The following is a 144179-nucleotide window of genomic DNA, read 5'->3' on the forward strand; positions in this document are numbered from 1 at the left end:
TCATGCCCCGTGTCTCCCTGCTGTTGCCCCCCCCGCTCATGCCCCGTATCTCTCTCCTGTTACCCCTCACCCCCCTCTCATGCCCCGTGTCTCTCTCCTGTTTCCCCACACCCCCCTCTCATGCCCCGTGTCTCTCTCCTGTTGCCCCCACCCCCTGGTCATGCCCCCTGTCTCCCTTCTGTTGCCCCCCACTCCCGGGTCATGCCCCGTGTCTCCCTGCTGTTGCCCCCACCCCCGCTCATGCTCCGTGTCTCTCTCCTGTTACCCCCCACCCCCGCTCATGCCCCGTGTCTCTCTCCTATTGCCTCCACCCCCCTGCTCATGCCCCGTTTCTCTCTCCTGTTACCCCACAGCCCCTCCCATGCCCCGTATCTCCCTGCTGTTGCCCCCCCGGCTTATGCCCGGTATCTCTCTACTGTTGCCCCCCACCCCCCGCACATGCCCCATGTCTCTCTCCTGTTACCCCCCACCCCCCTCTCATGCCCCGTGTCTCTCTCCTGTTGCCCACCACCCCCCGGTCATGCTCCATGTCTCCCTGCTGTTTCCCCCCACCCCGAGTCATGCCCCGTGTCTCCCTGCTGTTGCCCCCCACCCCCCAATCATGCCCCGTGTCTATCTCCTGTTACCCCCGAACTCCCGCTCATGCCCCGTGTCTCCCTGCTGTTGCCCCTCACACCCCTTGCTCTTTCACTTTTCTCTTTCCTGTTACCCCCCACCGCCCGCTCATGCCCCGTGTCTCTCTCCTGTTACCCCCACCCCCGCTCATGCCCCGTGTCTCTCTCCTGTTGCCCCCCCGCTCATGCCCCGTGTCTCCCTGCTGTTGCCCCTCACCCCCCGCTCATGCCCCGAGTCTCCCTGCTGTTGACCCCCCACCCCCCGCTCATGCCCCATGTCTCTCCCCTTTTACCCCCCATCCCCACTCATGCCCTGTGTATCTCTCCTGTTGCCCCCCACCCCCTGCTCATGCCCCGTGTCTCTCTCCTGTTACGCCCCGCTCATGTACCGTGTCTCTGTCCTGTTACCCCACACCCCCCTCTCATGCCCCGTGTCTCCCTGCTGTTGCCCCCCACCCTCCGCTCATGCACCGTGTCTCTCTCCTCCTGCCCCCCAACCCTGCTCATGCCCCGTGTCTCTCTCCTGTTGCCCCCACCCCCCGCTCATGCCCTGGGTCTCTCTCCTTTTACCCCACACCCCCCTCTCATGCCCCGTGTCTCTCTCCTGTTGCCCCCACCCCCCGGTCATGCCCCCTGTCTCCCTTCTGTTGCCCCCCACTCCTGGGTCATGCCCCGTGTCTCCCTGCTGTTGCCCCCACCCCCGCTCATGCTCCGTGTCTCTCTCCTGTTACCCCCCACCCCCGCTCATGCCCCGTGTCTCTCTCCTATTGCCTCCACCCCCCTGCTCATGCCCCGTTTCTCTCTCCTGTTACCCCACAGCCCCTCCCATGCCCCGTATCTCCCTGCTGTTGCCCCCCCGGCTTATGCCCGGTATCTCTCTACTGTTGCCCCCCACCCCCCGCACATGCCCCATGTCTCTCTCCTGTTACCCCCCACCCCCCTCTCATGCCCCGTGTCTCTCTCCTGTTGCCCACCACCCCCCGGTCATGCTCCATGTCTCCCTGCTGTTTCCCCCCACCCCCAGTCATGCCCCGTGTCTCCCTGCTGTTGCCCCCCACCCCCCAATCATGCCCCGTGTCTATCTCCTGTTACCCCCGAACTCCCACTCATGCCCCGTGTCTCCCTGCTGTTGCCCCTCACACCCCTTGCTCTTTCACTTTTCTCTTTCCTGTTACCCCCCACCGCCCGCTCATGCCCCGTGTCTCTCTCCTGTTACCCCCCACCCCCGCTCATGCCCCGTGTCTCTCTCCTGTTGCCCCCCCGCTCATCCCGCCGTGTCTCCCTGCTGTTGCCCCTCACCCCCCGCTCATGCCCCGAGTCTCCCTGCTGTTGACCCCCCGCTCATGCCCCATGTCTCTCCCCTTTTACCCCCCATCCCCACTCATGCCCTGTGTATCTCTCCTGTTGCCCCCCACCCCCTGCTCATGCCCCGTGTCTCTCTCCTGTTACGCCCCGCTCATGTACCGTGTCTCTGTCCTGTTACCCCACACCCCCCTCTCATGCCCCGTGTCTCCCTGCTGTTGCCCCCCACCCTCCGCTCATGCACCGTGTCTCTCTCCTCCTGCCCCCCAACCCTGCTCATGCCCCGTGTCTCTCTCCTGTTGCCCCCACCCCCCGCTCATGCCCTGTGTCTCTCTCCTTTTACCCCACACCCCCCTCTCATGCCTGTGTCTCTCTCCTGTTACCCCCCACCCCCCTCTCATGCCCCATGTCTCTCTCCTATTGCCCCCCACCCCCCGGTCATGCCCCGTGTCTCCCTGCTGTTGCCCCCCCGCTCATGCCCCGTATCTCTCTCCTGTTACCCCTCAGCCACCTCTCATGCCCCGTGTCTCTCTCCTGTTTCCCCACACCCCCCTCTCATGCCCCGTGTCTCTCTCCTGTTGCCCCCACCCCCCGGTCATGCCCCGTGTCTCCCTTCTGTTGCCCCCCACTCCCGGGTCATGCCCCGTGTCTCCCTGCTGTTGCCCCCACCCCCGCTCATGCTCCGTGTCTCTCTCCTGTTACCCCCCACCCCCCTCTCATATCCCGTGTCTCCCTCATGTTCCCCCCACCCCCGCTCATGCCCCATGTCTCCCTGCTCTTTCAACCACCCCCGGTCATGCCCCTTGACTCCCCGCGGTTGCCCCCCACCCCAGCTCATGCCCTGTGTCTCCCTCGTTTTCCCCCCACACACCGCTCATGCCCCGGGTCTCCCTGCTCTTGCCCCCCACCCCCTGCTCAAGCCCCGTGTCTCCCTGCTGTTGCCCCCCACCCCCCGCTCATGCCCTGTGTCTCTCTCCTGTTACCCCCACCCCCCGCTCATGCCCCTTGTCTCCCTCGTGTTCCCCCCACCCCCCGCTCATGCCCCGTTTCTCTCTCCTGTTGCCCCCCACCCCCCAGTCATGCCCCGTGTCTCCCTGCTGTTGCCCCCATGCCCCTTGTCTCTCTCCTGTTACCCCCACCCCCGCTCATGCCCCGTGTCTCCCTCTTGTTCCCCCCACGCCCCACTCATGCCCGTGTCTCCCTGATGTTTCCCCCATCCCCCGCTCATGCAACGTGTCTCCCTCCTGTTGCCCCCCAACCCCCCGCTCATGCCCTTTTTCTCTCTCCTGTTATCCCCACCCCCTGCTCATGCCCCGTGTCTCCCTGCAGTAGCACCCCACCCCCCGCTCATGCCCCGTGTCTCTCTGCTGTTGCCCCCCACCCCCCTCTCATGCCCCGTGTCTCTCTCCTGTTACCCCCCACACCCCGCTCATGTCCCGTGTCTCCCTGCTGTTGCCCCCATGCCCCGCTCATACCCTCTGTCTCTCTCCTGTTACCCCCCCAAACCCCTCTCATGCCCTATGTCTCTCTCCTGTTACCCCCCACCCCCCTCTCATGCCCCCTGTCTCTCTCCTTCTGCCCCTCACCCGCAGTCATGCCCTGTGTCTCACTGCTGTTGCCACGCACCCCCCGCTCATCCCTGTGTCTCTCTCCTATTACACCCCACCCCCGCTCATGCCCCGTGTCTCTCTCCTGTTACCCCCCGCCCCCTGCTCATGCCCTGTGTCTCTCCCTTGTTGCCCCCCCGCTCATGCCCCGTGTCTCCCTGATGTTGCCCCTCAAACCCTGCTCATGCCCCGTGTCTCCCTGCTCTTGCCCCCCACCCCCCGCTCATGCCCCATGTCTCTCCCCTGTTACCTCCCACCCCCGCTCATGCCGCGTGTCTCTCTCCTGTTGCCCCCCGCTCATGCCCTGTGTCTCTCTCCTGTTACCTCCGACCCCCGCTCATGCCCCGTGTCTCTCTCCGATTGCCTCCACCCCCCTGCTCATGCCCCGTTTCTCTCTCCTGTTACCCCACACCCCCTCCCATGCCCCGTATCTCCCTGCTGTTGCCCCCCACCCTCGGCTCATGCCGGGTATCTTTCTCCTGTTGCCCCCCCATCCCCCGCACATGCCCCGTGTCTCTCTCCTGTTACCCCCACCCCCCTCTCATGCCCCGTGTCCCTCTCCTGTTGCCCACGACCCACCGGTCATGCTCCATGTCTCCCTGCTGTTTCCCCCACCCCCAGCTCATTCCCTGTGTCTCCCTGCTGTTGCCACGCACCCATTGCTCATCCCTGTGTCTCTCTCCTGTTACCCCCGAACCCCGGCTCATGCCCCGTGTCTCCCTGCTGTTGCCCCGCACACCCCTTGTTCTTTCACTTTTCTCTTTCCTGTTACCCCCCACCGCCCGCTCATGCCCCGTGTCTCTCTCCTGTTACCCCCACCCCCCCGCTCATGCCCCGAGTCTCTCTCCTGTTGCCCCCCTGCTCATGCCCCGTGTCTCCCTGCTGTTGCCCCCCACCCCCGCTCATGCCCCGTGTCTCTCTCCTGTTGCCCCCACCCCCGCTCATGCCCTGTGTCTCTCTCCTTTTACCCCACACCCCCCTCTCATGCCCGTGTCTCTCTCCTGTTACCCCCCACCCCCTCTCATGCCCCGTGTCTCTCTCCTGTTGCCCCCCATCCCCCGTGTCTCCCTGCTGTTGCCCCCCACCCCTCGCTCATGCCCCGTGTCTCTCTCCTGTTACCCCCCACCCCTCGCTCATGCCCCGTGTCTCCCTCGTGTTTCCCCCGCCCCCCACTCATGCCCCGTGTTTCTCTGCTTTTGCCCCCCACCCCCTCTCATGCCCTGTGTCTCTCTCCTGTTACCCCCCACCTCTCGCTCATGCCCGGTGTCTCCCTCGTGTTCCCCCCGCCCCCCACTCATGCCCCGTGTTTCTCTGCTTTTGCCCCCCACCCCCTCTCATGCCCCGTGTCTCTCTCCTGTTGTCCCCGACCCCCCGGTCATGCCCCGTGTCTCCCTGCTGTTGCCCCCCACCAACCGGTCATGCCCTGTGTCACCCTGCTGTTGCTCCCCACCCCCCGCTCATGCCCCGTGTCTCCCTGCTGTTGCCCCCCACCCCCCGCTCTCATGCCCCGTGTCTCCCTCGTGTTCCCCCGCCCCCCACTCATGCCCTGTGTTTCTCTGCATTTGCCCCCCACCCCCTCTCATGCCCCGTGTCTCCCTGCTGTTGCCCCCACCCCCCGCTCTCATGCCCCGTGTCTCCCTCGTGTTCCCCCGCCCCCACTCATGCCCTGTGTTTCTCTGCTTTTGCCCCCAACCCCCTCTCATGCCCCGTGTCTCCCTGCTGTTGCCCCCCACCCTCCGCTCATGCCCCGTGTCTCTCTCCTCTTGTCCCCCACCCGCTCATGCCCAGTGTATCTCTCCTGGTGCCCCCACCCCCCGCTCATGCCCTGTGTCTCTCTCCTTTTACCCCACACCCCCCTCTCATGCCTGTGTCTCCCTGCTGTTACCCCCACCCCCTCTCATGCCCTGTGTCTCTCTCCTGTTGCCCCCCACCCCCCGGTCATGCCCCGTGTCTCCCTGCTGTTGCCCCCCACCCCTCGCTCATGCCCTTGTCTCTCTCCTGTTACACCCCACCCCTCGCTCATGCCCCGTGTCTCCCTGCTGTTGCCCCCCAGCCCCCACTCATGCCCCGTGTCTATCTCCTGTTACCCCCACCCCCCAGTCATGCCACGTGTCTCCCTGCTGTTGCCCCCCACCCCTCTCTCATGCCCCGTGTCTCTCTCGTGTTACCCCCACCCCCCTCTCATGCCCCGTGTCTCTCTCCTGTTGCCCCCCACTGCCCGGTCATGCCCGTGTCTCCCTGCTGTTGCCCCCCAATCCCTGCTCATGCCCCGTGTCTCTCTTCTGTTACCCCCCACCCCCCAGTCATGCCCGTGTCTCCCTGCTGTTGCCCCCCAACCCCCGCTCATGCCCCGTGTCTCTCTCCTGTTACCTCCACCCCCAGTCATGCCCCGTGTCTCCCTGCTGTTTCCCCCCACCCCCCGGTCATGCCCCTTGTCTCCCTGCTGTTGCCCCCCACCCCCCGCTCATGCCCCGTGTCTCCCTGCTGCTGCCCCCCACCCCCCGCTCATGCACCGTGTCTCTCTCCTGTTACCCCCACCCCCTCTCATGTCTGTTTCTCCTTCGTGTTCCCCCGCCCCCTGCTCATGCCCCGTGTCTCCCTGCTGTTGGCCCCACCCCTCTCTCATGCCCCGTGTCTCTCTTGTGTTACCCCCACCCCCCTCTCATGTCCTGTGTCTCCCTGCTGTTGCCTCCCACCCCCCACTCATGCCCTGTGTCTCTCTCCTGTTGCCCCCCAACGCCCAGTCATGCCCGTGTCTCCCTGCTGTTGCCCCCCAATCCCCGCTCCTGCCCCGTGTCTCTCTCCTGTTACCTCCCACCCCCAGTCATGCCCCGTGTCTCCCTGCTGTTGCCCCCCACCCCCCACTCATGCCCCGTGTCTATCTCCTGTTACCCCCACCCCCCAGTCATGCCACGTGTCTCCCTGCTGTTGCCCCCACCCCTCTCTCATGCCCCGTGTCTCTTTCGTGTTACCCCCACCCCCCTCTCATGCCCTGTGTCTCTCTCCTGTTGCCCCCCACTGCCCGGTCATGCCTGTGTCTCCCTGCTGTTGCCCCCCAATCCCTGCTCATGCCCCGTGTCTCTCTTCTGCTACCCCCCACCCCCCAGTCATGCCCGTGTCTCCCTGCTGTTGCCCTCCACACCCCGCTCATGCCCCGTGTCTCTCTCCTGTTACCCCCACCCCCAGTCATGCCCCGTGTCTCCCTGCTGTTGCCCCCCACCCCCACTCATGCCCCGTGTCTATCTCCTGTTACCCCCCAGCCCCCAGTCATGCCACGTGTCTCCCTGCTGTTGCCCCTAACCCCCTGGTCATGCCCCGTGTCTCCCTGCTGTTGCCCCCCACCCCCGGTCATTCCCCGTGTCTCTCTCCTGTTACCCCCCACTCCCCTCTCATGCCAATTGTCTCCCTGCTGTTGCCACCCAACCCCGCTCATGCCCCGTGTCTCACTCGTGTTCCCCCACCCACCGCTCATGCCCGTGTCTCCCTCCTGTTGCCCCCCACCCCCGCTCATGCCCCGTGTCTCTCTCCTGTTACACCCACCCCCCGCTCATGCCCCATGTCTCCCTCCTGTTTCCCCCACCCCCCGCTCATGCCCCGTGTCTCTCTCCTGTTACACCTACACCCCGCTCATGCATCGTGTCTCCCTCGTGTTCCCCCCACCCCCTGCTCATGCCCCGTGTCTCCCTGCTGTTGCCCCCCCACCCCCGCTCATGCCCCTTGTCTGCCTCGTGTTCCCCCAACCCCCTGCTCATGCCCCGTGTCTCCCTCTTGTTCCCCCCACCCCCCCCTCATGCCCCGTGTCTCCCTGCTGTTGCCCCCCACCCCCCGCTCATGCCCGTGACTCTCTCCTGTTACCCCCGACCCCCCGCTCATGCCCCGTGTCTCCCTGCTGTTGCCCCCTACCCCCCCGCTCATGCCCCGTATCTCTCTCCTGTTACCCCTCACCCCCCTCTCATGCCCCGTGTCTCTCTCCTGTTTCCCCACACCCCCCTCTCATGCCCCGTGTCTCTCTCCTGTTGCCCCCACCCCCCGGTCATGCCCCGTGTCTCCCTTCTGTTGCCCCCCACTCCCCGGTCATGCCCGTGTCTCCCTGCTGTTGCCCCCACCCCCTGCTCATGCTCCGTGTCTCTCTCCCTGTTACCCCCCACCCCCCTCTCATGTCCCGTGTCCCCTCATGTTCCCCCCACCCCCCGCTCATGCCCCATGTCTCCCTGCTGTTTCAACCACCCCTGGTCATGCCCCTTGTCTCCCCGCGGTTGCCCCCCACCCCCGCTCATGCCCCGTGTCTCCCTCATTTTCCCCCCACACACCGCTCATGCCCCGGGTCTCCCTGCTGTTGCCCCCCACCCCCTGCTCAAGCCCCGTGTCTCCCTGCTGTTACCCCCCACCCCCTGCTCATGCCCCGTGTCTCTCTCCTGTTACCCCCACCCCCCCGCTCATGCCCCGTGTCTCCCTCGTGTTCCCCCCGCTCATGCCCCTTGTCTCTCTCCTGTTACCCCCACACCCCCCAGTCATGCCCCGTGTCTCCCTGCTGTTGCCCCCCATGCCCCTTGTCTCTCTCCTGTTACCCCCACCCCCGCTCATGCCCCGTGTCTCCCTCGTGTTCTCCCCACGCCCCAATCATGCCCGTGTCTCCCTGCTGTTTCCCCCCATCCCCCGCTCATGCAACGTGTCTCCCTCCTGTTGCCCCCCAACCCCCCGCTCATGCCCTTTGTCTCTCTCCTGTTATCCCCACCCCCTGCTCATGCCCCGTGTCTCCCTGCAGTAGCACCCCACCCCCCGCTTATGCGCCGTGTCTCTCTGCTGTTGCCCCCACCACCCTCTCATGCCCCGTGTCTCTCTCCTGTTAACCCCCACCCCCCGCTCATGCCCCGTGTCTCCCTGCTGTTGCCCCCATGCCCCGCTCATGCCCTCTGTCTCTCTCCTGTTACCCCCCCACGCCCCTCTCATCCCTGTGTCTCTCTCCTATTACACCCCACCCCGCTCATGCCCCGTGTCTCTCTCCTGTTACCCCCCACCCCCTGCTCATGCCCCGTGTCTCTCCCCTGTTGCCCCCCGCTCATGCCCCGTGTCTCCCTGCTGTTGCCCCTCAACCCCTGCTCATGCCCCGTGTCTCCCTGCTGTTGCCCCCCACCCCCCGCTCATGCCCCGTGTCTCTCCCCTGTTGCCCCCCACCCATGCCCTGTGTCTCTCTCCTGTTACCCCCCACCCCCGCTCATGCCCCGTGTCTCTCTCCTATTGCCTCCACCCCCCTGCTCATGCCCCGTTTTTCTCTCCTGTTACCCCACAGCCCCTCCCATGCCCCGTATCTCCCGCTGTTGCCCCCCCCGGCTTATGCCCGGTATCTCTCTACTGTTGCCCCCCACCCCCCGCACATGCCCTGTGTCTCTCTCCTGTTACCCCCCACCCCCCTCTCATGCCCCGTGTCTCTCTCCTGTTGCCCACCACCCCCCGGTCATGCTCCATGTCTCCCTGCTGTTTCCCCCCACCCCCAGTCATGCCCCGTGTCTCCCTGCTGTTGCCCCCCACCCCCCAATCATGCCCCGTGTCTATCTCCTGTTACCCCCGAACTCCCGCTCATGCCCCGTGTCTCCCTGCTGTTGCCCCTCACACCCCTTGCTCTTTCACTTTTCTCTTTCCTGTTACCCCCCACCGCCCGCTCATGCCCCGTGTCTCTCTCCTATTACCCCCCACCCCCCGCTCATGCCCCGTGTCTCTCTCCTGTTGCCCCCCGCTCATGCCCCGTGTCTCCCTGCTGTTGCCCCCCACCCCCCGCTCATGCCCCGAGTCTCCCTGCTGTTGACCCCCCACCCCCGCTCATGCCCCGTGTCTCTCCCCTTTTACCCCCCATCCCCACTCATGCCCTGTGTATCTCTCCTGTTGCCCCCACCCCCTGCTCATGCCCCGTGTCTCTCTCCTGTTACGCCCCGCTCATGTACCGTGTCTCTGTCCTGTTACCCCACACCCCCCTCTCATGCCCTGTGTCTCCCTGCTGTTGCCCCCCACCCTCCGCTCATGCACCGTGTCTCTCTCCTCCTGCCCCCCAACCCTGCTCATGCCCCGTGTCTCTCTCCTGTTGCCCCCACCCCCCGCTCATGCCCTGTGTCTCTCTCCTTTTACCCCACACCCCCTCTCATGCTCGTGTCTCTCTCCTGTTACCCCCCACCCCCCTCTCATGCCCCATGTCTCTCTCCTATTGCCCCCCACCCCCGGTCATGCCCCGTGTCTCCCTGCTGTTGCCCCCCCGCTCATGCCCCGTATCTCTCTCCTGTTACCCCTCACCCCCCTCTCATGCCCCGTGTCTCTCTCCTGTTTCCCCACACCCCCCTCTCATGCCCCGTGTCTCTCTCCTCTTGCCCCCACCCCCTGGTCATGCCCCCTGTCTCCCTTCTGTTGCCCCCCACTCCCGGGTCATGCCCCGTGTCTCCCTGCTGTTGCCCCCACCCCCGCTCATGCTCCGTGTCTCTCTCCTGTTACCCCCCACCCCCGCTCATGCCCCGTGTCTCTCTCCTATTGCCTCCACCCCCCTGCTCATGCCCCGTTTCTCTCTCCTGTTACCCCACAGCCCCTCCCATGCCCCGTATCTCCCTGCTGTTGCCCCCCCGGCTTATGCCCGGTATCTCTCTACTGTTGCCCCCCACCCCCCGCACATGCCCCATGTCTCTCTCCTGTTACCCCCCACCCCCCTCTCATGCCCCGTGTCTCTCTCCTGTTGCCCACCACCCCCCGGTCATGCTCCATGTCTCCCTGCTGTTTCCCCCCACCCCGAGTCATGCCCCGTGTCTCCCTGCTGTTGCCCCCCACCCCCCAATCATGCCCCGTGTCTATCTCCTGTTACCCCCGAACTCCCGCTCATGCCCCGTGTCTCCCTGCTGTTGCCCCTCACACCCCTTGCTCTTTCACTTTTCTCTTTCCTGTTACCCCCCACCGCCCGCTCATGCCCCGTGTCTCTCTCCTGTTACCCCCCACCCCCGCTCATGCCCCGTGTCTCTCTCCTGTTGCCCCCCGCTCATGCCCCGTGTCTCCCTGCTGTTGCCCCTCACCCCCCGCTCATGCCCCGAGTCTCCCTGCTGTTGACCCCCCACCCCCCGCTCATGCCCCATGTCTCTCCCCTTTTACCCCCCATCCCCACTCATGCCCTGTGTATCTCTCCTGTTGCCCCCCACCCCCTGCTCATGCCCCGTGTCTCTCTCCTGTTACGCCCCGCTCATGTACCGTGTCTCTGTCCTGTTACCCCACACCCCCCTCTCATGCCCCGTGTCTCCCTGCTGTTGCCCCCCACCCTCCGCTCATGCACCGTGTCTCTCTCCTCCTGCCCCCCAACCCTGCTCATGCCCCGTGTCTCTCTCCTGTTGCCCCCACCCCCCGCTCATGCCCTGGGTCTCTCTCCTTTTACCCCACACCCCCCTCTCATGCCCCGTGTCCTCTCTCCTGTTGCCCCCACCCCCCGGTCATGCCCCCTGTCTCCCTTCTGTTGCCCCCACTCCTGGGTCATGCCCCGTGTCTCCCTGCTGTTGCCCCCACCCCCGCTCATGCTCCGTGTCTCTCTCCTGTTACCCCCCACCCCCGCTCATGCCCCGTGTCTCTCTCCTATTGCCTCCACCCCCCTGCTCATGCCCCGTTTCTCTCTCCTGTTACCCCACAGCCCCTCCCATGCCCCGTATCTCCCTGCTGTTGCCCCCCCGGCTTATGCCCGGTATCTCTCTACTGTTGCCCCCCACCCCCCGCACATGCCCCATGTCTCTCTCCTGTTACCCCCCACCCCCTCTCATGCCCCGTGTCTCTCTCCTGTTGCCCACCACCCCCCGGTCATGCTCCATGTCTCCCTGCTGTTTCCCCCCACCCCCAGTCATGCCCCGTGTCTCCCTGCTGTTGCCCCCCACCCCCCAATCATGCCCCGTGTCTATCTCCTGTTACCCCCGAACTCCCACTCATGCCCCGTGTCTCCCTGCTGTTGCCCCTCACACCCCTTGCTCTTTCACTTTTCTCTTTCCTGTTACCCCCCACCGCCCGCTCATGCCCCGTGTCTCTCTCCTGTTACCCCCCACCCCCGCTCATGCCCCGTGTCTCTCTCCTGTTGCCCCCCCGCTCATCCCGCCGTGTCTCCCTGCTGTTGCCCCTCACCCCCGCTCATGCCCCGAGTCTCCCTGCTGTTGACCCCCCGCTCATGCCCCATGTCTCTCCCCTTTTACCCCCCCATCCCCACTCATGCCCTGTGTATCTCTCCTGTTGCCCCCCACCCCCTGCTCATGCCCCGTGTCTCTCTCCTGTTACGCCCCGCTCATGTACCGTGTCTCTGTCCTGTTACCCCACACCCCCCTCTCATGCCCCGTGTCTCCCTGCTGTTGCCCCCCACCCTCCGCTCATGCACCGTGTCTCTCTCCTCCTGCCCCCCAACCCTGCTCATGCCCCGTGTCTCTCTCCTGTTGCCCCCACCCCCCGCTCATGCCCTGTGTCTCTCTCCTTTTACCCCACACCCCCCTCTCATGCCTGTGTCTCTCTCCTGTTACCCCCCACCCCCCTCTCATGCCCCATGTCTCTCTCCTATTGCCCCCCCACCCCCCGGTCATGCCCCGTGTCTCCCTGCTGTTGCCCCCCCGCTCATGCCCCGTATCTCTCTCCTGTTACCCCTCAGCCACCTCTCATGCCCCGTGTCTCTCTCCTGTTTCCCCACACCCCCCTCTCATGCCCCGTGTCTCTCTCCTGTTGCCCCCACCCCCCGGTCATGCCCCGTGTCTCCCTTCTGTTGCCCCCCACTCCCGGGTCATGCCCCGTGTCTCCCTGCTGTTGCCCCCACCCCCGCTCATGCTCCGTGTCTCTCTCCTGTTACCCCCCACCCCCTCTCATATCCCGTGTCTCCCTCATGTTCCCCCCACCCCCGCTCATGCCCCATGTCTCCCTGCTCTTTCAACCACCCCCGGTCATGCCCCTTGACTCCCCGCGGTTGCCCCCCACCCCAGCTCATGCCCTGTGTCTCCCTCGTTTTCCCCCCACACACCGCTCATGCCCCGGGTCTCCCTGCTCTTGCCCCCCACCCCCTGCTCAAGCCCCGTGTCTCCCTGCTGTTGCCCCCCACCCCCCGCTCATGCCCTGTGTCTCTCTCCTGTTACCCCCACCCCCCGCTCATGCCCCTTGTCTCCCTCGTGTTCCCCCACCCCCGCTCATGCCCCGTTTCTCTCTCCTGTTGCCCCCCACCCCCCAGTCATGCCCCGTGTCTCCCTGCTGTTGCCCCCATGCCCCTTGTCTCTCTCCTGTTACCCCCACCCCCGCTCATGCCCCGTGTCTCCCTCTTGTTCCCCCCACGCCCCACTCATGCCCGTGTCTCCCTGATGTTTCCCCCATCCCCCGCTCATGCAACGTGTCTCCCTCCTGTTGCCCCCCAACCCCCCGCTCATGCCCTTTGTCTCTCTCCTGTTATCCCCACCCCCTGCTCATGCCCCGTGTCTCCCTGCAGTAGCACCCCACCCCCGCTCATGCCCCGTGTCTCTCTGCTGTTGCCCCCCACCCCCCTCTCATGCCCCGTGTCTCTCTCCTGTTACCCCCCACACCCCGCTCATGTCCCGTGTCTCCCTGCTGTTGCCCCCATGCCCCGCTCATACCCTCTGTCTCTCTCCTGTTACCCCCCCAAACCCCTCTCATGCCCTATGTCTCTCTCCTGTTACCCCCCACCCCCCTCTCATGCCCCCTGTCTCTCTCCCTTCTGCCCCTCACCCGCAGTCATGCCCTGTGTCTCACTGCTGTTGCCACGCACCCCCCGCTCATCCCTGTGTCTCTCTCCTATTACACCCCACCCCCGCTCATGCCCCGTGTCTCTCTCCTGTTACCCCCCACCCCCTGCTCATGCCCTGTGTCTCTCCCTTGTTGCCCCCCCGCTCATGCCCCGTGTCTCCCTGATGTTGCCCCTCAAACCCTGCTCATGCCCCGTGTCTCCCTGCTCTTGCCCCCCACCCCCGCTCATGCCCCATGTCTCTCCCCTGTTACCTCCCACCCCCGCTCATGCCGCGTGTCTCTCTCCTGTTGCCCCCCGCTCATGCCCTGTGTCTCTCTCCTGTTACCTCCGACCCCCGCTCATGCCCCGTGTCTCTCTCCGATTGCCTCCACCCCCCTGCTCATGCCCCGTTTCTCTCTCCTGTTACCCCACACCCCCTCCCATGCCCCGTATCTCCCCTGTTGCCCCCCACCCTCGGCTCATGCCGGGTATCTTTCTCCTGTTGCCCCCCCCATCCCCCGCACATGCCCCGTGTCTCTCTCCTGTTACCCCCCACCCCCCTCTCATGCCCCGTGTCCCTCTCCTGTTGCCCACGACCCACCGGTCATGCTCCATGTCTCCCTGCTGTTTCCCCCACCCCCAGCTCATTCCCTGTGTCTCCCTGCTGTTGCCACGCACCCATTGCTCATCCCTGTGTCTCTCTCCTGTTACCCCCGAACCCCGGCTCATGCCCCGTGTCTCCCTGCTGTTGCCCCGCACACCCCTTGTTCTTTCACTTTTCTCTTTCCTGTTACCCCCCACCGCCCGCTCATGCCCCGTGTCTCTCTCCTGTTACCCCCACCCCCCGCTCATGCCCCGAGTCTCTCTCCTGTTGCCCCCCTGCTCATGCCCCGTGTCTCCCTGCTGTTGCCCCCCACCCCCGCTCATGCCCCGTGTCTCTCTCCTGTTGCCCCCACCCCCGCTCATGCCCTGTGTCTCTCTCCTTTTACCCCACACCCCCCTCTCATGCCCGTGTCTCTCTCCTGTTACCCCCCACCCCCTCTCATGCCCCGTGTCTCTCTCCTGTTGCCCCCCATCCCCCGTGTCTCCCTGCTGTTGCCCCCCACCCCTCGCTCATGCCCCGTGTCTCTCTCCTGTTACCCCCCACCCCTCGCTCATGCCCCGTGTCTCCCTCGTGTTTCCCCCGCCCCCCACTCATGCCCCGTGTTTCTCTGCTTTTGCCCCCCACCCCCTCTCATGCCCTGTGTCTCTCTCCTGTTACCCCCCACCTCTCGCTCATGCCCGGTGTCTCCCTCGTGTTCCCCCCGCCCCCCACTCATGCCCCGTGTTTCTCTGCTTTTGCCCCCCACCCCCTCTCATGACCCGTGTCTCTCTCCTGTTGTCCCCGACCCCCCGGTCATGCCCCGTGTCTCCCTGCTGTTGCCCCCACCAACCGGTCATGCCCTGTGTCACCCTGCTGTTGCTCCCCACCCCCCGCTCATGCCCCGTGTCTCCCTGCTGTTGCCCCCCACCCCCCGCTCTCATGCCCCGTGTCTCCCTCGTGTTCCCCCGCCCCCCACTCATGCCCTGTGTTTCTCTGCATTTGCCCCCCACCCCCTCTCATGCCCCGTGTCTCCCTGCTGTTGCCCCCACCCCCCGCTCTCATGCCCCGTGTCTCCCTCGTGTTCCCCCGCCCCCACTCATGCCCTGTGTTTCTCTGCTTTTGCCCCCATCCCCCTCTCATGCCCCGTGTCTCCCTGCTGTTGCCCCCCACCCTCCGCTCATGCCCCGTGTCTCTCTCCTCTTGTCCCCCACCCGCTCATGCCCAGTGTATCTCTCCTGGTGCCCCCACCCCCCGCTCATGCCCTGTGTCTCTCTCCTTTTACCCCACACCCCCCTCTCATGCCTGTGTCTCCCTGCTGTTACCCCCACCCCCTCTCATGCCCTGTGTCTCTCTCCTGTTGCCCCCCACCCCCCGGTCATGCCCCGTGTCTCCCTGCTGTTGCCCCCCACCCCTCGCTCATGCCCTTTGTCTCTCTCCTGTTACACCCCACCCCTCGCTCATGCCCCGTGTCTCCCTCGTGTTCCCCCCGCCCCCCACTCATGCCCTGTGTTTCTCTGCTTTTGCCCCCCACCCCCTCTCATGCCCTGTTTCTCTCTCCTGTTACCACCACCCCCTCTCATGCCCCATGTCTCTCTCCTGTTACCACCACCCCCTTCTCATGCCCCGTGTCTCTCTCCTGTTGCCCCCACCCCCCGCTCATGCCCTGTGTCTCTCTCCTGTTACCCCACACCCCCCTCTCATGCCCGTGTCTCCCTGCTGTTGCCCCCCTACCCCCTCTTATGCCCCGTGTCTCTCTCCTGTTGCCCCCACCCCCCGGTCTTGCCCCGTGTCTCCCTGCTGTTGCCCCCCACCACCCGCTCATGCCCAGTGTATCTCTCCTGGTGCCCCCACCCCCCGCTCATGCCCTGTGTCTCTCTCCTTTTACCCCACACCCCCCTCTCATGCCTGTGTCTCCCTGCTGTTACCCCCACCCCCTCTCATGCCCTGTGTCTCTCTCCTGTTGCCCCCCACCCCCCGGTCATGCCCCGTGTCTCCCTGCTGTTGCCCCCCACCCCTCGCTCATGCCCTTTGTCTCTCTCCTGTTACACCCCACCCCTCGCTCATGCCCCGTGTCTCCCTCGTGTTCCCCCCACCCCCCACTCATGCCCCGTGTTTCTCTGCTTTTGCCCCCACCCCCTCTCATGCCCTGTGTCTCTCTCCTGTTACCACCACACCCCTCTCATGTCCCGTGTCTCTCTCCTGTTGCCCACGACCCCCCGGTCATGCCCCGTGTCTCCCTGCTGTTGCCCCCCACCAACCGGTCATGCCCTGTGTCACCCTGCTGTTGCGCCCCACCCCCCGCTCATGCCCCGTGTCTCCCTGCTGTTGCCCCCCGCTCTCATGCCCCGTGTCCACCTCGTGTTCCCCCGCCCCCCACTCATGCCCTGTGTTTCTCTGCTTTTGCCCCCCACCCCCTCTCATGCCCTGTGTCTCTCTCCTGTTACCACCACCCCCTCTCATGCCCCGTGTCTCTCTCCTGTTACCACCACCCCCTTCTCATGCCCCGTGTCTCTCTCCTGTTGCCCCCACCCCCCGCTCATGCCCTGTGTCTCTCTCCTGTTACCCCACACCCCCCTCTCATGCCCGTGTCTCCCTGCTGTTACCCCCCACCCCCTCTCATGCCCCGTGTCTCTCTCCTGTTGCCCCCCACCCCCCGGTCTTGCCCCGTGTCTCCCTGCTGTTGCCCCCCACACCTTGCTCATGCCCCGTGTATCTCTCCTGTTACCCCCCACCCCTCGCTCATGCCCCGTGTCTCCCTCGTGTTCCCCCCGCCCCCCACTCATGCCCCGTGTTTCTCTGCTTTTGCCCCCCACCCCCTCTCATGCCCCGTGTATCTCTCCTGTTACCCCCCACCCCCGTCATGCCCCGTGTCTCCCTGCTGTTGCCTCCCACTCCCCGCTCATGCCCCGTGTCTCTCTCCTGTTCCCCCTGCCCCCGTTCATGCCCCGTGTCTCCCTGCTGTTCCCCCCCACATCCCGCTCATGCCCCGTGTCTCTCTCCTGTTACCTCCCACCCCCCTCTTATGCCCCGTGTCTCCCTCTTGTTGCCCCCCAGCCCCCACTCATGCCCCGTGTCTCTCTCCTGTTACCCCCAACCCCCTCTCATGCCCTGTGTCTCCCTTGTGTTCCCCTACCCCCCGCTCATGCCCCGTGTCTCCATGCTGTTACCCTCCACCCCCGCTCATGCCCCGTGTCTCTCTCATGTTACCACCACCCCCGCTCATGCCCCGTTTCTCTCTTTTGTTACCCCCCACCCACCTCTCATGCCCCGTGTCTCTCTCCTGTTTCCCCCCAACCCCCGCTCAAGCTCTGTGTCTCTCTTGTGTTACCTCCCACCCCCCTCTCATATCCCGTGTCTCCCTCGTGTTCCCCCCACCACCCTCTCATGCCCCATGTCTCCCTGCTGTTGCCCCCACCCCTGCTCATGCCCCATGTCTCCCTGCTGTTGCCCCCACCCCTGCTCATGCCCCGTGTCTCTCTCCTGTTGCCCCCCAACCCCGGTCATGCCCTGTGTCTCCCTGCTGTTGCCTCCCACCCCCCGCGCATGCCCTGTGTCTCTCTCCTGTTACCCCCCCACCCCCTCTCATGCCACATGTCTCTCTCCTGTTGCCGCCCACCCCCCCGGTCATGCCCTGTGTCTCCCTGCTGTTGCCCCCCAATCCCCGCTCATGCCCTGTGTCTCTCTCCTGTTACTCCCCACCCCCCTTGCATGCCCCATGTCTCTCTCCTGTTACCCCCCACCCCCCTGCTCATGCCCTGTGTCTCTCTCCTGTTACCCCCACTCCCCGCTCATGCCCCGTGTCTCCCTGCTGTTGCCCCCACCCCCTGCTCATGCCCTGTGTCTCTCTCATGTTGCCCCCACCCCCCGCTCATGCCCCGTATCTCCCTGCTGTTGCCCTCCACCCCCCGCTCATGCCCCGTGTCTCTCTCCTGTTACCCCCAACCCCCTGCTCATGCCCTGTGGCTCTCTCCTGTTACCCCCCACCCCCCCGCTCATGCCCTGTATCTCTCTCCTGTTACCCCCAGCCCCCTCTCATGCCCCGTGTTTCTCTCCTGTTGCCCCCCACCCCCTGCTCATGCCCCGTGTCTCTCTCCTGTTACCCCCTGCTCATGTGCCGTGTCTCTGTCCTGTTACCCCACACCACCCTCTCATGCCCCGTGTCTCCCTGCTGTTGCCCCCCACCCTCCGCTCATGCCCCATGTCTCTCTCCTCTTGCCCCCCACCCCCGCTCATGCCCCGTGTCTCTCTCCTGTTGCCCCCACCCCACGCTCATGCCCTGTGTCTCTTTCCTGTTACCCCCCTCTCATGCCCCGTGTCTCTCTCCTGTTGCCCCCCACTCCCCGGTCATGCCCCGTGTCTCACTGCTGTTGCCCCCCACCCCCCTGCTCATGCCCCGTATCTTTCTCCTGTTACCCCTCACCCCCCTCTCATGCCCCGTGTCTCTCTCCTGTTTCCCCACACCCCCCTCTCATGCCCCGTGTCTCTCTCCTGTTGCCCCACCCCCGGTCATGCCCCGTGTCTCCCTTCTGTTGCCCCCCACTCCCCGCTGTTGCCCCTACCCTGCTCATGCTCCGTGTCTTTCTCCTGTTACCCCCCACCCCCCTCTTATGTCCCGTGTCTCCCTCATGTTCCCCCCACCCCCTGCTCATGCCCCATGTCTCCCTGCTGTTTCAACCACCCCGGTCATGCCCCTTGTCTCCCCGCGGTTGCCCCCCACCCCCGCTCATACCCCATGTCTCCCTGCTGTTGCCCCCCACCCCTGCTCATGCCCCGTGTCTCCCTGCTGTTGCCCCCCACCCCCCGCTCATGCCCCTTGCCTCTCTTCTGTTACCCCCCAACCCCGCTCATGCCCCTTGTCTCTCTCCTGTTACCCCCACCCCCCTCTCATGCCCAGTGTCTCTCTCCTGTTGCCCCCCAACCCCGGTCATGCCCTGTGTCTCCCTGCTGTTGCCTCCCACCCCCCGCGCATGCCCTGTGTCTCTCTCCTGTTACCCCCCCACCCCCTCTCATGCCACATGTCTCTCTCCTGTTGCCGCCCACCCCCGGTCATGCCCTGTGTCTCCCTGATGTTGCCCCCCAAACCCCGCTCATGCCCTGTGTCTCTCTCCTGTTACTCCCCACCCCCCCTTGCATGCCCCATGTCTCTCTCCTGTTACCCCCCACCCCCCTGCTCATGCCCTGTGTCTCTCTCCTGTTACCCCCACTCCCCGCTCATGCCCCGTGTCTCCCTGCTGTTGCCCCCACCCCCTGCTCATGCCCTGTGTCTCTCTCATGTTGCTCCCACCCCCCGCTCATGCCCCGTATCTCCCTGCTGTTGCCCTCCACCCCCCGCTCATGCCCCGTGTCTCTCTCCTGTTACCCCCAACCCCCTGCTCATGCCCTGTGGCTCTCTCCTGTTACCCCCCACGCCCCCGCTCATGCCCTGTATCTCTCTCCTGTTACCCCCAGCCCCCTCTCATGCCCCGTGTTTCTCTCCTGTTGCCCCCCACCCCCTGCTCATGCCCCGTGTCTCTCTCCTGTTACCCCCTGCTCATGTGCCGTGTCTCTGTCCTGTTACCCCACACCACCCTCTCATGCCCCGTGTCTCCCTGCTGTTGCCCCCCACCCTCCGCTCATGCCCCATGTCTCTCTCCTCTTGCCCCCCACTCCCGTTCATGCCCCGTGTCTCTCTCCTGTTGCCCCCACCCCACGCTCATGCCCTGTGTCTCTCTCCTGTTACCCCCCTCTCATGCCCCGTGTCTCTCTCCTGTTGCCCCCCACTCCCCGGTCATGCCCCGTGTCTCACTGCTGTTGCCCCCCACCCCCCTGCTCATGCCCCGTATCTTTCTCCTGTTACCCCTCACCCCCCTCTCATGCCCCGTATCTCTCTCCTGTTTCCCCACACCCCCCTCTCATGCCCCGTGTCTCTCTCCTGTTGCCCCCACCCCCCGGTCATGCCCCGTGTCTCCCTTCTGTTGCCCCCCACTCCCCGCTGTTGCCCCTACCCTGCTCATGCTCCGTGTCTTTCTCCTGTTACCCCCCACCCCCCTCTTATGTCCCGTGTCTCCCTCATGTTCCCCCCACCCCCTGCTCATGCCCCATGTCTCCCTGCTGTTTCAACCACCCCGGTCATGCCCCTTGTCTCCCCGCGGTTGCCCCCCACCCCCGCTCATACCCCGTGTCTCCCTCGTTTTCCCCCCACACACCGCTCATGCCCCGGATCTCCCTGCTGTTGCCCCCCACGCCCTGCTCAAGCCTCGTGTCTCCCTGCTGTTGCCCTCCACCCCCCGCTCATGCCCCGTGTCTCTCTCCTGTTACCCCCACCCCCCGCTCATGCCCCGTGTCTCCCTTGTGTTCCCCCCACCCGCGCTCATGCCCCGTGTCTCTCTCCTGTTACCCCCCACCTCCCAGTCATGCCCCGTGTCTCCCTGCTGTTGCCCCCCATGCCCCTTGTCTCTCTCCTGTTACCCCCACCCCCGCTCATGCCCCGTGTCTCCCTCGTGTTCCCCCCACGCCCCACTCATGCCCGTGTCTCCCTGTGTTTCCCCCCATCCCCCGCTCATGCAACGTGTCTCCCTCCTGTTGCCCCCGAACCCCTCGCTCATGCCCTTTGTCTCTCTCCTGTTATCCCCACCCCCTGCTCATGCCTCGTGTCTCCCTGCAGTAGCACCCCACCCCCCGCTCATGCCCCGTGTCTCTCTGCTGTTGCCCCCCACCCCGCTCTCATGCCCTGTGTCTCTCTCCTGTTACCCCCCACCCCCCGCTCATGCCACGTGTCTCCCTGCTGTTGCCCCCATGCCCCGCTCATGCCCTCTGTCTCTCTCCTGTTACCGCCCACGCCCCTCTCATGCCCTATGTCTCTCTCCTGTTACCCCCCACCCCCCTCTCATGCCCCGTGTCTCTCTCCTTCTGCCCCTCACCCCCAGTAATGCCCTGTGTCTCACTGCTGTTGCCACGCACGCCCTGCTCATCCCTGTGTCTCTCTCCTGTTACCCCCGAACCCCCGCTCAGGCCCCGTGTCTCCCTGCTGTTGCCCCGCACACCCCTTTCTCTTTCACTTTTCTCTTTCCTGTTACCCCCCACCGCCCGCTCATGCCCCGTGTCTCTCTCCTGTTACCCTCCACCGCCCGCTCATGCCCCGTGTCTCTCTCCTGTTGCCCCCCGCTCATGCCCCGTGTCTCCCTGCTGTTGCCCCTCACCCCCCGCTCATGCCCCGTGTCTCTCTCCTGTTACCCCCAACCCCCTCTCATGCCCTGTGTCTCCCTTGTGTTCCCCTACCCCCGCTCATGCCCCGTGTCTCCATGCTGTTACCCTCCACCCCCCGCTCATGCCCCGTGTCTCTCTCATGTTACCACCACCCCCGCTCATGCCCCGTTTCTCTCTTTTGTTACCCCCCACCCACCTCTCATGCCCCGTGTCTCTCTCCTGTTTCCCCCCAACCCCCGCTCAAGCTCTGTGTCTCTCTTGTGTTACCTCCCACCCCCCTCTCATATCCCGTGTCTCCCTCGTGTTCCCCCCACCACCCTCTCATGCCCCATGTCTCCCTGATGTTGCCCCCCACCCCTGCTCATGCCCCGTGTCTCCCTGCTGTTGCCCCCCACCCCCCGCTCATGCCCCTTGCCTCTCTTCTGTTTCCCCCCACCCCCGCTCATGCCCCTTGTCTCTCTCCTGTTACCCCCACCCCCCTCTCATGCCCAGTGTCTCTCTCCTGTTGCCCCCCAACCCCGGTCATGCCCTGTGTCTCCCTGCTGTTGCCTCCCACCCCCCGCGCATGCCCTGTGTCTCTCTCCTGTTACCCCCCCACCCCCTCTCATGCCACATGTCTCTCTCCTGTTGCCGCCCACCCCCCGGTCATGCCCTGTGTCTACCTGCTGTTGCCCCCCAATCCCCGCTCATGCCCTGTGTCTCTCTCCTGTTACTCCCCACCCCCCCTTACATGCCCCATGTCTCTCTCCTGTTACCCCCCACCCCCCTGCTCATGCCCTGTGTCTCTCTCCTGTTACCCCCACTCCCCGCTCATGCCCCGTGTCTCCCTGCTGTTGCCCCCACCCCCTGCTCATGCCCTGTGTCTCTCTCATGTTGCCCCCACCCCCCGCTCATGCCCCGTATCTCCCTGCTGTTGCCCTCCACCCCCCGCTCATGCCCCGTGTCTCTCTCCTGTTACCCCCAACCCCCCGCTCATGCCCTGTGGCTCTCTCCTGTTACCCCCCACCCTCCCGCTCATGCCCTGTATCTCTCTCCTGTTACCCCCAGCCCCCTCTCATGCCCCGTGTTTCTCTCCTGTTGCCCCCCACCCCCTGCTTATGCCCCGTGTCTCTCTCCTGTTACCCCCTGCTCATGTGCCGTGTCTCTGTCCTGTTACCCCACACCCCCCTCTCATGCCCCGTGTCTCCCTGCTGTTGCCCCCTCCCTCCGCTCATGCTCCATGTCTCTCTCCTCTTGCCCCCCACCCCCGCTCATGCCCCGTGTCTCTCTCCTGTTGCCCCCACCCCACGCTCATGCCCTGTGTCTCTCTCCTGTTACCCCCCTCTCATGCCCCGTGTCTCTCTCCTGTTGCCCCCCACTCCCCGGTCATGCCCCGTGTCTCACTGCTGTTGCCCCCCACCCCCCTGCTCATGCCCCGTATCTTTCTCCTGTTACCCCTCACCCCCCTCTCATGCCCCGTGTCTCTCTCCTGTTTCCCCACACCCCCCTCTCATGCCCCATGTCTCTCTCCTGTTGCCCCCACCCCCCGGTCATGCCCCGTGTCTCCCTTCTGTTGCCCCCCACTCCCCGCTGTTGCCCCTACCCTGCTCATGCTCCGTGTCTCCCTGCTGTTTCCCCCCACCTCCAGCTCATTCCCTGTGTCTCCCTGCTGTTGCCACGCACGCCCTGCTCATCCCTGTGTCTCTCTCCTGTTACCCCCGAACCCCCGCTCAGGCCCCGTGTCTCCCTGCTGTTGCCCCGCACACCCCTTGCTCTTTCACTTTTCTCTTTCCTGTTACCCCCCACCGCCCGCTCATGCCCCGTGTCTCTCTCCTGTTACCCTCCACCGCCCGCTCATGCCCCGTGTCTCTCTCCTGTTGCCCCCCGCTCATGCCCCGTGTCTCCCTGCTGTTGCCCCTCACCCCCCGCTCATGCCCCGTGTCTCTCTCCTGTTACCCCCAACCCCCTCTCATGCCCTGTGTCTCCCTTGTGTTCCCCTACCCCCCGCTCATGCCCCGTGTCTCCATGCTGTTACCCTCCACCCCCCGCTCATGCCCCGTGTCTCTCTCATGTTACCACCACCCCCGCTCATGCCCCGTTTCTCTCTTTTGTTACCCCTCACCCACCTCTCATGCCCCGTGTCTCTCTCCTGTTTCCCCCCAACCCCCGCTCAAGCTCTGTGTCTCTCTTGTGTTACCTCCCACCCCCTCTCATATCCCGTGTCTCCCTCGTGTTCCCCCCACCACCCTCTCATGCCCCATGTCTCCCTGCTGTTGCCCCCCACCCCTTGTCATGCCCCGTGTCTCTCTCCTTCTGCCCCTCACCCCCAGTAATGCCCTGTGTCTCACTGCTGTTGCCACGCACGCCCTGCTCATCCCTGTGTCTCTCTCCTGTTACCCCCGAACCCCCGCTCATGCCCCGTGTCTCTCCCCTGTTGCCCCCCACTCATGCCCCGTGTCTCCCTGCTGTTGCCCCTCAACCCCCGCTCATGCCCCGTGTCTCTCCCCTGTTACCCCCCACCACCACTCATGCCCCGTGTCTCTCTCCTGTTGCCCCCCACCCCCCGCTCATGCCCTGTGTCTCTCTCCTGTTACCCCCCACCCCCGCTGATGCCCCATGTCTCTCTCCTATTGCCTCCACCCCCCTGCTCATGCCCCGTTTCTCTCTCCTGTTACCCCACACCCCCTCCCATGCCCCGTATCTCCCTGCTGTTGCCCCCCACCCTCAGCTCATGCCCGGTATCTCTCTCCTGTTGCCCCCCCATCCCCCGCACGTGCCCCGTGTCTCTCTCCTGTTACCCCCCACCCCCCTCTCATGCCCCGTGTCTCTCTCCTGTTGCCCACCACCCCCCGGTCATGCTCCATGTCTCCCTGCTGTTTCCCCCCACCTCCAGCTCATTCCCTGTGTCACCCTGCTGTTGCCACGCACGCCCTGCTCTCTCCTGTTACCCACAACCCCCTCTCATGCCCTGTGTCTCCCTTGTGTTCCCCTACCCCCCGCTCATGCCCCGTGTCTCCATGCTGTTACCCTCCACCCCCCGCTCATGCCCCGTGTCTCTCTTATGTTACCACCACCCCCGCTCATGCCCCGTTTCTCTCTTTTGTTACCCCCCACCCACCTCTCATGCCCCGTGTCTCTCTCCTTTTACCCCACACCCCCCTCTCATGCCCGTGTCTCTCTCCTGTTACCCCCCACTCCCCTCTCATGCCCCGTTTCTCTCTCCTGTTGCCCCCACCCCCCGGTCATGCCCCGTGTCTCCCTGCTGTTGCCCCCCACCCCTCGCTCATGCCCCGTGTCTCTCTCCTGTTACCCCCCACCCCTCGCTCATGCCCCGTGTCTCCCTTGTGTTCCCCCCGCCCCCCACTCATGCCTATGTTTCTCTGCTTTTGCCCCCCACCCCCTCTCATGCCCTGTGTCTCTCTCCTGTTACCACCACACCCCTCTCATGCCCCGTGTCTCTCTCCTGTTGCCCCCGACCCCCTGGTCATGCCCCGTGTCTCCCTGCTGTTGCCCCCCACCAACCGGTCATGCCCTGTGTCACCCTGTTGTTGCTCCCCACCCCCGCTCACGCCCCGTGTCTCCCTGCTGTTGCCCCCCACCCCCCGCTCTCATGCCCCGTGTCTCCCTCGTGTTCCCCCACCCCCCACTCATGCCCTGTGTTTCTCTGCTTTTGCCCCCCACCCCCTCTCATGCCCCGTGTCTCGCTGCTGTTGCCCCAAACCCTGCCCTCATGCCCCGTGTCTCTCTCCTCTTGCCCCCCACCCCCGCTCATGCCCCGTGTCTCTCTCCTGTTGCCCCCACCCCGCTCATGTCCTGTGTCTCTCTGCTGTTGCCCCCCACCCCGCTCTCATGCCCTGTGTCTCTCTCCTGTTACCCCCCACCCCCCGCTCATGCCACGTGTCTCCCTGCTGTTGCCCCCATGCCCCGCTCATGCCCTCTGTCTCTCTCCTGTTACCCCCCACGCCCCTCTCATGCCCTATGTCTCTCTCCTGTTACCCCCCACCCCCCTCTCCTGCCCCGTGTCTCTCTCCTTCTGCCCCTCACCCCCAGTAATGCCCTGTGTCTCACTGCTGTTGCCACGCACCCCCCGCTCATCCCTGTGTCTCTCTCCTATTACACCCCACCCCCGCTCATGCTCCGTGTCTCTCTCCTGTTACCTCCCACCCCCTGCTCATGCCCCGTGTCTCTCCCCTGTTGCCCCCCGCTCATGCCCCGTGTCTCCCTGCTGTTGCCCCTCAACCCCCGCTCATGCCCCGTGTCTCTCCCCTGTTACCCCCCACCACCACTCATGCCCCGTGTCTCTCTCCTGTTGCCCCCCACCCCCCGCTCATGCCCTGTGTCTCTCTCCTGTTACCCCCCACCCCCGCTGATGCCCCATGTCTCTCTCCTATTGCCTCCACCCCCCTGCTCATGCCCCGTTTCTCTCTCCTGTTACCCCACACCCCCTCCCATGCCCCGTATCTCCCTGCTGTTGCCCCCCACCCTCAGCTCATGCCCCGTATCTCTCTCCTGTTGCCCCCCCATCCCCCGCACGTGCCCCGTGTCTCTCTCCTGTTACCCCCCACCCCCCTCTCATGCCCCGTGTCTCTCTCCTGTTGCCCACCACCCCCCGGTCATGCTCCATGTCTCCCTGCTGTTTCCCCCCACCTCCAGCTCATTCCCTGTGTCTCCCTGCTGTTGCCACGCACCCCCTGCTCATCCCTGTGTCTCTCTCCTGTTACCCCCGAACCCACGCTCAGTCCCCGTGTCTCCCTGCTGTTGCCCCGCACACCCCTTGCTCTTTCACTTTTCTCTTTCCTGTTACCCCCCACCGCCCGCTCATGCCCCGTGTCTCTCTCCTGTTACCCTCCACCGCCCGCTCATGCCCCGTGTCTCTCTCCTGTTGCCCCCTGCTCATGCCCCGTGTCTCCCTGCTGTTGCCCCTCACCCCCCGCTCATGCCCCGAGTCTCCCTGCTGTTGACCCCCCACCCCCTGCTCATGCCCCGTGTCTCTCCCCTGTTACCCCACACCCCCCTCTCATGCCCCGTGTCTCCCTGATGTTGCCCCCCACCCTCCGCTCATGCCCCGTGTCTCTCTCCTCTTGCCCCCCACCCCCGCTCATGCCCCATGTCTCTCTCCTGTTGCCCCCACCCCCGCTCATGCCCTGTGTCTCTCTCCTTTTACCCCACACCCCCCTCTCATGCCCGTGTCTCTCTCCTGTTACCCCCCACTCCCCTCTCATGCCCCGTTTCTCTCTCCTGTTGCCCCCACCCCCCGGTCATGCCCCGTGTCTCCCTGCTGTTGCCCCCCACCCCTCGCTCATGCCCCGTGTCTCTCTCCTGTTACCCCCCACCCCTCGCTCATGCCCCATGTCTCCCTTGTGTTCCCCCCGCCCCCCACTCATGCCTATGTTTCTCTGCTTTTGCCCCCCACCCCCTCTCATGCCCTGTGTCTCTCTCCTGTTACCACCACACCCCTCTCATGCCCCGTGTCTCTCTCCTGTTGCCCCCGACCCCCCGGTCATGCCCCGTGTCTCCCTGCTGTTGCCCCCCACCAACCGGTCATGCCCTGTGTCACCCTGTTGTTGCTCCCCACCCCCGCTCACGCCCCGTTTCTCCCTGCTGTTGCCCCCCACCCCCCGTTCTCATGCCCCGTGTCTCCCTCGTGTTCCCCCACCCCCCACTCATGCCCTGTGTTTCTCTGCTTTTGCCCCCCACCCCCTCTCATGCCCCGTGTCTCGCTGCTGTTGCCCCAAACCCTGCCCTCATGCCCCGTGTCTCTCTCCTCTTGCCCCCCACCCCCGCTCATGCCCCGTGTCTCTCTCCTGTTGCCCCCACCCCGCTCATGCCCTGTGTCTCTCTCCTTTTACCCCACACCCCCCTCTCATGCACTGTGTCTCTCTCCTGTTACCCCCCACCCCTCGCTCATGCCCCGTGTCTCTCTCGTGTTCCCCCCGTCCCCCACTCATGCCCCGTGTTTCTCTGCTTTTGCCCCCACCCCCTCTCATGCCCTGTGTCTCTCTCCTGTTACCACCACACCCCTCTCATTCCCTGTGTCTCTCTCCTGTTGCCCCCGACCCCCCGGTCATGCCCCGTGTCTCCCTGCTGTTGCCCCCCACCAACCGGTCATGCCCTGTGTCACCCTGCTGTTGCGCCCCACCCCCTGCTCATGCCCCGTGTCTCCCTGCTGTTGCCCCCCGCTCTCATGCCCCGTGTCTCCCTCGTGTTCCCCCGCCCCCACTCATGCCCTGTGTTTGTGTGCTTTTGCCCCCCACCCCCTCTCATGCCCTGTGTCTCTCTCCTATTACCACCACCCCCTCTCATGCCCCGTGTCTCTCTCCTGTTACCACCACCCCCTTCTCATGCCCTGTGTCTCTCTCCTGATGCCCCCACCCCCCGCTCATGCCCTGTGTCTCTCTTCTGTTACCTCACACCCCGCTCTCATGCCGGTGTCTCCCTGCTGTTACCCCCCACCCCCTATCATGCCCCGTTTCTCTCTCCTGTTGCCCCCCACCCACTGGTCATGCCCCGTGTCTCCCTGCTTTTGCCACCCACCCCCTCTCATGCCCCGTGTATCTCTCCTGTTACCCCCCACTCCCCGTCATGCCCCGTGTCTCCCTGCTGTTGCCTCCCACCCCCCGCTCATGCCCCGTGTCTCTCTCCTGTTCCCCCTACCCCCGTTCATGCCCCGTGTCTCCCTGCTGTTCCCCCCCACATCCCGCTCATGCCCGTGTCTCTCTCCTGTTACCTCCCACCCCCCTATTATGCCCCGTGTCTCCCTCTTGTTGCCCCCCAGCCCCCGCTCATGCCCCGTGTCTCTCTCCTGTTACCCCCAATCCCCTCTCATGCCCCGTGTCTCCCTTGTGTTCCGCTACCCCCGCTCATGCCCCGTGTCTCCATGCTGTTGCCCTCCACCCCCCACTCATGCCCCGTGTCTCTCTCATGTTGCCACCACCCCCGCTCATGCCCCGTGTCTCTCTCCTGTTACCCCCCACCCACCTCTCATGCCCCGTGTCTCTCTCCTGTAGACCCCCACCACCCGGTCATGCCCCGTGTCTCCCTCCTGTTTCCCCCCACCCCCCGCTCAAGCTCCGTGTCTCTCTTGTGTTACCCCACACCCCCTCTCATGCCACGTGTCTCTCTCCTGTTGCCCCCCACCCCCCGGTCATGCCCTGTGTCTCCCTGCTGTTGCCCCCCAATCCCCGCTCATACCCTGTGTCTCTCTCCTGTTACCCCCCACCCCCCTTGCATGCCCCATGTCTCTCTCCTGTTACCCCCCAACCCCTCTCATGCCCTGTGTCTCTCTCCTGTTGCCCCCCAACCCCCGGTCATGCCCCGTGTCTCCCTTCTGTTGCCCCCCACCCCCGGTCATGCCCCGTGTCTCCCTGCTGTTGCCCCCAACCCCCTGCTCATGCCGTGTGTCTCTCTCCTGTTACCCCCACTCCCCGCTCATGCCCCGTGTCTCCCTGCTGTTGCCCCCACCCCCTGCTCATGCCCTGTGTCTCTCTCATGTTGCCCCCACTCCCCGCTCATGCCCCGTGTCTCCCTGCTGTTGCCCCCCACCCCCTGCTCATGCCCCGTGTCTCTCTCATGTTACCCCCGACCCCACGCTCATGCCCCGTGGCTCTCTCCTGTTACCCCCCACCCCTGCTCATGCCCTGTATCTCTCTCCTGTTACCCCCACCCCCTCTCATGCCCTGTGTCTCCCTGCTGTTGCCCCCACCCCCGGTCATGCCCCGTGTCTCCCTTCTATTGCCATTACCCCCCAGTCATGCCCCGTGTCTCCCTGGTGTTGCCCCCACCCCCCGCTTATGCCCCATGTCTCCCTCATGTTCCACCCACCCACCGCTCATGCCCCGTGTCTCCCTTCTGTTTCCCCCACCCCCAGTCATGCCCCGTGTCTCCCCGCTGTTGCCCCCCACCTCCGCTCATACCCCGTGTCTCCCTCATGTTCTCCCCAACCCTGCTCATGCCCTGTGTCTCTCCATGTTGCCCCCACCCCCCGCTCATGCCCTGTGTCTCCCTGCTGTTGCCCCCCACCCCCCGCTCATGCCCAGTGTCTCTCTCCTTTTACCCCCGACCCCCCGCTCATGTCCCGTGTCTCTCTCATGTTACCCCTCACCCCCCTGCTCATGCCCCGTATCTCTCTCCTGTTACCCCACCTCCCTCTCATGCCCCGTGTCTCTCTCCTGTTACCCCCCACCCCCCTCTCATGCCTCGTGTCTCCCTGCTGTTTCCTCCACCCCCCGGTCATGCCCTGTGTCTCCCTTCTGTTGCTCCCCACCCCCTGGTCATGCTCCGTGTCTCCCTAGTGTTGCCCCCCACCCCCCGCTCATGCCCCGTGTCTCTCTCCTGTTACCCCCCACCCTCCTCTAATGCCCCGTGTCTCCCTCATGTTAACCCGCCCCCCGCTCATGCCCCGTGTCTCCCTGCTGTTGCCCCCACCCCCCGCTCATGCCCTGTGTCTCCCTGCTGATGCCCCCACCCCCGATCATGCCCTGTGTCTCTCTCCTGTTACCCCCCACCACCGCTCATGCCCTGTGTCTCCCTCGTGTTCCCCTCACCCCCGCTCATGCCCGTGTCTCCATGATGTTGCCCCCATCCCCCCCTCATGCCCCGTGTCTCCCTCCTGTTGCCCCCATCCCCTGCTCATGCCCCGTGTCTCTCTCCTGTTATCCCCCACCCCCTGCTCATGCCCCGTGTCTCCCTGCTGTTGCCCCCCACCCCACGCTCATGCCCCATGTCTCGCTCCTGTTGCCTCCCACCCTCCGGTCATGCCCCATGTCTCCCTGCTGTTGCTCCCCACCCCCCGGTCATGCCCCGTGTCTCCCTGCTGTGGTCCCCCACTTCCCGCTAATGCCCCGTGTCTCTCTCCTGTTGCCCAATACGCACTGCTCATGCCCCCTATCTCTCTCCTGTTACCCCCCACCCCCCTCTCATGCCCCGTGTCTCTCTCCCGTTACCCCCACCATCCTATCATGCCCCATGTCTCTCTCCTGTTGCCCCCCACCCTCCAGTCATGCCTTGTGTCTCCCTGCTGTTGCCACGCACCCCCGCTCATCCCTGTGTATCTCTCCTGTTACACCCCACTTCCTGCTCATGCCCCGTGTCTCTCTCCTATGACCCCCCCGCTCATACCCCGTGTCTCTCTCCTGTTGCCCCCCCACTCATGCCCGGTGTCTCCCTGCTGTTGCCCCTCAACCCTGCTCATGTCCCGTGTCTCCCTGCTGTTGCCCAACACCTCCCGCTCATGCCCCGTGTCTCTCCCCTGTTACCCCCCACCCCGCTCATGCCCTGTATCTCTCTCCTTTTACCCCACACCCCCCTCTCATGCCCGTGTCTCCCTCCTGTTACCCCCTACCCCCTCACATGCCCCGTGTCTCTCGCCTGTTGCCCCCCACCCCCCTCTCATGTCCGTGTCTCCCTGTTGTTACCCCCCACCCCCTCTCATGCCCCGTGTCTCTCTCCTGTTGCCCCCCACCCCCCGGTCATGCTCCGTGTCTCCCTAGCGTTGCCCTCCACCCCCCGCTCATGCCCCATGTCTCTCTCCTGTTACCCCCCACCCCCTGCTCATGCCCGTGTCTCCCTGCTGTTGCCCCCACCCGTCGCTCATGCCCTGTGTCTCCCTGCTGTTGCCCCCACCCCCCCGCTCATGCCCCGTGTCTCTCTCCTGTTACCCCCCACCACCGCTCATGCCCTGTGTCTCCCTCGTGTTCCCCTCACCCCCCGCTCATGCCCGTGTGTCCATGATGTTGCCCCCATCCCCCGCTCATGCCCCGTGCCTCCCTCCTGTTGCCCCCAACCCCTGCTCATGCCCCGTGTCTCTCTCCTGTTATCCCCCACCCCCTGCTCATGCCCCGTGTCTCCCTGCTGTTGCCCCCCACCCCACGCTCATGCCCCATGTCTCGCTCCTGTTGCCCCCCACCCTCCGGTCATGCCCTATGTCTCCCTGCTGTTGCTCCCCACCCCCCGGTCATGCCCCGTGTCTCCCTGCTGTTGCCCCCCACTTCCCGCTAATGCCCGTGTCTCTCTCCTGTTGCCCAATACGCCCCGCTCATGCCCCCTGTCTCTCTCCTGTTACCCCCCAGCCCCCTCTCATGCCCTGTGTCTCTCTCCCGTTACCCCCCACCATCCTCTCATGCCCCATGTCTCTCTCCTGCTGCCCCCCACCCACCAGTCATGCCTTGTGTCTCCCTGCTGTTGCCACGCACCCCCCGCTCATCCCTGTGTATCTCTCCTGTTACACCCCACTTCCTGCTCATGCCCCGTGTCTCTCTCCTGTTACCCCCCCCGCTCATACCCCGTGTCTCTCTCCTGTTGCCCCCCACTCATGCCCCGTGTCTCCCTGCTGGTGCCCCTCAACCCCGCTCATGGTCCGTGTCTCCCTGCTGTTGCCCAACACCTCCCGCTCATGCCCCGTGTCTCTCCCCTGTTACCCCCCACCCCCGCTCATGCCCTGTGTCTCTCTCCTTTTACCCCACACCCCCCTCTCATGCCCGTGTCTCCCTGCTGTTACCCCCCACCCCCTCTCATGCCCCGTGTCTCTCTCCTGTTGCCCCCCACCCCACGGTCATGCCCCGTGTCTCCCTGCTGTTGCCCCCCACCCCTCGCTCATGCCCCGTGTCTCTCTCCTGTTACCCCCCACCCCTCGCTCATGCCCCGTGTCTCCCTCGTGTTCCCCCCGTCCCCCACTCATGCCCCGTGTTTCTCTGATTTTGCCCCCACCCCCTCCTTTGTCTCTCTCCTGTTACCACCACACCCCTCTCATGCCCCGTGTCTCTCTCCTGTTGCCCCCACCCCCCGGTCATGCCCCGTGTCTCCCTGCTGTTGCCCCCCAACCCCCGCTCTCATGCCCTGTGTCTCCCTCGTGTTCCCCCGCCCCCCACTCATGCCCTGTGTTTCTCTGCTTTTGCCCCCCACCCCCTCTCATGCCCAGTGTCTCTCTCCTGTTACCACCACCCCCTCTCATGCCCCGTGTCTGTCTCCTGTTACCACCACCCCCTTCTCATGCCCCGTGTCTCTCTCCTGTTGCCCCCACCCCCCGCTCATGCCCTGTGTCTCTCTCCTATTACCCCACACCCCGCTCTCATGCCCGTGTCTCCCTGCTGTTACCCCCACCCCCTCTCATGTCCCGTGTCTCTCTCCTGTTGCCCCCACCCCCCGGTCATGCCCCGTGTCTCCCTGCTGTTGCCCTCCACCCCTCGCTCATGCCCCGTGTCTCTCTCCTGTTACCCCCCACCCCTTGCTCATGCCCGTGACTCCCTCGTTTTCCCCCCGCCCCCCACTCATGCCCCGTGTTTCTCTGCTTTTGCCCCCCACCCCCTCTCATGCCCCGTGTATCTCTCCTGTTACCGCCCACCCCCCGTCATGCCCCGTGTCTCCCTGCTGTTGCCTCCCACCCCCGCTCATGCCCCGTGTCTCTCTCCTGTTCCCCCTACCCCGGTTCATGCCCCGTGTCTCCCTGCTGTTCCCCCCCACATCCCGCTCATGCCCTGTGTCTCTCTCCTGTAACCTCCCACCCCCCTCTTATGCCCCGTGTCTCCCTCTTGTTGCAATCCCAGCCCCCGCTCATGCCCCGTGTTTCTCTCCTGTTACCCCCAACCCCCTCTCATGCCCCGTGTCTCCCTTGTGTTCCCCTACCCAATCTCATGCCCCGTGTCTCCATGCTGTTGCCCTCCACCTACCGCTCATGCCCCGTGTCTCTCTCATGTTGCTACCACCCCCGCTCATACCCCGTGTCTCTCTCCTGTTACCCCCCACCCACCTCTCATGCCCCGTGTCTCTCTCCTGTTGACCCCCACCACCCGGTCATGCCCCGTGTCTCCCTCCTGTTTCCCCCACCCCCCGCTCAAGCCCCGTGTCTCTCTTGTGTTACCCCCCACCCCCCTCTCATGCCCAGTGTCTCTCTCCTGTTGCCCCCCAACCCCGGTCATGCCCTGTGTCTCCCTGCTGTTGCCTCCCACCCCCGCTCATGCCCCGTGTCTCTCTCCTGTTGCCCCCCACCCCCCGGTCATGCCCTGTGTCTCCCTGCTGTTGCCCCCAATCCCCGCTCATGCCCTGTGTCTCTCTCATGTTACCCCCCAACCCCCTCTCATGCCCTGTGTCTCTCTCCTGTTGCCCCCCAACCCCCAGTCATGCCCCGTGTCTCCCTTCTGTTGCCCCTCACCCCCGGTCATGCCCCGTGTCTCCCTGCTGTTGCCCCCAACCCCCTGCTCATGCCCTGTGTCTCTCTCCTGTTACCCCCCACTCCCTGCTCATGCCCCGTGTCTCCCTGCTGTTGCTCCCACCCCCTGCTCATGCCCTGTGTCTCTCTCATGTTGCCCCCACCCCCGCTCATGCCCTGTATCTCTCTCCTGTTACCCCCAGCCCCCTCTCATGCCCCGTGTCTCTCTCCTGTTACCCCCACCCCCTCTCATGCCCCGTGTCTCCCTGCTGTTGCCCCCACCCCCCGGTCATGCCCCATGTCTCCCTTCTATCCCCCACCCCCCAGTCATGCCCCGTGTCTCCCTGGTGTTGCCCCCACCCCCCGCTCATGCCCTGTGTCTCTCTCCTGTTACCCCCCATGCCCCTCTCATGCCCCGTGACTCCCTCATGTTCCACCCACCCACCGCTCATGCCCAGTGTCTCCCTGCTGTTGTCCCCCTCCGCCCGCTCATGCCTCATGTCTCCCTGCTGTTGCCCCCACCCCCTGCTCATGCCCTGTGTCTCTCTCATGTTGCCCCCACACCCCGCTCATGCCCCGTGTCTCCCTTCTGTTGCTCCCCACCCCCGGTCATGCTCCGTGTCTCCCTAGTGTTGCCCCCACCCCCCGCTCATGCCCCGTGTCTCTCTCCTGTTACCCCCCACCCTACTCTCATGCCCCGTGTCTCCCTCATGTTCCACCCACCCCCCGCTCATGCCCCGTGTCTCCCTGCTGTTTCCCCCCACCACCCGGTCATGCCCCAGTGTCTCCTCGCTGTTTCCCCCCATCCCCCACTAATGCCCTGTGTCTCCCTCGTGTTCCCCCAACCCCGCTCATGCCCCGTGTCTCTCTCCTGTTACCCCCCACCCCCCGCTCATGCCCCGTGTCTCCCTGCTGTTGCCCCCACCCCCCGCCCCTGCCCCATGTCTCTCTCCTGTTACCCCCCACCACCGCTCATGCCCTGTGTCTCCCTCGTGTTCCCCTCACCCCCCGCTCATGCCGTGTCTCCATGATGTTGCCCCCATCCCCCACTTATGCCCCGTGTCTCCCTCCTGTTGCCCCCCACCCCCCTCATGCCCCGTGTCTCCCTGCTGTTTCCCCCACCCCCCGGTCATGCCCCAGTGTCTCCCCGCTGTTGCCCCCCACTCCCCGCTCATGCCCCGTGTCTCCCTCGTGTTCCCCCCAACCCCGCTCATGCCCCGTGTCTCTCTCCTGTTACCCCCCAACCCCCGGTTATGCCCGTGTCTCTCTCCTGTTATCCCCCACCCCATGCTCATGCCCCGTGTCTCCCTGCAGTTGCTCCACACCCTCCGCTCATGCCCCGTGTCTCCCTGCTGTTGCCCCCCACCCCCTGCTCTTGCCCTGTGTCTCTCTCCTGTTACCCCCACCCCCCACTCATGCCCTATGTCTCCCTCGTGTACTCCCCACCCCCTGCTCATGCCCCGTGTGTCCCTGATGTTGACCCCCACCCACCGCTCATGCGCTGTGTCTCCCTGCTGTTGCCCCCCACCCCACGCTCATGCCCCATGTCTCGCTCCTGTTGCCCCCCACCATTCGGTCATGCCCCATGTCTCCCTGCTGTTGCTCCCCACCCCCCGGTCATGCCCTTGTCTCTCTGCTGTTGCCCCCCACTTCCCGCTAATGCCCCGTGTCTCTCTCCTGTTGCCCAATACGCCCCGCTCATGCCCCGTGTCTCTCTCCTGTTACCCCCCCAGCCCCCTCTCATGCCCCGTGTCTCTCTCCCGTTACCCCCACCATCCTCTCATGCCCCATGTCTCTCTCCTGCTGCCCCCCACTCCCCAGTCATGCCTTGTGTCTCCCTGCTGTTGCCACGCACCCCCCGCTCATCCCTGTGTATCTCTCCTGTTCCACCCCACTTCCTGCTCATGCCCCGTGTCTCTCTCCTGTTACCCCCCGCTCATACCCCGTGTCTCTCTCCTGTTGCCCCACCACTCATGCCCCGTGTCTCCCTGCTGTTGCCCCTCAACCCCCACTCATGTCCCATGTCTCCATGCTGTTGCCCAACACCTCCCGCTCATACCCCGTGTCTCCCTCATGTTCTCCCCAACCCCGCTCATGCCCAGTGTCTCCCTGCTGTTGTCCCCCTCCCCTCGCTCATGCCTCATGTCTCCCTGCTGTTGCCCCCACCCCCTGCTCATGCCCTGTGTCTCTCTCATGTTGCCCCCACACCCCGCTCATGTCCCGTGTCTCCCTGCTGTTGCCCCCCACCCCCGCTCATGCCCCGTGTCTCTCTCCTGTTACCCCCGACCCCCGCTCATGTCCCGTGTCTCTCTCATGTTACCCCCCACCACCCGCTCATGCCCCGTATCTCTCTCCTGTTACCCTCACCACCCTCTCATGCCCCGTGTCTCTCTCCTGTTACCCGCCACCCCCCTCTCATGCCCCGTGTCTCCCTGCTGTTGCCTCCACCCCCCGGTCATGCCCCGTGTCTCCCTTCTGTTGCTCCCCACCCCCCGGTCATGCTCTGTGTCTCCCTAGTGTTGCCCCCACCCCCCGCTCATGCCCCGTGTCTCTCTCCTGTTACCCCCCACCCTACTCTCATGCCCCGTGTCTCCCTCATGTTCCACCCACCCCCCGCTCATGCCCCGTGTCTCCCTGCTGTTTCCCCCACCCCCCGGTCATGCCCCAGTGTCTCCCCGCTGTTGCCCCCCACCCCCCGCTAATGCCCCGTGTCTCCCTCGTGTTCCCCCCAACCCCGCTCATTCCACGTGTCTCTCTCCTGTTACCCCCCACCCCCCGCTCATGCCCCGTGTCTCCCTGCTGTTGCCCCCACCCCCCGCTCCTGCCCCGTGTCTCTCTCCTGTTACCCCCCACCACCGCTCATGCCCTGTGTCTCCCTCGTGTTCCCCTCACCCCCCGCCCATGCCCGTGTCTCCATGATGTTGCCCCCATCCCCTGCTCATGCCCCGTGTCTCCATCCTGTTGCCCCCCACCCCACCTCATGCCCCGTGTCTCCCTGCTGTTTCCCCCACCCCCCGGTCATGCCCCAGTGTCTCCCCGCTGTTGCCCTCCACCCCCCGCTCATGCCCGTGTCTCCCTCGTGTTCCCCCCAACCCCGTGCATGCCCTGTGTCTCTCTCCTGTTACCCCCCCAACCCCCGGTCATGCCCCGTGTCTCTCTCCTGTTATCCCCCACCCTCCGCTCATGCCCCGTGTCTCCCTGCTGTTGCCCCCCACCCCCCGCTCCTGCCCCGTGTCTCTCTCCTGTTACCCCCCACCACCGCTCATGCCCTGTGTCTCCCTCGTGTTCCCCTCACCCCCCGCCCATGCCCGTGTCTCCATGATGTTGCCCCCATCCCCCGCTCATGCCCCGTGTCTCCCTCCTGTTGCCCCCTACCCCCCCTCATGCCCCGTGTCTCCCTGCTGTTTCCCCCACCCCCGGTCATGCCCCAGTGTCTCCCCGCTGTTGCCCTCCACCCCCCGCTCATGCCCGTGTCTCCCTCGTGTTCCCTCCAACCCCGTTCATGCCCCGTGTCTCTCTCCTGTTACCCCCCAACCCCCGGTCATGCCCCGTGTCTCTCTCCTGTTATCCCCAACCCTCCGCTCATGCCCCGTGTCTCCCTGCTGTTGCCCCCCACCCCCCGCTCTTGCCCTGTGTCTCTCTCCTGTTACCCCCACCCCCCACTCATGCCCTATGTCTCCCTCGTGTTCTCCCCACCCCCTGCTCATGCCCCGTGTCTCCCTGCTGTTGCCCCCCACCCACCGCTCATGCGCTGTGTCTCCCTGCTGTTGCCCCCCACCCCACGCTCATGCCCCATGTCTCGCTCCTGTTGCCCCCACCCTTCGGTCATGCCCCATGTCTCCCTGCTGTTGCTCCCCACCCCCCGGTCATGCCCCGTGTCTCCCTGCTGTTGCCCCCACTTCCCGCGAATGCCCCGTGTCTCTCTCCTGTTGCCCAATACGCCCCGCTCATGCCCCGTGTCTCTCTCCTGTTACCCCCCCAGCCCCCTCTCATGCCCCGTGTCTCTCTCCCGTTACCCCCCACCATCCTCTCATGCCCCATGACTCTCTCCTGCTGCCCCCCACTCCCCAGTCATGACTTGTATCTCCCTGCTGTTGCCCCCCACCCCCCGCTCCTGCCCCGTGTCTCTCTCCTGTTACCCCCCACCACCGATCATGCCCTGTGTCTCCCTCGTGTTCCCCTCACCCCCCGCCCATGCCCGTGTCTCCATGATGTTGCCCCCATCCCCCGCTCATGCCCTGTGTCTCCCTCCTGTTGCCCCCCACCCCCCCTCATGCCCCGTGTCTCCCTGCTGTTTCCCCCACCCCCCGGTCATGCCCCAGTGTCTCCCCGCTGTTGCCCTCCACCCCCCGCTCATGCCCGTGTCTCCCTCGTGTTCCCCCCAACCCCGTTCATGCCCCGTGTCTCTCTCCTGTTACCCCCCAACCCCCGGTCATGCCCCGTGTCTCTCTCCTGTTATCCCCAACCCTCCGCTCATGCCCCGTGTCTCCCTGCTGTTGCCGCCCACCCCCCGCTCTTGCCCTGTGTCTCTCTCCTGTTACCCCCACCCCACACTCATGCCCTATGTCTCCCTCGTGTTCTCCCCACCCCCTGCTCATGCCCCGTGTCTCCCTGCTGTTGCCCCCCACCCACCGCTCATGCGCTGTGTCTCCCTGCTGTTGCCCCCCACCCCACGCTCATGCCCCATGTCTCGCTCCTGTTGCCCCCACCCTTCGGTCATGCCCCATGTCTCCCTGCTGTTGCTCCCCACCCCCCGGTCATGCCCCGTGTCTCCCTGCTGTTGCCCCCACTTTCCGCGAATGCCCCGTGTCTCTCTCCTGTTGCCCAATACGCCCCGCTCATGCCCCGTGTCTCTCTCCTGTTACCCCCCCAGCCCCCTCTCATGCCCCGTGTCTCTCTCCCGTTACCCCCCACCATCCTCTCATGCCCCATGACTCTCTCCTGCTGCCCCCCACTCCCCAGTCATGACTTGTATCTCCCTGCTGTTGCCCCCCACCCCCCGCTCCTGCCCCGTGTCTCTCTCCTGTTACCCCCCACCACCGATCATGCCCTGTGTCTCCCTCGTGTTCCCCTCACCCCCCGCCCATGCCCGTGTCTCCATGATGTTGCCCCCATCCCCCGCTCATGCCCTGTGTCTCCCTCCTGTTGCCCCCCACCCCCCCTCATGCCCCGTGTCTCCCTGCTGTTTCCCCCACCCCCCGGTCATGCCCCAGTGTCTCCCCGCTGTTGCCCTCCACCCCCCGCTCATGCCCGTGTCTCCCTCGTGTTCCCCCCAACCCCGTGCATGCCCTGTGTCTCTCTCCTGTTACCCCCCCAACCCCCGGTCATGCCCCGTGTCTCTCTCCTGTTATCCCCCACCCTCCGCTCATGCCCCGTGTCTCCCTGCTGTTGCCCCCCACCCCCCGCTCCTGCCCCGTGTCTCTCTCCTGTTACCCCCCACCACCGCTCATGCCCTGTGTCTCCCTCGTGTTCCCCTCACCCCCCGCCCATGCCCGTGTCTCCATGATGTTGCCCCCATCCCCCGCTCATGCCCCGTGTCTCCCTCCTGTTGCCCCCTACCCCCCCTCATGCCCCGTGTCTCCCTGCTGTTTCCCCCACCCCCGGTCATGCCCCAGTGTCTCCCCGCTGTTGCCCTCCACCCCCCGCTCATGCCCGTGTCTCCCTCGTGTTCCCTCCAACCCCGTTCATGCCCCGTGTCTCTCTCCTGTTACCCCCCAACCCCCGGTCATGCCCCGTGTCTCTCTCCTGTTATCCCCAACCCTCCGCTCATGCCCCGTGTCTCCCTGCTGTTGCCCCCCACCCCCCGCTCTTGCCCTGTGTCTCTCTCCTGTTACCCCCACCCCCCACTCATGCCCTATGTCTCCCTCGTGTTCTCCCCACCCCCTGCTCATGCCCCGTGTCTCCCTGCTGTTGCCCCCCACCCACCGCTCATGCGCTGTGTCTCCCTGCTGTTGCCCCCCACCCCACGCTCATGCCCCATGTCTCGCTCCTGTTGCCCCCACCCTTCGGTCATGCCCCATGTCTCCCTGCTGTTGCTCCCCACCCCCCGGTCATGCCCCGTGTCTCCCTGCTGTTGCCCCCACTTCCCGCGAATGCCCCGTGTCTCTCTCCTGTTGCCCAATACGCCCCGCTCATGCCCCGTGTCTCTCTCCTGTTACCCCCCCAGCCCCCTCTCATGCCCCGTGTCTCTCTCCCGTTACCCCCCACCATCCTCTCATGCCCCATGACTCTCTCCTGCTGCCCCCCACTCCCCAGTCATGACTTGTATCTCCCTGCTGTTGCCCCCCACCCCCCGCTCCTGCCCCGTGTCTCTCTCCTGTTACCCCCCACCACCGATCATGCCCTGTGTCTCCCTCGTGTTCCCCTCACCCCCCGCCCATGCCCGTGTCTCCATGATGTTGCCCCCATCCCCCGCTCATGCCCTGTGTCTCCCTCCTGTTGCCCCCCACCCCCCCTCATGCCCCGTGTCTCCCTGCTGTTTCCCCCACCCCCCGGTCATGCCCCAGTGTCTCCCCGCTGTTGCCCTCCACCCCCCGCTCATGCCCGTGTCTCCCTCGTGTTCCCCCCAACCCCGTTCATGCCCCGTGTCTCTCTCCTGTTACCCCCCCAACCCCCGGTCATGCCCCGTGTCTCTCTCCTGTTATCCCCAACCCTCCGCTCATGCCCCGTGTCTCCCTGCTGTTGCCCCCCACCCCCCGCTCTTGCCCTGTGTCTCTCTCCTGTTACCCCCACCCCCCACTCATGCCCTATGTCTCCCTCGTGTTCTCCCCACCCCCTGCTCATGCCCCGTGTCTCCCTGCTGTTGCCCCCCACCCACCGCTCATGCGCTGTGTCTCCCTGCTGTTGCCCCCCACCCCACGCTCATGCCCCATGTCTCGCTCCTGTTGCCCCCACCCTTCGGTCATGCCCCATGTCTCCCTGCTGTTGCTCCCCACCCCCCGGTCATGCCCCGTGTCTCCCTGCTGTTGCCCCCACTTCCCGCGAATGCCCCGTGTCTCTCTCCTGTTGCCCAATACGCCCCGCTCATGCCCCGTGTCTCTCTCCTGTTACCCCCCCAGCCCCCTCTCATGCCCCGTGTCTCTCTCCCGTTACCCCCCACCATCCTCTCATGCCCCATGACTCTCTCCTGCTGCCCCCCACTCCCCAGTCATGCCTTGTGTCTCCCTGCTGTTGCCACGCACCCCCCGCTCATCCCTGTGTATTTCTCCTGTTACACCCCACTTCCTGCTCATGCCCCGTGTCTCTCTCCTGTTACCCCCCGCTCATACCCCGTGTCTCTCTCCTGTTGCCCCACCACTCATGCCCCGTGTCTCCCTGCTGTTGCCCCTCAACCCCCACTCATGTCCCGTGTCTCCCTGCTGTTGCCCAACACCTCCCGCTCATGCCCCGTGTCTCTCCCATGTTACCCCCCACCCCCGCTCATGCCCCATGTCTCTCTCCTTTTGCACCCCACCCCCCGCTCACGCCCCGTGTCTCTCTCCTGTTACCCCCACCCCCCGCTCATGCCCCGTGTCTCTTTCCTGTTGCCTCCACCCCCCTGCTCATGCCCCATTTCTCTCTCCTGTTACCCCACACCCCCTCTCATGCCCCGTATCTCCCTGCTGTTGCCCCCCACCCTCCGCTCAGGCCCAGTGTCTCTCTCCTGTTACCCCCCACCCCCCGCTCATGCCCCGTGTCTCTCTCCTGTTACTTCCCACCCCCCGCACATGCCCTGTGTCTATCTCCTGTTACCCCACACCCACGCTCTCATGTCCCGTGTCTCTCTCATGTTGTCCTCCAACCCCCGGTTATGCCCCATGTCTCCCCGCTGTTGCCCCCCACCCCCTGCTGATGCCCCGTGTCTCCCTGCTGTTGCCACGCACCCCCGCTCATCCCTGTGTCTCTCTCCTGTTACCCCCCAACCCCCGCTCATGCCCCGTGTCTCCCGGCTGTTGCCCCGCACACCCCTTGCTCTTTCCCTTTTCTTTTTCCTGTTACCCCCCACCCCCGCTAATGCCCCGTGTCTCTCTCCTGTTACCCCCCACCCCCCGCTCATGCCCCGTGTCTCTCTCCTGTTGCCCCCCTGCTCATGCCCTGTGTCTCTCCCCTGTTACCCCCCACTCATGCCCCGTGTCTCTCTCCTGTTGCCCCCCACCCCCCGCTCATGCCCCGTGTCTCTCTCCTGTTACCCCAGCTCATGTCCTGTGTCTCGCTCCTGTTGCCTCCACCCCCGCTCATGCCCAGTGTCTCTCTCCTGTTACCCTACACCCCCCTCTCATGCCCCGTGTCTCCCTGCTGTTGCCCCCACTTCCCGCGAATGCCCCGTGGCTCTCTCCTGTTGCCCAATACGCCCCGCTCATGCCCCGTGTCTCTCTCCTGTTACCCCCCCAGCCCCCTCTCATGCCCCGTGTCTCTCTCCCGTTACCCCCCACCATCCTCTCATGCCCCATGACTCTCTCCTGCTGCCCCCCACTCCCCAGTCATGACTTGTATCTCCCTGCTGTTGCCCCCCACCCCCCGCTCCTGCCCCGTGTCTCTCTCCTGTTACCCCCCACCACCGATCATGCCCTGTGTCTCCCTCGTGTTCCCCTCACCCCCCGCCCATGCCCGTGTCTCCATGATGTTGCCCCCATCCCCCGCTCATGCCCCGTGTCTCCCTCCTGTTGCCCCCCACCCCCCCTCATGCCCCGTGTCTCCCTGCTGTTTCCCCCACCCCCCGGTCATGCCCCAGTGTCTCCCCGCTGTTGCCCTCCACCCCCCGCTCATGCCCGTGTCTCCCTCGTGTTCCCCCCAACCCCGTTCATGCCCCGTGTCTCTCTCCTGTTACCCCCCCAACCCCCGGTCATGCCCCGTGTCTCTCTCCTGTTATCCCCCACCCTCCGCTCATGCCCCGTGTCTCCCTGCTATTGCCCCCCACCCCCCGCTCTTGCCCTGTGTCTCTCTCCTGTTACCCCCACCCCCCACTCATGCCCTATGTCTCCCTCGTATTCTCCCCACCCCCTGCTCATGCCCCGTGTCTCCCTGCTGTTGCCCCCCACCCACCGCTCATGCGCTGTGTCTCCCTGCTGTTGCCCCCCACCCCACGCTCATGCCCCATGTCTCGCTCCTGTTGCCCCCACCCTTCGGTCATGCCCCATGTCTCCCTGCTGTTGCTCCCCACCCCCCGGTCATGCCCCGTGTCTCCCTGCTGTTGCCCCCACTTCCCGCGAATGCCCCGTGTCTCTCTCCTGTTGCCCAATACGCCCCGCTCATGCCCCGTGTCTCTCTCCTGTTACCCCCCCAGCCCCCTCTCATGCCCCGTGTCTCTCTCCCGTTACCCCCCACCATCCTCTCATGCCCCATGACTCTCTGCTGCTGCCCCCCACTCCCCAGTCATGCCTTGTGTCTCCCTGCTGTTGCCACGCACCCCCCGCTCATCCCTGTGTATTTCTCCTGTTACACCCCACTTCCTGCTCATGCCCCGTGTCTCTCTCCTGTTACCCCCCGCTCATACCCCGTGTCTCTCTCCTGTTGCCCCACCACTCATGCCCCGTGTCTCCCTGCTGTTGCCCCTCAACCCCCACTCATGTCCCGTGTCTCCCTGCTGTTGCCCAACACCTCCCGCTCATGCCCCGTGTCTCTCTCATGTTGCTACCACCCCCGCTCATACCCCGTGTCTCTCTCCTGTTACCCCCCACCCACCTCTCATGCCCCGTGTCTCTCTCCTGTTGACCCCCACCACCCGGTCATGCCCCGTGTCTCCCTCCTGTTTCCCCCACCCCCCGCTCAAGCCCCGTGTCTCTCTTGTGTTACCCCCCACCCCCCTCTCATGCCCAGTGTCTCACTCCTGTTGCCCCCCAACCCCGGTCATGCCCTGTGTCTCCCTGCTGTTGCCTCCCACCCCCGCTCATGCCCCGTGTCTCTCTCCTGTTGCCCCCCACCCCCCGGTCATGCCCTGTGTATCCCTGCTGTTGCCCCCAATCCCCGCTCATGCCCTGTGTCTCTCTCATGTTACCCCCCAACCCCCTCTCATGCCCTGTGTCTCTCTCCTGTTGCCCCCCAACCCCCAGTCATGCCCCGTGTCTCCCTTCTGTTGCCCCTCACCCCCGGTCATGCCCCGTGTCTCCCTGCTGTTGCCCCCAACCCCCTGCTCATGCCCTGTGTCTCTCTCCTGTTACCCCCCACTCCCTGCTCATGCCCCGTGTCTCCCTGCTGTTGCTCCCACCCCCTGCTCATGCCCTGTGTCTCTCTCATGTTGCCCCCACCCCCGCTCATGCCCTGTATCTCTCTCCTGTTACCCCCAGCCCCCTCTCATGCCCCGTGTCTCTCTCCTGTTACCCCCACCCCCTCTCATGCCCCGTGTCTCCCTGCTGTTGCCCCCACCCCCCGGTCATGCCCCATGTCTCCCTTCTATCCCCCACCCCCCAGTCATGCCCCGTGTCTCCCTGGTGTTGCCCCCACCCCCCGCTCATGCCCTGTGTCTCTCTCCTGTTACCCCCCATGCCCCTCTCATGCCCCGTGACTCCCTCATGTTCCACCCACCCACCGCTCATGCCCAGTGTCTCCCTGCTGTTGTCCCCCTCCGCCCGCTCATGCCTCATGTCTCCCTGCTGTTGCCCCCACCCCCTGCTCATGCCCTGTGTCTCTCTCATGTTGCCCCCACACCCCGCTCATGCCCCGTGTCTCCCTTCTGTTGCTCCCCACCCCCGGTCATGCTCCGTGTCTCCCTAGTGTTGCCCCCACCCCCGCTCATGCCCCGTGTCTCTCTCCTGTTACCCCCCACCCTACTCTCATGCCCCGTGTCTCCCTCATGTTCCACCCACCCCCCGCTCATGCCCCGTGTCTCCCTGCTGTTTCCCCCACCACCCGGTCATGCCCCAGTGTCTCCTCGCTGTTTCCCCCCATCCCCCACTAATGCTCTGTGTCTCCCTCGTGTTCCCCCAACCCCGCTCATGCCCCGTGTCTCTCTCCTGTTACCCCCCACCCCCCGCTCATGCCCCGTGTCTCCCTGCTGTTGCCCCCACCCCCCGCCCCTGCCCCATGTCTCTCTCCTGTTACCCCCCACCACCGCTCATGCCCTGTGTCTCCCTCGTGTTCCCCTCACCCCCCGCTCATGCCGTGTCTCCATGATGTTGCCCCCATCCCCCACTTATGCCCCGTGTCTCCCTCCTGTTGCCCCCCACCCCCCCTCATGCCCCGTGTCTCCCTGCTGTTTCCCCCACCCCCCGGTCATGCCCCAGTGTCTCCCCGCTGTTGCCCCCCACTCCCCGCTCATGCCCCGTGTCTCCCTCGTGTTCCCCCCAACCCCGCTCATGCCCCGTGTCTCTCTCCTGTTACCCCCCAACCCCCGGTTATGCCCGTGTCTCTCTCCTGTTATCCCCCACCCCATGCTCATGCCCCGTGTCTCCCTGCAGTTGCTCCACACCCTCCGCTCATGCCCCGTGTCTCCCTGCTGTTGCCCCCCACCCCCCGCTCTTGCCCTGTGTCTCTCTCCTGTTACCCCCACCCCCCACTCATGCCCTATGTCTCCCTCGTGTACTCCCCACCCCCTGCTCATGCCCCGTGTGTCCCTGATGTTGACCCCCACCCACCGCTCATGCGCTGTGTCTCCCTGCTGTTGCCCCCACCCCACGCTCATGCCCCATGTCTCGCTCCTGTTGCCCCCCACCCTTCGGTCATGCCCCATGTCTCCCTGCTGTTGCTCCCCACCCCCCGGTCATGCCCTTGTCTCTCTGCTGTTGCCCCCCACTTCCCGCTAATGCCCCGTGTCTCTCTCCTGTTGCCCAATACGCCCCGCTCATGCCCCGTGTCTCTCTCCTGTTACCCCCCCAGCCCCCTCTCATGCCCCGTGTCTCTCTCCCGTTACCCCCACCATCCTCTCATGCCCCATGTCTCTCTCCTGCTGCCCCCCACTCCCCAGTCATGCCTTGTGTCTCCCTGCTGTTGCCACGCACCCCCCGCTCATCCCTGTGTATCTCTCCTGTTCCACCCCACTTCCTGCTCATGCCCCGTGTCTCTCTCCTGTTACCCCCCGCTCATACCCCGTGTCTCTCTCCTGTTGCCCCACCACTCATGCCCCGTGTCTCCCTGCTGTTGCCCCTCAACCCCCACTCATGTCCCATGTCTCCATGCTGTTGCCCAACACCTCCCGCTCATACCCCGTGTCTCCCTCATGTTCTCCCCAACCCCGCTCATGCCCAGTGTCTCCCTGCTGTTGTCCCCCTCCCCTCGCTCATGCCTCATGTCTCCCTGCTGTTGCCCCCACCCCCTGCTCATGCCCTGTGTCTCTCTCATGTTGCCCCCACACCCCGCTCATGCCCCGTGTCTCCCTGCTGTTGCCCCCCACCCCCCGCTCATGCCCCGTGTCTCTCTCCTGTTACCCCCGACCCCCGCTCATGTCCCGTGTCTCTCTCATGTTACCCCCCACCACCCGCTCATGCCCCGTATCTCTCTCCTGTTACCCTCACCACCCTCTCATGCCCCGTGTCTCTCTCCTGTTACCCGCCACCCCCCTCTCATGCCCCGTGTCTCCCTGCTGTTGCCTCCACCCCCCGGTCATGCCCCGTGTCTCCCTTCTGTTGCTCCCCACCCCCCGGTCATGCTCTGTGTCTCCCTAGTGTTGCCCCCACCCCCCGCTCATGCCCCGTGTCTCTCTCCTGTTACCCCCCACCCTACTCTCATGCCCCGTGTCTCCCTCATGTTCCACCCACCCCCCGCTCATGCCCCGTGTCTCCCTGCTGTTTCCCCCACCCCCCGGTCATGCCCCAGTGTCTCCCCGCTGTTGCCCCCCACCCCCCGCTAATGCCCCGTGTCTCCCTCGTGTTCCCCCCAACCCCGCTCATTCCACGTGTCTCTCTCCTGTTACCCCCCACCCCCCGCTCATGCCCCGTGTCTCCCTGCTGTTGCCCCCACCCCCCGCTCCTGCCCCGTGTCTCTCTCCTGTTACCCCCCACCACCGCTCATGCCCTGTGTCTCCCTCGTGTTCCCCTCACCCCCCGCCCATGCCCGTGTCTCCATGATGTTGCCCCCATCCCCTGCTCATGCCCCGTGTCTCCATCCTGTTGCCCCCCACCCCACCTCATGCCCCGTGTCTCCCTGCTGTTTCCCCCACCCCCCGGTCATGCCCCAGTGTCTCCCCGCTGTTGCCCTCCACCCCCCGCTCATGCCCGTGTCTCCCTCGTGTTCCCCCCAACCCCGTGCATGCCCTGTGTCTCTCTCCTGTTACCCCCCCAACCCCCGGTCATGCCCCGTGTCTCTCTCCTGTTATCCCCCACCCTCCGCTCATGCCCCGTGTCTCCCTGCTGTTGCCCCCCACCCCCCGCTCCTGCCCCGTGTCTCTCTCCTGTTACCCCCCACCACCGCTCATGCCCTGTGTCTCCCTCGTGTTCCCCTCACCCCCCGCCCATGCCCGTGTCTCCATGATGTTGCCCCCATCCCCCGCTCATGCCCCGTGTCTCCCTCCTGTTGCCCCCTACCCCCCCTCATGCCCCGTGTCTCCCTGCTGTTTCCCCCACCCCCGGTCATGCCCCAGTGTCTCCCCGCTGTTGCCCTCCACCCCCCGCTCATCCCCGTGTCTCCCTCGTGTTCCCTCCAACCCCGTTCATGCCCCGTGTCTCTCTCCTGTTACCCCCCAACCCCCGGTCATGCCCCGTGTCTCTCTCCTGTTATCCCCAACCCTCCGCTCATGCCCCGTGTCTCCCTGCTGTTGCCCCCCACCCCCCGCTCTTGCCCTGTGTCTCTCTCCTGTTACCCCCACCCCCCACTCATGCCCTATGTCTCCCTCGTGTTCTCCCCACCCCCTGCTCATGCCCCGTGTCTCCCTGCTGTTGCCCCCCACCCACCGCTCATGCGCTGTGTCTCCCTGCTGTTGCCCCCCACCCCACGCTCATGCCCCATGTCTCGCTCCTGTTGCCCCCACCCTTCGGTCATGCCCCATGTCTCCCTGCTGTTGCTCCCCACCCCCCGGTCATGCCCCGTGTCTCCCTGCTGTTGCCCCCACTTCCCGCGAATGCCCCGTGTCTCTCTCCTGTTGCCCAATACGCCCCGCTCATGCCCCGTGTCTCTCTCCTGTTACCCCCCCAGCCCCCTCTCATGCCCCGTGTCTCTCTCCCGTTACCCCCCACCATCCTCTCATGCCCCATGACTCTCTCCTGCTGCCCCCCACTCCCCAGTCATGACTTGTATCTCCCTGCTGTTGCCCCCCACCCCCCGCTCCTGCCCCGTGTCTCTCTCCTGTTACCCCCCACCACCGATCATGCCCTGTGTCTCCCTCGTGTTCCCCTCACCCCCCGCCCATGCCCGTGTCTCCATGATGTTGCCCCCATCCCCCGCTCATGCCCTGTGTCTCCCTCCTGTTGCCCCCCACCCCCCCTCATGCCCCGTGTCTCCCTGCTGTTTCCCCCACCCCCCGGTCATGCCCCAGTGTCTCCCCGCTGTTGCCCTCCACCCCCCGCTCATGCCCGTGTCTCCCTCGTGTTCCCCCCAACCCCGTTCATGCCCCGTGTCTCTCTCCTGTTACCCCCCAACCCCCGGTCATGCCCCGTGTCTCTCTCCTGTTATCCCCCACCCTCCGCTCATGCCCCGTGTCTCCCTGCTGTTGCCCCCCACCCCCCGCTCTTGCCCTGTGTCTCTCTCCTGTTACCCCCACCCCCCACTCATGCCCTATGTCTCCCTCGTGTTCTCCCCACCCCCTGCTCATGCCCCGTGTCTCCCTGCTGTTGCCCCCCACCCACCGCTCATGCGCTGTGTCTCCCTGCTGTTGCCCCCCACCCCACGCTCATGCCCCATGTCTCGCTCCTGTTGCCCCCACCCTTCGGTCATGCCCCATGTCTCCCTGCTGTTGCTCCCCACCCCCCGGTCATGCCCCGTGTCTCCCTGCTGTTGCCCCCACTTCCCGCGAATGCCCCGTGTCTCTCTCCTGTTGCCCAATACGCCCCGCTCATGCCCCGTGTCTCTCTCCTGTTACCCCCCCAGCCCCCTCTCATGCCCCGTGTCTCTCTCCCGTTACCCCCCACCATCCTCTCATGCCCCATGACTCTCTCCTGCTGCCCCCCACTCCCCAGTCATGCCTTGTGTCTCCCTGCTGTTGCCACGCACCCCCCGCTCATCCCTGTGTATTTCTCCTGTTACACCCCACTTCCTGCTCATGCCCCGTGTCTCTCTCCTGTTACCCCCCGCTCATACCCCGTGTCTCTCTCCTGTTGCCCCACCACTCATGCCCCGTGTCTCCCTGCTGTTGCCCCTCAACCCCCACTCATGTCCCGTGTCTCCCTGCTGTTGCCCAACACCTCCCGCTCATGCCCCGTGTCTCTCCCATGTTACCCCCCACCCCCGCTCATGCCCCATGTCTCTCTCCTTTTGCACCCCACCCCCCGCTCACGCCCCGTGTCTCTCTCCTGTTACCCCCACCCCCCGCTCATGCCCCGTGTCTCTTTCCTGTTGCCTCCACCCCCCTGCTCATGCCCCATTTCTCTCTCCTGTTACCCCACACCCCCTCTCATGCCCCGTATCTCCCTGCTGTTGCCCCCCACCCTCCGCTCAGGCCCAGTGTCTCTCTCCTGTTACCCCCCACCCCCCGCTCATGCCCCGTGTCTCTCTCCTGTTACTTCCCACCCCCCGCACATGCCCTGTGTCTATCTCCTGTTACCCCACACCCACGCTCTCATGTCCCGTGTCTCTCTCATGTTGTCCTCCAACCCCCGGTTATGCCCCATGTCTCCCCGCTGTTGCCCCCCACCCCCTGCTGATGCCCCGTGTCTCCCTGCTGTTGCCACGCACCCTCGCTCATCCCTGTGTCTCTCTCCTGTTACCCCCCAACCCCCGCTCATGCCCCGTGTCTCCCGGCTGTTGCCCCGCACACCCCTTGCTCTTTCCCTTTTCTTTTTCCTGTTACCCCCCACCCCCGCTAATGCCCCGTGTCTCTCTCCTGTTACCCCCCACCCCCCACTCATGCCCCGTGTCTCTCTCCTGTTGCCCCCCTGCTCATGCCCTGTGTCTCTCCCCTGTTACCCCCCACTCATGCCCCGTGTCTCTCTCCTGTTGCCCCCCACCCCCCGCTCATGCCCCGTGTCTCTCTCCTGTTACCCCCGCTCATGTCCTGTGTCTCGCTCCTGTTGCCTCCACCCCCGCTCATGCCCAGTGTCTCTCTCCTGTTACCCTACACCCCCCTCTCATGCCCCGTGTCTCCCTGCTGTTGCCCCCACTTCCCGCGAATGCCCCGTGTCTCTCTCCTGTTGCCCAATACGCCCCGCTCATGCCCCGTGTCTCTCTCCTGTTACCCCCCCAGCCCCCTCTCATGCCCCGTGTCTCTCTCCCGTTACCCCCCACCATCCTCTCATGCCCCATGACTCTCTCCTGCTGCCCCCCACTCCCCAGTCATGACTTGTATCTCCCTGCTGTTGCCCCCCACCCCCGCTCCTGCCCCGTGTCTCTCTCCTGTTACCCCCCACCACCGATCATGCCCTGTGTCTCCCTCGTGTTCCCCTCACCCCCCGCCCATGCCCGTGTCTCCATGATGTTGCCCCCATCCCCCGCTCATGCCCCGTGTCTCCCTCCTGTTGCCCCCCACCCCCCCTCATGCCCCGTGTCTCCCTGCTGTTTCCCCCACCCCCCGGTCATGCCCCAGTGTCTCCCCGCTGTTGCCCTCCACCCCCCGCTCATGCCCGTGTCTCCCTCGTGTTCCCCCCAACCCCGTTCATGCCCCGTGTCTCTCTCCTGTTACCCCCCCAACCCCCGGTCATGCCCCGTGTCTCTCTCCTGTTATCCCCCACCCTCCGCTCATGCCCCGTGTCTCCCTGCTGTTGCCCCCCACCCCCCGCTCTTGCCCTGTGTCTCTCTCCTGTTACCCCCACCCCCCACTCATGCCCTATGTCTCCCTCGTGTTCTCCCCACCCCCTGCTCATGCCCCGTGTCTCCCTGCTGTTGCCCCCCACCCACCGCTCATGCGCTGTGTCTCCCTGCTGTTGCCCCCCACCCCACGCTCATGCCCCATGTCTCGCTCCTGTTGCCCCCACCCTTCGGTCATGCCCCATGTCTCCCTGCTGTTGCTCCCCACCCCCCGGTCATGCCCCGTGTCTCCCTGCTGTTGCCCCCACTTCCCGCGAATGCCCCGTGTCTCTCTCCTGTTGCCCAATACGCCCCGCTCATGCCCCGTGTCTCTCTCCTGTTACCCCCCCAGCCCCCTCTCATGCCCCGTGTCTCTCTCCCGTTACCCCCCACCATCCTCTCATGCCCCATGACTCTCTCCTGCTGCCCCCCACTCCCCAGTCATGCCTTGTGTCTCCCTGCTGTTGCCACGCACCCCCCGCTCATCCCTGTGTATTTCTCCTGTTACACCCCACTTCCTGCTCATGCCCCGTGTCTCTCTCCTGTTACCCCCCGCTCATACCCCGTGTCTCTCTCCTGTTGCCCCACCACTCATGCCCCGTGTCTCCCTGCTGTTGCCCCTCAACCCCCACTCATGTCCCGTGTCTCCCTGCTGTTGCCCAACACCTCCCGCTCATGCCCTGTGTCTCTCCCATGTTACCCCCCACCCCCGCTCATGCCCCATGTCTCTCTCCTTTTGCACCCCACCCCCCGCTCATGCCCCGTGTCTCTCTCCTGTTACCCCCACCCCCCGCTCATGCCCCGTGTCTCTTTCCTGTTGCCTCCACCCCCCTGCTCATGCCCCATTTCTCTCTCCTGTTACCCCACACCCCCTCTCATGCCCCGTATCTCCCTGCTGTTGCCCCCCACCCTCCGCTCAGGCCCAGTGTCTCTCTCCTGTTACCCCCCACCCCCCGCTCATGCCCCGTGTCTCTCTCCTGTTACTTCCCACCCCCCGCACATGCCCTGTGTCTATCTCCTGTTACCCCACACCCACGCTCTCATGTCCCGTGTCTCTCTCATGTTGTCCTCCAACCCCCGGTTATGCCCCATGTCTCCCCGCTGTTGCCCCCCACCCCCTGCTGATGCCCCGTGTCTCCCTGCTGTTGCCACGCACCCCCGCTCATCCCTGTGTCTCTCTCCTGTTACCCCCCAACCCCCGCTCAAGCCCCGTGTCTCCCGGCTGTTGCCCCGCACACCCCTTGCTCTTTCCCTTTTCTTTTTCCTGTTACCCCCCACCCCCGCTAATGCCCCGTGTCTCTCTCCTGTTACCCCCCACCCCCCGCTCATGCCCCGTGTCTCTCTCCTGTTGCCCCCCTGCTCATGCCCTGTGTCTCTCCCCTGTTACCCCCCACTCATGCCCCGTGTCTCTCTCCTGTTGCCCCCCACCCCCCGCTCATGCCCCGTGTCTCTCTCCTGTTACCCCCGCTCATGTCCTGTGTCTCGCTCCTGTTGCCTCCACCCCCGCTCATGCCCAGTGTCTCTCTCCTGTTACCCTACACCCCCCTCTCATGCCCCGTGTCTCCCTGCTGTTGCCCCCCACCCTCCGCTCATGCCCCGTGTCTCTCTCCTGTTGCCCCCACCCCCCACTCATGCCCCGTGTCTCTCTCCAGTTACCCCACACCCCCTCTCATGCCCCGTGTCTCTCCCGTGTTGCCCCCCACCCCCCATCATGCACCGTGTCTCCCTGCTGTTGCCGCCCACCCCCTTCTCATGCCCAGTGTCTCTCTCCTGTTACCCCCCACCCCTCACTCATGCCTCGTGTCTCCCTGCTGTTGCCCCCCACCATCCGGTCATGCCCTGTGTCTCCCTGCTGTTGCCCCCCACCCCCGCTCATGCCCCGTGTCTCCCTGCTGTTGCCCCCCACCCCCCGCTCATGCACCGTGTCTCTCTCCTGTTACCCCCAACCCCTGCTCATGCCCCGTGTTTCCCTGCTTTTCCCCCCACCCCCCTCTCATGCCCGTGTCTCTCTCCTGTTACCACCACCCCCCTCTCATGCCCCGTGTCTCTCTCCTGTTGCCCCCGACCCCCAGGTCATGCCCCGTGTCTCCCTGCTGTTGCCCCCCAACCCCCGCTCATTCCCCGTGTATCTCTCCTGTTACCCCCCACCCCCCGGTCATGCCCCGTGTCTCCCTGCTCTTGCTCCCCACACCATGCTCATGCCCCGTGTCTCTCTCCTGTTATCCCCCACCCCCCTCTCATGCCCCGTGTCTCTCTCCTGTTACTACCCCCCCTCTCATGCCCTGTCTCTCTCTCCTGTTACCCCCCAACCCCCTCTCATGCCCCCTGTCTCCCTCATGTTCCACCCACCCCCGCTCATGCCCTGTGTCTCCCTGCTGTTTCCCCCACCCCCCGGTCAATCCCCGTGTCTCCCCGCTGTTGCCCCCCAGCACCCGCTCATGCCCCGTGTCTCCCTCGTGTTCCCCCACCCCCCGCTCATGCCCAGTGTTTCCCTGCTGTTGCCCCCATCCCCCGCTCATGCCCCGTGTCTCCCTGCTGGTGTCCCCAACCCCCCGCTCATGCCCCGTGTCTCTCTCCTGTTACCCCCACCCCCCGCTCATGCCCTGTGTCTCCCTTGTGTTCCCCCACCCCCCGCTCATGCCCCGTGTCTCCCTGCTGTTGCCCCCCAGTCCCTGCTCTTGCCCTGTGTCTCCCTGCTGTTGCCCCACCCCCATCTCATGCCCCGTGTCTCTCTCCTGTTACCCCCCACCCCCTGCTCATGCCCCATGTCTCCCTGCAGTTGCCCCCCACCCCCCGCTCATGCCCGTGTCTCCCTACTGTTGCCTCCCACCCCCCGCTCATGCCCCGTGTCTCCCTCATGTTCTCTCTACCCCCTGCTCATGCCCTGTGTCTCCCTGCTGTTGCCCCTCACCCCTGCTCATGCCCCATGTCTCTCTCCTGTTGCCCCCACACCCCACTCATGCCCCGTGTCTCTCTCCTGTTGCCCCCCACCCCCCGCTCATGCCCCATGTCTCACTGCTGTTGCCCCCACCCCCCTCTCATGCCCTGTGTCTCCCTCCTGATCTCCCTACCCATGCCCTGTTTTGTTCTCTTTATACACCCCGCCTTTCCTTTCCATGTGTCCATCCTGGTAAAAGATTTTCCTTCCTACACCGGGACGCCGCAGGCGTTCCGGTTTGGGAAGAAAAATCTTTTTTTACCACCCCAGGTTGCCATTTTGAGAACCTAGGATGCTAGTGGTCTTCATCCATTGAAAAGGACGTTATGTTTACGTTGCACTAATAAGAAACTATGAAATTCAATTAAAACATGTGTTAAAGGGACGTTATGGTTAAGTTGCACTAATAAAAACCTATGAAAATCAATGAAAAAACTTTGTTAAAGGGACGTTATGGTAAAGTTGCACTAATAGAAACCAATGAAATTCAGTGAAAAAACTTTGTTAAAGGGACGTTATGGTTAAGTTGCACTATTAAAAACCTATGAAATTCAGTGAAAAAATGTTGTTAAAGGGACATTATAGTAAAGTTGCGCTACTAAAAACCTATGAAATTCAGTGAAAAAACTGTGTTAAAGGGACGTTATGGTTCCAAGTTAAACCGAAAAACCCTTGAAATTCGCCAGTTATGTTAAGATAAGCAACCATAACTCGCGCCACCACCGTGCACTGCTAAGCCCAACACCCAGGACATCAAAGATGACATCACAAATGTCATTGATGACATCACTGAAGACATCACATGTGCATTTACCTTTCATGAAAAGTCTGTACAAGGGATTCTTAGTGTAATGTTAATAAAAAAAAGAAGTGTCAAAGATTATTGGAATAAATATCAAGTGCTAATCAGTGCATTAAGCTATGCATTAATATAAATAGCATTCTATTATTAACTTCAATCCAGTATACTAAGGTTGCCATGTTGAATAGTGAAATGATAACTGTTTTCATATTAGAGTTTTGACTACACTGAAACTTGTGATAAGTAGGTAATAAAACCCACTTACTACATAATTGCATTATCATAGACAAATCACAGAGAGACAACACCACATACAAATATGAATATATACAAGGGAATTGAAGTAAGAAAAAAAACAGCAATAGTAGAAGAAAGTGTTCATAACCTAACTGATTACCTTTATGAAGAGAAATGATTGCTCAGTTTCAAAGCTGTTACTTACCCTATCCATATATATCACATGATGTGTCTGGACCCTAAGGAAAATAGTGTGAGTACAACATATAAAAATATGAGCATATACAGGAAAAGTACAGTAATAAAAAAACATCAAAACTATCAGAAAGTGCTGATAACTCTACTGATAATTTTAATGCACAAAAAGGATTGCTGTCTTTCAAGGTTGTGTCTTCCCCTATGTATATGTTTCATATGATATGACTGGACCATAAGGGAATTATTGTAAGAACATACTTGAAGGATAAGTCTACAAATATAGTACATTTACAATTTTTAGTTCCTAACTTTACTGAAGAAAATCATGTGGCCTAGATATGTCAGGAAAGGAAAAAAGGGGGCGTCAGACATGTGATGTCATAAGTGATGTCATCAATGACATTTGTGATGTCATCTTTGATGTCCTGGGTGTTAGGTTTAGCAGTGCACGGTGATGGCGCGAGTTATGGTTGCTTAGCTTACCATAACTGGCGAATTTCAAGGGTTTTTCGGTTTTACTTGGAACCATAACGTCCCTTTAACAAAGTTTTTTCACTGAATATATATATATATATATATATATATATATTACACACAAGGTGATTCTGTCGGAAGCGGCTGGTTTTCTGTTTCTGTTCCCAGGTCCCAGTGCGGCTTGACAGTAATCGTGACGTGCGCAAGGTCCTTTTTTCCAATGGGAAGTCCGTTGGGGGCGTTTGCTGCGAGCGTTCAGGAACGCTGTGAACGCGAACCAGTGTGCGATTCTCTGGGGTTTTTGGTGGCTTCTGGCTCGTGACTAAGGGCGACTAAGGACAGCTAAGCCTGAGCCTGAGCCTGGTGAGCCCGGTGAGCTGACTGCTACGCAGACACGGACGCAGGACGCAGGTGAAGTGCCGGAGAAAGGGAAGCATCAGCAAGCAGCCAAGCAGCTTGTGGCAGCCCGTAAAACAAGCAAAAGCCATCAAAAGTCGATATGAGTGAAGCCGAGTACGTTTTTCCTGAACTCAGATAAATAAGTGCCTACAAAGGAACAGGGCAGTAGCTGTCAGCAGGGGTGGAAGGTAACTTGAAGTTGGCCTACTTATCTGTTGATCCTTATACCTGCTGACTAAGTTGTAAAAGAAACTACTGGCACTTAATTTGAGGGCATAGCGTGTTGTGTTCTGTGCTGTGTCTTGTGTGCTGCCTGGCGCCGGCGTTCAGTGGGAGACTGTGGAGACTGGGTCTCTTTGATCCCACTGACTGGGTAACAGAGGTGGAAATATGCGTGCAGAGCTCCGCAGAGTGATAGTTTTCTGCGGGCTCTTTGCACCATTATAGATTCGTAAAAGAATTGTGTTTACAATCTGATTATACCCACCGTAATAAACGCAACACAGCAGCATTTGCGTGTTGTGTGTCAGTTTATTTTCTGAATCTACTGCAATAACAGACCTAATAAAATTCAACTGTAGGCAAAAGGTTGAAGTAACAACGCTGTGAAAAAAGGGAGACTGTTGGAGATAGTATTCCTTCGATCCCTTTTTATTCCATCTTATCTCCTAAAATAAAGTGTGGAACTGCACTTGAATTATAACAATACTTTCATACAAAACGAATAACAATAATTCGTATTGAGCATCAATTACGATACTCAAGAAAGAGCTCTGCAAAACTGAGAAATGTCCTCCCGTTACAATCTGAGGACTGGTCCCTTTGCCAATGATCTAAGAGCTCCTCAGTGGGATGGCTCGTACATGGAAAAATCTCTGCAGGCTGAAGAAAACATTCCGGGTCCAGATATTCCTACTACCCCGATAAATGATACCAACCTAGTGGAGGTTCAAATTCATCAAGAACCTCAAGCCGATAAGACACCAGCAGAAGAAAGTTTGAGAGATACAATTAAAAACATTCCATCCACTTTACTAAGGGATTTCACTCTGACATCAACAAATATAAAAGGGACTATCGATTATTATTTCCAGAAACGTAGTCATAATAGCCCTCACTTCAAACTCCCTGAGGCTCTTAAACCAGGATCCCAACTCAATGACTGAGAATAGACAACCAGAACTACCAATCTCAGTAACAGATCTTTCAAGGACTCCTAATGACCTTCTGAGTTTAACCCAAAATCCATCATATCAAGGAGAGAGATTGAACTCAACAGTAGCTTTTCGAAGAGAGTCAGCTTCATTTGATGAACTAAAAATAGATCATCCATAGATCCACAGAAGCCCGTGGGGGCAAGAATCAAGATCTTAAGGAAGGGGATCCAACTTTACCAGCATTGAATTATGTTCTGAATTCATTGGTGAACGTTTTTGAACTTCTTAAAAGGGATGTGCAGACACACAGGAATCCTGATGGAAATGACAAAAGACATTGAACAATTCGAATTTACAGTGGTAGGGCAAAGCAATGTAATAAACTGCTCAGTATTGCCCACACTGACAAGGATGGAAGACAGGTTCTCTAAACAAAGTGAAGATCTAAGTGAAATTAAACAACAACTAACTTCTTTGCTAACGGAGGACTCTGAGATTAAGGATTTTCTATCAAAAATCAATTCTAGACAAATAAATCCTTTAAAACAGCAGGAAACGGACAAGAAAAAAGATGACATTAAGTCAGGGTTGAACATACTTGCTGATGATACTCCTCTATCAGAGTCTGTGATGGAAGAATTCTGCCACCTGGCACAAGTCGCAGATTTATTATTCAAACAGTCTCCAGAAAACCGAGATGAAATAATTGAGATATCAGCACAAGAAGTAATTGCAAATGAAACTCCATGGAAGAGGAGTACACAGCAATCATATAAGAGACGGAGAAGGGAAAGGCGGAAAAACCAAAAACCAAATCACATGTCCTCTAAGTGTAGATGTAGACAGGACAAGAAAACAAAAAAATGAAGGGTTAAAAAATAAGGAGATCAAAAGTAAATAGCTTTGTAAAGGGGATCTTGGACCTGGGGGATAACCCAGAAAATCATATTGAACTGGAAAAGAACGAACGGAATCTGGATCAGGGCGGAACATTATCAAAAAAGCAAAAAAAACAACAAAAGAAAAACATTCCAGCTAATATTGTTCCAGAAAAAGTAAAAGAAGTAGAAATGGACAAAAAATCAACGGGCACTCAGACAGAAGTAAAATCTACAAATGTAGACAGAAATCCACATCAGCAGGATGCCGTCAGATCAAAGACAACAGGGAAGCTGCTAAAACTTGCACCAATATTCTTACCTAAACAGAACATTGTTTCTAAAGCCCTAATACTGAGAGAGACCAGTTTGAGGATTGCCCCAATATTCAACATGACAAGAGCAAAATCGGGAAGTCTAGTGACACACCGGAACCTCAGACAGACTATTCACAGGGCGAGACCAAAGATTATTTACCCAATTTGGAGACTACGAAACCAGATCAATGCGTGGGAACTGGAAATGAAGGGAGCGGGACTCCATCATTGACAACACAATCTTCTGAAGTTATGACTGAAAATACTATGAACTCCGAAGAAGAGCTAACACCTTATGCGTCTCGAGACTTTGGTTTACTAATGAAGAAAATAGACAGTCTGGTAAACCTTTGAATATGGGAGCGATTTTGTTATTAGTAAACAAACTTCCCGAATTATATCTATTTTCAACAAAAGATATTGATTATGTTTGCTTTCCAGAATCGGGACGCACCGGTTTAGATGATGTTGGATTTGTTTCTAAAATGGGGGTTAAGGCTTTTCTAAATGTGAGAGAAAAGTTGCGTTGTTTAGGTCTTGAAGTGTATGATAAATTGCCTTCTTATGACACAGTAGTTGAAGGAGCCGAGGAAAATGGAGCTGCCCAGGAAAAAGTTCCTTTTGTACAAGTCAGACAGCATAAAATGAAAGATGGCCAATCCAAAGATGGGTCCCAACCACTATCCTGGCCAATGCTACCAGAAATAATCATGCAAGTATGTCAGAAGCTGGGGGTAGTGCAGGCATCTCTTTAGTAGCAAAAAACTAAAAATCACTAGTTGGAATACACGAGGCTCTAGCTCATTTAGAAACAACGAAAGGAGAGCCTTGTTATTCGGGGAGAGTGACTTGATTCTACTACAAGAAACCTGTTTAGTTAATACACCAGAACTGGAGGGTTTCAACCTGGCAATTCAACCAGCATATAGTAAAGCCAAGGGTCGACCTATGTGGGGTTTATTGATTGCTTGCAGAAGGGCTTTATTTAATGAAATAACAGCTATACCCAAAAAACAAGAAGGAATTCTCGTGGTAAGAGCAGCCACTCTCCCCGGTAATGCGTCATTTAAGGAGATAATAATTATCAATTTATATTGGAACCCGGCCAGGGAAAAATTACCGGAATTTCTATAATCAATCTCGGTAGTCCTTAGTGACATCAGGATTACCTTCCCCGGGGCCTTTATAGTAGTTGCAGGAGACTTAAATTCACAATGCATTAAAATTAAACATAAATCTGGCATGGGAAGAATGAAAGACATAACAACCAATGGCAGAAAGTGGTTAGATTTCTTTGACAAATGGGATCTAAAACTTTTAAATGATCAGTAGAAGGGGACGTACCGCCTGCCACCACTTGGGGGAGGGGGACACAGAGTCTACACTGGACTATGTCTTCTTATCCACAAACTGGTTCGGGAAATGTACACACTTTGCCGTTAAAGACGGGGGTACAAGTGGCCATAAGCGATTGGTAACACAAATAAGTTGGAGCTGTAGGGGCACAATAGAGGTGTGGGACAATCGAGTAGTCGTAAATGCCAAGAAAAATCACCTGGTTAAATATCAGAGTGAAGGTGCTCATCTAAATGATGGTCTGGACAGACTCCATAACTGGGATTGCCCCGAAATTTTATATCAAATCTGCATACCGCTCACTTTCCACGACTTCATATGGTCAATTGATTGCCCAAAGAGTATCCAGAAGGGTCATCAGCAAACCCATAAACATCATTTTGATGAAGCAATATGGGAAAGAAAATGTGAGACACGGAGACAACTAAGATTAGCAAGAAAGACGGCAAGGAGTAAATTAGACCTTGTAGTGGAGACAAAAAAAATTAAAAACAACTTTAGGAGTTGGTCCAGACATGATAGAGAAGAGCTGTGGCAAAACGATGGAGAAGAAATGTTGCGTGCTCTGCAAAACAACTCGTCACGTAACTTTTGGTCTCTTATCAACCCACTCAAAATTGATCAAGACATAGCTCAAATGAATAATGTACCCGAATCAAGCTGGTTGACCCATTTTTGTGACAAATACCACAAACCACAGGGAGCGCCGATCTTCAGGGGTGGAGGTGGAAATTGGGGGTTGAACTTTGATAGAGAGGATGTCTTGAACTTGATCAATAAATCCTCTGCGTCTAGATCTGCGGGCCCCAATGGCCTCACCTATCAAGTTTTCAAAGGAAATGGGACGTTGTGGGCAGAAATCCTATATAGATTATTTAGGGGAGTGATAGACAATAGATTGATTCCCCCCTCCTGGAGGTCGGCGATTATAGTCCCCATAAATAGGGGAGTAAGACAAGGGTGTATGGTGGCACCATTCCTCTTCAAGTTTTATCTGGGAGACTTTGGACAGTTTAGTTTAGTTTAGAGTCCTCAGCATTGGCAAGCCCTAAGGTGGGCTCATTAGCCATTAAATGTGGCAAACATTATTCCTGTGCTACTGTATGGAATCGAGGCAAAACCTTTATTATGGTCAATAGATTGGCAAACACTTGAGAGTTATATCTGGAAGCAGGTATTAGGTTTGCCCAGAGGACAATAGGCTGCCACCCTTAGATACAAATTAGGTTTAAAATCTATTAAGATCGCAGCAGAGTGGAAATTACTCTCTTTATATAGGTCTACTGTGGCGCCTATGCCTAATACACTGTACAAAGATCTACTAGATAACTTGAACTCAGACATCTCCCTAACTCTGAGAGAACTTAGACAGGTGGCAGAAAATCTAATGATCTACTGCGAACAAGACAAACACACATTGATCACAAACCCATTGAAGGTCAAGAAAGCCCTGACATTAAGATATTGGATCAACACAATAGATACAGTGAGGTCTTCTTCCATCCCCACATGTTTTTTTAAGTATGGGAAAAAGCAGGGTTTTGTTCCTAGGTATGTGATGAAGTACCCAGATGTGAAAGGAAGGCACAATTTCTTGCGAGTATGCTTGAATTTGATCAAGACGGGTGAAGTATTGACTAAATGGGGATTTACAGAAGCAACTAGGAGCCTATGTATGGAATGCTCAGACCCAAGTGAACAAACGCTTGAGCACCTATTGAGATTCTGTAATTCTACCTGGGACACAAGGGTCAAATACCTGGGTAATTAAGTCAGGTCACTCGACCGGTTGTCATCAAGTGCCTTTTGGGAAAGATTGATTGCCGGCCATGAAACCGAATTGAAACTAAATGTAATAAGAGTATTGCAATACACAGGCTTCATCCCTCAAAAATATTGGTAACTCAATTGGTGTAGTGGAAGGAGATGTGTATGTCTGATATTTTATTCTTGACTGTTGCTGTTCAATTATTTAATTTTCCTTTTATTAATTGAAAATTGTATGAATTTTGTATCAATATGTTGTAATGGACTTTGAGTAATTTTATGAAGAATGTGTAAAAAACCCAAATGCGGTTATATCACAATACAAATATATATATTACACAGCCACATTAGTGGCTGTGTAGTTATGGTTAAGTTGCTGCTTCCATAGGAAGAGCACTTTTTGGGTGGCTTATAACTTTGCTCCCCCTGTACGAATCCACACCAGACTTTGCAAAAAAAGTATATGGCCCACTCTGCAAAGTTTGGTGAGGATTCGTCCGGGGGGGCAAAGTTATAGGGGGGGTCCCAAAACTTTTTGTTTTTCTTATAGACTGAATGGGGAAAAAATGTGCTCGCGCCTACAGCCCAAACCGCTGGATGGATTTTCACCAAATTTGGACCAGGAGTAGCGGCTTGGCCCCGAAAGCGTGCTTTTGCAGATTTGGTGAAAATCTGTCCAGTAGTTTTTTGTAAAATGACCAAAAAGTAGGTCATAAAAAATTAGTGATATCTGTGTTCGTTCCGCGGACAGTGTCCTGATTGGCCAATCGGCTTGCGTGATGTCCACGGACATGCGATGTGTTTGCTGATTGGACGGCGTGGAGCATGAAGCATGTCAGATTTTCAGTAGCGCCCACCATCTTGGATTCACGGACGTCCGCGGATAGCGCAGTGAAACTTGGTTTAAAATGTGTATTTAGTAGAGTGTGTTGGTGAGTAAGAGTGTTTGGGGAGGGTGGGAGAGTATGAGATAGGTTAAATGTTGTATTTTTTTATGTGGTAGAAGCTCTTGTTGTGTTCAATTTGTCTGCGGACAACACGGCTGTTCTGAAAGGTTCTAAATAAACTAAATGGGGGTGTCCTGAGGACGCTATCCGTATTGTTCTGTGGTAAGTTGAATGTGTTCTAAGAGCACTCGTGGTGTCCTAAAATGTTCGTAAATAAACAAAATGGGGGTGTCCTGAGGACGCTGTCCGTATTGTTCGATGGCAAGTTGAATGTGTTTTAAGAACACTCGCGGTGTCCTGAAATGTCTGTAAATAAAGAAAATAGGGGTGTCCTGAGGATGCTGTCCGTATTGTTCGCTGGCAATGTTGAAAGTGTTCTAAGAACACTCGTGGTGTCCGCTAAATGTTTGTAAATAAACAAAATGGGGGTGTTCTGAGGACGCTGCCCGTATTGTTCGCTGGCAAGTTGAATGTGTTCTTAGAACACTCGCGGTGTCCTGAAATGTTCGCAAATAAACAAAATGGGGGTGTTCTCAGGACGCTGTCCATATTGTTCGTTGTCAAGTTTAAAGTGTTCTAAGAAAACTCGCAGTGTCCTGAAATGTTCGTAGGGGGTGTCCTGAAGATGCTGTCCGTATTGTTCTCTGGCAAGTTGAATGTGTTCTAAGAACACTCGTGGTGTCCTGAAATGTTCGTAAATAAACAAAATGGGGGTGTTCTGAGGACGCTGTCCGTATTGTTCGATGGGAAGTTGAATGTGTTCTAAGAACACTCATGGTGTCCTGAAATGTTCGTAGGGGGTGTCCTGAAGACGCTGTCCGTATTGTTCGCTGGCAAGTTGAATGTGTTCTAAGAACACTCACGGTGTCCAGAAATGTTCGCAAATAAACAAAATGGGGGTGTTCTGAGGACGCTGTATGTATTGTTCGGTGTCAAGTATAAAGTGTTATAAGAACACTCGCGGTGTCCTGAAATGTTCGTAGGGGGTGTCCTGAAGACGCTGTCCATATTGTTCTCTGGCAAGTTGAATGTGTTCTAAGAACACTCGTGGTGTCCTGAAATGTTTGTAAATAAACAAAATGGGGGTGTCCTGAGGACGCTGTCCGTATTGTTCGATGGCAAGTTGAATGTGTTCTAAGAACACTCGCGGTGTCCTGAAATGTTCGCAAATAAACAAAATGGGGGTGTTCTGAGGCCGCTGTTCGTATTGTTCATTGTCAAGTTGAAATTGTTCTAAGAACACTCGCGGTGTCCAGAAATGTTCATAGGGGGTGTCCTGAAGACGCTGTCCGTATTGTTCGCTGGCAAGTTGAATGTGTTCTAAGAACACTCGCGATGTCCTGAAATGTTCGCAAATAAAAAAATGGGGGTGTTCTGAGGACGCTCTCCGTATTGTTCGTTGTCAAGTTGAATGTCTTCTAAAAACACTCGCGCTGTCCTGAAATGTTCGTAAATAAACAAAATGGGGGTGTCCTGAGGACGATGTCCGTATTGTTCTGTGGTAAGTTGAATGTGTTCTAAGAGCACTCGTGGTGTCCTAAAATGTTCGTAAATAAAAAAAATGGGGGTGTCCTGAGGACGCTGTCCTTATTGTTCGATGGCAAGTTGAATGTGTTCTAAGAACACTTGCGGTGTCCTGAAATGTCTGTAAATAAACAAAATAGGGGTGTCCTGCGGATGCTGTCCGTATTGTTTGCTGGCAATGTTGAAAGTGTTCTAAGAACACTCGTGGTGTCCGCTAAATGTTTGTAAATAAACAAAATGGGGGTGTTCTGAGGACGCTGTCCGTATTGTTCGCTGGCAAGTTGAATGTGTTCTTAGAACACTTGCGGTGTCCTGAAATGTTCGCAAATACATCTAAGAACACTTGTGGTGTACGCTAAATGTTCGTAAATAAACACAATGGATGTGTTCTGAGGACGCTGTCCGTATTGTTCTCTGGCAAGTTGAGTGTGTTCTTAGAACACTCGCAGTGTCCTGAAATGTTCGCAAATAAACAAAATGGGGGTGTTCTGAGGACGCTGTCCATATTGTTCGTTGTCAAGTTTAAAGTGTTCTAAGAAAACTCGCAGTGTCCTGAAATGTTCGTAGGGGGTGTCCTGAAGACTCTGTCCGTATTGTTCTCTGGCAAGTTGAATGTGTTCTAAGAACACTAGTGGTGTCCTGAAATGTTCGTAAATAAACAAAATGGGGGTGTCCTGAGGACGCTGTCCGTATTGTTCTATGGCAAGTTGAATGTGTTCTAAGAACACTCATGGTGTCCTGAAATGTTCGTAAATAAACAAAATGGGGGTGTTCTGAGGACGCTGTCCGTATTGTTCGTTGTCAAGTTGAAAGTGTTCTAAGAACACTTGCGGTGTCCTGAAATGTTCGTAGGGGGTGTCCTGAAGACGCTGTCCGTATTGTTCGCTGGCAAGTTGAATGTGTTCTAAGAACACTCACGGTGTCCAGAAATGTTCTCAAATAAACAAAATGGGGGTGTTCTGAGGACGCTGTTCGTATTGTTCGTTGTCAAGTATAAAGTGTTATAAGAACACTCGCGGTGTCCTGAATTGTTCGTAGGGGGTGTCCTGAAGACGCTGTCTGTATTGTTCTCTTGCAAGTTGAATGTGTTCTAAGAACACTCGTGGTGTCCTGAAATGTTCGTAAATAAACAAAATGGGGGTGTCCTGAGGACGCTGTCCGTATTGTTCGATGGCAAGTTGAATGTGTTCTAAGAACACTCGCGGTGTCCTGAAATGTTCGCAAATAAACAAAATGGGGGTGTTCTGAGGCCGCTGTTCGTATTGTTCGTTGTCAAGTTGAAATTGTTCTAAGAACACTCGCGGTGTCCTGAAATGTTCATAGGGGGTGTCCTGAAGACGCTGTCCGTATTGTTCGCTGGCAAGTTGAATGTGTTCTAAGAACACTCGCAGTGTCCTGAAATGTTCGCAAATAAACAAAATGGGGGTGTTCTGAGGACGCTGTCCATATTGTTCGTTGTCAAATTTAAAGTGTTCTAAGAAAACTCGCAGTGTCCTGAAATGTTCGTAGGGGGTGTCCTGAAGACTCTGTCCGTATTGTTCTCTGGCAAGTTGAATGTGTTCTAAGAACACTAGTGGTGTCCTGAAATGTTCGTAAATAAACAAAATGGGGGTGTCCTGAGGACGCTGTCCGTATTGTTCGATGGCAAGTTGAATGTGTTCTAAGAACACTCATGGTGTCCTGAAATGTTCGTAAATAAACAAAATGGGGGTGTTCTGAGGACGCTGTCCGTATTGTTCGTTGTCAAGTTGAAAGTGTTCTAAGAACACTTGCGGTGTCCTGAAATGTTCGTAGGGGGTGTCCTGAAGACGCTGTCCGTATTGTTCGCTGGCAAGTTGAATGTGTTCTAAGAACACTCACGGTGTCCAGAAATGTTCGTAAATAAACAAAATGGGGGTGTTCTGAGGACGCTGTTCGTATTGTTCGTTGTCAAGTATAAAGTGTTATAAGAACACTCGCGGTGTCCTGAAATGTTCGTAGGGGGTGTCCTGAAGACGCTGTCTGTATTGTTCTCTTGCAAGTTGAATGTGTTCTAAGAACACTCGTGGTGTCCTGAAATGTTCGTAAATAAACAAAATGGGGGTGTCCTGAGGACGCTGTCCGTATTGTTCGATGGCAAGTTGAATGTGTTCTAAGAACACTCGCGGTGTCCTGAAATGTTCGCAAATAAACAAAATGGGGGTGTTCTGAGGCCGCTGTTCGTATTGTTCGTTGTCAAGTTGAAATTGTTCTAAGAACACTCGCGGTGTCCTGAAATGTTCGTAGGGGGTGTCCTGAAGACGCTGTCCGTATTGTTCGCTGGCAAGTTGAATGTGTTCTAAGAACACTCGCGGTGTCCTGAAATGTTCGCAAATAAAAAAATGGGGGTGTTCTGAGGACGCTGTCCGTATTGTTCGTTGTCAAGTTGAAAGTGTTCTAAGAACACACGCAGTGTCCTGAAATGTTCGTATGGGGTGTCCTGAGGACGCTGTCTGTATTGTTCGCTGGCAAGTTGAATGTCTTCTAAAAACACTCGCGCTGTCCTGAAATGTTCGTAAATATACAAAATGGGGGTGTCCTGAGGACGATGTCCGTATTGTTCTGTGGTAAGTTGAATGTGTTCTAAGAGCACTCGTGGTGTCCTAAAATGTTCGTAAATAAACAAAATGGCAGTGTCCTGAGGACGCTGTCCGTATTGTTCGATGGCAAGTTGAATGTGTTCTAAGAACACTTGCGGTGTCCTGAAATGTCTGTAAATAAACAAAATAGGGGTGTCCTGAGGATGCTGTCCGTATTGTTCGCTGGCAATGTTGAAAGTGTTCTAAGAACACTCGTGGTGTCCGCTAAATGTTTGTAAATAAACAAAATGGGGGTGTTCGGAGGACGCTGTCCGTATTGTTCGCTGGCAAGTTGAATGTGTTCTTAGAACACTCATGGTGTCCTGAAATGTTCGTAAATAAACAAAATGGGGGTGTCCTGAGGACGCTGTCCGTATTGTTCGATGGCAAGTTGAATGTGTTCTAAGAACACTTGCGGTGTCCTGAAATGTTCGTAAATGAACAAAATGGGGGTGTCCTGAGGACGCTGTCCGTATTGTTCGATGGCAAGTTGAATGTGTTCTAAGAACACTCGCGGTGTCCTGAAATGTTCGCAAATAAACAAAATGGGGGTGTTCTGAGGCCGCTGTTCGTATTGTTCGTTGTCAAGTTGAAATTGTTCTAAGAACACTCGCGGTGTCCTGAAATGTTCATAGGGGGTGTCCTGAAGACGCTGTCCGTATTGTTCGCTGGCAAGTTGAATGTGTTCTAAGAACACTCGCAGTGTCCTGAAATGTTCGCAAATAAACAAAATGGGGGTGTTCTGAGGACGCTGTCCATATTGTTCGTTGTCAAATTTAAAGTGTTCTAAGAAAACTCGCAGTGTCCTGAAATGTTCGTAGGGGGTGTCCTGAAGACTCTGTCCGTATTGTTCTCTGGCAAGTTGAATGTGTTCTAAGAACACTAGTGGTGTCCTGAAATGTTCGTAAATAAACAAAATGGGGGTGTCCTGAGGACGCTGTCCGTATAGTTCGATGGCAAGTTGAATGTGTTCTAAGAACACTCATGGTGTCCTGAAATGTTCGTAAATAAACAAAATGGGGGTGTTCTGAGGACGCTGTCCGTATTGTTCGTTGTCAAGTTGAAAGTGTTCTAAGAACACTTGCGGTGTCCTGAAATGTTCGTAGGGGGTGTCCTGAAGACGCTGTCCGTATTGTTCGCTGGCAAGTTGAATGTGTTCTAAGAACACTCACGGTGTCCAGAAATGTTCGTAAATAAACAAAATGGGGGTGTTCTGAGGACGCTGTTCGTATTGTTCGTTGTCAAGTATAAAGTGTTATAAGAACACTCGCGGTGTCCTGAAATGTTCGTAGGGGGTGTCCTGAAGACGCTGTCTGTATTGTTCTCTTGCAAGTTGAATGTGTTCTAAGAACACTCGTGGTGTCCTGAAATGTTCGTAAATAAACAAAATGGGGGTGTCCTGAGGACGCTGTCCGTATTGTTCGATGGCAAGTTGAATGTGTTCTAAGAACACTCGCGGTGTCCTGAAATGTTCGCAAATAAACAAAATGGGGGTGTTCTGAGGCCGCTGTTCGTATTGTTCGTTGTCAAGTTGAAATTGTTCTAAGAACACTCGCGGTGTCCTGAAATGTTCGTAGGGGGTGTCCTGAAGACGCTGTCCGTATTGTTCGCTGGCAAGTTGAATGTGTTCTAAGAACACTCGCGGTGTCCTGAAATGTTCGCAAATAAAAAAATGGGGGTGTTCTGAGGACGCTGTCCGTATTGTTCGTTGTCAAGTTGAAAGTGTTCTAAGAACACACGCAGTGTCCTGAAATGTTCGTATGGGGTGTCCTGAGGACGCTGTCTGTATTGTTCGCTGGCAAGTTGAATGTCTTCTAAAAACACTCGCGCTGTCCTGAAATGTTCGTAAATATACAAAATGGGGGTGTCCTGAGGACGATGTCCGTATTGTTCTGTGGTAAGTTGAATGTGTTCTAAGAGCACTCGTGGTGTCCTAAAATGTTCGTAAATAAACAAAATGGCAGTGTCCTGAGGACGCTGTCCGTATTGTTCGATGGCAAGTTGAATGTGTTCTAAGAACACTTGCGGTGTCCTGAAATGTCTGTAAATAAACAAAATAGGGGTGTCCTGAGGATGCTGTCCGTATTGTTCGCTGGCAATGTTGAAAGTGTTCTAAGAACACTCGTGGTGTCCGCTAAATGTTTGTAAATAAACAAAATGGGGGTGTTCGGAGGACGCTGTCCGTATTGTTCGCTGGCAAGTTGAATGTGTTCTTAGAACACTCGCGGTGTTCTGAAATGTTCGCAAACACATCTAAGAACACTCGTGGTGTACGCTAAATGTTCGTAAATAAACAAAATGGATGTGTTCTGAGCGTCAGACTCCATATCAATATCAAGTTCGATCAGGTGGCGTCTCAAACTGTCAAGGAATTCCCCCCTTTTCACCTGAGTCTGTTCTTTACTGGTGTCCTTGGTCGATGCCTTCTTGCGGGTGGACCGGGTCTTGAAGAAGGCTGCCCGATTCTCTTCCGAATCAAGAATGCGTTCAGTTTCCGGGAAGCCGAATCCAGGAATCCAGGAGGCAGTGGAAGCACGCTAGCCAGGAATCCAGGAGGTAAGTAGAAGGGGGAGGACTAGGAAGGGATAGCTGATTGGAAAAAGGAGAAGAACCACGAGCTATGGAGCACACGTCTGGTCGCTACTTCGCAATAGCATTGAGGCGCGCGGAGCCGCGGAAGCCATGGTCTATTAGTAGAAAAGGCTATGTCCAGCGCATGGAGCGAGAAGGGATTATGCTGGACGGCCATGTTGGGAGTATTAATGAGTGCAAGCCCGCTGTGACAGGGACCAAGAAGACCAAAAGTGTTGCACTCTGTGATTCATGACACAGTGTATGCCCTGAATTGGTTATGGCTCCTGCGTGGTAGATTATACCTATTGTTGTGAAGGTTTTCCTACCAAGTTGTATTTGACCATGTGTGAATCCAGTCAGCTTGCAGTTGTTTTTGGTACCATCTGCATTGTAACGTAGAAGCATTAGTATTACGTATTTACTATGTGTTTGTATTACTAACGTGGAGCGATTATCCAAATTGCATGTAGTACATAATCTACCATGGATTGCATTTTGTACAAGTTGCTGAAATGGAATGGATTCACAATTAGGCATTGATATATAAGAAGCGTTCATTGGGGATTTGTTCTTGTGTCACATTGTTGCAGAAAGTACATGTATGTTTCACATGCATGAAATCTGGAAGATTTCATATATAGGTATGTTTTTATTTTCCAGTACTTGTAGAACGAACATTAGAAATGCTTGTGGATCTTCCTGTGAGTTTATAGTGAATTTAACCATTCCAGCACAGTAGTCCAATTGTTGTCTTATTCCATAAACACTATATGTGTTATCAGGATTGTTTGTTGCATTTCTGTGAAGTAATTACATTTGCAAACACAATTGGTCTGTACTGTGTAAGTAAATGTTGTCAACTATTGGTGGCAATTGAAATAGAATATTCATTGCTACATTTGCGTAGCAACTTACTCTATCTATATTTGAGAGTTTAAATGGACCAGGTAGTTCTGTTTCTGATTGATTTTTTTTTAGTTTGTCTTCTTTCTTTGACGAAGTACCGGGCTTACTATCCCTAATGTGTTCTTTTATGTTTGTGGTACTTGATGAAGTTTTAGTTTCTTTTACTTTCTTTGGAGGATTTGCAGTGACATCCTGTTGCATTTCTGTTTGATTTAGTTTTCTTTTACAACGTTTTACTTTTTGTGGTACAGAATATGTGTTTAGATGCAGGGTGCATAGTGAGCAAAGTCTATTGTATTCTAAAATGCAAGGAATATCAGCGTTTACCTTACTTGCATCAAAGTTGATTAGAAATAGACCGTCAAGGGTACGTAAGCGTGATAGTGCTACATAGCTCATGCCTTCTTTAAAGACTGTGTTACCAATGTCTATCATTGCTTTGTCTAGGGTAAGACCTTGTGATTTATGAATGGTGACTGAGTATGCAAGAGTTAGAGAAAATTGTTCTCTGCGTACATACATGTCTTTGAAGAGAAGGAATCGAGCTGTTGAGCGTCCTTTCCTTTTTACTTCTGAAAGTTTGTCAAATAGAATATTGACAAACTGAATTTTGTTGTCACGTGGGTATGTTTGAAAGCCAACAACTGTACCCAGCGCTCCATTAACTAGTCCTTGGTCCACGTCAAGGTTACGTTTAAGCATTACACTGCAATTTAAGGATAATTTTAATATCTTTTACAAGCCTGCTGTGTTTGAGATTGATTTTTCTAAACTATTTAGTCTGTTGTGGCTTGGTCACACATGCGTAGTATCATACCATGTACATCTAGTTTGTCTGTGGAGCTAATTTCCATTATTGGTTGCATTTCTTTACTTAACATATTTCATTGAATTTGAAACAGTTTGCAAAAGTTGGCATCAAGGACATGCAATTGACATTTTTATGTGCTAATTTTTCCATGACATCAGTAGCACATGATTTATGGCCATAGCGTGCATGGATGTGCCGGGTTTTTAATATTGATTGTGCTTCTTGAGATAGTACACCAACTCTAATACTTCTTAAAATGTTGGCATATGTGGCATCTGCAGACTGGCACATGTTTTCTGTTTTCTGTTAATTTCCATGATTGGTTGCATTTCTTTACTTAGAATGATTTCATTGAATTTGAAACAGCTTGTAAGAGTTGGCATTAAGGCCATACAATTGACATTCTTGTGGGCTAATTGTTCCATAATATCTGTAGCACATGCATTATCACCATAAAGTGCATGAATGTGCCGGGTTTTCAATATTGCTTCTGCTTCTTTAGAAAGTGACCAACTCTGATACTTTTTAAGATTATGGCATAAGTGAGATCTGTAGATTGCTGCATGTTTTCTGTTAATTCTCTGTATTGGAAATGTTGCCAAAGGTTGACATTTCCAATGCGACCAACAGTTTTACGGCAGAGTTTGTGTCCTAATGTTTTAAAAATAGGCTCACCTTTTACTGGTGTCAATTGAAGAAGATCTCCGAAAACAATAATTTGTTTTCCTGCAAAGAGCTCTTCATAGTTTGTTTTGAGTACTTCTTGTAATCTGAGGTGAATCAAAGCCAACATTAGGTTGGACACCATGCTCACTTCATCTATTAGTAGCATTTTAATTTGTTTCAATACTCTGCGTAGTTCCATTGCAGCTTCTGTAGAAAGTTTGTAATAGTCTAATTTGTTTTGGTGTTCTACTGGCAGGAGTAGTAATCGGTGTAAAGTGACACCACCTATGTTGTAGTCAGCTAAACCTGTGGGGGCAGTGACAACAGCTGACAGTTTGTTGTTTGTCAATTGTTTGTTGAAGGAACTTACTGATGGTTTTGATTAGGAATGTTTTGCCAGAACCAGCTTCACCACTGACGTCCAATAGTAGAGGTTTGTAATTTTGGCAGGTGCATTCTTTGTTTTCATGTTGTACACCATGTGCAATTTCTTGTGTTACTTCTTGAAAAATGCTACATTTCCCATTGTTTAGTTTTGATTGTAGTATAGTTAAGTCTTCTTTATCTTAATACTGACACATGGTGTTTTCTACTTCTATCATAGCTAATTCTGCCTCATTTGTTATTAGTGGTTCTCCCAGTGGGTCTTGGCTTCCTGTTACAGAAGGTTGTCTACTGTCAGGGGTGTCCATATCCAGTTGGGCTTGGAGTTCTTCTTCGTGTTGCTGTTCATTGTGCAACATCGTTTTGTATTGTGTAAAGTTTACATCAGTTATAGTGCTTTCATTTTCTTTGAAAGCGTCTTCATATGAGTCATAGTTATCTAGTATTTATTCTTCTTTTCTCCATGGTTTAAAGAATTGTAGCAGGGACATGTAATATACTTCTTTATGTTGAGGAGCCTTTAATGACAATTTGATATGATTAATTACATTTGGTTTGGTGAGTTTTACTAAGCTGCCTTCACAGTTTGTCACTCTGTATTTACCGTTTTTTTCATCAGGTTTTATATTATTTTTGTATGTGTAGTTTTGGGCTATCTGGTATAGACACATGGTTTCCAAAGTGGTACTCCTGTTTCTGTAGTATGTGCCCAATAAATTGTTTTTTAAAATGTCTTGGCTGTTGGGATCATGTTTGGCTATTGTTTCTGTATCTTCGTATGATTTTAGAACTCTTTTTCTAGATTTAGCTGGACCAAGACTTAGCCATACTATATTTTCAGATTTACTATACAATGCAGTACCAGTTAAACGATCAGCTGCTTCATAGGATCCACATTCTCTATGGGAGAGCATTTTCATGCCCAACCTGTATCATTTCTGAGAAACTGTTTTATCTGATGACAGGTCATTCCAGAGGTCTTGCAGCTCTGTCTTCTTTTCTGCTTTGGTTAAGTATGCTGTGACATATCGTGGAACTGCAGTAGAATTGTCTGCAATGTACTGCACATCAATGTTTGCATTCCATGAGTGGGCAATGATTGCATTGTAATCATTGATATATTTTTCTTCTTCTTTTCTTTTTATGTAATATGTATTTTTAGGTGATTTACCTTTAACACTATGTCTAACTGAAGACATGAAGTTGTTCACTTGACCTGTATTTGTAACTGGTCTAGGGAAACCAAATCGGCATTTGGTGTAGTATTTCCCTTTGTTTTTGTATTTGCAACGACAATATTTGCCACATTGTGTCTTTAAAATTGTAAAATGTGTGCATGAATATCACTATTTGTGGATTCTGAATGAATTCCACAAGTTACATATTTTTCATTAAACTGTAAAACAGTGGCAGCACTGTCTTGACCAAATTTAGGAGCATCTTTAAACCATAAAAGCATGTGGATATGTGGTGCTCCTCTGGCTTGGTATTCTTTTCTCCAAAAGAAGTGTTGCACTTCTCCAAGGGGAGGAACAGTTTTATTACATATAAAAATGTAGCATAGCAATAAAGCAATGGTGAAAATATCTTGAAACATTAACAGGATCCAGAGAACAAAGTTCTCCAGGTGTTAGTATATCTATGTTTGTTTTGTTTTTGTTTGATATGCGTAGGAAATCATGTAAATCCTCCCATGAATATTCTGCACAACTTAATGTAACAAACCAAGTGGGTGGGCCAAGGTTTCTGATCATACAACATACATCTCCATGACGTTGAAACCAGTACTCTTTAGTACCACACATATTTGCTAATAGATTTGCAATATTTGATTGTAAAACCTCATCTTTTTTTTGAACGTTTTGTAATAATTGTGTAGCTGTCATATTTTGAAAGTGCGATCCTGATTTTAATATGTGTGCAGCTCCGTAACATAAAGTTGCTAGTTCACTTTCAAAGAGTAGGTGAAATATGTATTCCACATTTTGTCTAAATCTGGGATCTTCAGAATACATCCGTAATGAGCGGTATTCTGATGCTGATATTTGAATAGGTCTATCATCGTACCTTCCTCCTTTGCCAGTAGGAAAGAGTAGAGGAAAAGCATGTGCTTCTATACTTTTTTCCCATATGCAGATTGGTGATCCTTTTGTTTGTCGCATTTGGTACGTTTCCAGTGCATCTTCTATGGTGTCATTAGAGTGCAATGGATGTATTGTATAATGGTCTAAAGTGTTTGATATTGTAGCAGGATCTAGGAGCTCAAATTGACCAGCTTCTTGTGTCTCTTGAATTATTTCAGTTGTATCCTTCAAGTTTTCTTCAATATTAATTTCTTTGTAATATTCATTATTCTCTTTAAGATATTGCAAGGCTTCTCTAACATTATGTAAATCTACCAGCTGTTGCCAATTTTTTTTGTCTTTTGTAGGTACTCCATTTACCAAGATAATTAAAGATTGTTGCATTGGACGTTGCACGCCTAGAGTGTGCACATTTTCTTTAGATCTAGTGGTAAATACCCTACTTTTCCACAAATACCTTTCACTAATTCAGAGGGATGTAATTTTGCAGTTTTTGGTTGAAGGCATATTATTGCTTGAAATGGGTGCACTGTTTGAATTATGATGCTCTCATATAAATTAAGTTGTTGAAGGGGTTTCGGTAGTGGATTTAATTCCAAATTATTTGTGATAGCACGTGAAGGAGTTTGGTTGTTGTCAAGTTTTGTAGTGCAGTAACTGCAAAGTATTACGGGGTCAGTTATTTCGTATTTGTTTTCTGCTATAAGATAGAGAGCTAATTCAAAACATTTAGAATCTTCATTGTCTTCTATTTTGTATGATAGGTTTGCAGTTTTTGTGTTACTTTTATAAAATGGTATGCGGCAACATACACACACATGGTTTGGTACTTCAGCTGATGTACTTTTAAATTTTAGTATTTCTTTTTTGTATGTGTGTAGTAAAAGTTTGCCATGTGTAGAATTGTTACTAATTTGGTTTACAGCTATTTCATTCTGTAAGTGGCTTTCACTTCCAAAATATTTTTTCTGGATATAGTCGATTTCTTCTTGCTGTACCATGTAGAAGAATGTTATTTAAATTGGCTAGTGCTAAAGCAGGACTTTTAGCATAGTACAGTTTATAAACTAGATTTCTTATAGTTGAATGATGTGTTGATATACTTTTGATATCATGGAAGGTGGTTTTGCAAGTAGGTCCTGTAATGCAGGCCAATGAATGTCCTTGTAGTCATGTGTACTTCCGTACTGGACAGGTATCCATATTTTGCAGTAGTTTAATTTTGAATTTGTCTTTGCTTTTCACATATTGATTGAGGAATTGGCGTAAAGACTTGAAAAATATTTTGGGAATGTTACACATTGACATGCATGGCCATTTGTACACTAGACGTTCTGATTCAGTTGAATGGAGGGGTCATTCTAAGTTTTCAGGGCCTATTTTTGTAAGGAGTACTTCTTGTTCCATTATGGTATTATTAACTTTTTCATAACCTTGTCCACTGCTATGTATGGCAATTGTATTTGATTGCTTTTGTTTGTATGCTTCTTCAGTAAAGTATGGTTCTGTGCTCCTAGTGTGACTCCATTGCCCTCCGCAGATACTTAAGTTTCTTTCTGTTGACATTTCGTTTATTGAGAAGACTTTTTTGTAATTTAGTTATTAGTTTTGTTAGTGGTTTCATTTTGTTTAACACTAAAATAAATAACTTTCTTTTGAGAAGAATTGCACTATCTATCAACGCTTCTAAGATTAATTTCCTACGATAGATTTTAAGCATTGAACCTGGTTTCTCTCCTGTTTTTATAAGATTTTAAAGGACTTTGTGATGGAACATTTTGGCTAAAATAATTTTCTTGGTATGCTTACTTAGTACTATATTAAGATTTAAAGAAGCAGTTTTATCTGTAGTGATAGCTGATTTTCTGTTAATTGTTTTTTGGTTTGTTTTACATTTTGATAGAGGAGGCAAAGTTTTTGTACTTGAAACTTCTTTTGTTTCATTAAATGACTGTATTAGCTAGTTTGTTCCAACTTTTATTTACAAATTCTGCTACAGATGGATGCTTATGTTGGACACTTTTATTTTCATTTGCTCTACTTCTACGTTGCTTTCAACGGACTTGATTTTTGGTAGGCATTCCTTTGGGTCTGTTGAAAAAAATAAAGAAGGTATGGGTTGGGGTGTTCTGCAATGTATGTGTGCTGTGTGCATGAGTGTTTGAGTAAGATGATAAAGATGTATGTAATGGTGTGTGATTGTGCATTGGGCAACTACAACTAGTAGCAACGGGTATTCTTGAATTAATGTGTTACTAAACTGGGGTTCAGAAGACAGAAAAAAGTAAGCTAGTGGTGTGGCGAAGTATAAATAGTAAATCTAATGCTATACAATTAAAACAGTAGTTTGTTCTATAACATCTAAATTCTAGCGGCTGAGTTGGGTATTTTGTGTGTCGAAAAATAGGAAATTTTTAAGCACAAAAATAGCATGAATTAACCTTACAGTGTGTTGGAGTAATAATACAAATATTATGGTGATATTCTACTTACTTTTTTTCTAAAATGAGCAGGTTACTTCTTAGTTGTTCTTTGTACTTCAAATTTGGCTGCTTCTTTTCAGGAGAATGGTCTTCACTGCAATTTTAAAAGAAACAAATCAGTAATTTTGTTTGTATATAGCACTGTTTTTAATTTAATCATTGATTTTTTTAATTGAAATCCTCAGCGCCTTCCTCAAAACCATTGAAACTATCTTATTCACATAAGATACGTCGCACCAGTTGAATACATATCATATGTTCTTAATGAATAAATTGTATTGCAATGTCTAACTGTAGCAAACAAACAAAATATCTTTAGTATGCCTTGTGAAATTCATAATGTACTACTGAATACTACTATTCCTGTAACTAAGCTCTTCCAAGTTATAGTGCCTCAATGACATGGGCTGCTTGTCCTATATAAATGTAAGCAATTAAATAAATAAAAAAATAAAAACAAAATTATGTAAGTATTGTTGTTTGAGATTTGAACGTAGAGTGTGCATGCAATTTTGTTTGACTATATGTAGTCTATATATTTTATTTAAAAAATGTTAGTTCAACATGATATGTGCGTATAAAGAAATTAAATAGTATAAAGGTTTGTAAGTGACAGTTGATTTTAGGAGATTGAAAAAAAGACAGTAGATTCATTTTACAGATTATACAAGCTAAAAGTCAGTTAGAAAATGTGTTCATGTACTGTACAGAAAATATGCATACCTGTATTTTGTGTTATGGATATGCATGGAGCTGCAAGTAGAAATCTTGGAGACTTGTACAGTATTTCTTGTAGATGGTGCTTGCCAATGATATGACACTTGTACTCAGAGAGATTCACAGTACATTTGCAGTGCTGATCTATGATGATGCAGTTACATGTAGAGATTTTGGATGTGATTGGTGGATGGTCATGTGACTTCTTAGCTACATCCAATGAGGCAATGGCACAGAGAGTGAAGTGGAAATGGTAGAAGGGCTGTCCATGTTATGATATGTCCGCGGACATGGCGGTAGTTCGCGGACATCTGGTGTTACATCCGGGGATTTTTGCGTTGGGAAGCCATGCAAATGAGAATGAGCACAGAAAGGGATTGGTCAGGAAAGTTTAGTGGGTGTGTTGTGCCAGGAGAGAGTTTCTCAGATACTCTTTTTGCTGAGAGAAGAACAGATAGCTATGGCTGTGTGTTTCAGAAAACAGATGTTTGGATTTTGGGAGACTCGTGGATATATTGGTTGAAGGTGCATCCAGAAACCTGTGGAGTAGCTGTAGATCTTGGATTCCCACATGTGGAAGTACACTGGCATGGAGTACGTGGAATGAAGTGGTTGGACTTGTTACCTCTCTGTGCTACTTTGGAGACAGAGCAACATCCAGATATAATTATAATTAATTGTTTAGGGAACAGTTTAGGACATGTTTCTGGAATTTCTTTGCAATTTGCAATGAAAGAAGGACTTGGGAAGGTCATGGACATGTTTCCAAATTCTCAAGTAATTTTTTCACAGATTGCGCAGAGACAAATGTGGCTTCGTTCTTCTTCATTTGGTCCACAAATGGAGAAAGCAAGGCGCAATGTCAATAAGGCTGTTTGTGCCTTTCTAAGAGATTTTGTCATGTCCTCTTTTCACAATGAAAATCTCATGTTTCGTAGTACATACATATTTCGCAGAGATGGAGTACATCTAACTTATGCTGGCAATCAGATTTTTCTAAGAAACATACAAAATGCATTGCGACCTTTTTTTAGAATTACAACATCCATTTTGAAGTAGGTGTTGAGTATTTATAATTTTTCAAACACAAACCCCACTCAAAGGCTCTTTTCAGAGCCACCACTTCCTCCCAGAGAAAATTGCAATGGTTATTATAGGGCAGCACCCCAAAATTTTAGATGTCCGCGGACTGTCCGCGGACTTCTAAAAAATACAAAGGGTCTTGTTTCATTTATTTTCACTTCTATTTTTTAAGTGTGAAAAGCGGCTCTGAAAAGAGCCTTATTTTTTTAGATTTTTGTAATTTTGTATTTTTCTTGTTTTTTTATACACGACACACTAGGAGAGGAGGGGAAAGGAGGGGAAATGGGGGGACACCAACCACAGGGATAAGAAAGGGTGAGCTGAGAGAGGAAGATATAGAGTGGGCTTTATTTGGGTAGTGAGCAGGTCTTCTCGTGCTCTGAGACGATAGTCTCTAAAGCACTGTGAAGTCCCTCACCCCTGCAGAGTACTGCGTCACAGTACATACACACAACTGTAACCCTCAAAAGGTAAGGGTCATCAGCATTGTGTATGGCCTGTGAGGCAGCTTGAGGAACACACTGTCCCACAGGAGTGTTCCTTGTGGTGACAGGATCAGAAACGGAGGATGAAGTAGAGGAAATCAACCTACTACGCTCCTCGCAAGGTACAACCTTGCGAACGGCCCCAGTGTAGAATGACTTGAGGTGTCGCTTCATGGTAGTGGTCCCAAACCTATACGAACCATGCCTCCCGGCTCTGAGTACCATTTTGCACTCATTGCAGGTGACTCGGTTTGCACGAACCTTAGGACCATTCCCATGAATGGTAAATAACTGCCACACCCAAGACTCACGCCGAGTGCGGGTAGTAGGGATTTCCACTACCTCATTCTTGTCATCCTCTTCTTCCTCCTCTGCATCCTCACTCCTGTTCCCCTCTTCAGGCCCTTGGGGAGGTGGTGGTGGTGGAGGGGGTGAGGGTGGTGCTGAAGCAGGTGCAGCACCAGGTGGCAGTAGTGCAGCCATGGATGCCATCTCGATGATGGTACAATCTGCAAGTTGCAGGAAAAATAGCTGTGCTCAGAAGAATAGCCAGAAACACAATGAGAATAAGCTCTAGGGCGTTGTCTTTTATAGGGGTGCTTGTACACGGTTCACGGACATGCGCGCTGTCCGCGGACAGATCGAACACAAAAAAAGGTTCAAAAAGTTTCAAAAAGTATGTAGAAACTCAGGATTAGTATGTGGGACTTGTGCTATGGTGAATTTTTATTGAGAAATATTGTGGATTACTTGAAAATGTACTTTTAAATTGTTCGGGGACACGAAGAGTGTCAGCATTCAGAACACACGATCAGCGTGGGCACGGTCACATGATCGCTTCTCGAACATGTCCGCGAAGGAAGCGGCTGTCCGCAGGACACCAAATGCACAGACATTTTATTTGCGCATGTGCGTTGATGTTCTACGGGCTCTGTTCGAGTCGTGAAATAATTAAAAGTGCGTCACACGTCAAACGAACAGTTAAGGACAGCCGTTCAGAACACGCGATCAGCGTGGGCGCAGTCACATGATCGCTTCTCGAACATGTCCGCGAAGGAAGCGGCTGTCCGCAGGACACCAAATGCACAGACATTGGTTTGCGCATGTGCGTTGATGTTCTACGGGCACTGTTCGGGTCCTGAAGTAATTAAAAGTGCGTCACACGTCAAACGAACAGTTACGGACAGCCGTTTGTTCTTAGAACAGTTTCAACTTCCTTTTCGAACAATACAGACAGACATAGCGTCCTCAGGACATCTCCTTTTTTGTTTATTTACGAACATTTGAGAACACCGCGTGTGTTCTTAGAACAGTTTCAACTTGCTAGCGAACACTAAGGACAGGTATAGTGTTCTTCAGGACACCTCCATTTTCGTTCATTTACGAACATTTCAGGACACCGCATGTGTTCTTATAACAGTTTCAACTTGCTAGCGAACATTATGGACAGGTATAGTGTTCTTCAGAACACCTCCATTTTCGTTTACTTACGAACATTTCAGGACATTGCGTTTGTTCTTAGAACAGTTTCAACTTGGTAGCGAACAGTACGGACAGCTATAGTGTTCTTCAGGACACCTCTATTTTTGTTTATTTACGCACATTTCAGGACACCCCGTGTGTTCTTAGAACAGTTTCAACTTTGAAGTGAACAGTATGGACAGGTGTAGTGTTCTTCAGGACACCTCCATTTTCGTTTATTTACGAACATTTCAGGACACATCTTGTGTTCTTAGAACAGGTTCAACTTGCTAGCGAACACTACGAACACATATAGTGTTCTTCAGGACACTTCCATTTTCATTTCTTTATGAACATTTCAGGACACCCCGTGTGTTCTTAGAAAAGTTTCAACTGACTAGCGAACAGTATGGACAGGTATAGTGTTGTTCAGGACACCCGCATTTTCGTTTCTTTACGAACATTTCAGGACACTGCGTGTGTTCTAGAACAGTTTCAACTTGTTAGCAAACAGTACGGACAGGTATAGTGTTCTTCAGGACACCTCCATTTTCGTTCATTTACGAACATTTCAGAACACCTGCGCTGTCCGCGGACTCCTAAATTGTTTTTTTTTTTAAAACTGAAACTAATTACAACACAATATATAAATGTAACTTTATTTAACATATATTAACAATTTATGACAGAGAAGATGAGGCAGAAACGGAAACAAAAACAGGAGAATTAGGGGTTTCAACATGATTGGTATCAGGTGAAGAAGGGATGGAAGTCTCATCAAAACGTTTTGGGTTATGGAGAGGGTTTGGGGATAATTGACTGGGATATGGTGAGGGGGACAAGTACATGTGGGACAATGGTATGAGGTTTTTGTTTTAAAATGATCTTCAACAAAAGTGTTCAAATTATTAAAATTGGTCAACAATAAATCAATTTTTTCTTTTATGCTGTCAAGAGTATTATCCATAACAGTTTCTTCAGAGGTATTTTCTATTTTGGTATTCTCTGTACAAGTATATGAGTGAAATGAAGTACACTTACTATTTCAGGTAAGATATCTTCTGCGTACTCTGTAGGTCTGGCCTTGCTCTTAGTTGTGGATTGTCTGTGAGGTAATTATGTTGGAAGCCTATTTATCTTCTTTTGGTATATTCCATTTTAGAACATATTGTATTTAAATGAATCGTTAGTGTATTACACATATGGGTTACACTTCTTATGTATTCCTACATATAATGTGTATGTGTGCTGCTTTGTGAATTTGTAAAATGTTCCTATGTTATGATATAACAATTAAACATACCCCCCCAGAGTTTTTAGTTAGTGGTACTGTTGTCCGAACATATTTGCGGACATTAAAAGAGTTTGCGGACATAACATTAGGTAGAAGGGGTTCAGTATGTTCCATATTACATGTACATAAAGTCAAAGTTATTATTGTTAAGTTGTGCTACTAAAAACCTATGAAATTCAATGAAAAAACTTTGTTAAAGGGACGTTATGGTTAAGTTGCGCTACTAAAAACCTATGAAATTCTGTGAAAAAAACTTTGTTAAAGGGACGTTATGGTTAAGTTGCTGAAATGTTCGCAAATAAACAAAATGGGGGTGTTCTGAAGACGTTTCTAAGAACACTCACGGTGTCCTGGAATGTTCGTAGGGGATGTCCTGAAGGCGTAGTCTGTATTGTTCGCTGGCAAGTTGACTGTGTTCTAAGAACACTCGCAGTGTCCTGAAATGTTCACAAATAAACAAAATGGGGTTGTCCTGAGAACGCTGTCCGTATTGTTCTCTGTCAAGTTGAATGTGTTCTTAGAACACTCATGGTGTCCTGAAATGTTCGCAAATAAACAAAATGGGGGTGTTCTGAGGACACTGTCCGTATTGTTCGTTGTCAAGTTGAATGTGTTCTAAGAACACTTGCGGTGTCCTGAAATGTTCGCAAACAAACAAGATGGTGGTGTTCTGAAGACGCTTCTAAGAACACTCGCGGTGGCTGGGGAATGTTCGTAGGGGGTGTCCTGAAGGCGTAGTCCGTATTGTTCGCTGGCAAGTTGAATGTGTTCTAAGAACACTCGCAGTGTCCTGAAATGTTCGCAAATAAACAAAATGGGGGTGTCCTGAGGACGCTCTCCGTATTGTTCTCTGTCAAGTTGAATGTGTTCTTAGACCACTCATGGTGTCCTGAAATGTTTGCAAATAAACAAAATTGGGGTGTTCTGAGGACACTGTCCGTATTGTTCGTTGTCAAGTTGAATGTGTTCTAAGAACACTCGCAGTGTCCTGAAATGTTTGCAAATAAACAAAATGGGGGTGTTCTGAAGACGTTTCTAAGAACACTCCCGGTGTCCTGGAATGTTCGTAGGGGATGTCCTGAAGGCGGAGTCCGTATTGTTCGCTGGCAACTTGAATGTGTTCTAAGAACACTCGCAGTGTCCTGAAATGTTCACAAATAAACAAAATGGGGGTGTCCTGAGGACGCTGTCCGTATTGTTCTCTGTCAAGTTGAATGTGTTCTTAGAACACTCATGGTGTCCTGAAATGTTCGCAAATAAACGAAATGGGGTTGTTCTGAGGACACTGTCCGTATTGTTCGTTGTCAAGTTGAATGTGTTCTAAGAACACTCGCGGTGTCCTGAAATGTTTGCAAATAAACAAAATGGGGGTGTTCTGAAGACGTTTCTAAGAACACTCGCGGTGTCCTGGAATGTTCGTATGGGGTGTCCTGAAGGCGTAGTCCGTATTGTTTGCTGGCAAGTTGAATGTGTTCTAAGAACACTCGCAATGTCCTGAAATGTTCGCAAATAAACAAAATGGGGGTGTCCTGAGGGCACTGTCCGTATTTTTCGTTGTCAAGTTGAAAGTGTTCTAAGAACTATCGCGTTGTTCTGAAATGTTCGTAGGGGGTGTCCTGAAAACGGGGGCAACCATGGCGCCAGTTTATGCCAACAGCTTCATGTATGCTTTTGAAGTCAGAATATTCTTGAAAACGAAAGATGGAAACCGTATTTGAAAACTTGGATTCGATATATTGATGACATTTTTGGAATATGGTCAGGCAAAAGAGAAGATTTGGGTAGTTTCTTAGGATACCTTAACAACATAGATACACGTTTACAATTCACACTTGAAATTGGTGATCCTAATGTACACTATCTAGACGTACAAACAGTGATCAACGGGAGCAGGATCGGTACCACGCTTTACACAAAAAAGACTGATCGCAACAATCTTCTTCACCGTATGAGTTTCCACCCTCCGAACATGTTACGCAGTTTACCTTTTGGCCAAATGCTAAGAATAAAAAGGATAGTTAGCAATCCAGAAGATTGCGAGAGACAATTGGAACATCTTAAAGAAAGACTAAAAGAAAGAGGTTACCCTGAAGCTGATCTTCGAGCAGCAACTGCTAAGACAGGAACAATGACTAGAGAAGAATTGCTCACAAAAAGAAAAGAAAAGACTAAACCTGAACTCGTCTTTGTTACGACATATGCTATACAAAGTAACAAAATAAAGGACATAATTCGGAACAGGTGGAATGTTTTGACGAGTGATTCCCGAACTAAAGATCTGTTCCCACTACCACCCATTTTTGCCTATAAAAGAAGCAATAATTTACGGAATATGTTGGTGAATACAAGAGGCAAAGACTCGAACAGAAAACCAGATAAACACCCCGGCACTTATCCCTGTATGAGTTGCAGCAATTGTAACAATGTGATGAAGGGAAATACAATAATGCACCCTAAAACTGGCGCAAAGATTAAGTTGAGGTACCATGCAACTTGTTTGTCAGAGAATGTTGTCTATGCCATTAGATGCCCCTGTGGCATCTATTATGTAGGAGAAACAGCACGTAAAATAAGGATAAGAATAAATGAACATAAATCATGTATCCGCAATAATAACATGACTTCGGCTGTGGCAAGGCATTTTAAAGCAAATGGACATTCTCTTACACAATTGAGATATGCAGTACTGGAGGTGTTATCCACGAAAAGACATAACAAAGATATGAAGAAATGGAGGGCACAACAAGAAGCTTTTTGGATAGACAAATTGGATGCTCTTGCTCCTGATGGAATTAACGAGGAGTTGGATTTGAGTTGCTTTCTATGAGAATGTTTTCTTTTTTGAGATGTTATAACTATTTGTTAGAATTTATTGAAGGTCCATGCTAGCATACAGAAAGACAGACTTCCCACATCAATGAATTATCCAACTAGGATCAGAGTTTTTGAGAGATGAGACTCAAATTTGTAGTATGAATTGATTTGGTCTCTAAAGTTGGTCTTGAGTTATCACTATTATTTCTGTCTACATTCACAGGGGTTTACTATGTGATTTTATTTATTGACATTCTATCATTCTGGATAATTCCAATGTTTTCCTAAACATGCGATCTGGATGTATGTGATTTTAATTATTAACATTCTATCATTCCGGATGGTTCCAATGTTTTCTTAAACATGCGATCCAGATGTATTATCCTTTACATTAAGGAAAGGGTTGTGCTGTGGGGTGTAATTTGGCACTTGGTAACATAATATTAATAACTGCAGTTAACAAGAAGGGAGTTTCTTTTAGAGTTCTAGCTGCTTAGTAGCTTTTACAGTTATCCTACCCACTTTCTTTGAATAGAGAGGTGCACTCGCTGCCGCTCATGAGGATCCCAGACAGCAGTTTGTTAAACTTTACTCTTTAATTCTCATTCGTTATTTTACCACCTTTTTTTCTATCGTACTATATGCACGTGACAAGCGAGTAGTCATTCTTCCTTTTCTTTTCTTTTCCTTTTCTTCTCTTTTTTCCGTTCGTACACTTGTCTACTTTCGAAGTATATTAGCTCACAATAAACATGTGTGTCTTCATTATTTGCTTTCGTTTATAGCATACTTTTTCTGATACATTCTTTGATAAGGAGGCACTAGCCACACTTAAGGATTTTAGACAGTAGCGATCCCAGATATCGCACGGATGTGATTTGTTGATACATCAGTTTCCTTTTCCTGATTAAGTTTTACCTCCGCTCTTTCCCGTGTCCACGATATATAGACACAACATATACATTAGGTTTTGTATATTGAGGATTCTTTATTATATTAGTCTGGTCAAGTAGAGTTCTTCTTTTATGTAATGGGATGTTCCTTAATTTTTTAATTATTTTTTCAGCTATATTTCAGAATTAGAACGCATAGGCTTATGTGTCAATCCTAAATTGGAGGATTTAGGTATTGTTGTGATGTACACTCGAATTTCCATTATGATTCATTCGAGATAAGTAGCGAATACACCATTCCAATATGGCCGCCATTTTTGGTTGGCCTAACAAAGGTATTAGCACCATGGGGTTTCCATGGTAACCTTTAAACAGCAGCAGACATTCAGTGAAACGCGCGTTCCGGCGGTTAAACCGTGTATTGAGATGAGTCTCTACACAACATCAGGTAGGCTCGTGCCTCCAGCAGTATGGATGATAAGCAGAGTAGACCTAGAGTACTACCTAATGGATACATATATTTACAGATTGTTGTTTTGAAAATTGTTCGTGCCAGAGGAAATACTGCGATCTCTGCTAGTGAACGCGCAGCCATTTTTGAAGGTTTCATTTGTTGACAGGGAGACCAGGTCAGTGTAAATATAAGTTCCTTAGCATTATGCCTAAGTAATGTGACCCTGGGTAATGACTAAATGACATTTCTGTCTTCTTTCCTATTGTATGGTTATTTGCTTAATATTTCAACATTCCTCTTTTCCGTACGTATGTTTAATATTTTTTACTGGTTTGTGCACTGATGGGTATGAAATGGTGGCACTTTTACTCTATGTTATTGGTGATACGTATTTACTTATTTATATGTGGGATTAATGCTCCGGGAATGTGGTATTCATTGACTGCTATTTTTGGCACCTTTGTGCATACCTGACAACTTTGACCATGGACTTGATATTGCTTGTTTTATTATTTTTTGGTATTTTTGTGACTTTAATTTGTGTAACTTATGACTATATACAGGCCCTGATGAAGGATTTAGTCCGAAATGTATTGGCCTATCCCAGAAAGCATTTGCATTAAGAGGAAATAGTAATTGGCAACATCTACTGTCTTGTTCGAATAAATAGTATATATATAATACAAGCATTCTGCATCAGATTGTGTGTACCAGTGAGATTGATTTTTTTGACTCACTTGAAATAAGCCACTCTTAAGTGGACATAGGAGTGCAACCCGCACCGCTGGCCTCACGGCCAAGGTCTTTGAACATTGTCCTGAAAACGCTGTCCGTATTGTTCGCTGGCAAGTTGAAAGTGTTCTAAGAACACTCACAATGTCCGCGGACATTAAAAGTTTCCATAGACCACAGTTGAAATGTTTGACTCTATGGATGTGATATGCTGCGATGGTTCTCCTTATTATTGTATACTTACTGTTTGGTCTAGTGTGTTTTTCTTGTTAATTTCTGTGATAAAAGAAAATAGCATGTTAGTATTAGTATTTTGTAATGACTTATTACATTGTATAATCAATATACTTTTTTTTTGGACCCTCATATTTAGTAGATTACAAATCAGAGTACTGTGCAATTTGCTCAGTTTCTGTATTTGTTGCTAAAATCATTGGGTCTGTGGGAGAAAAAAGAATCCATGTTGGATTAAAAAAAAACCTTTTTCTGTCATGCTACAGTTTATTTGTTTGTTTGTTTTCAGTGTTCACTTGTTGTTTCTGGCTAATGCTTTCTACTTTGTCTTGTATTTTTTTGGAGCAGTATCATATTATTTATTTGTTTTGATATTATAAAATTTTGGAGCAGTTAGATACCAATTGGCGTATTCTAACTGTCTATTTTTTTTATATATTTTAGTGGTATTGATTTATCTATTTGGATATTGTTACATTTTGGGACAGTTAGATACCAATTGGCGTATTCTAACTGTGTATTTATTGGTCTAATTTAGTGGTATTCATTTATCTGATTAGTTGTTGTAGAATCTTTGAGCGGTTAGATAGATTTTGGAGTATTCTAACAGTTTATATTTTTTAAACACAAGTTAACTTAGGGTTTAAATACAGTTTAGTTATCAAATTTTGGTTTTAAGAACATCAAATAAGTGTTTGTAAGATTTCCTGGTAATCTCTGCTTTAGAGTAATGGTACTATCATTACATTCAAACCATCCACATTTCTTTTTTATATATGCAGTGTAGTGCCCTGAATTGGTTGTGGCTCCTGCGTGGTAGATTATACCTATTGTTGTGAAGGTTTTCTTACCAAGTGATATTTGACCATGTGTGAATCGAGTCAGCTTGCAGTTGTTTTTGGTACCATCTGCATTGTAACGTAGAAGCATTAGTATTATGTATTTACTATGTGTTTGCATTACTAACGTGGAGCGATTATCTGAATTGCAGGTAGAGCATAATCTACCATGGTTTGCATTTTGTACAAGTCGCTGAAATGGAATGGATTCACAATTTGGTATTGATATTATTTATTTATTTATTTATTCATATTTTTAAAGCGCACGCTCAGCCCGTGGGCATCGTGGCGCTGTTACATATAAGCAATTGGCTGGTTACAGAAGGAAGGTTGTTAAAGTTTACAGGCATTTTGAGTTACGGTATATGTTTTAGAAATATACGTTTACAAGGCATTAGATTTACCGTAACATGTTTTAGTTACAAACTTAGCAGTGCAGACATCATGGCGTTTAAAAATATGTCAGTCATGTCGGAGGGGAGGGTAGGAGGTGATTATGTGAAGAGCAGGGTTTTGAGGGATTTCCGAAAGGAAAGCAGTGAAGGTTCCGCTCTAAGAGAGTTAGGGAGGTTGTTCCAGAGCTTAGGTGCTATGTGTGGGAAGCCAATGCCTCCAGCTTTAGCTCTTCTTATGGTGGGGACTCAGAGTTGGTTGTCATGGGGGGTTCTTATAGGACCAAGGGAGGATTTCCTGGTGATGGTTTCTGCTAGGTAGGAGGGAGAGGTATGATTGATACATTTGTGTGTGAGGGAGAGTACTTTGAAGTTAATTCTTTCTTTAACTGGGAGCCAGTGAGCATTTCTTCTGGCCTGCGACACATGGTCGAATTTGGGGATGTGCAGGGCAGCGCGGAGCGCATTGTTTTGCACTGTTTGGAGTTTATTTAGGTTTTTGGTTGAAGTGCCAGCTAGGAGGGCGTTGCAATAGTCTAGCCTGGCTCCTATGGTGGCTCTAGCAATGGAGAGGCAGTTGGGAGTGGTAAGATAGGGTTTTATTGCGAGGATGAGTTTGGTGGTCAGTGCAGAGGAGGAGGAGGAGATGGCGTTGACCTGTCTTGTCATGGAGAGAGTAGCGTCTAGATATACTCCTAGGGTCTTCACAGCAGTGGAGACGGGTATGTTGGTGTTGTCGATGGTTATGTGTGAATAGTCTTGGCTGAGCTTGGAGAGGATTTCGCTGGGGGCCAGGATGATGATCTCTGTTTTGTCTCCGTTAAGACAGAGGCCATTGATCGCCATCCATGCCTGTATCGTGGAGTAAATGGTAAGTAGGGCTTCTGTGTCTTGGGCATAGTCTCCAGTCAGGGGGAGGAGGACTTGTGTGTCATCGGCATAGTTGGTATAAGCTATGTCGAGAGAGTCCAGTAGGTCGAAGAGGGGTTTAGTGAAGAGGTTGTATAGGGTCGGTGCGGTGCATGACCCTTGTGGGACTCCACAATTTATGGTAGTCGGAGGAGCATTGGCCTGATCAGAGTACACCTTCATGGCTCGGCCTTCTAGAAAGGAGGTGATCCAAGAGGTTGCTTTAAGGGAGAAGTGGGCTGCATTAAATAGGTGAGATGTGAGGATGTCATGGTCCACTAAGTCAAATGCCGCAGAGAGGTCGAGTAGCAGGAGGAGAGCAGATTTGCCTGTGTCCATTATTTTGGTGATTTGATTTTTTATATCTAGTAGGGCAGTTTCGGTCCCATGGCCTTTGCGAAAGCCCGATTGTCTTCTGCCTAGGATAGAGTGGGTCTCTATGTATTGCTGAATTTGGTTGTGGGCTGCTTTATCAAGGATTTTAAGGAGGAAGGGGACGGTGGTGATGGGGCGATAGTTGCTGGGGGAGGTGGGATCTAAGGAGGGTTTTTTTAAGAGTGGACGAACCCAAGCTTCTTTCAGGCAATGAGGTACGGTTCCTGAGGAGAAGGAGGCATTGATGAAAGCTGTGATGATGGGGGTGAGGGCTTCTGAGCACTCTTTGATGATAGTGGGAGGGCATATGTCTCCCTTGCAAATGGAAGGTTTAATGTTTTTGAGTAGAGCAGAGGTTTCTAGTTCTGTAACTTCTCTGAAGGCAAAGAGGGGTGTTTGCGGGTGAGTGTTGTGAGGGGGGAGAGAAGGAGTCGTGGCAGAGGTATTGAGAGCTTTACGTTGGGAGGCAATTTTGTCTTGAAGCATTTTGACTTTATTTAGGAGGGCTGTCTGGATGCCTGTGCACCAAGCTTCATCCTTGATGATTTCGTCTGGGCTGGACTCGGGAGTGGTGAGTTCTTTGAAAATAGAGAATATTTCTCTGGTTTTGGAACTGGATTTGGTTATTCTTTGATTGTATGATTCAGATTTAGCTTCGAAGATGGCCATTTTGTAGGTCCGTGAGATTTCTTTGAACTCATTGAGAGAGGATTGGTTGGGCGTAGACTGCCAGTTGGATAAGGCTTTGCGCTTCATGGTGCGCAAGACAGATAGTTCTTCTGAGAACCAAGAGTTGGAGTGCATGGATTTTTTTCCTTTTTTGTCTTCCAGCGGGGCAATAGAGTCAATGGCTTGGGTGAGGGCGTTGTTGTAGATGTTAGCAAGAGAGGTGGGATCTTGGATAAAGGGATGCTTGAGTTCAGGGATATCAAGAAGAGGAGCGAGATTGGTCGCTGTGAGCTTTTTGGAGCTTCTGACTTTGGCGGGGGGTGCATGAGTAAGGATTTTACGAGTGGGTGGGGTGGGGATGGAGAATTGGATGAGATGGTGATCTGTCCAGGGGAGGGCTGTGATGGAGGTGATGGATGAAGAACAGTTATGATCTGCTACCCAGTCGATGGACCGGCCTTTGCAGTGAGTAGGTTTGGTAATTTTGTGGATGAACCCCATGTTGGTAAGATCGTTGGCCAGGTGTGTGGCAGATTTGTCCTTGGGGTCATCTAAGCCAAGGTTAAGGTCACCAAGTAGAATGGTTTTGGTGGAGCTTTTCAGGTTGTTGCTAATGATTTGGAGGAGATGCTTTTGGACGTCCGGAGGGGAGCCTGGAGGTCTGTATGTGACTAAGAGGTTGATGGTGCAATTAGGGGAGAGAGCTAGTTTGGCGTGGAGAAGGTCAGCGTTGTTGTCCCAGAGTTGGTTACACTGCCTAATGGCAAGTGAGTTTCTTTAGATGAGGGCAACGCCCCCACCTTTAGAGGTTTTGCGGTCCTGCCTGAGGATGGTGTAGTCCTGTGGGAGGGCAAGGTGTAGGGATGGGTTGGATGCCTCGTGGAGCCAAGTTTCGGATACTGCTAACATGTCTAGTTTGTGGGTGGTGATGAGGTCATTGATCTCTATGGCATGGGCATGGATGGAGCGTGCATTAATGAGGGCGCATTTAAGGAAGCGTTCATTGGGGATTTCTTCTTGTGTCACATTGTTGCAGAGTGCATGTATGTTTCCACATGTATGAAATCTGAAAGATTTCATTTATAGGTATGTTTTTGTTTTCCAGTACTTGTAGTAAGTACATTAGAAATTCTTGTGGATCTTCCTGTGAATTTATAGTGAAATTTCACCATTCCAGTACAGTAGTCCAATTGTTGTCTTATTCCAAAAACACTATACGTGTTGTCAGGATTATTTGCTGCGTTTCTGTGAAGTACTAACATTTGCAAACACAATGGGTCTGTACTGTGTAAGTAAATGTTGTCAACAATTGGTGGTAATTGAAATAGAATATTCATTGCTACATTTGCGTAGCAACTTACACCAACTATATTTGAGAATTTAAATGGTCCACGTAGTTCTGTATCTAACTGCTTTTTTTGGAGTTTGTCTTCCTTCTTTAAAGAAGTACTTGGTTTACTTTCCCTAATTGATTCTTTTTTGCTTGTGGTACTTGATGAAGTATTAGTTTCTTTTACTCTCTTTGGAGGATTTGCAGTGACATCCTGTTGCATTTCTGTTTGATTTATTTTTCTTTTATAACGCTTTACTTTTTGTGGAACAGAATATGTGTTTAGGTGGGGGGTGTATAGTGAGCGAAGTCTATTGTATTCTAAAATGCAAGGAATATGAGCATTTATTTTACTTGCATCAAAGTTGATTAGATATAGACCGTCAAGTGTACGTAAGCGTGATAGTGCCACATAGCTCATGCCTTCTTTAAAGACTGTGTTACCATTATCTATCATTGCTTTGTCTAGGGTAAGACCTTGTGATTTATGAATCGTGACTGCGTATGCAAGAGTTACAGAACATTGTTCTCAGCGTACATACATATCTTTGAAGAGAAGGAATCTAGCTGTTGAGCGTCCTATCCTTTTTACTTCTGAAAGTTTGTCAAAGAGTATATTGACAAACTGAATTTTGTTGTCGCGTGGGTATGTTTGAAAGCCAACAACTGTACCCAGTGCTCCATGAACTAGTCCTTGGTCCACGTCAAGGTTACGTTTAAGCATTACTCTGTAATTTAAGGATAATTTTAATATCTTTTCTAAGCCTGCTGTGTTTGAGATTGATTTTTCTAAACTATTTAGTCTTGTTGTGGCTTGGTCACACATGGGTAGTGTCATACCATGTACATCTAGTTTGTCTGTGGCGCTAATTTCCATGATTGGTTGCATTTCTTTACTTAGAATGATTTAATTGAATTTGAAACAGCTTGCAAGAGTTGGCATTAAGGCTATACAATTGACATTTTTGTGGGCTAATTGTTCCATAACATCTGTAGCACATGCATTATCGCCATAAAGTGCATTAATGTGCCGGGTTTTCAATATTGCTTCTGCTTCTTTAGAAAGTATACCAACTCTGATACTTTTTAAAATGTTGGCATAGGTGAGATCTGCAGATTGCTGCATGTTTTCTGTTAATTCTCTGTATTGGAAATGTTGCAAAAGGTTGACATTTCCAATGCTGCCAACAGTTTTACGGCAGAGTTTGTGTCCTATTGTTTTAAAAATAGGCTCACCTTTTACTGGTGTTAATTGAAGCAGATCTCCAAAAACAATAATGTGTTTTCCTGCAAAGAGCTCTTCATAGTCTGTTTTGAGTACTTCTTGTAATCTGAGGTGAATCAAAGCTAACATCAGGTTGGAGACCATGCTCACTTCATCTATCAGTAGCATTTTCATTTGTTTCAATACTCTGCAAATTTCCATTGCAGCTTCTGCAGAAAGTTTGTAATAGTCTAATTTGTTCTGGTGTTCTACTGGTAATAGTAGTAATCGGGGTAATGTAACACCACGTATGTTGTAGGCAGCTAAACCTGTGGGGGCACTGACTACAGCTGACAGTTTGTTGTTTGTCAATTGTTGAAGGAACTTACTAATGATTTTGATTAGGAATGTTTTGCCAGAACCAGCTTCACCACTGACGTACAGTAGTATAAGTTTATAATTATGGCAGGAACATTCTTTATTTTCATGTTTTACACCATGTGCAATTTGTTTTGTTACTTCTTGAAAAATGCTACTTTGCGCATTGTTTAGTGTTGATTGTAGTATAGTTAAGTCTTCCTTATCTTCATATTGACACATGGTGTTTTCTACTTCTATCATAGCTAATTCTGCCTCATTTATTATTAGTGGTTCTTGGCTTCCTGTTACAGAAGGTTGACTACTGTCAGGAGTGTCCTTATCTAGTTGGGCTTGGAGTTCTTCTTCGTGTTGCTGTTCATTGTGCAACATTGTTTTGTACTGTGTAAAGTTTACATCAGTTATAGTGCTTTCATTTGCTTTGAAAGCATCCTCATATGAGTCATACTTATCTAGTAATTGTTCTTCTTTTCTCTATGGTTTGAAGAGTTGTAGCAGGGACATGTAATATACTTCTTTATGTTGAGGAGTCTTTAATGACAATTTGATATGATTAATTAAATTTGGTTTAGTGAGTTTAACTAAGCTGCCTTCACAGTTTGTTACTCTATATTTACCTTTTTTTTCATCAGGTTTCATATTATTTTTGTATGTGTAGTTTTGGGCTATGTGGTATAGACACATGTTTTCCAAAGTATTACTTCTGTTTGGGTAGTATGTGTTCAATAAATTGTTTTTTTAAAATGTCTTGGCTGTTGGGATCATGTTTGGCTATTGTTTCTATATCTTCATATGATTTTAGAACTCTTTTTCTAGATTTAGCTGGACCAAGACTTAGCCATACTATATTTTCAGATTTACCATACAATGCAGTACCAGTTAAACGATCAGCTGCTTCATATGATCCACATTCTCTATGGGTGAGCATTTTTATGCCCAAGTTGTATAATTTCTGAGATACTGTTTTATCTGATGACAGGTCATTCCAGAGGTCTTGTAGCTCTGTCTTTTCTGCTTTAGTTAAGTATGCTGTGACATATCGTGCAACTGCAGTAGAATTGTCTGCAAAGTACTGCACATCTATGTTTGCATTCCATAAGTGGGCAATGATTGAATATAATCATTGATATATTTTTCTTCTTCTTTTCTTTTTATGTAATATGTATTTTTAGGTGACTTACCTTTAACACTATGTCTAACTGAAGACATGAGGTTGTTCACTTGACCTGCGTTTGTAACTGGTCTAGGAAAACCAAGTCGGCATTTGGTGTAGTTTTTCCCTTTGTTTTTGTATTTGCAACGACAATATTTTACACATTTGTGTCTTTGAAATTGTAAAATTTGTTCATGAAGATCACTATTTGTGGCTTGTGATGGAATTTCACAAGTGACATATTTTTCAATAAACTGTAAAACAGTGGCATCACTGTCTTGACTAAATTTAGGAGCATCTTTAATCCATAAAAGCATGTGGATATGTGGTGCTCCTTTGGCTTGGTATTCTTTTCTCCAAAAGAAGTGTTGCACTTCTCCAAGTGGAGGAACAGTTTTATTACAAATAAAATGTAGCATAGCAATGAAGCGATGGTGAAAATATCTTGAAACATTAACAGGATCCAAAGAACAAAGTTCTCAAGGTGTTAGTAAATCTATGTTTGTTTTGTTTTTATTTGATATGCGTAGGAAATCATGTAAATCTTCCCATGCATATTCTGCACAACTTAATGTAACAAACCAAGTGGGTGGGCCAAGGTTTCTGATCATACAACGTACATCTCCATGATGTCGAAACCAGTACCCTTTAGTACCACGCATATTTGCTAATAGATTTGTAATATTTGATTGTAAAACCTCATCCTTTTGTTGCACTTTTTCTAATAATTGTGTAGGTGTCATATTTTGAAAGTGTGATCCTGATTTTAATATGTGTGCAACTCAGTAACATAAAGTTGCTAGTTCACTTTCAAAGAGTAGGTGGAATATGTATTCCACATTTTGTCTCAATCTGGGATCTTCAGAATACATCCGTAATGAGCGGTATTCTGAAGCTGATATTTGAATAGGTATATCATCATACCTTCCTCCTTTGCCAGTAGGAAAGAGTAGAGGAAAAGCATGTGCTTCTATACTTTTTTCTCATATGCTGATTGGCGATCCTTTTGTTTGACGCATTTGGTAAGTTTCCAGTACATCTTCTACGGTATCATTACAGTGCAAAGGATGAATTGTATAATGGTCTAAAGTATTTGATATTGTACCAGGATCTAGTAGCTCAAATTGACCAGCTTCTTGTATTTCTTGAATTATTTCAGTTGTATCTTTCAAGTTTTCTTCAATATTAATTTCTTTGTAATATTCATTATTCTCTTTAAGATATTGGAAGGCTTGTCTAGCGATATATAAATCTACCAGCTGTTGCCATATTTTTTTTTCTTTTGTAGGTACTCCATTTACTAAGATAATTAAAAATTGCTGCATTGGACATTGCACTCCTAGAGTATGCACATTTTCTTTTAGATCTAATGGTAAATAAACTACTTTTCCACAAATTCCTTTTACCAATTCAGAGGGAGGTAATTTTGCTGTTTTTGGTTGAAGGCATATTATTGCTTGAAATGGGTGTACTGTTTGAATTATGATGCTCTCATAAAAATTAAGTTGTTGTAGGGGTTTTGGTACTGGGTATAATTCCAAATTATTTGTGATAGCACGTGAAGGAGTTTGGTTGTTGTCAAGTTTTGTAGTGCAGTAACTGCAAAGTATTAAGGGCTCAGTTATTTCGTATTTGTTTTCTGCTACAAGGTAGAGAGCTAATTCAAACCATTTAGAATCTTCATTGTCTTCTATTTTGTATGATAGGTCTACAGTTTTTGTGTTACTTTTATAAAAAGTTCTACGGCAACATACACATATGTGGTTTGGTACTTCAGTTGATGTACTTTTAAATTTTAGTATTTCTTTTTTGTATGTGTTTAGCAAAAAGTTGCCATGTGTTGCTTAATTGGTTTAAAGCTATTTCATTCTGTAAATGGCTTTCACTTCCAAAATATTTTTTCTGGATATAGTGAATTTCTTCAAGTAGGTCTTTTGCTGTACCATGTAGAAGGATGTTATTTAACTTTGCTAGTGCTAAAGCAGGACTTCTAGCAAAGTACAGTTTATAGACTAGATTTCTTATAGTTGAATGATGTGTTGATATCCTTTTGATATCATGGAAAGTGGTTTTACAAGTAGGTCCTGTAATGCAGGCCAATGAATGTCCTTGTAGTCCTGTGTACTTGCGCACTGGACAGGTATCCATATTTTGCAGTAATTTAATTTTGATTTTGTCTTTGCTTTTTTCATATTTATTGAGGAATTGGCGTATAGATTTGAAACATTGTTTGGGAATGTTACACATTGACGTGCCTGGCCATTTGTGCACCAGACCTTCTGATTCATTTGAATGGAGGGGTAATTCTAAGTTTTCAGGGCATATTTTTGTAAGGAGTACTTCTTGTTCCATTATGGTATTATTCACTTTTTCATAACCTCGACCACTGCTATGTATGGCAATTGTATTTGTTTGCTTTTGTTTGTACGCTTCTTCATTAAAATATGGTTCTGTGCTCATAGTGTGATTCCATTCACCTCCGCAGATACTTAAGAAGTTCTTTCTGTTGACATTTCGCTTATTGAGAAGTCTTTTTGTAATTTAGTTATTAGTTTTGTTAGTGGTTTCATTTTGTTTAACAGTAAAATAAATAACTTTCTTTTCAGAAGAATTGCACTGTCCATCAACGCTTCTAAGATTAATTTCGTACGATAGGTTTTAAGCATTGAACCTGGTTTCTCTCCTGTTTTTATAAGATTTTGAAGGACTTTTTGACGGTACATTTTGGCTAAAATACTTTTCTTGGTATGCTTACTTTGCACTATATTAAAATTTGAAGAAGTAGTTTTATCTGTAGTGATAGCTGATTTTCTGTTAATTGTTTTTTGGTTTGTTTTACATTTTGATAGAAGAGGCAAAGTTTTTGTACTTGAAACTTCTTGTGTTTCACTAAATGACTGTTTTAGCTGTTTTGTTTCAACTTTTTTTTACAAATTCTGGTAGAGATGGATGCTTATGTTAGACACTTTTATTTTCATTTGCTCTACTTTTGCGCTGCTTTCTCCGGACTTGACTTTTGGTAGGCATTCTTTAGGGTCTGTTGAAAAAAATAAAGAAGATATGGGTTGGGGTGTTCTGGAATGTATGTGTGCTGTGTACATGAGTGTTTGAGTAAGATGATAAAGATGTATGTAATGGTGTGTGATTCTGCATTGGGAACTACAACTATTAGGGATAGGTATTCTTGAATTTATGTGTTACTAAACTGGGGTTCAGATGACAAAAAAAAAGTAAGCTAGTGGTGTGGAAAAGTACAAATAGTAAATCTAATGTATACAATTAAAACAGTTGTTTGTTCTATAATATGAAAATTGTAGCGGTTCAGTTGGGTAATTTGTGTGTCCAAAAATAGGAATTTGTGGGCCATTCTGGCTGTAAATCGCTGTTTAAGACATGGAGATTTTTGGACAAAATGGTACACAATCCCTATTTTTAGACACCAAAATAGCTTGTATTAATGTTATAGTATGTTTAATTAATAATACAAATATTATTGTGATATTCTACTTACTTTTTTTCTTAAATTAACAGGTAACTTCTTAGTTCTTCTTTGTTGTCCGAATTCAGCTGCTTCTGTTCAGTAGACTGGTCTTCACTGCAATTGTAAAAGCTTCAAATTAGTAACTTTGTTTGTATATAGTGCTGTTTTTAATTTAGATATTGATTTTTTTTATTGAAATCCTCAGGTTTTGGTACTGGGTATAATTCCAAATTATTTGTGATAGCACGTGAAGGAGTTTGGTTGTTGTCAAGTTTTGTAGTGCAGTAACTGCAAAGTATTAAGGGCTCAGTTATTTCGTATTTGTTTTCTGCTACAAGGTAGAGAGCTAATTCAAACCATTTAGAATCTTCATTGTCTTCTATTTTGTATGATAGGTCTACAGTTTTTGTGTTACTTTTATAAAAAGTTCTACGGCAACATACACATATGTGGTTTGGTACTTCAGTTGATGTACTTTTAAATTTTAGTATTTCTTTTTTGTATGTGTTTAGCAAAAAGTTGCCATGTGTTGCTTAATTGGTTTAAAGCTATTTCATTCTGTAAATGGCTTTCACTTCCAAAATATTTTTTCTGGATATAGTGAATTTCTTCAAGTAGGTCTTTTGCTGTACCATGTAGAAGGATGTTATTTAACTTTGCTAGTGCTAAAGCAGGACTTCTAGCAAAGTACAGTTTATAGACTAGATTTCTTATAGTTGAATGATGTGTTGATATCCTTTTGATATCATGGAAAGTGGTTTTACAAGTAGGTCCTGTAATGCAGGCCAATGAATGTCCTTGTAGTCCTGTGTACTTGCGCACTGGACAGGTATCCATATTTTGCAGTAATTTAATTTTGATTTTGTCTTTGCTTTTTTCATATTTATTGAGGAATTGGCGTATAGATTTGAAACATTGTTTGGGAATGTTACACATTGACGTGCCTGGCCATTTGTGCACCAGACCTTCTGATTCATTTGAATGGAGGGGTAATTCTAAGTTTTCAGGGCATATTTTTGTAAGGAGTACTTCTTGTTCCATTATGGTATTATTCACTTTTTCATAACCTCGACCACTGCTATGTATGGCAATTGTATTTGTTTGCTTTTGTTTGTACGCTTCTTCATTAAAATATGGTTCTGTGCTCATAGTGTGATTCCATTCACCTCCGCAGATACTTAAGAAGTTCTTTCTGTTGACATTTCGCTTATTGAGAAGTCTTTTTGTAATTTAGTTATTAGTTTTGTTAGTGGTTTCATTTTGTTTAACAGTAAAATAAATAACTTTCTTTTCAGAAGAATTGCACTGTCCATCAACGCTTCTAAGATTAATTTCGTACGATAGGTTTTAAGCATTGAACCTGGTTTCTCTCCTGTTTTTATAAGATTTTGAAGGACTTTTTGACGGTACATTTTGGCTAAAATACTTTTCTTGGTATGCTTACTTTGCACTATATTAAAATTTGAAGAAGTAGTTTTATCTGTAGTGATAGCTGATTTTCTGTTAATTGTTTTTTGGTTTGTTTTACATTTTGATAGAAGAGGCAAAGTTTTTGTACTTGAAACTTCTTGTGTTTCACTAAATGACTGTTTTAGCTGTTTTGTTTCAACTTTTTTTTACAAATTCTGGTAGAGATGGATGCTTATGTTAGACACTTTTATTTTCATTTGCTCTACTTTTGCGCTGCTTTCTCCGGACTTGACTTTTGGTAGGCATTCTTTAGGGTCTGTTGAAAAAAATAAAGAAGATATGGGTTGGGGTGTTCTGGAATGTATGTGTGCTGTGTACATGAGTGTTTGAGTAAGATGATAAAGATGTATGTAATGGTGTGTGATTCTGCATTGGGAACTACAACTATTAGGGATAGGTATTCTTGAATTTATGTGTTACTAAACTGGGGTTCAGATGACAAAAAAAAAGTAAGCTAGTGGTGTGGAAAAGTACAAATAGTAAATCTAATGTATACAATTAAAACAGTTGTTTGTTCTATAATATGAAAATTGTAGCGGTTCAGTTGGGTAATTTGTGTGTCCAAAAATAGGAATTTGTGGGCCATTCTGGCTGTAAATCGCTGTTTAAGACATGGAGATTTTTGGACAAAATGGTACACAATCCCTATTTTTAGACACCAAAATAGCTTGTATTAATGTTATAGTATGTTTAATTAATAATACAAATATTATTGTGATATTCTACTTACTTTTTTTCTTAAATTAACAGGTAACTTCTTAGTTCTTCTTTGTTGTCCGAATTCAGCTGCTTCTGTTCAGTAGACTGGTCTTCACTGCAATTGTAAAAGCTTCAAATTAGTAACTTTGTTTGTATATAGTGCTGTTTTTAATTTAGATATTGATTTTTTTTATTGAAATCCTCAGTGCCTTCTTTAAAACCATTAAACTAATTTATTCATATAAGATACATTGCATCAGTTCAGTACATATGATATGTTCTCAATGAACAAATTGTATTGAATGACTAACTGTAGCAAAATAAAATCTCTTTACTATGTCTTGTGAAATTTATAATATACCAGTGAATACCACTATTTCTGTAAGTAAGCTGTTCTAGCTAATAGCTCCTCAATGTCATGTCTAAATTAAAGTAATTAAGTAAATAAATAAATAAAAACAAAAAAATATGAAATTGTATAAGTATTTTTTTAAAGATTTGAACATAGATTTTGCTTGCATGCAATTTTGTTTGAATATATGTAGTCTATATATTTCATTTAAAAATGTTAGTTTATCATGATTTGAGTGTGTGTGTATAAAGAAAGTAAATTGTATAAAGGTTTATAAGTGATAGTTGATTTTAGGATATTGAAAAAATACAGTAAATTCATTTTACAGATTACACAAGCTAAAAGTCTTTTTGAAAATGTGTTCATCTACTGTACAGAAAATATGCATACCTGAAGTTTGTGTTCATGCATATGGATATGCATGAAGCTGCAAGTAGAAATCTTGGAGACTTGTACAGTATTTCTGGTAGATGGTGCTTGCCGATGATGACACTTGTACTCAGAGAGATTCACAGTACATTTGCAGTGCTGATCTATGATGATGCAGTTAGATCTAGAGGTCTTGAATGTGATTGGTGCATGGTCATGTGATTTTTTAGCAACATCCAATGAGGGAATGGCAGAGAGAGTGAAGTGGAAATGGTAGAAGGGCTGTTCATGTTACGATATGTCCGCGGACATGGCAGTAGTTCGCGGACATCGGGAGTTACATCCAGGGATTTTTGGGTTCAGAAGTCATGTAAATGAGAATAAGCACTGAAAGGGATTGGTCAGGAAAGTTTAGTGGGTGTGTTGTGCCAGGAGAGAGTTTCTCAGATACTCTTTTTGCTGAGAGAACAAAAGATATGGCTGTGTGTTTCAGAAAACAGATTGTTTGGATTTTGGGAGATTCGTGGATACATTGGTTGAAGGTGCATGCAGAAAGTTGTGGAGTAGCTGTAGATCTTGGATTCCGAGATGTGGAAGTACACTGGCATGGAGTATGTGGAATGAAGTGGTTGGACTTGCTACCTCTCTCTGCTACTTTGGAGACAGAGCAACATCCAGACATAATTGTAATTCATTGTGGCGGGAACAGTTTAGGACATGTGACTGGAATTGTTTTGTAATTTGCAATGAAAGAAGGACTTGGGAAGGTTATGGACATGTTTCCTAATTCTCAAGTGATATTTTCACGGATTGCGCAGAGACAAATGTGACTTCGTTCTTCTTCATTTGGTCCACAAATGGAAAAAGCAAGGCGCAATGTTAATAAGGCTGTTTGTGCCTTTCTAAGAGATTTTGGCATGTCCTCTTTTCACAATGAAAATATTATGGTTCGTAGTACATACATTTTTCACAGCGATGGAGTCCATCTTACTTATGCTGGCAATCAGATTTTTCTGAGAAATGTACAAAATGCATTGCAACCTTTTTTGGAATTACAACAACCATTTTGAAGTAGGTGTTAAGCATTTATAATTTTTGACTTACAAACACCACCCAAAGGCTCTTTTCAGAGCCACCACTTCTTCCCAGAGAAAATTGCAATGTTTGTGATGGAGTAGCAACCCAATTTTTTAAATGTTCGCGAACTGTCCGCGGACTTCTAAAAAATACAAAGGGCCCTGCTTCATTTATTTTCACTTCTATTTTTTAACTTTGAAAGGCGGCTCTGTAAAGAGCATTATTTTTGTTTTGATTTTTGATATTTTGTATTTTTTTTGGTTTTTTATACACGACACACTAGGAGAGGAGGGGAAAGGAAGGTAAAGGGGGACACCAACAACAGGGATAAGAAAGGGTGAGCTGAGAGAGGATTATGTAGAGTGGGTTTTATTTGGGTAGAGAGCAGGTCTTCTCGTGCTCTGAGACAATAGTCTCAAAAGCACTACAAAGTTGCTCCCCCCTGCAGAGTACTGTGTCACAGTACATACATACAACTGTGACCCTCGAAATGTAAGTGTCATCAGCATTCTGTATGGCCTGTGAGGCAGCTTGAGGAAGACGCTGTCCCACAGAGGAGGTCCTTGTGGTGACAGGATCAGAAACAGAGGATGAAGTAGAGGAAATCAACCTGCTACGTTCTTCGCAAGGTACAACCCTGCGAATAGCCCCAGAGTGAAATGACCTCAGGTGTCGCTTCATAGTAGTGGTCCCAAAGCTGTACTTACCGTGCTTCCCGTGACTGAGTATCATTTTGCGCTCATTGCAGGTAACACGGTTCGCACGAGCCTTAGGAACATTACCATGAATGGTAAATAACCGCCACACCCAAGACTCACGCCTAGTGCGGGTATAAGGGTTTTCCTCTACCTCATTCTCATCATCCTCTTCTTCCTCCTCCGCATCCTCACTCCTGTTCCCCTCTTCACGCCCTTGGGGAGGTGGTGGTGGTGGAGGGGGTGGGGATGGTGCTGAAGCAGGTGCAGCACCAGGTGGCAGTTCTGCAGCCAGGGATGCCATCTCGATGGTGTAATCAGCAGGCTGCTGGAGAAATAGCTGTGCTCTGAAGAATAGCCAGAAACACAATGAGAATAAGCTCTAGGGCGTGGTCTTTTATAGGGGTGCTTGTGCGTGGTTCGCGGACATGCGCACTGTCCACGGACAGATCGAACACAAAAAAAAGTTTGAAAAGTTTGAAAAGTTATGTAGAAACTCAGGATTACAATGTGGGACTTATGCCATGGTGAGATTTTATTTTAAAATATTATGGATTAATTGAAAATGTACTTTTAATTTGTTCGGGGACTTGAACAGTGTCCTCATTCAGAACACACGATCAGCGTGGGCGCGGTCATATGATCCATTCGCGAACAAGTCCGCGAAGGAAGCGCATGTCCGCAGGACACCAAATGCACAGAGATTGGCTAGCGCATGCGCGTTGATGTTCTACGGACACTGTTTGGGTCCTGAGCTAATTAAAATTGTGTCACACGTGAAACGAACATTTCTGGACACTGCGTGTGTTCTTAGAACAGTTTAAATTTGCTAGCGAACAGTAAGGACAGATATACTGTTCTTCAGGACACGTTCAATTTCGTTTATGTACGAACATTTCAGGACACCAATTGTGTTCTTAGAACATTTTCAAGTTGCTAACGAACAGTACGGACAGATTAAGTGTTCTTTAAGACAACTCCATTGTTGTTTAATTACGAACAATTCAGGACACCTCGTGTGTTCTTAGAATAGTTTTATCTTGCTAGCTAACAGTACGAACAGGTATAGTGTTCTTCAGGACACCTCCATTTTCGTTTATTTACGAACATTTCAGAACACCTGCACTGTCCGCGGACACCTACATTGTTTTTTTTTTTAAAAGCGAAACTATTTACAACACAATATAAAAATGAAACTTTATTTAACATATATTAATAATTTATGACAGAGAAGGTAAGGCAGAAACAGAAACAAAAACAGGAGAATTAGGGGTTTCATCATGATTGTTATTAGGTGAAGAAGGGATGGAAGTCTCATCAAAACGTTTTGGGCTATGGAGAGGGTTTGGGGATAATTGACTGGGATATGGTGAGGAGGGATCTTCCACAAAAGTTTTCAAATTATTAAAATTAAAGTATTATCCATAACAGGTTTTTCTGAAGTATTTTCTATTTTGGTATGCTCTGTACAAAAAAAATATATATATGTTAAATGTATACAAAATAATAATAATTAAATGGTTTATATTATAAAGTGTTTACCATTAGTTTCACTATCTTGTGACATTTCTTCATGTGGGAAATGCTCTGCTAGCCATTCCAGAGTACTAGACATTTCTGTGAGAGAAAAAAAAAAGATAATATATTTTTTTATCTAATACAGAAAGTTTATACATATATGAATAAAATTAAGTACACTTACTATTTCAGGTAAGACATGTCCTATGTACTCAGTGGGTCTGCTCTTCTTCTCAGTTCTCTTGTGTTTGTGAGGTAATTATGTTGGAAACCAATTTATTTTCTTGTGGTATATTCCATTTTAGAACATAGTGCATTTAAATGAATGGTTAGTGCGTTGTATATATGGGTTACATTTCTTATGCAGTAGTACATATAATGTGTTTGTGTGTTTTTTTTTTAATTTGTTAAATGTTCCTATGTTATGATATAACAATCAAACATACCCCCCTAGAGTTTTTTAGGTAGTGATACTGTTCTTCGAACATGTCCGCGAACATTAAATGAGTTTGCGGACATCAAGTACAGTAGAAGAGATTCAGTCAGTTCCATATGATATGTATATAAAGTGAAAGTCATTATTGTTAAGTTCCACTACTAAAAACCTACGAAATTCAATGAAAAGACTTTGTTAAAGGGACGTTATGGTTAAGTTGCGCTACTAAAAACCTATGAAATTCAGTGAAAAAACTTTGTTAAAGGGACTACCGCAGGCCATGTAGTTATGGTTAAGTTGCTAATCCCATAGGAAGAGCAGTTTATGGGTGGCTTATAACTTCGCTCCCCCTGGATGAATCCACACCAAACTGAATTTTATTCCAAAGTTTAGTGAGGTTTGGTGCAGGGGGGGCAAAGTTATAAGGGGGTCTCAATTTTTTTTCCCCATAGAGTGAATAGGAAAAAACGTTGCTCACGCCCACAGCTCAAACCGTTGGATGGATTTGCACTGAATTTGCAGCAGGAGTAGCGGATTGGTCCCGAAAGCGTGCTTTTGTTAATTTGGTGGAAATCTGTCCAGTAGTTTTTTTTAAAACAACCGAAAAGTAGGTCTAAAAACATTTGTGATATATATGTCCGCTGCGCGGACACATTTCCCTGTTTGCTCCGTGGACAAGACACCGATTGGCCAATCGGCCTGCATCATGTCTGCGGACACAAGACGTGTTCGCTGATTGGCTGGGATGAAGCGTGAGGTGCGTCACATTGTTTTGATGCCCCCGCCATCTTGGATCCACGGACATCCGCGGACAGCGCGGCGATGAATGGGGAAAAAATACAACTTTGGGGAGTGTGCTGGTATGTAAGTGTGCTTGGGGAGGGTGGGGAAGTAAAAGATGGGTCAAATTCTGTATTTGTTGAGATGGCAGGTTCCTCTGATGTGTTCTTCATGTCCACAGTCTTTATGGTTGTCCGCGGAAATAACAAATGCATTACTGGCTATTTTACTTTAGTATGGTATTGGTTTGGGTCTTTAGTAGAGTGTTGATTGTAATTCATATCCGTATAAGTAGCCCATATAGTACTGTTTAAATTTTGGATTGTATGTGTGTGTTATGCTGCAGTGGTTGTGACCAGGGCCTACAGACTTGGGTGCATGGCCAAAGGCTGTAACTTCGGCCAAACACTCAAGCCTCTAGGCCCTGGCCACAACCAACGCAGCATAACACACCCATACAATCAAACATCCATCAAATATCCGCAAATCAAAAGTGTGTGTACTATTTGATTAGTAGAGATTGTATGTGAAGTTTTGGCTAAATCATGCAATTAAGGTTGTAGAGTTTGGTAACAAGCACTGCAGTATAACATATCCATGGAAGTAAACATTTTTGGATTGTGGTGAATGGTTAGATGTTTGCTTGAATGGTTGTGTTATGCCGCAGTATTTGTGACTTGAATTATAATATACTTACTGTTTGACTTTTTGTGATTAGATGGGTAACTGGAGCAGATTTTCTTTTTCAATTTCTGTGATAAAAGAAAAGATCACATTTTAGTGTAGGTAGTTCATAATGAGTTATTGCATTGCATAATAGACATTTCTGCATTATTTCGACCCTCACATTTAGTACTTTAGAAGTATTATATTTCAAACCAGTGTACTGAGCAATTTGCTCAGTTTCTGTGTTTGTTTTCTAAATCATTGGGTCTGTGGGAAAAAAATCCATGCTGCATTAAAAAAAAAGAATTGTTATGGTACAATATATTTCTTTCTTTATTTTCAGTGCTTAGTGGTTGTTTCTGGCTAATCTATCTGCGGGCTTGTTGCAGATTTTTGGGGCAGTTTGATACTTGTTGGTGTATTCTAATTCTTTACTTATAATGTTATGCTAATCTTTTATCTGTTTGCTTGTTGCAGATTTTTTGGGGCAGTTAGATACCTGTTGGTGTATTCTAACTGTTTATTTTTTTTATATATTTTAGTGGTGGTATTGAGTTATCTGTTTGGTTGTTGCAGAATCTTGGGGCAGTTAGATTCCTGCTGGCGTATTCTAACTGTTTATAGTTTTCTAATTGAAGTTGTGTTAATGTTTATGCACAGATTAGTTGTTACATTTTGGTTTTAAGAAAATTAAATAAGCATTTATAAGATTTGCTGGTAATCTCTGCTTTAAAGTAATGGTACTATCATTTCATTCGAACCATCCACATTTATTTTATTTATGCAGTGTATTGACCTCCATTGGTTGTGGCTCCTGCATGGTAGATTATACCTATTGTTGTGAAGGTTTTCTTACCAAGTGATACTTGACCATGTGTGAATCCAGACAGCTTGCAGTTGTTTTTGGTACCATCTGCATTGTAACGTAAAAGCATTAATATTACGTATTTACTATGTGTTTGTATTAGTAATGTGGAGCGATTATCTGAATTGCAGGTAGAGCATAATCTACCGTGGTTTGCATTTTGTACAAGTTGCTGAAATGGAATGGATTTTCAGTTAGGTATTGATACATACATAAAGCGTTCATTTGGGATTTGTTCCTGTGCTACATGGTTGCAGAGAGTGCATGTATGTTTCCACATGTATGAAATCTAAAAGATTTCATTTTTAGGTATGTTTTTTGTTTTCCAGTACTTGTAGTAAGTACATTAGACATTTTTGTGGATCTTCTTGTGAGTTTATAGTGAATTTGACCATTCCAGCACAGTAATCCAATTCTTGTCTTATTCCATGAGCACTGTAGGTGTTGTCAGGATTGTTGGTTGCATTTCTATGAAGGACTAACATTTCCAAACACAATTGGATTGTATTGTGTAAGTAAATGTTGTCAATAATTGGTGGCAATTGGAATAGAATATTTATTGCTACATTTGCGCAGCAATTTACACCAGTTATATTTGAAAATTTGAATGGACCTGATAGTTCTGTGTCCAAGTCATTTTTACGAAATGTGTGTTGCTTCTTTGAAGAAGTACTTTAATTACTTTGAGCAGTAGATTCTTCTTTGGTTGTAGAATTTTTTTTTTTAAACTTCCGTTTTTATTGGCATTTTTAAATTTTACAAATAAGCAATCAAGGAAAAAGAACAGTGGATCCCCCTCCCTCCCCCCCACCCTCCCACCCCACCCCTGGATTCCCCCCCCCTTCCCCGTGTCCAGTTCAGTGTATTCATCTTGGGAGACTCGCGGAGATGCCTCCGTCTCCCTTGTCATAGAGTTGTTGCGATGCATAACCACTACATCAGTTGGCTGGCTTCTGCCATTCCCCAGGTCCTGGGGCCCCAAGTTCGGTTGACCTTCAAAAGGGGGTCAATCCCCTCATCTCCAGGGTGGGGGGTCTCTCAATGGGTTCAGTGCACATCCTATCCCCAGGATTGCTGGACACCCGACCAGTCCGTGAGGAATGAGCTAGTTTTGTCATTTACCATGGCCGTCAATTTGTCCATCAAAAACATATTTTTGACCTTTTTCAGCCAGTCCTCCTTCGAGGGAGCCTCCGGACTTTTCCATTTTTGGGCCAGAGCCACTCTTCCAGCCCTTAACATAGTTTCCCACATCCTAGGGTATCGGTGCACCTCTGTGTCCTCTGGGGGGAGGCCCAACAGCATCGTCAGGGGATTAAGTGGTATGCGGACCTCAGTCACTTCCTCCATCCAGTCCCTCACTTGCTCCCAATATGTTTGAACCTTCGCACAGTGCCACCACATGTGGCCTCTGGTCCCTGTCTCCCCACACCCTCTCGGGCACCTTGGTAACACTCCCGGGAACATCTTGGATACTTTTGCGGGGTCTCTGTGCCATCCCTGCAGTATCTTAAAATTATGTTCCATGTCAGCGGTGAAAAGATTTCCGTGAAATGCAATTTTAAATATCCTAGCCCAATCATCCTCAGAGATTTCGGCACCTGCCAGGCCTTCCCAGAACAAGCGAAAACTCCTCCTGCCCTGAAGGTTGTACGTGTTTAGGACCCTGTACAAACTTGAAACCGCCCCCTTCCTGGAGGCCGCCAAGTCGAGGAGCTTCTCAAAGGGGGTCAACTATCTTCGCAGATTGGTGCCCCAAGATGGGTCACAGAGGATGCCCTTCAGGCGAAGGTATTCGAAGATAGATATTGAGTCACGACCCAGTGCCTCCCTGAGCTCCTCATAAGGTAAAAATTCACCGTCCCTGAACATCTGCCCCGCCCATTCCATCCCCCTATCTGACCAGATCTGGGAGTGTTTGAACCCTCTTCCTCCCAGGTTGATGGGGTGTCCCCAGAGGGATGACATTGGAGACGGCCATGTGGTGAGGTGAGCGGTCTGAGGGCCTTCCTTCCAAATGTCCCATAGGACTCCCAGGGTCGGGTGGGCCCGTAAACGCCCTGGTATTTCCCTGCGAGGCGTCCACAGGAGGTCGCGGACTTTGTGGGGATGGGCGTCCATGTCCTCCAGGTAGGACCAGTACGTTCTCAGCCCCTCTTTCATGTGCTCCAGGAGGACACGCAGTTGGGCAGCACAGAAGTAGAGGTGAAAGTCTGGCAGCCCGAATACCCCCTCCTCCCTTGGAAGGGTCAGGACGGCCCTTCCAGTTCTCGGGGTTTTGCCTTGCCACACGAAGTCACGGACCACCGATTGTAGGTCTTTGAAGTTCTGTGCCGGGACTCTGGCCGGGAGTGCTGTGAATAGGTACAGGAGTCGTGGCAGGACATTCATTTTGACGGCCGTCATTCGGCCATACCACGAGAGAATCATTTTACCCCATCTCCTCAAGTCCGCAGTGATCTCTGTAATCATGGGACCGTAGTTGGCGGAGCCCAGATTCGACATATCTCTGGGGAGGAGAACCCCCAAGTACCGTATAGCGACCTTCTCCACCTTGATCCTGTGGAACCTATTCTGGGGGTCGAGCACTGGGTCTATTATTCGCATTGGGAGCAGGACTGATTTTGCAGTATTTATTTTTAGGCCCGAGAATCGACCAAATGCTGACACCAGGGTCAGGAGGGGGGGGAGGGAAGAACCCGGATCCACTAGGTAGGCTAAAATGTCATCCGCAAACAGGGAAAGCTTGAATTCTATCCCTCCCCTTCTTATTCCCCTAATGTTCGGGTGCGCTCTGACCGCAATTGCCAGGGCTTCCATGGTGAGGACATAGATCAGGGGGGAGAGTGGACACCCCTGCCTTGTTCCTCGGGAGAGGGGGAATGATCCAGACAGTGTCCCGTTTACCTGTACCCTCGCTGTGGGGGCTCTATAGAGTGCAGTTACCCAGCTCATGATGTGGTTCCCAAAGCCCATTCTTTGAAGGAGAAGCTCCATATAGCGCCACTCGACCCGGTCGAAGGCCTTCTCCGAGTCCAGTGAGAGGACGCAAGCGTCAAGTTCCGATGATTGGGCAAAGTGGAGCAGGTCTAGGGTCTTGCGGATGTTATCCGAGCCCTGCCTCCCGCTTATGAAGCCCACCTGGTCCCCGTGAATTAACTTCGGCATTATGCCTTCCAGCCTTTTCCCCACCACCTTGGCCAGGATCTTCACATCTACATTTAACAATGATATGGGCCGATAGGAGGAGCATTCCGAGGGGTCCTTCCCCTCCTTGGGCAAGACTGCTATCACGGCTCCCATCATAGACTCGGGGAGTATGCCCCCGTCCAGCACTTCGTTAAAGACCCTCACTAAGTATGGGATCAAAGAGGACCGGAACTTTTTGTAAAAGAAAACTGTGAAGCCATCTTCCCCGTGGGAGGTTCCCACCCTCATCCCAGAGATCACCTTGTCCACCTCATCCTCTGTGACCGGACCCTCTATCCCTTCTGCCATTTCTCTTGAGAGGGATGGAATCTGTATTGAGTCAAGGAAGGTGTCTATCTGGGCATCATCTCCATCATATTCTGAGGAGTAGAGAGCTGTGTAATATTGGCGGAAAGCCTCACCGATATGGGGGGAGTCGTTGCCGAGAAGCCCCTGGGCGTCCCTCACCTCCCTCACCCTTCTATTCCTCTGGACCTCCCTCAACTTCCAGGCTAGGATCTGCTCCGCCCTGTCCCCCTTCTCATAGTATTTTTGTTTAGTTAGTTGGAGACACCTTTCTGTCTTATGTAGGAGCAGGTCTTTAAGCTGTAGCCTGCAGTCTTCGAGGGCGGCCACCTGTTCACCCGCTAATGGGCGCCCCGGAGAGCTCGCCGGTTGGAGGCGGGATATCCTATCTCTCAGAGCCTTCTCCTGTATCTCCCTCTCCCTTTTCTTCTGGGCCCCAAGTTTTATAAGGACCCCTCTCAGGGTAGCCTTGAAGGCGTCCCAAAGCGTGTGAGTGGCTACCTCCCCATTGTCGTTTAGGTCAAAGAACTCTGTTATGGAGTCCAAGACCTCCTGAGAGAGGACCTCATCCTTTAACAGAGCGTTGTTGCACTTCCAGCGCCCTCTGCGTTCCCTGCACCACCCCATCGCTATTGTGACTTTAACTAAATCATGGTCTGACCAGGGTACAGGGTCTATTCTGTAGCCTGACACATATGGACTGAGTGCCTCCTCTACCAGGACGTAGTCTATACGGGAGAAAGAGTTGTGTATAGCTGAATAATAGGTGAAGGAAGGGATTCCCCCTCTGGGAAGAGGAATTGTATCAGTTAGGCCCAGTTCCACGTTTACCCTCTGGAAAGATTGTGCCATAGCTTCTTCTGCAGCTCTGGGAGTAAGGGGGTCTACCCTTTTCCTATCCATAATCGGGTCGAGGACCATGTTGAAGTCCCCCCCTACCACTAGCGGACCTCGCACGAATAGTCTGATCCTATCTCTCACTGTTTCCCAAAATAAGGCCTGTCCTTCGTTGGGGCCATATACTACAGCCAGAGTGAGGGGGGAGCCCCGTAGGGTGCCCCGGACCAACAGGTATCTTCCCTCCGGGTCTTTTAGGATATCTGCCTTCTCGAACCCTGCATCTCTAGCTACCAAGATGGCCACCCCTCTCTTTTTGGTCCTATGGGAAGCGTGAAAGACCTCCTCGATTCCCCTCCCCCGCAACCGGGGCTCCTTTCCCCTTGCCCAGTGCGTTTCCTGTACAAACAGAAGGTCCAGTTTAGCCCTCCTAAACTCCCTGCAGATTAGGGATCTCTTTGATGGGGTATTCAGGCCCCGAACATTCAGGGTGCCCACCCCCAGGGCCGGCAGACCATCAGCCATTGTCTATGAATTCTATTCTAATGGATGGCTGCCTCGCAACAATTCTCCTTTCTAACTCCCCATGAATTGACTTATGGACACTCTCGACATGTTTCCCCAACTGACCCCCAAACCCCTTCCCGAACAAACAACCCCCAACTTGTTTCCATCCCCCCACCCCCTGCCCCGGCGTCCAGCCAGATAGTTCAGCCATCACTGGCGCTTTGGCCGGACCACCAGCCTGCCCCTCTGGGCCAGGCCATCGTTAACAGGCACATTATCATGAGCCCCCCCCTCGATCCCCTCCCCGATTTTGCTCACCCAACTTGCTTTGCGAGGGGATTCTAGTTTCCTCCTCTTCTCCTATCTTTTGCCGGGCTTCTCACCCTCAGGTAAACCTGTGCCCTCCGAGAACTCCAGAGGCCACGTTCACATTGGGACTGCCCAGCTACTGCCCCTCAGAGTCGTTCTGCTGCCCTTCTTTCCTTGGGGAGGGCGTAATTATTCTCCTGAATTTCCTCGCTCCTGACTTTTTACGTCTTTCTCTCGGCGGGCCTGGGTCTCCAGCTCCGACCCTGGCCGGCCCCCGTGGCTCCCGACGGGGCGCTGGATCAGAGACATAGTCCTGGATAGCCCCCTTAATATCTTCCTCCGAAATCAATGTCGTTCTCTGGCCCAGGTACTCGAATGTTAGGGAGAAGGGGAAGCCCCATCTGTATCGCACTCCTTTTTCCTTCAGCAACTGCGTGAGGGGGCGGCACATCCTCCGCTTGGCCAGGGTGTATGCTGAGAGGTCCTGGAAGATGGAGATCTGGGAGTTGTTGTATGTGATCTCCTGGGCCTTCCTGGAGGCCTCCAACACCCGCGTCTTCTCCAGGTAGTAATGGAACCGCACCAGAATCGACCGGGGGCCTCCTGCTCGACCTCCCGCTCTATGTACCCGATCGAATATGAGTTCAGTAGTCATCTCTTCTTCGAAGAGGAGGGCAATTATGTTACGCACCACACGGGTCAGCTCCCTCTCCGTCTCCCCCTCCGACTCCGGGACCCCAAAGATCCTGAGGTTGTTTCTCCGCTCCCTGTTCTCGAAATCGTCCATCTGTCTTGACCTCTCCTCCTCCCTTTTTTCCAGGGCAGCCAGCCTCATGTTTACCTCTACTTCAAGGGTGGCCGCTGAAGATTGGTTGGATTCAACCTGAAGGAGTCTGTCCTCAACTTTGTCGACCCGGTGGTCCATTTTTTCAAACTTTTGGGCAATGTCCGCCCGCATATCTCGGATCTCTTGCAGTATGGAGGCAAATCCCCGCTCCATTGCGGCCGTGGAGGGTGCTGGGGGTTCCAGATGGGCCATTCCCTCTCCGTGGGGTGGTTCTATAACGGGGGGGACCGAGTCTCGGTACCGATATTTTTGCAGGTTCTGCTGCCAGTCCATTAGGTTGGCCCCCCGGGCAAACTGTCGGAAAAGTTACCTCACTTCCCAGTGGGCTCACCTCGCTGGACCGTTGGTGTCCCTCCGGCGGTGGGGCCCCTCAATCCTGCTGCGCGCCTTTATTCGGTCTTGGCGGTTGTCCCCGGGCAGGCACTCGCCCCACCAGCGTCAGGCGGGGGCCTCACTTCCCGGGCAGTCACCACAGCACCTCCAGTGCACCTCGATTTTATTTCTAGAAGGTTGATTCCCCTCTAGAGTGGGGGGGTGCTATTGCCTCCGCTGGGTGGAATGCTGCTGTCTGTTCGTTGGGGGTCTCTCCTGGCAAGGTATGCCGTCCCCACCCCTTCCGAGCGGTCTTTCTGGTCCTTGACCGATGCCCCCCAGGCGGGCACTCGCCCCACCAGCCTCAGGCGGGGGCCCCACACCCAGGTCGGCCCCCGCCGTACCTCCCGTGCACCTCGTTTGTATTTTTGCCACACGATATTCCCCCTCTGGAATGGGTGGGGGGTGCTTTTGCGTCTGCAGGGTGGTGTGCTGGTGTTGTTTCGTTGGGGTCCTCTCCTTCCCCCCCCTCCTGGGAGCTCTAGTTGCTCCTTGCAAGTTGCCCCCGGGCGGGCACACGCCCCGCCTGCCCACAGCGGGGGCCACACACCCGGGGGGGGGCGAAAGCGGGTCCTGCCGAGCCCCTTAGGAGCCCACTGGAGTGGGGGGGAGGGGCGCGTTGTGCGGCCACAGGGCGGCGGGTCGCAGCCCCCGATGAAACGGCGGGGGCCTCTGGTGTCCTGCCCACGTCCTGCGCAGGGTCTTGCTGGCGGTGAAGGGGAGCGGGGGGGGTTCAACGGGTCCGCCCCCCCTCCGTGTCTCGTACCTGTCAGGCCGCGGCTTCCCTTGGTGCTCCTGTTGTGGCGGGGGGGCCACCCCCTGGACCGCTCCAGGCGGGAGTCCCCTCACCCCGAGGCGTCCCGGCTCGCGCCTCCTGAAGGGGGAGGTGAAGGCCAGCGCTGATGGGTCCGCTCGCTCCTCCCCAGGCTGTGCTCGCGGCCTCCTGCGACGATCCCGCCACAGCCGCCGCGCTCGCGGAACTCCGTCGTCCGGCGGTCCCCGGACCCCGTTGCTTCGCCCCGCGGGGGCACTGGGGGGTCACCACATCGATCGACTCACTTGCGCTCCGTAGGGGGGTCTCGGGGGGGGCTCAGACCCCATACCGACCCGGCCTTAGGAGGAGCTCGCAAATCAGGCTGCCATTGCCTGTGCGCCCCCTGGTGGCCTGGGTTGTAGAATTTAATGAAGTATTAGCTGATTTTACTTTTTTTGGAGGATTTGAAGCGAGATCCTGTTGCGTTTCTGTTTGGAGTAGTTTTCTTTTACAACGTTTTGCTTTTTGTTGAACAGGATAGGTTTTTAGATGGGGGTGTACAGTGAACGTAGTCTATTGTATTCTAGAATGCAAAGAATATCAGCATTTACTTTACTTGCATCAAAGTTGATTAGAAATAGTCCATCAAGTATACGTAAGCATGATAGTGCTACATAGCTCATGCCTTCTTTAAAGACTGTGTTCCCAATATCTTTATTATTTATCTAGGGTAAGACCTTGTGATTTGTGAATGGTGACTGCGTATGCTAGAGTTAGAGAAAATTGTTCTCTGTGTACATGCATGTCTTTGAAAAGAAGGAATTTAGCTGTTGAGCGTCGTATCCTTTTAACCTCTGATAGTTTGTCAAAGAGAATATTGACAAACTGAATGTTGTTGTCACGTGGGTATGTTTGAAAGCCAACAACTGTACCAAGTGCTCCATTAACTAGTCCTTGCTCCACGTCAAGGTTACGTTTAAGCATTACTCTAAAGTTTAAAGTTAATTTTAGTATTTTTTCTAAACCAGCTGTGTTGGAGATAGAGTTTTGTAAGGTAATTAGTCTTGTTGTGGCTTGTTGACACATGGGTAGTGTCATACCATGTACATCCAGTTTGTCTGCGGAGCAAATTTAAATTATTGGTTGCATTTCTTTTTTTAACATTGTTTCACTGAATTTGGAACAGCTTGCAAAAGTTGGCATCAAGGACATGCAATTGACATTTTTATGTGCTAATTTTTCCATGATATCAGTAGCACATGATGTATGGCCATAGAGTGCATGGATGTGCCGGGTTTTTAATATTGATTGTGCTTCTTGAGATAGTACACCAACTCTAATACTTTTTAAAATGTTGGCATATGTGGCATCTGCAGACTGGCACATGTTTTCTGTTAATTCTCTGTATTGGAAATGTTGCCAAAGGTTGACATTTCCTATGCTGCCAACAGTTTGACGGCAGAGTTTGTGGCCTAAGGTTTTAAAAAAGGTTCACCTTTCGCTGGTGTCAACTGAGGAAGATCTCCGAAAACAATAATGTGTTTTCCTCCAAATAGCTCATCATAGTCTGTTTTGAGTACCTCTTGTAATCTGAGGTGAATCAAAGCCAAAATTAGGTTGGAGACCATGATCACTTCATCTATTAGTAGCATTTTCATTTATTTCAAAACTCTGCGTAGTTCCATTGCAGCTTCTGTACAAAGTTAGTAATATTGTAATTTGTTTTGGTGTTCTACTGGAAAGAGGAGTAATCGGTGTAAAGTGACACCGCCTATGCTGTAGGAAGCTAAACCTGTGGGGGCAGTTACAACAGCTGACTGTTTGTTGTTTGTCAATTGTTGAAGCAACTTGCTGATGATTTTGATTAAGAATGTTTTTCCCGAACCAGCTTCACCACTGACGTATAACAGTATAAGTTTGTAGTTTTGGCAGGTACAGTTTTTTATTTTCATGTTGTACACCATGTTCAATTTGCTTTGATACTTCTTGGAAAATACTACACTAATTATTGTTCAGTTTTGATTTCAGTAGAGTGAGGTCGTCTGTATTTTCTTCATAGTGACACATGGTGTTTTCTACTTCTGTCAAAGCTAATTCTCCCTCATTTGCTGTTAGTGGTTGTCCCAGTGGTTCTTGGCTTCCTGTTACAGAAGGGTGACTACTGTCGGGAGTGTCCTCATCTAGTTGGACCTGGAGATCTTCTTCGTGTTGCTGTTCATTGTGCAACATTGTTTTGCACTGTGTAAAGTTTACATCTGTTATAGTGTTTTCATTTGCTTTAAAAGCGTCTTCATAGGAGTCATAGATATCTAGTAACTCTTCTTCTTTTCTCCATGGTTTAATAAGTTGTAGCAGGGACATGTAATATAGTTTTTTATGTTGAGGAATTTTTAATGACAATTTGATATGATTAATTAAGCTTCATTTGGTAAGTTTCACTAAGCTGCCTTCACAATTTGTCACTCTGTATTTACCTTTGTTTTCATCTGGTTTTATAAAATTTTTATTTGTGAAGTTTTTGCCTATGTGGTATAGACACATGGTTTCCAAGTGCTACTCCTGTTTGGGTAGTATGTGTCTAGTAAATTGGTTTTCAAAATGTCTTGGCTGTTTGGATAATTTTTGGCTATTGTTTCTATGTCCTCATATGATTTGAGAACTCTTTTTCTAGATTTAGCAGGACCGAGACTTAGCCATACTATATTTTCAGATTTTCCATACAAAGCAGTACTGGTTAAACGGTCTGCAGCTTCATAGCAGCTACATTTTCTACTAAAGAGCATTTTTATGCCTAAACTGTACAATGTCTGTGACAGTGTTTTATCAGATGATAGGTCATCCCATAGGTCTTGAAGCTCTGTTTTTTCTGCTTTGGTTAAGTAGGCTGTAACATATCGTGCAACTGCAGTGGAATTGTCTGCAATGTACTGTACATCTATATTTGTAATCCATAAGAGGGCAATGATTGCATTGTAAGCATTGATATATTTTGCTTCTTCTGTTATTTTTATGTAATATGTGTTCTTAGGTGATTTACCTTTGACGCTATGGGACTCATTACATGGAAGGCGGTAACCATGGCGCTATTAGCGCCAGGGTTGCTGCCGGTAATTTACAGATCCCGCCATGGTGAATGGCGTTATTACCGCCCCATTCCAAGGTTGGCGGGGCTGTAATTCCCCATTCACCATTGACCCTTCCCCATTCCCATTTGAGCCCACATAGGGCTCAATGGGAATGGGGAAGGCGGCAATTACGGTACCGCGAATTGCAGTACCATAATTGCTTCCAAGGTCCCTTTGCGGGTCCCGTCCTTAACGGCTGGTAAAACCAGACATTAAGGTAGGGAGCAGCAAAGGGACCTCGTAGTAGGGCGGTAAGGGATTACTGGCACCGGTGCCCTTACCGGTGCCGGTAATCCCTTACCGCCATCCGTGTAATGAGGACCTATGTCTAACTGAAGAAATTACGTTGTTTACTTGACCTGTTGCTGTAACTGGTCTAGGGAAACCAAAACAGCATTTGGTAAAGTATTTCGCTTTGTTTTTCTATTTGCGATGACAATATTTCCCACATTTGTGTCTTTGAAATTATAAAATGTGTACATGAAGGTCAATATTTGTTGTTTGTGGAGGAATTTCACAAGTGACATATTTTTCAATATACTGTAAAACAGTGGCATCACTGTCTTGCCCAAATTTAGGAGCATCTTTAATCCACAAAAGCATGTGGATGTGTGGTGCTCCTCTGGGTTAGTATTCTTTTCTCCAAAAGAAGTGTTCCACTTCTCTGAGGGGAGGAACAGTTTTATTACAAATAAAGTGTAGCATAGCAATGATGGAAATATCTTGAAACATTAACAGGATCTAGAGAGCAGAGTTCTCCAGGTGTTAGTACATCTATGTTTGTTTTGTTTATGTTTGCTATGCGTAGGAAATCATGTTAATCTTCCCATGCATATTCTGCACAACGTAATGTAACAAACCAAGTGGGTGGGCCAAGGTTTCTTATCATACAACTTACATCTCTGTGACATCGGAACCAGTATTCTTTTGTACCACGCATGTTTGCTAACAGATTTATAATGCTTGATTGTAGAATCTCATCTTTTTCTTGTACTTTTTGTAGTAATTTTGTAGCTGACATATTTTGATAATGGGTGCCTGATTTCAATGTGTGTGCAACTACATAGTATAGAGTTGCTAATTCACTTTCAAAGAGTAGGTGGAATAATATGTATTCCACATTTTGTCTAAATCTGGGATCTTCAGAATACATTTGTAAAGAGCGGGATTCTGATGCTGTTACCCGAGTGGGTCTATCACCGCACCTTCCTCCTTTCCCAGTAGGAAATCGTAGAGGAAAAGCATGTGCTTCCATACTTTTTTCCCATATGCTGATTGGTGATCCTTTGGTTTGTCGCATTTGGTATGTTTCCAGTGCATCATCAATGGAGTCTTTAGAGTGTAATGGATGAATTGTATAATGGTCTAAAATATTGGATACTGTAGCAGGACTAGAAGTTGAAATTGACCAGTTTCTGGTGACTCTTCAATTATTTCAGTGGTTTCCCTCAGGTTTTCTTCAATATTAATTTCTTTGTAGTATTCATTATTGTCTTTTAGATATTGCAAGGCTTGTCTAACTTTATGTAAATCCACAAATTGTTGCCAAATTATTTTGTCTTTTGTAGGTAAACCATTTACTAAGACAATCAAAGATTGATCTATTGGACATTGCACTCCCAGAGTGTGTACATTTTCTTTCAGATGTAATGGTAAATAAACTACATTGACACAAATGCCTTTGACTAATTCAGAGGGAGGTAGTTTTGCTGTTTTTGGTTGAAGGTGTGCACTGTTTGAATTATGATACTCTCATATAAATTGAGTTATTGCAGGGGTTTTGGTAGTGGGAATAATTCCAAGTAATTTGTGATAGCACGTAAAGGAGTTTGGTTGGTGTCAAGTTTTGCAGTGCAGTAACTGCAAAGTTTTAAGGGGTCAGTTATTTCATATTTGTTTTCTGCTATAAGGTAGAGAGAGCTAATTCAAACCATGTTGAATCTTCATTGTCTTCTATTTTGTATGTTATGTCTATAGTTTTTGTGCTACTTTTACAAAATGTTCTGTGGCAACACACACATGGTTGGTACTTCAGCGGATATACTTTTAAAGTTTAGTATTTCTTTTTTGTATGTGTGTAGTAGAAGGTTGCCATCTGTACAATTTTTGCTAGTCTGTTGTAAAGCTATTGAATTTTGTACGTGGCTTTCACTTCCAAAATATTTTCTCTGGATATGATCTATTTCTTCGAGTAGGTCTTTGGCTGTACGATGTAGAAGATTGTTATTTAAATTGGCTAGTGCTAAAGCAGGATTTTTAGCATAGTACACTTTATTGACTAGATTTCTTATAGTTGAATGATGTGTTGATATCATTTTGATATGATGGAAGGTGCTTTTGCAAATATGTCCTGAAATGCAGGCTAATGAATGCCCTTGTATTACGGTGTATTTCCGCACTGGACAGGTATCCATATTTTGTAGTAGTTTCATTTTTAATTTGTTTTTGCATTTCACATACTGATTGAGGAACTAGCGTAAAGATTTGAAAGATTTTTTGGCAATGTTACACATTGACGTGCACGGCCATTTGTACACTGGACGTTTTGGTTCAGTTGAATGGAGAGGTGATAGTGAGTTTTCTGGGAATATTTTTGTAAGGAGCATTTCTTGTTCCATTATGGTATTATAACATTGTTCATACCCAAGTCCACTGCTATGTATGGCAATTGTGTTTGTTTGATTTTTGTTTGTACGCTTCTTCATTAAAATATGGTTATGTGTTCTTGGTGTGACTCCATTCACCTCCACAGAGATTTAAGAAGTTTGTTGACATTTTGCTTATTGAAAAGTCTGGTTTGTAGTTCAGTAGTTAGTTTTGTTAGCGGTTTCATTCTGTTTAAAAATAAAATAAATAACTTCCTTTTCAGAAGGATTGCACTGTTTATGAGAGCTTCTAAGATTCATTTTCTACGGTAGGTTGTAAGGGTTGTGCTTGATTTCTCTCCTGTTTTTATAAGATTCTGAAGGACCCTGTGGCGGAGCATTTTTTGTAAATTACTTTTTTTGGTATGGTCACTACATCAAGATTTATAGGAGCAGTGTTAGTAGTAGTGGCAGCTGAATTCTTGTTGATCACTTTCTGTTTCGTTATACATTTTGAAAGAGGAGGTTAGGTTTCTGTACTGGAAGCTTGTTTTGTTTTGCTCAATGATTGTATTAGCTGTTTTGTTTGAACTTTTTGTACAAATTCTGCTAGAGATGGATGCTTATTGTGGACATATTTATTTTGATTTGCTCTACTTCTGCGTTGCTTTCTACAGACTTGCTTTTTGGTAGGCATTATTTGGGGTCTGTTGGAAAAAAGAAGGTATGGGTGGGGTTGTTGTGTAATGTATGTGTGCTGTGTGAATGAGTGTCTGAGTATGATGGTAAGGATGTATGTGGAGGTGTGAGATTGTGCAATGGCCAGCTACAACAAGTTGGGAAGACGATTCTTGTATTTGTGTGTTACTATACTGGGGTTCAGATGACAATACAAAGTAAGCTAGTGGTGAGGAAAGCACTAATACTAAATCTAATGTTATAGTATTAAAACAGTTCTTTGTTCTGCAATACTAATATTCTAGGGGCTGATTTATGGAAGTTGTGTGCCAAGAAACAGTGATTTGTGTGCCATTCTGTCCGCAAATCCCTGTTTAACAAATGGGGATTTGTGGTTAGAATGGCGCACAAATCCCTGTTTTTTGGTGCACAAATTCCATGAATCAGTCCCAAAGTGTGTTTGAGTAACAATTAAAACATTATGGTAGTATTGTTCTTACTTTTTTGAATGGAACGAGTAGGTTTCTTCTGAGTTGTTGTTTATATTTCAGATGCTACTGCTTTTCAGGAGAGTGGTCTTCACTGCAATTGTAAAAGAAAGAAGTTAGTGAATATGTGTGTTTATAGCCCTGTTGTTAATTTAGATGCTGATTTTTATGTTTTGTAGTAGTAGTGATTTTTTATAACTGAACATAGAGTGTGCATCCAGTTTCTTTTGCATGTGTGCAGCCTGTATATTTTACTTAGAATCTGTTAGTTGAACATGTTTTGCAAATGAGTATAATACTAAGCATTGTTTTTTAAGTCTGTGTTATTGGATGTTAGGAAATAGAAGAAATAATTATATATTTATTTTGCTTTTTTATAGGGTAAATGGCACAAACTGTATAGAAAAGCATGGAATGTATGTATTTGTGTAGGTGTGCATAATAAAGCAGAACAATGTGATGTAGAGGCATTGGTATTATTTCAACTGGGAGCTTTTCCAATGATAGTGTCTATCTGTGTGAGTGTATAAAGATGCATGAACTCATCCTGGATGTCTGTAATTTTTTTTATGCACTACTAAGTATTTTTATACAATTATACTGTTATTTCTCTCATCTTTTAACATGTAATTACACTTTTTTAGATAGTTGTGTGTGTAGAAAAAGTATTTAGATAGCAGAAGTGACAGTTGATTATAGCAGATGAGAAAAATGACAGTAAGTTCATTTTATAGGTTATACAGGTTAAGTGGCAGTTAACCCTGTTTATATGCATTTATAAAAGTTGTACATGTACTGTACAGAAAATATGCATACCTGTAGCTTGTATTCATGCATGTGGATATGCATGAAGCCGCAAGTAGAAATCTTGGAGACTTATACAGTGGTTTTTGTAGTAGGTGCTTTCCAATGACATGAGAATTGTACTCAGAGTGATCAACAGTACATTTGAAGTGCTGAACTATGATGATGGAGTTAGATGTAGAGGTCTTGGATGCTATTGGTGGATGGTTGTGAGACTGCTTAGCTGTATCCAATGAGGGAATGGCACAGAGAGTGAAATGGAAAGGGTAGAAGGGCTGTCTGAGAGTTACACGCTCCACGGACACTGCGGCTGTCCGCGGACAGGGCGTGCCACATCCAGGGTTTTCCAGCAAATTCAGCATGGAAAGGGGACTGTAGGGATTAGCCAATCAGCAGTTGAGGTTGTGGATTTGTGTTGAAAGAGGCTGTGTGTAGTGAAGATGGCAGAGGTAGAGACAATTAGGGTGTTGTTAGTTGGAGATATGTTTGTGCATGGTTTGGAGGAGAATGCTAAATGCAGGAATGTGACAAACAATTTTGATGTTAAAGGAGTGGAGGTGGTGTGGAGCACTGTGCCTGATTTCAATCTGCAAGGAATTGTACAAGTTTGTGAAGATATGGGCAGGATGAACAGTTCCCCTGTGGTAGTTTTGCACTGTGGTGCTTTGCATTTGGGCTATGTCAGTGCTCCTACTTTGTTGGCAGATTTGGAACACTTGGTTCAAGCAGCAATGAAAGCCCTTCCAAATGTCCAAGTTATTTTTTCTGGTTTAGTACCTAGGGCAATATGGGACAATAGTTCTGTTTTTTGTCCTCAGCAAAACATTGCTAGGTGTGCAATCAACCGAGGCATGTTTGCTTTCATGCTTAGAGCTGGTATGTTCTTTTGTAATAATGAGAACAACTGATTTCGGTAATGCTGTTTATTTTAAAGAAGATGGTATTTCTTTATCTTTTATGGGAAATGCCATGCTATTTTGGAAGATAAGGGTTGCTTTGGAGAAGCTTATGTGAAGATTTTAGGAGTGAAATAAGAAAACAAAACCAAAAAAATAAAAAAAAATAAAAGGTGTGCCTCAAACATCTGCAAAAAAAACAAAGAAATTGCGTTTTTCAGAGCCAACCTCAAAGGGGAAATAGGGCACACTATTTAAATTTAAATTCAGATTTTTCAATATGTCCGTGGGCATGGCAGTTGTTCACGGACAGAGTGTATTAAATACAGGTATTTTGGGGTGGAGAAGCATGCAAATGAGATGAGCAGAGCAAGGGATTGGTCAATAAAGTTTACTGGGTGTGTTGTGTAAGGAGAGAGTTTGTCAGAAAGTCTTTTTCCTGAGAGAAGAACAGATAGCTATTGCTGTGTGTTTTCGAAAACAGATTATCTGGATTTTGGGAGACTCATGGATACATTGGTTGGAGGTTCATCCAGAACGCTGTGGAGTGGCTGCACATCTTTGATTCCCTCATGTGGAAGTTCACTGGCATGGAGTGTGTGGAATGAAGTGGCTGAATTTGGTACCTCTATGTGCTACTTTGGTGACACAGCAACATCCAGACATAATTATTATTCATTGTGGAGGGAGCAGTTTAGGACATGTGTCTGGAATTTCTTTGCAATTTGCAATGAAAGAAGGACTTGGAAGGTCATGGACATGTTTCCAAATTCTCAAGTAATTTTTTCTCGTATTGCACAGAGACAAATGTGGCTGCGTTTTTCTTTATTTGATCCACAAACAGAGAAATCCAGGCGCAATTTTAATAAGGCTGTTTGTGCCATTTTAAGAGATGTTGGTATGTCGTCTTTTCACAATGAAATATTATGTTTCGTAGCACATACATTTTACGCAGAGATGGAGTACATCTTACTTATGCTGGCAATCAGATTTTTCAGCAAAATATACAAAATGCATTGTAACCTTATTTGGAATTACTTTAATACATTTTGCAGTAGGTTAATCATTTGAAGTTTTTGAAACACAAAAAAACACCACCAAAAGGCTCTTTTCAAAGCCACCACTTCTTCCCATGGAAAAGTGCAATGGTCATGATGGGGCAGCACCCCCAAATAATAAATGTCTGTGAACTGTCCGCGGACTTCTAGAAAATGCACAGGGCCCTGCACTATTTATTTGTCACTTCTATTTTTAAACTGTGAAAGGTGGCTCTGAAAAGAGACTTCTTTTTTTGTTTTTGTTGTTTTATAGTTTTTTTTGGTTTTTTAAACATGACACACAAGGAAAGGAGGGGAAAGACGGGGAAAGAAGGGACACCAACCACGGGGATTAAAAAGGGCATGTGGATAGAGGAAGATGTAAGGTGGGCCTTATCCAGGTACTGGGCAGAACTTCTTGTGCTCCTTGACCGCAGTCTCGAAAGCACTCAAAAGATTCTCCCCCCTGCAGAGTACTGCATTGCAGTACATACACACGATTGTGACCCTTGAAAGGAAAGAGTCAACAGCATCATGAATCAGCTGTGAGGCAGCTGGAGGGATGCACTGTCCCACAGGAGTGTCTCTTGTGGTGACAGGAGCGGAAACGGAGGATGCTGTAGAGGAATTCAACCTACTACGTTTATCACAAGTTACAACCTTGCGAATGGCCCCACCTTGGAATGACCTTAGGTGTTGCTTCATTGATGTCGTACCAAAGCTGTGCGAACCAGGCTTTCCATGACTCAACACCATGTGGCACTGATTGCAGGTGACCTTATTCGCGCAAGCTTTTGGCACTCCACCAAGAGTGGTAAACAACCGCTACACCCAAGACTCATGGCGAGTGCTGGTGGTAGGGACTTCCACTACCTCAACCTCTTCATCCTCTTCATCCATCTCCTCTGAATCCTCACGCTTGTTCCCCTCTGCAGGTCCTTGGGGACGTGGTGGTGGTAGAGGGGGTGGGGACGGTGCTGAGGCAGAAGTAGCACCAGTTGGGGCAGCAGCAGCCATGGATGCCATCAAGTTAGATGATGCAAAAGCAGCAAGAGCAGCAACAGCAGAAAAAGCAAGTCAATCTGGAGTAGTAGAAAGACAGAATGAGGATGAACTATGGGGTGTGGCCTTTTATAGGGGTGCAAGTGCATGCTCCATGGACAGATGCGCTGTCGCGGACAGATCGAACACCCAGAAAAGGCTCAAAATGTTCCAAAAAGTATAAGAGAAAGCCAAGGACATTGTCTGGGACATGTGCAATGGTGAACTTTTACTGTAAAATACTTTGGATTGTCCAAAAAAAGTACTTTTAAAGTGTTTGGGGACCCGGACAGTGTCCGCAAATAAGGACACACGCTCAGTGTGGGTGCGGTCAAATGATGACACCGCGGATACGTTCGTGAATGGGGTGGCTGCCCACAAAACACCAAATGGGCACGGACAGTTGTGCGCATTTGCGCGAGTTTTCTATGGACAGTGTTCGGGTCCATAAACTAATTAAAAGTGCGACACACGTGCGACTGACAGTTACGGACAAGCACGATGTTCATAGGACCTATGGGTGTGTATAATAATTGCGGATTCAGAACAAGTTAGGTAACTGACAGATTCCCGAGCCGCGGTTCCCCTACCGGTTGGGAAGTGGTGTTTCCCTGTCTTTTGACAGGGATGATAGGGCAATCTTGAATTGCGTGATCCTTGGATCCACAATACATACACAACCACTTTACTCAACGTCTATTACGCTCCTCCGGGGTAAGGGTGCCTCTTGTAGCTCCTATCTGCATAGGTTCATCGGTCAGGGTTCTCCCTGAACTGGGAGAATATGTCGTTGGTTGTTTCAAGGGACGACTTTGGCATCGTTCTTTAAGTCTTTCTTGCATTCGATAGTCCATCTGCATTACCATCGTAATCAATTCTGCTAGATTTGTAGGTCTAGGCACTCGGGAAACTTCATCCTTTAGATCCTCGTTCAATCCTCTGTGGAATAACGTGATCAGCGCATCATCAGCCCACAAGGTTCCGGCTGCTAACTGTTTGAAAGTGGTGATGTATGACAGTAAATCTTGTGATCCTTGTTTAAAGTCCAACAACTGTTCCTGGGCTGACACGGTGATCTCCTGCCGGCTAAACATTGCTCTAAGGCTATTCAAAAAGGCAGGATAAGATTCTAGCAGAGCATTGTTTGTGTTAACTAGTGGCGTAGCCCACGCCAAGGCAGGACCTGTTATCTTAGCAATCATGTGTCCTTCCTTGTCGCGATCATTTTGAAAAAACTCAGTCTTAAATGAAAATTGGATGGTGCAGGCCTCAATAACAGCCTTGAGTTTTTGAGGATTCCCGTCAAACAAACCCCCCGGGATAGGGCCTGGTGGTAACTCAGAACAACTAGGAACTCTTACCACCTGTTGCCGGAGAAATGCATTCTCCTGCCTGCACCTCAGCAGTCAAATATTGCACTGCTGTAACTAACTGTTGTTGTTGGGCTGGGTCCATAGTTTCCCGTGAAGATAACTACCATGAACCTTGAAATAACCGATTCAGTCTCTGGGAAATCCCAGATTCAAATAAAAATGTTCAGGCCTTGCTAACTATAATAATTGCGATTCAGAACAAGTTAGTTAACTGACAGGTTATCTCAATGACTCACCGATACTCCTCTTCCTCTCCCTTCTCTCTCTTTCTCTCCCTCTCTCTGCCTTGGATATCTTCCAACAGAGGGGATGAGTATGAAAGCCTCCCTAAACCCGTTTCCCTACCTCTAGAAGACTAGAGGAGAGAAAAGGTCTCAGGGAAACCCTCTGGGGAAGAAAACCCTGTGTCAGCGACTGCAGGATCGATGTCTTCTGTGCAGCGAAGATTCAGGTAAAGATTGGTGGAAGGCGGTCTTGACGGAGAAAGAAGAAGAGAGTTTGATAAGTATATGAGGGTAAGTGAGTGATAGAAAGTGGAGGTAAGTATCCTCAAGTTATCCTTAAAAAGGATTAGGCGGTGTATCACGCTGGAAGAGGAGATTTCTGGTTTCCACCTGATGAAGTACGGAATTTAGAGTGAGTAAGAAGTGTACAGTAAGGGATCTTTACCTGGCAAGTTGTGGGAGAGGAGCTTGGGTGTATACCAGCAATAGCAGGCATTGAACAAGCGGGTCTGAAGACTGCATTCGGAATCCCTAGATATTGGATAAGGGAAAGAAATGTGTCAACTACAGGTTACTGTTTGAATCAGGGGGTGTCTGTTTACATCTATCCTTCGTACCGATGAAACCTAACAGTCTGCTCGCCGGATTCCTGATTAGGTGTGAGCGAGAGGGAGCTGGAGTCTCTGTGGTCGGAGAGGAGGTGAGTAGAAATGTAGAGTCTGAAAGTCAGAAAGAACGAGGGACAGATTTAGGTGCTTTTGTTTTGGAAGTAAGCAAGACATATTGGAAAGGTATCCCTAGATACGAATTTACGTAGCGTTGTCTGTGAAGAGTAGCAACGCATCAGTGCGTTGTCAACAGGGACAGATAAACTGAATCTCGAGTAGAAGGGCAGAGCTTCCCTGGTGCTGGGTTGTGCATTGTCTAGACCCACATCGTCCGTTGTGGCGGCCATCTTGGAAGGAAAAATGCCCGAAATCCGTTGTCCATGGGACCAACGATGCCACAAAGACCAACGTCTCCGAAGAGGCGTGACAGTGTGGTGCGCATGTGCGTAGATGTTCCATGGACAGTGCGGACACTCCTATTTTAATTACAAATAGTACAAACAGGTATTGTGTCCTTACGACACCTCCATTGTGGTTAATTACGGACATCCGGACATCATGTGTGTTCTAAGAACAGTTTCATCTTGATTGCGCACTGTATGGACAGATATAGTGTCCTAGGACACCTCCATTTTGGTTAATTGCAGACATCCCGGACACCGGGTGTGTTCTAAGAACAGTTCCATTTTGATTGCGGACAGTATGGACAGGTATAGTCTTCTAACGACACCTCCAATTTGGTTAATTGCGGACATCCCGGACATCGTGTGTGTTGTAAGCACAGTTCCATCTTGATCACGGACAATACGGACAGGTATAGTCAGACCCTCCAGCCTATAGTGATTTTGCGATCCCACAAAATGCTGCGAAAACAGCAGTTTTTGCAAAAAAACGCTAAAATGGCTGTTTTTGCAAAAACACCCCAAAAAAGAACTGTTTTTGCAACAAAAATAATAATAATAATCAAGGGGCCAGTTTCTCAACTTTTTTTTTGGACTCAAGAAATGAAATTCGCAAACACATCTCATCACTTGAGCAACAAAAAAAAAGAGCAGTCCAATACACAAAGGATATCTGAATGGACGCTTATATGAACCAATTAAGATGTCCTTTTTCACCCCTTTGTGCAAATCAGAGGGCGTTTCTGCACATTTAAAAGCGGATACCAAATTGACGAGCACATGTGATTTTAAATGTGCAATAATTGTAGGCCACCCTATGCGCCCACTTTAAATACGTGCATGAGGGGTGCCACTGCTTTACAGGGTCTTCACTGACCCTACTGACACATGCAAAACTTTTTTTTAAAAAAAAACATTTTTAAGTGTGACAACTGCTGTCTCACTTGCATTTCTGTTCCCCAAATGGGATAGAAATGTGTTTTTTTGTGTTGCATTTTACAGTGGCAGGACCCTTAAGGGCCAGTCACAGTAAAATGCAGAGGGAGCCTGTAGACCATTCTCGGGAGTGCACTGCAAACACAAACGTATTCAAGGCAGCTGGCCTGTGCATCATTGGCGCTACAGCTCAGCCCCGTGGAAATGCGCAGGTCACCTTTGAGATTAAGGTGGCATGCTTATTTCCAAAAATGGGTTATCTAAAAACAGCACATACTCTGCTCTATTTTTAGATCCCCCCGTTTTTTAGGTCAAAATCTACAGTTTTCTTCAAAAATTGAAAAATGGTCACAATACGTGAGAGAAAGGAGTGAGAGGTTAAGTGATGGGTGAGCTGTGGCGTGGTAGGCAAGAAAGCAAAGGGAGATCAGAGGGATATCAGTGGGTCAGAGGGGGAAGTGGTGGGCAAGAGAGCAGAGCAGATGCAGTGGGGTGGTGGGCCAGAAATCAGAGAGAGAGCGGAGGTACAGAAAGTGGAAGGAACGTGGGCCCAGGGGTAGTAGTGGGCCAAAAGCAGAGAGGGGTTGGCCGGAAAGGGGCAGTAAGCTGCAAATTGGGAGAAAGGATGAGGGAAGAGTGTGATAGAATGGGAGAAAGGATGAAAGATGCAGAAGTAGCATCCAAGAATGAAGCACTGTATACTGTGGGAGGAATTGGGGAGTGTACGGTGTGAGTTGGGAGTATGATTTGGAGTTTGGTGGGACTAGACAGCGCAAATTGTGACTTGGCAGTGTGACAGAGCATGTGAGTATGACCGAGCATGAGGTTCAAAAATACAAGTTGTGATGGGTAATTGGTGAGACGTGTGAGGTGTGTTGCGTGAGAGAGGTGTGTGGGTGTTTGCCTAATTGGGGAAGATAGAAAGGGGACATTTTCAGCATTACAACTGATAATGATTAATAACGTTAATAATATTATATAGGCATGCACATTAAACCAAAAAAATGTCCAAAACAATCACTGTTCTGCCAGGCCAGAGACATCTAGGACTCTTCCTATTTGATACAAAAGATACATATATTGACACCCTGGCTCTCTTGTAGCCTTGCACACGGCCTCTTTCCTGCAATGTACCAATTTTGTACCCTCCAGTCAATAGAAATTGTTCTGCAAAAATGCTGCCATAAATAAAGGTTTGTGCCGCAAAATTTGCCATTTCATGCTGCAAAATTTGCCATTTCATGCTGCAAAATTTGCCATTTCATGCCGCAAAATCCTGGAGGGTCTGTTAGTGTTCTTAGGACACCCCCATTTTGGTTAGTTGCGGACATCCCGGACACCGGGTGTGTTCTAAGAACAGTTCCATTTTGATTGCGGACAGTCTGGAAAGGTATAGTGTCCTTAGGACACCCCCATTTTGGTTAATCGTGGATATTCCAGACACCCACGCTGTCTGCGGACACCCTAACTGCCTTTTAAATAAAAAAAATAAGATACAAAGGAATGAAGTAACAATACATATAATATTTTATTATTATATACAAATATAACATTTATGAAAGAGAGGGGGAAGAAGGAACTGACACAAATACAGGGGAATTAGGGGTTTGGAGAGGATGGATGGGAGGGGATGAAGGGATGGAAGTCTCATCATAACATTTTTCTTGGTGGTGAGGGTTTGGGATAGGTGACTGGGACATGGAGAGGGGGAACAGGTACATGTGGGACAATGATATTTAATATTTTCTTTTATGTGGTCCCCCACAAAATGTTTTAAAAGATTGAAATTTTCCATTAGCATATCCATTTTTTGTTCCATTCGCTGTAGAGCATTTCCTAATGTCTCTTTTGTTATATAATTTTCATTGTTTGTATGGTCTGTTAAACAAAATAAAGTAAAGGTTATTAATTGGCTTATATAGAGAAGTGTCTATCATTAGTATCACTGTCTTCACTCATTTCATCATGAGGGAAATGTTCGTCAAGTCATTCCAAAGTACTGGACATTTCTGTGTAAAAAAAAAATATATTACTTTTGATGAATCTAATACAGAAACATTACAAATATATAAGAAAAATGAAGTGTACTTACTAGTTTCTGGTAAGTTTTGTTGTTACAGTTGTATAGGTCTGTTGTTGCTTCTTGCTGTACAGTTTCTGTCAGGTAAATCTGTTGGAGGCATATCTTTTTGTTTTGGTATATTCCATTCTAGTACATATGGTATTTAAATGGACGGTTGATTTCTTACATATATAGGTTCCACTTCTTATTTATTATTACATATAATGTGTTCATGTGCTGCTTTTCGATCTTGTTCAGTGTTTATATGGCATGATAGAAGAATACAAGATACCCCCTGAGTTTTTGGATAGTGTTGATGTTGTCCGCTTCCGCCCGCGGACATACGTAGAGTCCACAGACATCAAAATCACTAGCATTGGGTTCAGTATATTCTATGTTACATGTATATAAAGTAAGGGAATCCTAGTAAACACCTATGAAATTCACACTATGTATATCTATATTCAGTAGAAAAAAAACACTTTGGTAAAGGGAGCTTATGGTTAAGTTGCGCTACTAAAAACCTATGAAATTCAGTGAAAAAAATGTTACAGGGACATTATGGTTCCAAGTAAAACCGAAAAAACCCTGAAATTCACCAGTTATCGTAAGCTAAGCAACCATAACTCATGCCACCACTGTGCACTGCTAAGACTAACACCCAGGACATCAAAGATGACATCACAAATGTCATTGATGACATTTGTGATGTCATGCAAAGTGTCCCCTGATTGGATGGTGAAGAGCGTGAAGTGCATCAGATTTTTGGAAACGCCAGCCATCTTGGATCCAAGGTTGGTGTCCGTGGACATCGCGGTATAAACATATTAAAAAACACAACATTGCACTTGTCAAACTTATCAAATAATCTCTTGGGAGGTGAGTGGTGATGAGGATGGGATGGGCAAAATAAAATAAGAAGCAAATAAACGGGTGTTTTTTTGTCGCAAAAGTGCGAACAGTTAGGATGTTCATGAACAGTCATGTGCAGGACCGGAAGAAGTGGTTGATTGACTTACAATCTATGTTTAGAAGTCCTCCATTTACGTTTCTGCCTCGCCATCTGTGTTGTCACTGAAATAATGCTATCAACTTGAAAATTAGTGAAGGTTGCAGGTTAAAAGCACTGTGCAGAGAAGTGATACAGTACCCACTGCTAAGGGGTAAGGAAACTTTGCAATGACATAATGCACCCTACTCCAACATTGAAGTAGAGGGTACACAAAAAACAGTCAAAGTGTTTCTAGCAATAGCCCCATGTGGGATTGTTGCTTCTGCAGTCTGCAACGCCAACCTTACATTGTGGTATTACAGAGTAATACTACATTCCGAATGCCCGTTCTTCTATATTGTTTATATTGATTGCCTAATATTTATTAATATTAAATAGAAGTAATTTCAGGTCATTTTACACTCTTAATTAAAACGCTTGATGTTTATAAATTGCTGTGCTTGTGCTACACCCAGAGCGCGGCAAAGGAAGGGCTATTCATGTCTGTGTTAAAATGTAATTAAAATAATAATAGAGTCAGACTGGCGCCCCCTACAGTCGGCACCTCAGACAGCCATCTGCACTGCCTGATGCAAAGACCGCCCTGCACGTGCATGAGAATTACAGTTCTCATGGATGCAGTGTGGCAAGTTGTTGCAAAGTAAGAATGTTTTTTGATTCTGAGTGAAGGTCACCAGCTTTGAATTTTTGTTTGTGAGCTCAGGAAGCCCACGCATCGGACACACAGTATAAGGTTCAATTGTTTTTTGACCTTGAGAGAAAGGAACCATTCCAAAAGGAATTGAATGAAGGAGGGTTGTTATAATGTAAGATATGATAAGGTTATGAATTCAGAAAGTGGACTAAGGAACATGTAAATTCAGTTTATGAAAAATTGTTGGTGCGAAGGGAGTCTGCCTTACGGTCTGAGTTACGCCAAGAGAATGGAAATGGTGTATGTAATGTAAGTTTAATTTTGGATGATTTTATACTCGAACGAGCATCAATTTATCTGAAGTGGGAGAATGGAAGAACAGGCTCCCGCCCTTCCCCTCTCGCGCTTGGCCTAGAGGATCACGGCCCAGACACCCGCCATGAGAGGAGTTTGCCTATCTACGGGACGACCAAATACCCTGGTACAGGAACATACGGATGTGCCCATTTACCTGCCCAGCAGCCCGCCCTGTCCATGCCGACACCTGCGGCACGGACCAACTCGACTAAACCTACACGTCGTTAGAGATGCCATGACGACCTAGCCAACGGTCAGCACACCTGTGCAAATATACACACCGGACACTCCCGCACCAATCTACACGAAGAATATACTCAGTGCTATGACGTAGGCGACAGACATACTCACGGACGTACATCTTTATTATTTTCCACATAGGCTCTCAAAATGCAGAAACGCAAGAAGCATCATGAACTTATATAAAAAAGGCTTGCTCACGCTTCTTCTAAGAGCCATGTACCATAATGAAGAATATAACGGGGACACGATACTGAGGATAAAGCAATATGATACCGTAACCTAAGGTGCCCTGCATCAAACGGTTCCACCTATGCACCAGGCCCAAGTAGGCCGCAGGCAACAGCTTCCATGAACATTGAATGAGCAAGAACTGGGTTGCTGACCCTGCAAAATGAGCCCGGCGAAAGCACACCGCCAAGGGCACTATGTTGCAATCTCGCACGCTGCAAGCCAACGCCAAGGTCGCACCTGCAAGATAAACCAGGCACACAGTAGGAAAAACAATATTAATTGTGTTGAATTTTGCCTCAAACACGGTCCCACCTCACGTGACAAAGTCAAACCTGACAAGATGCCAAGCCCAGGAGGAAGGAGACGCCTGAATCCCACGTTTCAAGACACAGGCAGATACAATTAAAAGACTCATTGGACATCTGCAGCAGTGGGAGTATTCGACCTCCCAACATATGAATAAATCCTCACATTGTTTACACCTACCCATATTAAAACATTGTTGCAAATGACAGGTGCACCGCGAGCTGGGAACAGCGATAGTCCCAGACTGGGAGGCTCGCGAGTGGACCAATTAGAACATGGGGTTCTTATCACTGACGCCATTCACATTGACCAATCCTCAGAGGTCTTCATGTAACAATTTTCATGTATCAAATTGAAGGGACAGCCCAGGTATACCACCTGACTAACCCTCAGCCACTAACACTGTTCTCTATATGTGCGCTATACTAACCCTACCACTCGAGTAACCAACCCAGAGTGGAGATAGGTTTTTTGCTAAACTTTCCAAGTGACGCAAGTAGCGCGTCATACTAAGGTAAAAAGGGCCTGCGAGCCCCACGATTGTGTGTGTGTCAGGACGGACGCGTACGCTCCTTGACCCATCCCTGCCGTTTTGTCTAATAAACAGCAGAGTCACCTTGCTTCTTGCGTGTGTCTCATACTCTATCTCTTTTGGGATATACGGGAGGAGTTGGGGCCTCCCTGCCCGGAGGTCTGCGGACGGTCCGGCCGACCCCGGCAGAATTTCCCCCCGACAAGTTGGAGGCACTGCTGAGATCTGTTTAAGATCTGCTTTTTTATTTTTACTTTTTCCAGGTAATCGCGTTGCGAGGAGGCCCGGCGGCGCGGCCCCCTCTTCCGTTGCCCCCTTCTGAGGACTACAGGACCATCGCGGAGCTGCGAGAAGACCGGACAGCGCAATCCGGATATTGGCCCTCGGGAGCCGGTTGAGAAGTATCCCGCCCGTGGTTGGCGAGTGTCCAGACGTGGTCCAGACGAGGGGAGGTGGCGAGCCGCTTGGAGGGGTGCACGCAGTCAAGCGGCCCCGCATCAAGAGAACTTGGTGAGCATGCCACGCACAACAAGCAATGTGAAATTGTGAGGGAGGGGGGAGGAATTAAATACGGGAGGTGGGAGGTGTTGCACAGGTGCGCGGCGAAGGTTTGACAATTTAGTGTTGGCAATGGAATGAATGGTAGCCGAACGAGTGTGAGAGCAGTCGGCTACATTACGCGAGGGGGGGGCGGAGCACGAAAACATCACGTGCGGACGCTCGTAGACACTGATTGGCCTAGGTCGCGACTACGTGTAAGGGTGTGTGTGTGTGTGTGGTTTCCTACGATTTGGCATTTATTGATCAATGAGTAGATGAGGATCCCTATTGTTCGAGCAAGAAACTCGATAGGTAGATGACGTTTCCCTGTAGGCGGTAGCTAGTTAGTTGCCCAATACGGAAGATAATTGGCTGGTTAAGCCCTCCTGTCGAGGGGCGTATCACACGCGAGGCGACGCAGCGTGCGCAGTCCGATTATATTATTGATTACCTTGTTCCAGGAGTGACAGGAAGACAGCTGTGAGGTTAACAGGGGTAGATTGCAAGTGTATTTTGAACTTAAAGAATATATGAAGAACTTACCAGTAGCTCGAAGAGATCGGTGACGTCACCAGTAGGGCTTTCATAGGATATCCCGAGCACAAGGCATCTTTCTTTCTGAGAGTGGTGGGGAAGAGAACTGTGGTAAGGGAGTGGAAATGGAGATAAACGGTAATGAGTTGATCGGGGAAAGGTGAAACGGGGGACGTGGCTGCGCACGGAGAACGCCGGCCACGGCAAGTGTAGAAGAAGGAGCACTAGCAAGTGAAAATAGGACGACTGTATAAGAACGTCATAAGGGGTATGCAGCCGCAGGGGGCTACGTGCGCCTCGGCCGCAGGGGGCCGTAAGGGTGTCGTGTAAAGGAAGAAAGACAGAAGAAAATATACAAATGTAAATAATATACTTTTATAATTTTCCTTAGCGGACTATCGCAAGTCCCCAAACTTACGGGGCCAGGTAACGATATAAGGTTGTATATTGTAAACTGCTAGTGAGATAACCGCTACCAAATAGGGGAAGGGTAACAAGTGGAGCGCTACTATGTCCTACGGGACAGGATCGGGAGGGTGGGGGAACACCCTCACTACCCCACTACAACACATATGTACAACACTGTCACCCCATAGGGAGAAACTGATTAAGTATAGCATAGAATGGACCCAGGCGACGGACAACAAAATGATAACACCGTGGCCGCCTAATGGTAGCTTCGATCCATATGCCCAACATTCACTACTAAACCATCTGCATAATACATACAAAGGGAAGAAGTTGGCAAACCACGTGGAGGTGTTTAACTTATGGAGGATGTTCCAAGGGTCCCGACCAGGACCAAATGGAATGTTCACTGTGGAGGAAATACCGGAAAAAAAAGAGATTAAGGAGGAAGGAGAGGATGGGAAAAAGGGGAGTGAAGACCCAAAGAACACGGGGAACGGACAAGAGGGAGGAGAAAAGAATAATACATCAAATGAAATAAAAAAGGAACTGGGCAACGATATACCCCTAGCAAAGGGAGTGAAAACAGAGGGAGGGGGGTTGTACCCTTTAAGGGAGTTAGGAGAAATAGAAAGAGGTCAGTTAAGGGCGGCTGAGGGGTACTCGAACCCGGCATACAGCCCTCCACCATATGTGGCTCATAGGAAGATGCCAGCAGGGGAGGGGAGGACTGGAGAAGAAGAAACTGTGGAAATAGGAAATGATGAGTGGGTAGCTGCACAGATACTATTAAAATTACGAAGTTCATTAACAGGAGAAGAGAAGGAGGTAGTAAGGAAAACAGACAAGGATAATAACAGGGAGAGTGGAATGAGAGGGGAAGAGCTGTTACGGCAAAAGGAAGAGATTTTGGAGGAACGACTAGCAGAATTAAGGGATGAGCAGAATGAATTGATCAAACAGCTCGAGAGGGAGGAAAGAGAGAGAGCGAGGAAAAGGAAAGAAGGTAAGAACGAATTGGAAAAAATAAGGGAACGAACTGAGGAGCAAAGGAGAGAAGCTGAAAGGGTAAAAGCAGCAGCAGAAAGGGTATCAAGAGCAGTGCTGCGAGAAAAGAAAAGGGAAGAAGAAGAGAAAGAAAAAGAAATGGCAATGTGGAGGAGGAGATTACTATCAGAAACGACTAAGAAATACGAAGAAGGGAGGGTGATAGAGAGCATATTAGAAAGGGAAAGGGTGAAATGGGAAAGGAAGAAAGAGGATGAAAGAATACTGGAACAGATGAGTAGTGAAGTAATGGAGGAATTAAAAAGGAAAAGGGTGGAAAATGGTAAGGAGATGGAGGAGAGAAATGAAGGAGAAAGAGAAGATAGGAGAAGGGAGAGTGAAGTATGGGAGGATGTATATAGAGACACAGAAGTAGCAACAACATCAGCGCAAAGGGGAGCGGTTGGTAAAGGAGGAAAGGGAGAACCGGACCTGATAGACTTAAAAACAGTAACAATAAAGGGAAAAAAGACAGAGTGGGAGGTGCCGTTTATGACTGACTTTTGTAGTGAGGAAGAAGAAGGAGTGGAGAAGGAAGGAAGAAACAGTGAAAGGGAAAGCCTAGATAAACTATACATCACCCGGACCAACACAGACTCACCATGGATCCATACGAGAAAGGATGAGCTGGAGAGAAGTGAGGAGGGAGAGCAAGGAATAGCGGAAAGACAGACACATGAGACCGCACCGTCCCCATCACGCCCTCTCCCATCGCACTCTACATGCTCAACCACCTCACGCTCGTTACGCACAATAAAACTTGCGCCCTTCACAGACGAACTGACACCCTATGCATGTCGGCTTAGGGACCTCCCTAGACGCAGGCAGGAAAGGCGAATACACATGCCCACATTAAATACAGGAAATGATGGAAGAAGGGGAAAAGGTGGAGAAGAAAGAGTTACGAGCAGGGGAAATACGGATGAAATTGATGATGTAGAAGAAAGGGAAGAAGAGGAAGGGTGTGAGGACTCGATTTTATGGAACACAAAGGGTAAAACGAGACATAACTTAATGCCACTTCTGGAGAGGGGAGGGGTTAGGCCACAGTATGTCCCTTGGAAGCATACAGACAAAGAAAATATAAAATGCAGGCTCCCATCATTAAGTGGAGGTGCGGGTAAGTGGATATATGAAATGGAAAAACACACCGCAGGACAGAAACTGGCAGTAGGAGATGTGAAGGGCCTTCTAATATCAATATTATGGGATGCAGCGGAGGACATTTGGAAGAGAGCGGGATTCCCTGGGGTAACAATAACAAACACATCGCATGATGGGGCACCATTCGCAAACTGCAGACATGCACTATGGAAGGCACTGAGGGTACAGTACCCAGACACATCAGACATAGGAGCAATTACCTCCCGCAAGATGCGTGAGAACGAAGATCCTGTTGATTATATCCAGGAAATCCAAGAGATGTGGCGCATGGAAACTAGAGAACAATGGGACAAAACACCCGCAATATTTTATCATATACTAGTACAAGGGCTCCCGGAAGGAGTTCAGAAACAACTGAAGAAAGTAGTGGGAATGGAAGCAAAAGCATGGCCAGAAATACAACTGACTATAGTGCATCATTGCAGGACATGGCAAGGAAAAATGAAACAAAAGGAAGAGGACAGGAAAACGGAAGAGGCTAAACTAGTACAGAAAAAGCTTACTAAATACACAATGGAAGGGGCACTAATAACTACGCCTACAACAATGACCCAAAGCCCCACACAAGTAGTGGCTGCACAAGATCCCTCCCAAATACCACCTTCACAGACTGTAACACAACAGGTGCCGCCACTCCAACCATACACGGCCAACATGGGAGGAGGATACCCAATGCCAGGAGCTGGGTATTATAATTACAACAGGGGGAGAGGAGGAATTATGAGAGGGAGAGGATACGGATATAATACCCAACAGCAGGTAGGAGGACTTAGAAATTCCTACCCCACAGGGCAACCAGTATACCAGGACAACACAGGGAGCTTTCCATGGCAGAGTAGGGAACCACCAGTGTGTTGGAGTTGTGGATTATTAGGGCACATGTCATGCACGTGTAGAGTAAGACCAGGAACACCATCATGGAGTGAACAGGGACAACCAAGGCCCACACAGGAACAGCAGGGCATACAGCAACAGCAGACGTTGCAACAGGGAAATGAACAGCAACAACTAATAACACAACAACAGCCACAGACACATTCACTGCCACAGTAACAGGTAGCGATAACACAACAACCCCAAGTACAACAAACACAACTGGGTAGGGTGACGGTCCTGGGACACAACCCTTACACAGGAAATGGTCAATCGTTGTACCCTCAATAGGACAGCCCACAGACGGCCTTGGTGTGTCCCATCCTGTCAGTAACACCTAATAGTGCGGAGGAACCACGCATAGAGGTAACGATAGGTGACAAAAAGTTATCATTCCTTGTTGACACCGGGGCGACCCGGTCTTGTATAAGGGAAGGTAAATTTAAGATGTCAGGCGAAGCCATGAACACCCAAGGATTCTCTGGGGCTAAAGGGTTGGTTCCTTTTACTGATAACCTTCCCTTATCTATAGGAGATTATGACCTGTCAGTCCCACTTCTATATTATAGTGCCTCACCAGTAAATATACTGGGGAGAGACATAATGAACAGGTTGAATATGACGATCTCATTTACTGAGGACGGCATAATTTGCTCCACTCCAGGGATTAACATGCTCACCGCACGACAGATTATGCAAGCATACTGCGGACAAACAGCGATTAGGGCAGAGCCAGTAGATGGCGAGCTCTTCCAGTACGGGACAGACATGGCATTTGCATGGATGCCAGGGATAGAGGGAAAAATGTGGAGAAGGCCAGCGGCCTATCTGTTCAGACCAGAAACACCAGTCAATGAACCAGAAGGAAAGGTGGTTCCAGTGGACATTGAGAGCATTATAGCAACAGCTGATTACATTGCTGTACATGCCCAAGACAGAGAAGGAAGGGCATGGAGGGCAGTGATAGCACTAGCGGAAGGATGTAGACTCACCCAGGTGTCAGATGAGGAGCTGTTCTCAGAAGAAAAAGAGGAAGGTGAAATGGTGTTTATGATGAGTGTGGAAATATGGCTAAGAGTGGCGTACAAACAAGTATCACAGAAAATTGCAATGGCACTTGAGGCACCCGCATTCACCCCAGTCCCCTTCTTTAAGGAGGACATGACAAAGGTACCCACATCACTGTGGACTACTAGCCCCTATGACGTGGGGTGCATAAAAAGTATAGGGGGAGTAAGGATAAAATTGAAAAAAGGTGCAATACTCCCCAGAGTGAAACAGTACCCTCTATCAAAAGAGGCAGATGAGGGCATATATGAAACCATAACGGCCCTTATAAATAATGGCATATTGGTCCCCTCAGAATCACCATGTAACACGGCTGTATACCCAGTGCGCAAGGCTATAGGGGGTTCTTGGCGCTTCATACAGGATCTCAGGCCCTTGAACAACATAGTAGAAGCAGAATACCCCATAGCAGCAAACCCGGCCACAATATTGTGTGGCATTCCATCAGAAGCATCACGATTTACAGTGATCGACCTTAAAAATGCATTCTTCTCAATACCATTGCACCCAGACTCACAAGATCTGACTAGCTTCACTTACAGAAACACAAAGTGGAAACACACCAGATTGCCACAAGGGTATTGCGAATCACCATCAATTTTCAACAGAGTAATACAGATGGATTTGGGTAACATTGAAGTGGAAAGCACAGTGTTGCAGTATGTGGATGACATAATAATTTGCAGTACGAACGAAAGAAAATGCAGAGAGGACTCATTAAAGATGTTGACAATATTGGCTGAGAAAGGTTACAAGGTAGACATGGAAAAGCTACAGTACTGTCAAGAACAGGTACTTTACATTGGTCAGCTCATATCCCAACATGGAAGAAAGATTGCACCACAAAGAGCACAGGCCATTTCAAACACTCCAGTACCACAAACAGTGAGGGAGCTGCAGCAGTTCCTGGGGCTGTGCAACTACTGTAGAGCATGGGTATTTGATTACAGTTCATACATAGGACCCCTGCTTGAGGCATTAAAGGAAGCTAATAAAGGGGAGAAAAATCTGGGGTGGACGATGGAAATGAAAGAGGCTTTTGATGAATTGAAAGATGCGATATCAACTGCTCCGGTACTGGCATCCCCAGACTATGAGCGACAATTTTTTATATTTTCACATTGCGACTCAGCAGTAATGAAAGCAGTGTTGGCCCAAAAAACAAGCATGGGCTACAAACCAGTAGCATTTTACAGCGGCCACTTAGATCCTGTGATGCTAGGTAATTTCCCTTGCGAACAAGGTCTTGCCGCAGCTGCTTTTGCGGTAGAGAAAGCATCAGCAATAACCATGGGGTGCCCAACTACTCTGTTTGTGGAACATGCACTATTTGCCATATTGAATAAACCTAAGTCCACCCTAACCACGCAAAGGGCATCAGGTTATGAGATCATCTTATCCAGAGCTGAACTATCAATTGTTAGATGTAGCACGGTCAACCCTGCAAGGTTCCTAGCAGAAGTAATTGAGGAGGGAGATCATGCCCACGACTGTACGCAAATAACTGACATGTACTCATGTATTAGAAAAGTTGAAGAAAACGCGCTAGAGGGAGGTGAGCTCTTGTTCATTGATGGGTCATCAACTATCGACCAAAGGAATGGTGTAAGGAGGACTGGGGCAGCAGTGGTAAAAATGATGGAGGTACCGGTGTGTGTGGCCATGAAATGTGTACAATTAGCACAGCATTACTCCGCTCAAGCAGCGGAATTAGTTGTACTGATCTTGGCGTTGAAGGAAAGCTTTGACAAACGAGTGACCATATACTCCGACAGCGCGTATGTTACATCCACTGTCCACTCAGGACTGTCAAAATGGAGAAGAAGAGGGTTTAGGAGAGCTGATGACACTCCAGTGCAACATGCCCTCCTATTGGCTGAACTAATTGAAGCAATAAATGACCCCCAAGAATTAGCTTTAGTGAAATGCACCGCACACACCAATGGTGAAGATCACATTTCAAAAGGGAATGCAGCAGCAGACGCACATGCGAAGTATGCTGCATACTTTGGTGAGATATGGAACCCCCCAGAGTCACAGAGAGGTAGAGGGAGGGGAATGGCTAAGGAGATGTTGATAAGAGAAGGGTACACCCATCTCCCAGCCACACAGATTATGGAGCTACAAGCGGCTGCACCAATGGCCGAAAAAGAAATATGGGTAAAAAGAGGATGCACAATGTCACCAACCGACGCACTATGGCGCCAGGGTGACACTGGAAAGGTTGTAATACCATTGGCACTTTTGAACACCGCCCTGAGCCAACTACATTACCCAGCCCACACAGGCAAGGAAGTAATTGCAGCATGAATTAGGGAAGACTGGTTCTGCCCCGAGTTAAATTCTCATGTGTCAAATTTTATCAGCAATTGTCTCACATGTCAACAGTTTACGGCCGGCCACACTCTGAAGGTGATAAGAGGTACTATACCCCGGCCAGAGGGACCGTTCCGACATCTCCATATTGACTATGTTGATATGATCAACGTATGTCAAGGAAATAGGTATATGATTGTAGTAGTATGCCCATTCTCGAGGTGGATTGAAGCAGGGCCCTGTTCACACCCAGATGCATTTAGAGCAGCTAAATTCCTAGTGAGGGAGGTCTTCCCTAGGTGGGGAGTGTGTGAGGTATTAAGGTCAGACAATGGCCCACATTTCGCAAACGAAATGTTCCAGCACATTACATCCTTGCTGAACATCAAGCATAAATTTGCATGTGCATACCACCCACAGGCCAACGGTGTATGTGAATGCCTGTACGGCCTATTAAAGGAGGCAATTGCAAAGATACAGCAAACAACAAAGAAGAGTTGGTTATATTGCCTTCCATTAGCCCTATTTGAGCTAAGGAATAGACCAGGGTCCGACCACCACCTCACCCCTCACGAGGTGGTTACCGGACGACAAATGCGCCTTCCCCTAACGCCAACATCAAGAGCATTTACTGACCACGAAAGTACTGCGAGTGTTCTTGGTGATGAAATGTACCAATATGTGTCTTCTTTGATTACTAGTGCAGTGTTTGTGTCTCAACAGCTCGAGCGCACGCGGGGCGGGTCTAACAGCGACCAACAAGAAGACGTGGATAAAGAATTGGAAAAGGAAAGACTGTCCAAAGTTGCTAAAGGTGACCACGTACTACTTCGCAATTTCAACAGAAAGTGGAACAGTCCACGATTCGCTGGCCCCCACCTGGTCGAGGAGGTATCAACGAGAGCAGTAAAGTTACAGGACAAACGTGCTTGGAACCACCTACACGACGTAAAGATCTACAAACTCCAGACCCGCCCCAGCGCCACCGACAGGGCCACAGGAAGAACAACAACAGCGTCACCAACGGAGGAAGAGACTTCTCCCACAACTAACAGCCTAAGTGTCCCCATACCCTGCCACCCCCCAGATTCCCCAGAGACAACTATTAGAAAAGAAAGGGGTGATCCCCATACCGCCCACCCCATGGTTACACGATCAAAGGGTAAAGAGACTGCTGCCAGCTGAGCCCCAAACCCTCTGCCCATTGACCCCCTACCCACTGTAGTAATAACTGAACTGAAGGACATTGTTTTTGCACATATACACATGTAAACACCTGAATGTTCTCTTTCTTTTTCTCTCGCACATGCAGGTAAAGCGTATTATTGTACTGTTAAGAAAGTAGATAACTAACTAATTCACTGCCCAGGAGTTGATGGTACCCTCAGACGATAATTACCTGGAAGAATTGTCACACCAATTTGTATATGAAATAAAATGGCCAACGTACTTGAAAGGAAGGAGGGTACGTGTCTACTACACAGCATTCCTCTTGGCCATAGAACATTCAATGCCCCACCTCCAACCATACTTGCCTGCCCTAAGAGATAGATCGCTTAGATTGGCGTGGGAACAGCTCTTCGCCTGGGCACTGAATGACTACTTGATAGGGAGAGCTTAATAACAATTACTAACCTTAATAACGAGCATATTAAGAATTTTCAGGCGGGCAACTGTAACGTCGCAAGAATAAGCTGCCGGACTGCAGCAAGGTAAGAGCAAAATGCCGGTGAAATTAGCATTTGTAATAAAATTGATAGGGATTTTAATGATCACCGGGTTCTTGGCTGCCTCTGTATGGCAGTACAGCTATGCTATTGATATTATTGCTGTACCCAAACCTAATATACCCCCACCCCCAGCTGCAACAGGTGTTACGTCAGGTGGTACTAGTAAAACCCCACACCAGGAAAATAGAGTTAAACGCAGCACATACTCAGATAATAAAGGCATTGACAACTATGTACAAGATTCAGCACATGTCTCTAACAACATGTGGTACCAACACATGACCAAAATAGGCAAGCAGACAACAGAAGACAGCTGCTACGTTTGCTCATTGATCCCAAACGCCATGAGCGCTTCTCGAACATTTGTTGCTACGGAGATAGATGGGAAAATTGCACGATGTATAATATACCTGGCACTGTTCCAGACGAAAGGAAGATTTCAAGGGACAGTGGTGCATCTGGTGTGGAAAACACGAGATACATATCCATATGAAAACAACTTCCTTAAGACTTATTTGAGTTACCACAAGAGCAGTCTACATGCTGAAGGATTCAGATACATAACAAGTGGTCCTGAAAAAGGAGAAACAAAGAAGGTAACACTGCAGTACCTACCATGTGATTGGTACGCCGCTGAAGTCCCTGGTAAAAACGGATGTTGAGAAAGACCACTGATGATAATAACAGGGAAGGTGTACATGGACAACAAATGGGACATAGGAGTGGTTGGCAGCAACATGGTAACAAGAGAAAATATTTCAACTATTGATGGACATAACCATAGATGTTGGATGACTTGGATCAAGTACGTACCCATGCTTACGTGGATGGAGAAGGATGAAGACCCAATAACAATATTGCCGCTAACTGCGCCTAAGTTATGCTACCAACATAAAGGAGAGGTGGATGTAGGATACAACACCAACTGTGAAAGCGTGATGGAGTTACCTGAGGGGGAAGCAGGAACCGCAGTAGTAATGGACCATTACTGGGCCTGCGGAGACAAGGCGTGTCACACACTGCCCCCTTTGCGGAATGGTGTATGCACTATAGTACACGTTAATGTACCATCACTAGTGGTACCCCAGAAGCATGTGAATATGGCGAATTTCCCCAAGATGGATGAAGGAAACAAAAGGAAGAAGAGATCTGCACAGCCTCGGAAAGGGCCAGAGAACAGACGCAACGGCAACAACACTGTCCTCAACAGAAGGAAAAGACAAGGAGAACCCCTGACAGGAAATTACCTGTGGGGAAGGTCGGAAACAGCACTCACCTCAATTCCGCCGGAACACAGACTATTCAGCAGAGCAGCCATGTTCTTCTCCTCAATAATACATCCTGGACTGCAGGCCTACGTAAACGCGAAATGGCTCCAGATAACTAGGTGGGAACTAATGATGACAATTAACTCTACAGTAAATGGATTCAACGCAATAAAAGAGGAATTGCGAGCAGTAAGAATGGTTGCACTACAGAACAGATATGTACTGGACCTCCTCACAGCAATGGAAGGAGGAGTTTGCGCAAAGATAGGACAATCATGCTGCACATTCATTCCTGCTAACGATGCTGACAATGGTACCCTCACGGAAGCTGTGTCACAATTGGCCCAGATGCACTCAAAAATGATGGATGAAAGTAAAGGTGTGAAAAAGGATGAGAGCTGGTTTTCAATATTATGGTCATGGATGCCATCTTGGCTGTCAGATGGACTGAAGATTATAGTTGGATGCACTATTTTGGCTGGAGCTGCACTGATCATAATAAGATTTTGGAAGGCCGGGAAGGCACGCACCACAGACGAGATGATCGAAATGGTTGGTATACACCTCTTGATGCCAACAGATGACGGCCAACACACAAGCACAATAATAAAGGAGAGAGAGAAGTTGCGCAACCAGATCATCACCAACCACCTGGACCCACCATCTGTGAAGCTCGAAAACCCAAGAAACCCAAGGAGCTACATATGGAAATGGGTATACTGCACTCCTGGAGGAACATGTGAATATATGTATTGGTCATTTGAGGACCATGTTAACCACTATGGACATTTGGGAGGAATAACTAAAATATGGAGAGTAAGAGGAGATAAAGAAAAGGATATGTTTGTGGTCGACAAGTCGACCAGAGGGGGGACTGAAGTGGGAGAATGGAAGAACAGGCTCCTGCCCTTCCCCTCTCGCGCTTGGCCTAGAGGATCACGGCCCAGACACCCGCCACGAGAGGAGTTTGCCTATCTACCGGACGACCAAATACCCTGGTACAGGAACATACGGATGTGCCCATCTACCTGCCCAGCAGCCCGCCCTGTCCATGCCGACACCTGCGGCACGGACCAACTCGACTAAACCTACACGTCGTTAGAGATGCCATGACGACCTAGCCAACGGTCAGCACACCTCTGCAAATATACACATCGGACACTCCCGCACCAATCTACACGAACAATATACTCAGTGCTATGACGTAGGCGACAGACATATTCACGGACGTACATCTTTATTATTTTCCACATAGGCTCTCAAAATGCAGAAACGCAAGACGCATTATGAACTTATATAAAAAAGGCTTGC

Source organism: Ambystoma mexicanum, chromosome 3q (assembly GCF_040938575.1).
Source record: "Ambystoma mexicanum isolate Mex_15411 chromosome 3q, UKY_AmexF1_1, whole genome shotgun sequence".
In the NCBI taxonomy this organism is placed as follows: Eukaryota; Metazoa; Chordata; class Amphibia; order Caudata; family Ambystomatidae; genus Ambystoma; species Ambystoma mexicanum.